This window comes from Heteronotia binoei, chromosome 5 (genome assembly GCF_032191835.1).
Source record: "Heteronotia binoei isolate CCM8104 ecotype False Entrance Well chromosome 5, APGP_CSIRO_Hbin_v1, whole genome shotgun sequence".
Classification (NCBI taxonomy): Eukaryota; Metazoa; Chordata; class Lepidosauria; order Squamata; family Gekkonidae; genus Heteronotia; species Heteronotia binoei.
In genome coordinates, this window is record NC_083227.1 from 152,052,383 (window position 1) to 152,196,561 (window position 144,179).

The window sequence follows — 144,179 nt, forward strand, 5'->3', positions numbered from 1 at the left end:
CACCTTAGAATTCTTGTCCATGCAAACACACAGAGAGATTTGGAAATTCAGTCTGTTTTTATCACTCTGACCTCTCTGCCTGTGTAGCCCAAGATCAAGAGAGAAATGGAAAAAAGTCAATGAACATTAGTGCAGGGGAGGAAAGTAGAATGTATTAAATGTCAGTGTTGTACTTCCAAGAGGTATATTTATGAGTTGGGTGCCTGTAATAGGCTTGGCTGCACTCATGTCTGCCCATTTAATGCAGGATAAAGGTCTCTTCAATCAGACCCACACTCAGCAGAACATTATCTTTCAAGGTTTTAAGCAACCTTTTCCTCTAATTTCACCACCACACATGCAATTTGAGCTAGTCTAAATGTGTTCTCTGTCCGTCTGTCTCTCCCCACCTATCTGAACCTTATGAAATAATGGGAAAACTCAGCTGAAAAACCTAATAATTCTCTCCAGGGCAGAAATGGCTGCAGTTAACCTTCTTCCCTTGATTGCTTCATGAGTCTCAATTGTACTGTTTAAATGCCACTTATCAGGATGATAGGAAACTGTATTTTCATGCTGTCAGTAATTGTATGTGTGTGGGAGGCTTGCTTCCAGCACAGAACAACTTCTTCATTATTTTCTGACTGCCTCCTTTCCCAGTCCAGTCTTTTAAAATTTATTTTATCCTGTATCCTCACCATTTCCTCAGGATTGCCCTAGCAGGTTCCATCCCCAGGTTCCACCCCATGCTGGATGATTATAATGCCCCACTATCCTGGCATCGCACAATCAAAATCCTATTCATGTCTTATAGTAAACTAAGACATAAATGTGGGTCCAAAGGTGTGGTTGGAGGGCATTAGGTAGCTTTAGGTCTGTTCAGTACCTGCATGAAAAATATCCTTGAAGGCCTCTACATGACTTCCATGTTGGAGGAAAGGTGAGATATAGAAGAAATATAATCCATTCCATGGACTTTGCAAAGACTGGAACCATGGATATGACAGAGCTAGGGTTAAACCATGGACATGACAGAGCTAGGGTTAAACAAGGATAGAGTGTCATCCCAGTCGTCATACTGTATGATCAAAAGTCCATCTAGAAATATTCTAAAATAATGAATAATACCAAGTTCGCTCCATTGCTCAAGAGACAGGAAGGCTGCATACAAGAGTCTACATCCCCTTTCTCTCAAAAGAAGGACCTAAATCCCTCTGCAGTAGCAAGGATTCAAAACCATCACTGTTCAAGACAACAAGTACCGGTATTTTGCAAGGGAGAGAAAGGGGCCATTAGACTATGGAACAGCAAGCTTGCAGAAGGTAACACTGTGTAGGTTAGTAGGAAAGGGCAATGCAAATAGTTCAAGCTTAATTCTGACAGAGGTTCTCTGGGTTGGTAGAAAGCCAGATTCCCACCTTGGGAGTGTAGGTCAACACAGCAGTCACCTTAGAAAACCCAATGGCAGAGGTAGTTTAGAGATCTTTGTCTAGCTTTAGCTGATGCATCTGCTGCATCCATTCCTGGATCTGTCAGACAGATCTAGCCACAATAATCTATGCCTCAATTAGATCTAGACTGGACTACAGCAATGGGGCTACCCTTGAAGAGGGCTCAGAAACTGCGGCTAGTGCAAAACACTGAGTCTAAGCTGCTGGTCATAGCTAGCTAGTGGGGGGTGACCCTGATATTATCACAATTACCTCTCTGAATCCCCGCTTTAAAAAAAAAACAGATGCTTTCAAACTGTGGTGCTGGAGAAGACTCTTGAGAGTTCCTTGGATGGCAAGGAAGTCAAATCAGTCAATCCTAAAGGAAGTCAACCCTGACTGTTCCCTGGAAGGTCAGATACTGAATCTGAAGCTCAAATACTTTGGCCACCAAATGAGAAGGGAGCACTCACTGGAGAAGATCCTGATGCTGGGAAAGACTGAAGGTAAAAGAAGAAGGGGGTGGCAAAAGATGAGATGGTTAGACAGTGCTATCTATGCAACAAACATGAATTTGAACAAACTTAGGAGGACGGTGGAAGATAGAAGGGCCTGGTGTGATGTGGTCCATGGGGTTGCAAACAGACTCAACAGTGCCACTGAACAACAACAACAACAACAACAAAACACGCACATATATAATTTAATGCTTGTGTGTTTGTATAATATAGTTTCAATCCACTTCAGCGGTTGTTTGCAAGTGGATTTTACCATTTCATGCAGCAAAATACAGTTGCAAAGTGCATTTAAAGCTGATTTAAAGTGTTTTATTTAGTGTGTGTGAAAGCACCATTAGTCACTTGATAGTCTCTTTAACCTCCAAAGCCGCTCCACTCTCGTGTGGTCTTGGAAACTGCCAATGTGGTTAACATAAATTCCAAAAACTTCAGGATGCAGAAGCGATCCCTCAAACAGCCGATAATCCAAGTTTTAAAATGAGCAGATTATCTCTTATCCATCCCGGCAACAAACAGTCGACGTGGAAGGAATTGCTGTTGTGTTAGAACTTCCAACAAATACTTCTAGCTATTTCATGCAGAATGAAAGTTGATAAGTCATAGGCTTGCATAAAATCATGATACCTTTGGAACAGTGCCCCAAAATGCTGCTTGAGGACAACTGTGTGGGTAATTACTGTTTTTTTCATAATAAAACTAAATAAGATCCAAATACTGTTATGTTGTTAAATTTAGGTGTTCCAGTTGATTTCTTTTAAGTTATTTGTTGTCAAACAGAATGCATTGAAAATACGTAATCATTATTGGAGAAAAACAGAACAAAATGGCTCTTTAGGGGTTAGCTCATAGTCGTAGAACCTCAATGAAATAGTATCACAGGTGCAGCAACTGGGTTGGTAAGTAGAGTGCATGGAAAGAGGTCCCCAATATGTAAAAGGATCAGTGTACATTGGTGTTTTAGGCCTTCTTCTCAAGAATATATGCATAGGACTGTAGCCTCAAGATTTAGCTAATTAATTGTTAGCGAGCAATTTTGATTTCTGAGAGCAGATATTAATCATTAGAGCTAAAAGTTACTGGTAATTTCTTTGGAGTTCTTTTTTTAAAGCTGTTTTGTTCCCAGTGTGTTACTGTAACAGAGAAAGAAAAAGAGGGGAAAGGAGGAGTGGGTTTCTAGCTAACAATGAATGGTGGCTTTTTTATTCCATCTGAAAATTATCTCATACTCTCCCTCACACAAAAAAAGGCCTGCGTTGTAATTTTAGTAATACGTACATTTATTTACATTGTTATTAAAGCTAATCCATTAATCAATTAAAAGAGATATAATTAATATGATTAGAGAGAGGTAATGGATGAGTGGTAGAGCAACTGCTTGGCAGGCAGAAGATCCCAGGTTCAGTCCCCAGCAATTAAAAAGAATCATGTATAGGCAATATGAAAGACTGAGACTCTGGCAAAGTACGGCTGGTAGACAAACTACTGACTAGGGTTGCCTGATTGCCACACACACACACACACAGCCACCAGTGGGGGATGGAATTGTGGGGTTGCCAGATCCATGCAGGGAAACTACTGAAGATTTGGAGATGATACTTGGGGAGGACAAGGGTCTCAGTGACGTACAATGCCACAGAGCCAACCCTTCAAAACATCCATTTTCTTCAGGGGAACTGATTTCTGTATTTTGGAGATGAGCTATATTTCCGGGTCCCACCTGGAGGCTGGAATACCTAATACTGACCTTTATGGACCAGTAGTCTGATTAGGGCAGCTTCATGTATTCATATGTAATCATCTAGAAATTTTCTGATTGGTGGACAGGCCTATTCAGGGGATGATAACAACCAATACTGAAATGAGCAAAGAATTCCTGGGTGTTTCAGTCACACACCTTTGCTGTCTTAGGACATTTATAAGCCACTGTGCTCCCCATCTGAAACAATAGTACTATTGATACTGCTCATGTGATTATTTCTTCCATACTCACAGTAAGATGCTTGCAGTGTACTCTTAAGTACAATTATACCCTTCTAAATACATGGACTTAGAAGAAAAGTCGAACTCTACTTGGAATTTCACTTTTGAAGCAAGAGTCCCAAAAGTTTCTGGGTTGTTTTTTTTTTTACTCAAAGTCATGTCTGACAGTCAAAACACAGCTTTTTTGTAGGGTGGGGGGAACCTCACAGAAAATTTCCACTGAGTGTGAATTGTGAAGAAGAAGACTGTAGATTTATATCCCACCCTTCTCTCTGAATCAGTCTCAGAGCGGCTTACAATCTCCCTTACCTTCTTCCCCCACAACAACCTTGTAAGGGGCTGAGAGAGTTCTCACAGAAGCTGCCCTTTCAAGGACAACTCCTGCGAGAGCTTTGGCTGACCCAAAGGCCATTCCAGCAGCTGCAAGTGGAGGAGTGGGGAATCAAACCCGGTTCTCCTAGATAAGAGTCTGCACACTTAACTACTACACCAATCTGGCTCTCCATGTAAAAATAGAGTAATGAATTCCAGTTACATTGCTTTTTCCCTGTCAGGACTGAGAGAAAAGGGAAGTGGATCTGTATCAACTCGTTTGAAGGTGTTAAAACATTAGAAGTTGAACTTAGTTTTTGGGGTTGTAATAAGGATAACTAATGCTTGTGGACTGACCCCTCAAAAATCTGGAGTAACTTGAGCATGCGGAAAAGGTCAATATCAGCAAGCTCTTGCTGCTGTTCTGGTCGTGTGTAAATGCATATGTACAGAAAGAATGTGAGAAAACATCTTCCTTCTTTCTTAGGGTTATTTTATACCTGGGAGTACAAAATTGGTGAAAGAATAAGTGAGAAATTATCATGCTTCTCACTTATTTTGTATTGTTTAATGTGGGCCAACTGACAGAGAGAAGTTTTCCATCCTCATAAATTTATATACAAAATGTGAGTTTTCCCCTCTTAACTGTGTTTATGTTTCCATGCTGAAACAGAATATTACTCCGATAATAGGTTGCATTTCCTATTTAAAGTTTTGTGTGCGTTGAAAATTAATTATGACAAGTATGCAGCTATCTCAGTGGCAAGATATTTTTCCTTCGAAGCAAATTGTGAATGCTAGTCATTTAGGGTGATGTCACTGTAAGAACATTAAATGGAACATCATCAAAGAGATGCTGAAAGAGACCCTGTCTGGACATGACAAATAGCAGCAAGGTTTGTAATTAGTTTAAATTTTCGCATCACTGTGTACTCATTTCTACATGAGGGAAGTCAGCCTTTTTTAAAAATGGCACTTTTCAGACTAATCATTTGGCAACTCAAGTCAGGGCAAGCATCTTAAGATCTTGATGTGCATTCAAATAGATGGATATTTTAACACTTCATAATGTTCAGATCATGGGTACCATGCTGTTCGATCCAGCATGATTTACCGGAATATTAGTAATGTGGCATTGTGACAAGCAGATGGAATCATTAAGCTTCATGGCTGTAATTTTTTACGTGCTGCATTTTTGTGCTAGTTACATAGCTAAGCAGTGTATATACATCTGATTGGGATACTCTGCTAATTAAAACTTGATCGAACATCAGTGGAAATAATTCCAGAAAGGTAACCAGCTGCATTAGGCTGCATACAGACAACATGAACATACCTTAGTTTGATTACAGGAGCACGAAATTGAAATTGATCCCATTTAAGAATCTCAGACACTGAAGTAGGAAACTAACCACCATTATCCCAGGGGTCCACATTCAGAAGTCATGATTACTTAGACTTAGTTGAAGATGTCTTTCTTCAAAGCAGGGTTGCCAACTCTGAGTTGCGAATTCCTGGGAGAGGAGGGACCTCAGTGGGGTATAATGCCATAGCATCTATCCTCCAAAGCGTATTCATTTTTTGTGTATAGAAAGTTCAGTTTTGCTCATGTAATTGGCAGAAAGACAGCAGGGCTAAATACATGATACCATTTAAGACAGGGGTGTCAAACATGCAGTTCAGGGGATGAATCAGGCCCCTGGAGGGCTCCTATCAGGCCCCCAAGCAACTGGCTGTCAACTGCTTCCTTCTCCCTATATCTTGCTTCCTTCTGCATAACAGCTTGCTTTGCAAGGGTTGCTCAATTGCACAGGAGCTACAGAGCAGAACCTCTGTTTTCTCCATTGGCTGAGGCTCCTCCCTTGGGGAGGAAGGGGGGGGGAGGAATAGCTTGCTTTGCCAGGCTCTCTCAGTTGCCCAGCAGAGCTACTGAGCCAAGCCTCTCTTCCTTCTATTGGGTGAGGCTCCTTCCCCTCAGTCCGCTGGGGAAGGAAGGAAAGAGCCAGAGCTTCCTTTGTCCAGTTCCCTGGATCCCATGCAAGAAATACAAAGAAAGCATCTTTAAGACCAATGAGTGCTGACGTTTTAAGCATGTTTAAAGTTTTTTAAAATATATATATTTGTGTTTGTCTGTGTCCTTTATAAAATTTATATCTCTGCTACCTAATCTTAAATAGGTACACACATGGTCCAGCCCAGCATGGCTTGGCCCAACCTGACATGGCCTGTCCCAACAAGGTCTCATTATGTCAGATCCGGCCCCCATGACAAATGAGTTTGACACCCCTGATTTAAGATTTACAGTTGAATAATTCCTTAGTAGAGTGGCTGATGTTGATGGAACTAGTAGGATCCTTCAGTAGTCAGTCAGTCATGGCCTTTGAACCCAGGCCATATGAACTGAGATGGTGCAGGTACTGAAGGGTGTAATCCATATAGGGTTGCTGCTCTCCAAATGGGACCTGGAAATCTCTAGGAATTATAGTTCATCTCCAGACTACAGAGATCAGTTCGCTATATAAAACGGCAGGTTTGGGAGGGTATAGCATTATAACCCACTGAGGTCTCTCCCATCCCAAACTCTGCCCTCTCCAAGCTCCACTGTCTAATCTTCAGGAATTTCCTAACCTGGAGCTGGCAACCCAACCTTGTGAAGTAGCAGGGCAGACTCCCAGGCTGTAGTGCCTTCCAATGTCTCCTTTTTTATGAGTCTCACCTCTGGAAGAGCCTCACAATAGCACAAAGAGAGGGGGAGTTGCCTTCAATCTCATCTCTTCCCCTACCACCACTCCCTCCTCTCCCCAGGACAAACTTATAGAGGAAAACTGATGGATCTAGCATGGCTGATAGTAAGAGTGTCAGCACTGACTACATTGATTAGTTTGTTTTTAAGAGGAAAACTGGGTTAGTATGTTTTCTTTCTTAGAAGGCTCAAGAGCATAGGAAGCAATGTAAGACTAAGGGAGAATAATGATTTGGCATAGCTTCCAGCACTGATGATTGAATCAGAAGACTGGATGGAAGGAAACTGGACTAGAAGACTGATCACAGAGATGAGTTGCTTAACAAAGATATTAGAGATGACCAGATGGCACAGACTATGGAATTAAGACAACAGAAGTGGACTGAGAATAGATTATCAGTGAAGAACCAATCAAGAGAAAACAACATCTATGGGGTTCCAGAGAATTCCAAATATATGCAGAAGTGAAAGTAACTTCAGTTTCTTGCCAGTTCTCTGTCAGGGGCCTCAAAGTGAATGATTGATGGCCACATCCTGACCTCAATACTGACACATTCCAATTAATGTTGATCCCTGAAGATACTACTAAAAATACTGGAAATTAAGAAATAGAAATTGTTAATAACAAGAAAAGAAGTCAATTCTAGTATTTAAGAGAGCTGAAAATAAAACCGGAAGGCAGAGAAGCAAGTCAAATGTAAGCAAAAGGTATAGTGGCAGGTGCTGGGCAGAAGGAAAGAATCATTAGAGGTGGTGATGATGATAGTGATGATTAAAGAAGCAAGATGTAACTTCATCTGGCTTGTAGGAAAAAGCGGCAGAGATTGATTATCCTGTAGAATCAACTTCCCCAGAGTAATAGCACAAGCTATTGAAATAGGGTTGCCAGATTCCCCTGGCCAACAGCAGGGCGGTATGGTTGCCAGTTCCAGGTTGGGGAACTCCTGGAGATTTGCGGATGGACCCTAGGGAAGAAAGGAACCTCAGTGCAGTACAATGTCATAGAGTCTATCCCAGGGTCATAGCTGGCAGAGGGGGCACTGGCCTGAGCCATCATCTGAAGCATCCATTTTCTCCAGAGGAACTGATCTCTGTAGCCTGGAGATAAGCTGTAATTCTGGAAGACCCCCAGGGCCCACCTGGAGGGTGGTACCCCTAGTTTCAAATTAGAGGGTCCCACAGCATGTTGCTTACATAAGCCAACTTTTACAGCTTTGAAAATCAGAGTCCAGGATGATATAATAAATAGAAGATTGTCTTATAAAGCAAGTTGCATTTATTTCTCAACTACCCCTGTTTTACCTAGTCACATGTCCTAACCATTCCAAATATTTAACCCAGTTCCAGCATGAATTCTGATTAAGTATTTCTTCTTTGGTTATTGGCCACTATGAACCTCTAAATCCACTTTCTTCCATGCACCAATGAAACCATCCTGACAACACAGGTTAGGAGAACCCCTTATCACTTCTTATGGTTACTAATTCCAGTGAGCATAGATATTTGTCAACAAATGTTAATACTATACTCCATAATTATCCACAGACTATTGTTTAAACTATCATGAATCAACACAAGCTGTGCACAAATGCTATCTGATATTTAAAAAGGAGATATGCTGAATTATTGCTTCAGAACTCCTATAAGGCCATTCATGTACAACGCTCCGAAACAGTCAATAACTCTAGCTTCCAAACTCCAGTATGTGCATCATCGGAATCTGAGCATTATCAGGCCGCCCTAACCACTTCACTAGATGTTGTTCTCTCTTTCCCCTGCCTTTGGAGGCTAAGATTTTCTCAATTTGATACACTCTGCTGTACTCTTAACTTTTTGTAGCTCTTCAGGATAGAATGAGCCTATGATGGGGTCTCCGGCATAATCTTTGAGCAAGTACACAGGCCTTTTGCCTCTACAGATGACCCGTTCTACTATAAATAGTTCATCTGTGAAGCTCCATTCATTTCCTTTTATAAAAACTCCTTTGCTTTTAGACACACGCACATGATCTCCTTTTCTAACGAAAGGCCTTTCCTTTACATTTGCCCCAACACAGTCTCCGTAAAGTGTTTTCCACATGGTATGAGCGTTGGTGTGGTTTACATCCACAGGGCAGGCTCTGATTGTCCTGTGAAAGCTGTGGTTGTAACTTTTAATAAGCAGCAGCAGCACGTTGATATATCTGAAGGTGTTGTTGGCAATAAAATACCTCCACATTTTTGTTTTTAATGTTTGATTGAAGCGCTCCACAATAGCTGCTTTGACTTTACTATGGGTGTAAAAGTGGTGAACTCCGTGTTGCTTTAACACGCTGCTTACAGACTGGTTTAGAAACTTTACCTGCATCAGTCTGAAGCTTGGCAGGTATTCTACCTTGTTAAAAAATTTCCTTAAGGGCTTTCGACACCCTCCCCCCATTTTGTCTTTTAAGGCCAAAGCCCAGGCATATTTAGACAATATGTCAACCACTGTTAAAATGTACTTGTAGCCATCATTATTTTTGGAAAATTTCTGCATATCAACTGAATCCGTCTGCCACTGAGCATTGAGACCAGAAACCATGGTCTTGTTTCTCTTAAAGAGGATGCAGGCTTGCTTATGCAATGTGTAAACATCTTGCTCTGAAAGCCAGTTAGTAACATGATTTTGAGTGAGAGCTTTACACTGCTTTTTGGCTGCCTGGAAGAGAGGCCTCACCCCGCCAAAGCTCTCTGCTTCTCCGGGTGTATAATACATGTGCCTTAAGACCTCCTCTTCATCAACTGCCCCCATCATTACCCGCTTAACTCAGAAATGATCACACAAGGTTATAAAACAAATGTCTTTATTGTAACAGAACTACCTCTTCCTCTTATTATTCATTTTATTCTTTTTTTTCTTGTTGCACTGGGTAACTTTGGTACAGAAACATGACACACTCAATAGATTCACATCAACAGGGTTACCGATGTGAAGATTACTGAAAGCCTGGATAAATTCTCATCAAGCTGTCAAAATAAAATAAAAAGAACAGTTCAGTGAAAAAGTCCATCACCCACCTTCATTATACACCCATTCACAAACATTGCTTTACCTGATTACCTGTGAGTTTGACACCACATTCTCTTGTTCCACGGATTTGTCTAAAATTTCTTCATTTTCACCCCCCTCTGGAGTTTCATCATCATCTTCAAACTGCTCAGCAGGGTCCCGGTAAATACACCACAGCGGGTTGGGCATTCTCAAGTCCATCTCATCTTCAGGGCGGCTGGAAAGCTCCATCCACACATCATGCCGGCTTCCCCATGCAGGCATCATCGTGTTTTCTGTTCTGCCATTTACCTCTGGAGTTGCGGGGTGCTCGGGCATCTCCACAGCCTCATTGGAGACCAGGTAGTACAGTGCATAGGGACAACTCCACCAAAGTACATAGTAGATGCAGAAGGGATGTCAAATTCCAGCTGCCTGGCAGGAGCGCCAATGTTGTTGAAGCTAGGCCTCCCCAATGGCGGTGGTGTGGTGAATACCTGGGACCTGGCAGGAGCTTTCATGTTCTCAGCAAGAGCATGTGCATGTGTGTTCAAGCACAAATGGCTTCTTTCCTAAAATAACCTGGTGGTGGTGGGCCCCAGCCCCCCAGCCCATTTGCTATTGGCCAGGGGTGACTGGGTGTGTTGTTAGTGGGGTCACATGGACCTACTCAGGCCTTCTCAGTGGCGGCCCCCATTTTCCGGGGTGGGGTGTCACAGGCGGAAGTTCAATGACGTTGCAGTGGGTGGTGCTGGAGAAGGGGGCAGGGGAGGGGGCTACACATGTGATTTCCGGCCTGCTCAATTAATATGCAGGGTTGCTACATCACAACAGGGTGGACGTAGACGCTGATTGGCCTGGCTATGCCACGTGGTGTGAATCAGTAAGGTCATTTCCTGGAGGAGGTGCTTAATTAATTAAATATGCAGGGTAGCTATGTCATGGTGGGGCATAGCTGGTGATTGGTGGGACTAGGTCATGTGGGGGTGAAAGGCGCTTAATTAAATATGCGGGGTGCCTACATCATGGTGGTGCCCCCCAAATATGTCACTTCTGTCCTCCATTTGACGCAGTTTCGGTCATGTGACTCTGAGGTCATGACCTGGGTGATGTCATTGAGGTCATGACCCTAATGACGCCGTTTCTGGTGACATCAGTGGATGTGATGTCACTGGCCATGCCCTTTCATTAATTATGCATGGGGTTGACAGTTTCTGGTGCCGTCACCAGAAGTGATGTCAGTGGCCGTGCCCCCTTCATTAATAATGTGTGTGTGGGGTCTATTTACTACTTAGGATAAATAGTTTTTCTTATTTGGTATTCTAAATTATTTCTATTTTAATGTGCCTCCTTCATGGGTCCTAACTTGTTACATCAGAAACTGTGTCAAAAATTCTGAAGTAGCAGGATCCTACTTCATAATCCGAGGTATACAGCAGAATGAGAGGTGTACTGAAAGCATATGACTACTATTTGTCCTGGAATGTGATGACTGATAGATATTAGGAAACAGACACTGCCATCATTGCCAGTATTGCACTGGTGTAATGCCCTAGCACTCACCCCAAAACCCCAGAGTTAAAGGGTAAGTGCTGGAGTGTTACCCTGCTGTGATGCCGGAAGTGACATCATTACACGGTGATGGAGACTTCCACCTTCCCCTGCACTAGGTATCTGCCTCCCCCCATCTCCTCCTAGTTTAGGGTTGCCTGGTCCAGCTCAGGAAATATCTGGGGATTTGGGGGGTGGAGCCAGGAGACTTTGGGGTGGAGCCAGCAGACGTTCCTATTCCAAATAAATAAAAATAAAGCAGTGCAGTTTCCCTACAGTCTTCATCTTCTCTTTTTTTGCCTTTTTTGCCTCCCAGCAGCTGCTAAATGAAAGTGAGCATATACACTAAATGTATTTATTTATTTATTTCCATAAATTTATATTCCGCCTTTTCCCGTGATGGACTCAGGGTAGATACCAACATCATAAAACCATTAAAACCAACAATAAAACATCAGTACAATTAAACAATTAAAACAACAGATCAGAATTAATTTAGGACGGCCTGGATGGTGTAAGCACATAAGGCATAATTATCGTAGGCAACTTAGATTGCCCAAAGATATCAACAGTATTGGCCCCAGTCAAGGCAATCATTGCTGGGAGGCCAATTAGATGGTATAATAAGATGAGGACACCTGCTTGCCTCAATCATAGGCCTGGCGGAACAGCTCCTTTTACAGGCTTTCCGGAATGGTAACAAAGTGAACACACACACACAAAGCAGCCAAAATAAACAGTTTGTATGCCCATATTTTTGTGATCTGCCTGGGGCAATGGTGCAGACAGCTTTACTTACCAGAGTTGCTGAATGTAACAATCTGCTATATTTCAACCAGCTTAAGGAGATAGAAGTCTAGGGGTGGAGTTTTCCTCTATCCCATAATCAGGTTCTAGTCAACTCATTACTATCCTTTTATTTTAACTGTCCCAAACAGCTTCCAAAAGGAATGCAAAAGGAACAGAGGGACAGGGCTCTATTGCTTCCTTTCTCATCCACCTGGCTCTTCCTCCTTGCCCCACCCCTTTGCAGCTTCAATCTCGCTGAGATTTAAAGGCACACACACACATCTTCCAAAACAGATGCAGTTTGCAAGCTTCTAACCCATCCTGAGATCTAAAGACACATTGTGGCTGTTGGGGCAGGGAGGAGCATGAACAACTATGGGATTCCCCCACCTGGACCTGTGGGTTGGCAAGCCTATGCTAGTTGCCATGCCATGCCTAGCAGCCCTTCTTATTCGTTACCTAGACTCAATGTGATTAATAAATAGAGGCAATGGAATAATTAAAAACCTGAAGCCTAAAACCTAAACCTACAAACAAAATACGTGTGGAAGGGACTGCCTTCCTAAATGCCTGTGTGATGCCTCAAGTCTATCGTCAAAACCCACCTTTTCTGTGAAGCTCGTGCCACCCGCAACCCCCTAGTCTCTCTTCTCTACTGAAAAGAGGCCTAAGCAGATAAGTCCCATGGGGCATGCACTGAAAACCAATGTGAATCCAATGACCTAAAATATTCGTCATGAGATCTAGCTGCAATTCACGAAAGACCATTGTTGATGGAACTGTGGAAAGTGCCAGTCCTTCACTCTGTGTCATCTTGATGATTAAAAAAAAAAAAAAATGATGTTGTCAAGTGTGAGAAGATTGGCTGGCTGCTGGTTTTTAGAGTCAGCTCCCCCCCCAACGTGATTACAAAGGAAAATTTAATAAACATGAATTAAACATTAAATTTAACTGATCTATTGGTACAATTTGTGCTCCTTCCCAATCAAATCCGTTTTGATTTGGGGCTATTAAAGTGCAAAAAAAACACCCCTATGTAATTACCAAATGCTCAGCGATCAATCCCAAGAGGGAGCTTATGTCCCCACCTGTCAGGTCTGGCAGCACTACAACAGGTCATTTTAAAACTTTAGGGCTGTTTAGAAAGCAAACCCTGTTTGCTCATGACTGTCATAAAAGCAAATGAAACTGTCCCAGGAAGATGTGACCAGCACATGCTGAGGGTTCATGCCATTTAATGAACCAGGAAGAAAAAGGGCTCCAGCTCCGAAGAAGTGGCTGAGAGCCCAAGCTCTGTCAGCTGACACACGCTGTACGCCTGAGTATTTCCCCGCTTTTGTGAGGCTGTTATTTTGCACAGCTTGTCTCCCTGTTATTGGTTTCCTAGGCAGTCTGCATTTCTGCTCTCATCCAGCAATCTCCACAGCTGGCCTGCTGCCAGAGGGTTTGTTGCTCTGGCAATTTCTGCTGCTTGCGGAGTGCTGAGCAGGCTCAGTCCACTGACTCCGTTGGACTCGCACCCAGCCTGAGACTGCAGTAAACAGCGCGAGGAGAGCATGACAGCGGCTGAGCAAAGCAGGGCCTGGCTGGCGAATCCACTCACACAACTGAGTGGGCTGGTCCTTTCAACCCACTTAGGCTGTGCTGCTGCGACTGGAGCTCGCTGGGTGTATTATTAACTCCTCTGAAGCTGCAGCGGCAGCAGAGGCGGCTTCAACAAGGCCAGAGACCCTGGCTGATTAACAGGTAAGAATGAATAGGCAAGAAATAGAGGGGGGAGGACCCACTGGACAGCATTTGCTTTGCTGACAGGGGAGTTATTCCCCTACAGGGGTCAAGCCCTAGGCAAAGTGTGTGGTTAGGAAAAATGAACTGGGCAGCCATCAATCAGAGACGGCTGCCTCTTCCTGCATGGATGAGTGCAAAGGTCACATAACCACATTCCAGAGTCAGTACAATCTCCTGCCTTTTGGAGGAAAAAAAGCAGATGCCTGTCACATGAGGTGAAAGAGAAACCTGCTGCTTTAATTGGTTTTGCTAAAGCTCCTGCCTTTTGCTTTCTGGCAGTAATCTTCCTGTGCAGGCAGAAGTTCAGTCGGTACAGTCAAGTCAGAAAGCTGCTAAGTAATCCATGTTGAATTTCTGCCTGCCGCACACCTGTTAGCAGCATTTAGCCACACAAGCACCTATGAACAGAATTTTTTTTCCAGGAAAACTGATGGCAGGCCTCCAGTAGAACAAGTAATGTAGGGGCCATTTGAGTATTTGAATCTGGGAAAATGAGGTTGAATGGCTCCAAATTAGGGTTGCCAAGTCCAATTTAAGAACTATCTGGGGACTTTGGGGGTGGAGCCAGGAGACATTGGGGTGGAGCCAAGATCAAGGCTGTGACAAGCATCATTGAACTCCAAAGGGAGTTCTGGCCATCACATTTAAAGGGACAGCAAACCTTTTCATTGCTTGCCTTCCATAGAAAATAATGAAGGATAGGGGCACCTTCTTTTGGGGCTCATAGAATTGGACCCCCTGGTCCAATCGTTTTGAAACTTGGGGGATATTTTGGGGAGAGGCACTAGATGCTGTACTGAAAATTTGGTGCCTCTACCTCAAAAAACAGCCCCCCCCAGAGCCCCAGATACCCATGGATCAATTCTCCATGATTTTCTATGGGAATAAATCTCTATAGTGAATAATAGAGTTCCCAGCAGACATTTCCCTCCCCTCTCCCCGCTTTCTGACGACCCTGAAGTGGGGGGAGGGCCTCCAAACCGGGGGATCCCCTGCCCCCACCTGGGGATTGGCAACCCTACTCCAAATCCAAGCGATAGAATAGAATATAAATCTAATCAAAAACCCATAAATAATTTTGGCACCTTGCTGCCTAGTTTTTGTGAGGTGTTCTAACTGCTAAGAAAAAGCATGTGATGTGTAGTCCCTTTGTATTCCTTTAGAATGTAGGTGGCGGATAGGGCTGCCAACCTCCAGGTGGTTGCTTGAGATTTCCTGATATTACAAGGATCATGTAACAGAGATCAGTTCACCCGGAGAAAATGGTCACTTTGGAAGGCAGACTCTATAGCATTATAGCCCACTGAAGCAACTCTCCTCCACAAACCCTGCTTTCCTGAGGCTCCACCCCAAAAGGAAAGGTGGGGCATAAGCAAGGCTTTTTATTTATTTATTTTTTTGAGCAGGAATGCAGTTCCAGCTGGCCTGGTGTCAGGGTGTGTGGCCTAATATGTCCTGTGCAAAGCAATGGTGTAGGGGTGGGGGCTAATATTGCAAATGAGTTCCTCTTGGGCTTTTTCTACAAAAAAGCAAACAAACTGTCCTCAGTGCAGTGGTAGGATCTATTCCAGTTTTCTGCTAGGCTTCTGCAACAGGGAATTTTTGATGTGGGGAGGAACTAGGCTTCCCAACCCTCCCGCCCTGGCAGGGGACCCCAGGATTTTCACCCTCTTCCCCCGCTTCCCAAAAAAACGGAAGCGGGGGGAGGGGGGAAACAGCGCCAGGGAGCATGGCGAGCCGCCCCAACCCGGAGCGGGCGAGGCCGCTGTGCCGCCGCCCCCTCCCCGCCCACCGCAGCTGCTCCTCCGAGATGGGCCCAGGCTGAGCCCATCTCGGAGGAGCAGCCAAGAGGCGGCAGCAGCGCAGGCAAAACCAGGGGAGGGCGGAGGCAGGCCAGGAGCATGGCGAGCCGCGAATCCGGGCACTTCTAGGACCCGGACTCGCGGCTTGCCACGCCCCCAGCCTGCCTCCAACCCCCCTCCGATTTCACCCCAGAGGTGGAGCAGAGCCGGCGAGGCTGCTGCCCCCCCCCACCCTACCGCAGCTGCTCCTCCAAGATGGGCTCAGCCTGAGCCCATCTCGAAGGAGCAGCCACGGCAAGCTGAGAAGAGGCGGCAGCTGCGCAGCGTTGTCGCCTGCTCCGAGACCGGGCGGCTCGCCACGCTCCCCAGCGCCATTCCCCCCCCCTCCTTCCTAGCTCCACCCGTGTCTCCTGGCTCCACCCCCAAAGTCCCCAGATATTTCTGGGATTGGACTTGGCAACCCATGTAGCTCCTTTAGTGCCCCGTTGTGCAGAGTGTCAAAGCTGCAGTACTGCAGTCCTAAGCTCTGCTCACGGCCTGAGCTCAATCCCCGGTGGAAGCTGGGTTTTCAGTAAGCCGGCTCGAGGTTGACTCAGCCTTCCAACCTTCCGAGGTCGGTAAAATGAGTACCCAGCTTGCTGGGGGGAAAGTGTAGATGACTGGGGAAGGCAATGGCAAACCACCCTGTAAAAAGTCTGCCGTGAAAACAACGTGAAAAAGTCTGCCGTGAAAACAACGTGAAAAAGTCTGCCGTGAAAGCAACGTCACCCCAGAGTTGGCTCATGTTACCTTGGTATAGGGCTGACTGGACAGATTTTGCCACCCCCATGCATCTGTGGCAGCAGCACAGGTGTGTGTGTGTGTGGAGGGGTGCCTTTGCCTGTATCTCTTCCCCTGCTTATAGCTCACCTTAAATGGCAGCAAGTACATGATTGGGGGCTGCCACCCCCTAAATTAACTTGCCAGATTCATGGTCAGCTACAGAGGAACTCTGCCACCTACCTTTAGCAAACAGCTGAGGTATGGGTCTGGGAGGTGACAACAAGCATGCTTGTTACCTTGTCATTCCTCAGGAGGAGATGTTACCCAAACTGTCAGTCTCCTATTTAATTGGGGGGGGGGCGGGAATAAGCTTAATTGGAGACAAGTGAAAGGGAGTAACTAGAGAGGTATATCAGGATATTCCCTTAGAGAACTCAGAAAATAAACCAGTCAGATGGTCAGCTAAGAAAAATGTTTTTAATTGAAAAACAATAAAAGGTAAAATATACACACACTAAGCACATGGGGAATACACAAGCTAACTAAGAGGAAGATGATAGGATGGAGAGGGAGAAATTGATTTGAGGAAGGCAATAGTTGCCCATCTTGGAGAATGAGGTCTGTAAGCGGAATAAAATGACCAGCATTTCACGGAGAGAAGGAGACCCATGTGCAACTGGATGGGGCGGCCGGAAGGATGGGATGAGTGCGGGATGGGGATGCCCGGCAGATGTGTGCGTGTGGAGGGATTTTTTCTCTGTCAGCCCAAAGTTCCAGTCTGTAATCAGCCTTATTGTCCTTAATTTATGTATCTCCTTTGGGTGGGGAGAAAGCTGTTAGCCAGCTGCAATGACTCACCTTCAAAAATTAAGAAATATTTTCCCTGGCCTGTTTCTTGTCTGGCATCCATTTTGTGTGTACAGATAGTGTTATCATATTTGTGATTTTTGAGGGTATGAGGGGTGTTCTTCTCTCTCTCTCTCTCTCTCTCTGCGTTAAACTGCTCCTCTGTGGTAGGAGGGGTCTGATTGCTAACAAAGATGCCAATGTTCACATTTACTGACTTGGTTTCCAGCAATGAGAGACAGCTTTGGCATTTGGGTGGTGTTTGGATTTAGGGTGTAGGAATGAGCAGATAAACAGAAACACTAGAATCATACGTGCGCCTCGGTTTTCAGTTTGATTTGGGAAATCCATTGTTTCCATCTGATCTGGGGTGGAGCTGGTCCCGTTTCAACAACAAGATATAGTGGGTGAATAGGATTGTCAGTTCTGGGTTGGGAAATACCTGGAGATTTTGGGGGTGGAGACTGGGAAGGGCAGGGTTTGGGGAGGGGAGGGGCTTTAGCAAGGTATAATGCCATAGAGCCTGCCTTCCAAAGCAGCCAATTTCTCCAAGGGAACTGATCTTGGTAATGTGGAATCAAATGTAATAACAGGAGATCTCCAGGTGCTACCTGGAGGTTGGAAGCATTTGGATGGGGCTACCTGTGATTGGTAGTCTTACAGTAAACTTGGTAGTTCCGAGGCACTACCATGTACTGTTGATGCTCTACCTATGCTGTGGCACCCTTGACCCCTCCTTTCCTCACTGTTTCCCAGAGTTATCTGAGTAAGAGTAGGACATGAAGGTAATATATGCTCAGCGGGGCTTCTGCACCGATTTGCCTTTGATCTCAGCAGCCACTAATCCACTGTGTTCATATTTAAAAGTAGAGATGGGCATGAACTGCGTGATGAGCCAAAACTTGTGCCAAATTCTGGCCCAATCAGGGTGCGGGAGGTGACGTTTGGCACACATGTGGCCTCCGAAGAAATCGCCAAGCTTTGGGGCACTACTCAGGGTGGCTTGGAAAACAAAACCCTCCCAGAAACTCTGGTATGAAAATGCTAGCCAATGGTGAGGGTGGTGTTTTCCAGCCTTGGAAACACAAATAAGGACTCTCCAAAGCTTGACAGGCACTACTGCCTGCCAATAACAGAGTTCCCATTTGTTGCAATGGGAATCAGATCTACGTATTTAAGCATAGAATGAGCATGCATTCCCTTTGTTGGCATTGTCGTTTTGGACAGAGAGGGTGTACTTGCAAAAGGGACGGTGGCTCAGTGGTAGAGCATCTGCTTGGGAAGCAGAAGGTCCCAGGTTCAATCCCTGGCATCTCCAAAAAAGGGTCCAGGCAAAGAGGTGTGAAAACCTCAGCTTGAGACCCTGGAGAGCTGCTGCCAGTCTGAGTAGACAAGACTGACTTTGATGGACTGAGGGTCTGATTCAGTATAAGGCAGCTTCATATGCAGGAGGGATGGTGGCGCAGTGGTAGAGCATCTGCTTGGCAAGCAGAAAGTCCCAGGTTCAATCCCCAGCATCTCCAACTAAAAGGGTCCAGGCAAATAGGTGTGAAAACCTCAGCTTGAGACCCTGGAGAGCTGCTGCCAGTCTGAGTAGACAAGATTGGCTTTGATGGACTGAGGGTCTGATTCAGTATAAGGCAGCTTCATATATATATTCATCACTGCAAAAGAGTTTTGCTGCAGGGTGTGATGGGGGGGATTGCTTAGCTAGCTTAGTCAGGGCCAAGGGACTTTGCTTTGCCTTGGATTCCTCTGTGTTGCAATTCAGGTTGCTTTGGGAGGAGCCCCCTCAACTGTGTTCTCTGCCATTTTATTCCCCCCCCCCCCATACACACACTGGGCTGCTTCTCCTTAGGGAGTGATCTATTTGTGTCAGCCTGCCTCCCTGTACCCAGCCTGTTTTGGGGGACTGGTTCCAGATAGGAATGCCAGTCCTCAGGTCCAGGAGGGGGATCCCCAAACAGCCATATCCCTGCACGACAACCCCAAAATAGTGGACACCATACGGAAGTGACATCATTGTGTCAGTGATGTTGTGTGGCAACACTCTGCTTTTGAGGCAAAACTCTTATGGTTTGAGCCCAATTTCACCATAGAGTTTGCCCCCAAAAAAGTAGAGCGTGGCCATGTGATGTTGCTGATGTTGTGATGACATTACTTCCACATGACGTCATCACATCAGAGACATCTCCACCCACTCCCAGAATGCCGCCCAGATCCCCCTGCCTGTGTGATGAGGGGACATGGCAACCTTAGTTCAAGAATACTTGGGTGACTTCCCTTTACTCCCAGCTCTCCATTTGGACCCCCCCCCCCAAAGGAGTGGGGTGTGTGTGTTCTGTGTTTGGCAGCTGCACCCAGCCTGCCTTAGGGGATTTGTTCCACAGTAACAGGGGTGACTTTCCTTTAAAAGAACAGCAGATTTTGATACACTGTTTGCTTATAATTATGATTCGCAAAGCAGTTGGTATTGTTAAACTACAAATATTAGGCGAGTTCAAAGGCTTCAAAGTAGTCATGCTTCTTTTTGGTGATCAACCAAATTGTCTTTAACCTGAATGTTCAGTCATTTAATTCCACCACCACCACCACCCCATTCCATAATTAAGTTGTTAAAATGGGCACAAACTATTGCACACTATGGGTGAGAACCAGCCCAGGCATGACTGTATTTATCTTGCCGGTTTTCTTTAAGGAATTCGCCTTGATTGTAACTCTGGTTGAAGCATTTCTGTCTTGTATTTTTAAAATGAGAAAGAAAAAGAATGAAAGAAAGAAAGAAAGAAAGAAAGAAAGAAAGAAAGAAAGAAAGAAAGAAAGAAAGGAAGGAAGGAAGGAAGGAAGGAAGGAAGGAAGGAAGGAAGGAAGGAAGGAAGGAAGGAAGGAAGGAAGGAAGGAAGGAAGGAAGGAAGGAAGGAAGGACTCTCTCACAGCATTTCTTTCTGTTCTCTGCACGCAGGAAGGAAATAAGACAATGAGAGGCACTTGTTCTGTTGCCACTATTTTCTGTAACAATTATAACATTAACATCTGTGCTGTAAAAGTGCTTTCCAGAAGGCATATTGCAAACTCCAAAGATGATGGAGAGCCCCCTTTGAACACTGGGAGCTATAAATAAAATTGAAAACTGCTTCATTAAATAGCACAGATTGTTTTCAGATTTTTGTAGTCCTTCCCCTACATGTACTCAGTGGCTTCTTTTATTCGCTCACATAACCGTGAGGGCCAAGGCACAAACAAATCAAGCAACAGCAGTAACAGTATCATAACTGAGATTCACTCAAGTTAACGAGACAAGTTCAGACATGCTGTATCTGAGATTTATGCAGTGGAGAAGTATTTTATAAATGCAATTGTGTTAATTCCTTTAGGTATAGTGAACCCTCTGAATCAACCAGAAGATTAAGCGGTTGGCATCATAATTGTGAAAGTATTAAAGGGAACTGAATACATCAGTAACAAAGGGCAAGTTCAAGATAATGGCAATGGAAAATAAAACACACTGTACCATCTGTCTCTTATTACAATAGATATGTTTGGTGAGGCTGACCTTTGCCCCTGGCAGAGGATGGTACAATTGAAGTGGTCAGATGACATATGATTAATACTGTTATAGCAAGGAGAATCAAAGTTGCCACCATTTTGATCTATCTGTGCTCCTGAGCCTATGTAACAATCATGTGACAGGTGATTCAGCAGAACAAGTATATCGTGATTATGTCATCTCAGGCTGGCTTTAAAGGTGCAGGAGCCCTGCCTGAAGAAAAAAGTAGCACACTTAGTTTATGCCATGTAACGGTGATCAGATTTCAAAGGGCTCAAGGCTCCTGTCCCTTTAAGAACTCAAAAGAAGGGCATTATTCAGCTGTTTGTGTTTTGCATCACTATACCACTGTAATACAAGAAACTGTACACATGACCCTTTTATTAAATTTCGTAAAGGGACAGAAGGTCTGTCCCATTTGGAATACAAACACATTATAGACTGCAGATTCTCAGATTTTGCAAATGAATTGGCAATGTCTCTCACGACTTTCCTTCTGGCCTCAGAAATTCTTCAAATCGTATAACCTGGGCAGGCATCCCATAGCTGCTGAAAAGGAGCACAGCACATAGAGTTGCTAAGTTTTAAAGTGATTCCACTATCTGTCCTTTGATCAGACGAGGATCCCCTTGCCTGATGAAGTGTGTTTAGAGAGCACACGAAAGTTTACGTTCTCAATAAAACTTGGTTGGTCTTAAAAGTGCAACTTGACTCCTGCTTTGTTCAACTGCTTCAGACCACCACGGCTGCCCACTTGGATCTGTCCCTTGGTTTAAGTGGGACCTGCAGTAATTGTCAAGTGATGCTAATTAACTTGATTTTCATTTCTGTATTTACTTCATTTATACCCCACCTTTCTCCCCAGTGGGGAGCCAAAGTAGCTAATATTGTTTTACTATCCTCCATTTTATCCTCGCAACAACTTGTGAGGTAGGTATGAAGACTGGACTGAAGCAGTGTGCTGTGCAGTTGGACCGGTGTTGTCTCTGTTGCAGCTTCCACCTGGCAGACAGGACCTTCATTGCTTCTGAAAGTAATAATTCCTAGATGAGACTTATAGAAAGTGGGGTGAGGGAGTCCTTGATTACCTTTTTTGGATGGAAGAAGGCTGTTCAGTAAAGAGGCCCGAAACGATATATCACTGATAGCATTTGCTGAGCTCACGAATTTATAAGATTTCAGGTAGATTATATAGGCATGCAAAGAATAGCTGTCAGCCATGCTTTGGTTCCGGATTCCAATAACTTGGCCTATCCTATAATCCTAGGAATCTCAGGGCGTTTTCCCACAGAGCTTACCGCGGAGCGACGTCCCTCTTCACCGCGCAGCATCTGCGCGGATTTCCCACCAACTGCTCCGCAGAACCAGGAAGTGCCGGACCTTTTGCGTCGCAGGTGTAAACCGCTAAAAACCAGTTTACGTTAGCGACGCAAAAGCCGCGGCTCTTCCTGGTTATGTGGAGCAGTTGGTGGGAAATCCGCGCAGACGCTGCGCGGTGAAGAGGGACGTTGTTCGGCGGTAAGCTCTGTGGGAAAACGCCCTCACAGTATGTGTGATCTCTAGAGATGGGCACAGACCAGGAAAATGCAGTTTGGTTTGCCGTTTGTGGCCTGCCCTGTTCATGAACTGTCGCAAACTGGCCCCTACCTGTCTTGCCTCAGCCTAGCCACAATAATCCATGCAGTGGTCACCTCCTGACTGGACTACTGTAACTTGCTCTACATAGGGCTATCCTTGAGACTGACCCTGAAAAGCCAACTGATCCAGAACGCAGCAGGAACTCAGCATAAGGCACATATTCAACCTGTGTTCCATGAGCTACAGAAGCTTCCGGTCAAGTACTGGATCAGGTTCAAGGTTATGGTATTAACCTTTCAGGCCCTTAATGGTCAGGGACCCCCATATCTTCAGAACTGCCTCTCCTGGTACACTCCCAAGGAGCATTATGCTTGGTTGATAAGAACCTGCTGGTGATTCCTTGGCTCGAGAGACATTTGGCTGTCCTTGACCAGGGCCAGGGTATTTTCAGCCCATGCCCAAACCTGGTGGAACTGCCAAACAACATCCATACCCTCTGGTGCCTAATGCAGTTCCACAGGGCATGCAAGTTGAGTGCAGCAACAGTTTTCCTTCTGGCTGGCACTCCTATTTCTCCTGCCTCCCTCCCCACATGAGGCAGGGGCATATTCTGACAGTTCCACAAATAGCTTGAAAGTTGTGGAAAGATCATGCCTGTTGACCTGCTACAAACCTGAGTGCATCAACCATGAATCGGCCAAAATTCATCGTGAACTTTAGAGGTGGTTCGTGCTCATTCCTTTTGGAAATTCCAATAACTTAGTTGCTACACCTGAAAACCAGCCACTGAGACACAGTCTTCTCTTTTTGTGTTCGCTGAAATTAACTTGCTTCATTCCAAAAGCCAGGCTCGGAAACATTTACAGGCTCTTGAGAAAGGATCAGGGCCGGTGCTAAGGGATCTGCCGCTAGAGGCAGACCCCCGTGCCGCGTCCCCCCCTCCAGCTCCCTTTTGTTTTTTTCACACGCACATAGTGCACGCCACGATGACATCACTAAAAGTGACATCATTGTAAGGGGGACTAGAGAGCGGCGGGTGGCGCATGAGAGTGCTGCCGCGCTGCCACTTTCCCCCGCACTACACTCTTTGGAGTCTTCCTTGGAAGCCTCCAAAAAGGATAGTTTTTAAAAGGCGACTGGCCACTTTCAGGTTGAAAGCGGCCGAGCGGTGCCTTCATGGAAAGGCACCGCTTGGCCACTTTCAACCCAAAGGCAGCCAGCCGCCTTTAAAACACTTGAGCACCCCGTGCATTGTTTCTGCTTGCTAAGGGACTGGAAGATTTCTCCAACCCCTCAGCAAGCAGAAACGAGGAGGCACTTTCAGTCCCAGGTGCCTGGTGTGTTGTTTCTGCTTGCTGGAAGATTTCTTCAACCCCTCAGCAAGCAGAAACGAGGCAGCAGTTTCAGTCCTGGGTACCTGGCGCATTGTTTCTGCTTGCTAGGGGCTGGAAGATTTCTCCAACCCCTCAGCAAGCAGAAATGAGGCGGCACTTTCAGCCCCAGGTGCCCGGCACGTTGTTTCTGCTTGCTAAGGGGCTAGAAGATTTCTCCAACCCCTCAGCAAGAAGAAACGAGGCAGCACTTTCAGTCCCAGGCAACTGAAAGTTAAGCCCCACAATGTTTTTTGCTTGCTGAGGGGCCAGAAGATTTCTCCAACCCCTCAGGAAGCAGAAACAACATGCCCCTGAAGAGCTGGCACCTGAGGCAGCTGCCAAATGTTGCCTAATGAACCCGCCAGCTCTGGAAAGGATTTCTTCCCACCTGTTCCTCTGATGGTTCATATCCTATCTGAAAATATTCACTGGTTTTAGCCTGTTTACTTGCAAAGTCAGGATCTGAGATATACCAAGTTTCTTGAAAAGGTATTTCTACCAACCTATACCATAGGAGGCACAAACCATTATTTGACAACAGCTGTCTGTGTCTCAAATTTTCCTCTTTCACTTCTTCATCATCATCATCATCATCATCATCATCATCATCATCATCATCATCATCATCATCATCATCATCATCACATTTTATTTATATCCCGCTCTCCCCGCTGGACCAGGCTCAGGGCGGCGAACAACAGAAATTCAATACATACATTGTACAATATATAACATATTAAACTACAGTTGATTAAAATCTATTAAAATTCTAAACACAATAAAATTAGTATGTTGGTGCTATTATACAGATGGTAAGTTTACTTAGCAGTTTTAGTCGGTGAAGGCCATTCGAAAAAGGATGGTCTTGCAGGCCCTGCGGAACTGTTCAAAGTCCCGCAGGGCCCGCATTTCTTCTGGAAGCTGATTCCACAGCTGTGGGGCCATAACAGAGAGAGCCCGAGTGCGGGTACTCTGGAGTTTTACCTCTTTTGGTCCGGGAATAGTCAGCAGGTTCTTCCCTGCTGACCTCAGTGCTCTCTGGGGTTCGTACGGGGAGAGACGGTCCCTAAGGTAGGCAGGTCCTCGGCCATATAGGGCTTTAAAGGTAATAACCAGCACTTTGTAACGAATCCGGTATGTAACTGGCAGCCAGTGCAGTTCAGGCAGCCCCGGCTGTATGTGCTCCCACCTTGGGAGCCCCAGCAACAGTCTGGCAGCTGCGTTCTGCACTAGCTGCAGCTTCCGGGTTCAGCACTTCCCATTCCATCTAGTTTTTTTTAGATATCCATGGACTTAGGTTGGCTGTTGACCACTCTGCACAAACACCAAACAGAAATTCAGGAAATTGGTAGCTGACACAAAATATCCAGCTGACAGAGTATGACTGGCTCATGTGTCCATGGGAGAGTAGATATTTGAAACCAAATATCCCAGATTCTAGTCTGGAACTCTTAACTGCTAGACTTCATGGCATTGAATGCTTCAGCTGACCATTTCTACTCCCAAAGCTTCTGTTAAAGGGACAGAGCTTTTTTCATGACCTGTCTTCCATCTTTGTACATTGAGTGGGAGTAGTCAAGGAGCGTTTCATGCCTAGCAACAGCCCTATTGATTGAGTTTGTGCCTAATGGAAATGCAATAAGATTTCAAATTGTGATATCAAATTGTGAATATTACAGAACAGTAAGTGTAGTGTATCAGTAACAACATGCGCCCGCGCGGAGGCAACTGGGCTGTCCCAGAAGCCTCCAGCGCAGGGCGCGGAATCACCCGCCAATCAACAGCTGCGGCGGGTAATTCAACAGGTCAGGATTGGCCTGACCAACCCAGTAGGCAGTACCGGGAATTGTATATAAGCGGGGCCCGGCCCGCGTGCTCTCTCTCTTGCAACGTGCTCCTAATAAACCATGTTGCCCTACTCTCGTCTCCGCGTCGAGTACGTTACACTGGCGACGAGGATGGGATCTTAGCCTCAGCGGCTACCACGGAGATCTAGGGCAACCACGAGTCCTGATCGCCGCCGCCATGGCCACCCAGAACGGAACCACCGGCTACATCGAGACCTTCGACCCCGCCAACCCCGAGGGCTGGGAGTCCTATGCGGAGCGGGTCGAGTTCTACCTCAGGGCCAACAAGGTCACCGACGCCGGCACGAAGAGGGACGTTCTCCTGAGCGTCTGCGGGCCCGCCACGTTCGAGATCGCCAAGGGTCTCTCGGCGCCCGCCCGCCTCACGGAGAAGTCCTACGAGGAGATTATCAGACTCCTCACTGGCCACTTCTCGCCTCAGCCTTCACGGGTGGCCCGCCGGTTCCTGTTCCACAGAAGGGACCAGGCAGTGGGGGAATCGGCCGCCGACTACCTGGCGGCCCTCCGCAAGATCGCCGGGGACTGCAACTTCCCCCAGCTGGAAGACACCCTGGCCGACCGATTCACGTGGGGCCTCTGCGACGAGAGGCTCCAGCAGAAGCTCTTCGCCAAAGAAGAGCTCACCCTCCAGAGCGCCTTCAGCGAGGCGGTGGCGTTCGAGAGGACCTCCAGGACCTTCCCCAAGGCCCGGACAGAAGCCGCCCACCACGAGGAGCTGGACCACGAATGCCCGGAGGAGGAAGAAGCCCACCAGCTGCGCCGCCCAGCCGGGCCACCCAGCAGAGCCACCCAATGCCCCCGAGCGGCCGAACGACCCCCAGCGACGGAGAGGGTCCCAGCCACCAAGTGCGCCAGCTGCGGCGACCCCCACGACAGGCGGGACTGCCGGTACCGGACCTGGGACTGCCGGAGCTGCGCAAAGACGGGCCACATCGCAAGGGCTTGCCGAGCCAAGCCCAACCGCCGGAGGCCGACCACGCATCACGAGTCGGCGGAGTTCCACTCCACAGACTCCACATCCCTGCAGGTACTGAACTTGCCCCTCTCCACCCCCAACAAAATCAAAATGGCGGTCCTCATCGAAGGGAACCCCTGCCAAATGGAGGTGGACTCTGGTTCCTCCATCTCCATTATAGCGGAGGACACCTTGAGGAAGCTGTGCCCCCCCCAGCGGCTGCAACTAAGGCCGGCGAACTTCATACTCCGGGACTTTCAGAAGAATCCGGTGCAAATCGCGGGGTGGGCGCGGGTGCAAGTCGAGCGGGGGTCCTTCCACGGCCCGCTGGACATCCTGGTGGTAAAGCGCCAGCTTGCCACCCTGCTGGGCCTGGCGTGGTTCAAACCCTTGGGGATCCGGGTGGAAGGGGTGGGGCAAACCCTAACACCCAGGGGGTTCGGGGAGATATGCCAAGAGTTCCCTGACGTGTTCGATGGGTCTCTAGGGAGCTACAAAGGACCGGCCATCTCCCTACCGCTAGACCCCACGGTCAGGCCGATTCGGCTCAAAGCGAGGAGGGTCCCGTTCGCTTTAAAGCCAAAAATAGAGGCTGAACTAGACCGCCTCACAGCCCAGGGAGTCCTGGAGCCCGTGGACTACGCCACCTGGGAGACCCCCATCGTAACCCCTATCAAGCCAAACGGGGAGGTGCGGATCTGTGCAGACTATAAATGCACGATAAACAAGGCACTGCAGGATAACCCCTACCCAGTGCCGGTGGTGAGCCACGTTCTGGCTGCCCTAGCGGGGTCCAAGATCTTCGGGAAGCTGGACCTGGCACAGGCCTACCAACAGCTCCCGGTAGATGCTAAGACGGCGGAAGCCCAAACTATAGTGACACACAGGGGGGCCTTCCGGGTGAGGAGGCTTCAATTCGGGGTTAGCGTCGCTCCCGGGATCTTCCAGAGTATAATGGACGCTCTCCTGAAAGGGATCCCCGGAGTTCAGCCGTTTTTTGATGACGTGCTAGTCGCCGCCCCGGACCCCAAAGAATTCGGCAACCGCCTAAGAGAGGTACTCCGCCGGTTCCAGGCAGCGGGGCTCAAAGTCAAGAGGGAGAAATGCCTGCTGGGGGTCCCACGGGTGGAGTTCCTGGGGTTCGCCGTAGACGCAGCGGGAATCCACCCAACGGAAGAAAAGACCCGAGCTATTGTGAAAGCGCCAGCCCCCACCTGCAAAGCGGAGCTACAAAGCTTCTTGGGGGTGCTTAACTTTTACCATTCATTTCTCCCCCACAAGGCAGCCCTAGCAGAGCCCCTGCACCGCCTGCTGGATAAAAAAGCCCCTTGGGTTTGGGGCAAACGCCAGGCAGCCGCGTTTCAGGCAGTCAAGGATGTTTTGGCGTCTAATGCGGTGCTCCACCATTTTGACGAGGGCCTCCCCGTCATCCTGGCTTGCGATGCGTCACCATACGGGGTGGAAGCAGTCCTGGGGCACCAACTCCCGGACGGGAGGGAGGTACCGGTCGCATACTACTCCCGCACAATGACACCAGCCGAGCGCAACTACGCGCAAATAGACAAAGAGGCCCTGGCAATCGTGGCGGGGGTCCGCAAGTTCCATGACTACCTGTATGGGCGGAGGTTCACCATAGCTACGGACCACAAGCCCCTCTTAGGTCTGCTGGCCCCCGACCGACAAACCCCCCAAATACTATCGCAGCGCGTGTTGAGGTGGAACCAATTCCTCAACTCCTACACTTACACACTGGTACACAGGGCCGGCAAGGCCATGGGTCACGCGGACGCACTTAGCCGTTTGCCGCTTCCGGAAACGGGTCCTGACCCCGCCCCCGCACATCAGGTCATGCTAATGGAGAGCCTCCCGGAGCCGCCCCTCCATGCAGCGGAGGTCGCCAAGGCCACCCAGAAACACAAGACACTAGCACGGGTGCTCGACTGGGTGGTGAGGGGCTGGCCGGAGGGGAACATGGGGGAAGAATTCAAGCCGTATAAGACCAGGAGGGAGGAACTAGCAGTCCACAAGGGGTGCCTGTTATGGGGAAGTAGGGTGGTGATTCCGCCCCCGCTGCAAAAGCGTGTCCTAGAATCATTACATGAGACACATCCCGGCATAGTCCGAATGAAGGCCTTGGCCAGAAGCTACGTCTGGTGGCCGGGGATGGATGGGGAGATAGAGAACTGGGTCCGACGGTGCCAAACGTGTCAAGAGTCGCGGCCCGAGCCTCCCAGCGCCCCCGCCACTAGGTGGGAGTCAACCCGGAAACCATGGTCGAGACTCCACCTCGATTTCGCGGGGCCATTCCAGGGGCAGATCTTCATGATAATAGTGGACGCCTACACCAAGTGGTTGGAGGTCATCCCCGTAGGGTCCACCTCATCCGCCGCCGCAATCAGAGCACTGCACAGGGTCTTATGCACACACGGTATCCCGGACACCATAGTCTCAGACAACGGGACCGCGTTCACGTCTGCAGACTTCCAGGCGTTCCTCCATAGATACCTGATTAGGCACATAAGATCTGCCCCCTTCCACCCAGCCACCAACGGCCAGGCGGAGCGGATGGTCCGCACCACGAAAGAAGCCCTGGGCCGAATTGTGCAGGGGGACTGGGACCACCGATTAGCGGCGTTCCTTTTCGACAATAGGGTCACCCCCAACCCGGTCACAGGGGTGAGCCCGGCAGAGCTCCTAATGGGACGCAAGCTGACAACCCGACTGGACAGACTGCACCCCGACCGGGCGTCAGACACCCGCGGGAGCCCCGAGGTTCGGGACGCAGTCAGGGGGTTCTTTGCGGGCGACCCAGTTTACGCCCGGAACTATGCAAGGGGGCCTGATTGGGTGGCGGGCCGAGTGCTACGAGTGACGGGGTCCCGCCACTACGATATATCAACCGAGGGGGGCCAGGTATTACGGCGGCACATATACCAGTTGTGCCGCCGCACGCTACTGGAGGAGCCGGCGGACACAGAAGGGGCGTGGTCCGGGGAGGGGCCAACCGAGAGCCGACCGGAAGACGAGGCCCCAACGCCCAGCACGCCGACGCAGCGAACACCAGAACGGTCCGAGCCCGAAAGACCCGCTGAACCAGTCTCGCCGCATCCGGCCACACCACGGGTCGCCGAAGCACCAACCGCGGAAGCAGTGCCTCCCCCACCGGACCTCCCTAGGCGGTCCACCCGGGAGCGCCGACCTCCCGCGTATCTCAAGGACTACGTTCCTTAACTAGGGGGGGAGGGGTGTAGTGTATCAGTAACAACATGCGCCCGCGCGGAGGCAACTGGGCTGTCCCAGAAGCCTCCAGCGCAGGGCGCGGAATCACCCGCCAATCAACAGCTGCGGCGGGTAATTCAACAGGTCAGGATTGGCCTGACCAACCCAGTAGGCAGTACCGGGAATTGTATATAAGCGGGGCCCGGCCCGCGTGCTCTCTCTCTTGCAACGTGCTCCTAATAAACCATGTTGCCCTACTCTCGTCTCCGCGTCGAGTACGTTACAGTAAGGCTCTTGAAAAAGCATTCTAATGCGAAACGTGATCTGAAGTCGACTGACACGTAGGAACACTATTTTTCCTTTGAAGCCATATCATCAAAGGGGAGTGTTGGATTCCACACAGAGCATTTGGAAAAGTGTAAAGACTTGTTATGTACAGGACTGTATGTACAAAAGAATTGCTTCTTCTCTGTAGTGGAACCTTCCCCCATGAAAGAAACTGTTTTTTACTGTGTGATTTGGTATCTCTAAAGCATTTAAGAAATTGATACAGAGTCTATAAAATTTTGGAATATATTTATTTCTTGTACGCAGTTTATTGTTTTTCTTACTGTTTTTAGCAACAATCCTAGCCTTGTTACAGATAATAGTGGGAACACAATGTCACACACTGCAGCATGCTGAAGTTTCTATATCAACTAGATTATTTGATGATTTAGATAGCAAGGGTTCAGTGTGAGGGGGGATTTTTTTGCCTTTAAAAAATATTCCAGTTCCATGTCTTTAAATGGGGTGTAAATAGAACATGAGATCCCAGGCGCAATAAGAAATATTGCTTCTCTCAATAAGGCTGGCCTCTTTAGTGTCAAAAGCCCTGCGGAGCTGAGGATCCCAGCTTTCTGCTGGTTGCCTCCCTGTTGCATTAATAAATACTCTTTAATTATTCAAGTGAAAGGATTGGATGTTTCTGGTATAAGAGCCATCTGTGTTTTCCCCATTCCAATTCAATTGATTTTACAATGCATTTTGCAGTAGCTCACCTGCAGAGAATAAGATTGATCAGCTGTAGCAATCCAATGGTAATAATAACCCAACACTATGGATGTGCAGCACTGGCTGGCACTGAGCTTAGACTGTGGCTATTAGCCACAGTGTGTATATATGTGTGTGTGTGTATAATTTTTTTATATATATATATATATATATATATATATATATATATATATATATATATATATATAATTTTTTTTTTTGCCACTGTGTGACACAGAGTGTTGGACTGGATGGGCCATTGGCCTGATCCAACATGGTTTCTCTTATGTTCTTATGTGACACAGAGTGTTGGACTGGATGGGCCATTGGCCTGATCCAACATGGCTTCTCTTATGTTCCTATGTGACACAAAGTGTTGGACTGGATGGGCCATTGGCCTGATCCAACATGGCTTCTCTTATGTTCTTATGTGACACAGAGTGTTGGACTGGATGGGCCATTGGCCTGATCCAACATGGCTTCTCTTATGTTCTTATGTGACACAGAGTGTTGGACTGGATGGGCCATTGGCCTGATCCAACATGGCTTCTCTTATGTTCTTATGTGATACAGAGTGTTGGACTGGATGGGCCATTGGCCTGATCCAACATGGCTTCTCTTATGTTCTTATGTGACACAGAGTGTTGGACTGGATGGGCCATTGGCCTGATCCAACATGGCTTCTCTTATGTTCTTATGTGACACAGAGTGTTGGACTGGATGGGCCATTGGCCTGATCCAACATGGCTTCTCTTATGTTCTTATGTGACACAGAGTGTTGGACTGGATGGGCCATTGGCCTGATCCAACATGGCTTCTCTTATGTTCTTATGTGACACAGAGTGTTGGACTGGATGGGCCATTGGCCTGATCCAACATGGCTTCTCTTATGTTCTTATGTGACACAGAGTGTTGGACTGGATGGGCCATTGGCCTGATCCAACATGGCTTCTCTTATGTTCTTATGTGACACAGAGTGTTGGACTGGATGGGCCATTGGCCTGATCCAACATGGCTTCTCTTATGTTCTTATGTGACACAGAGTGTTGGACTGGATGGGCCATTGGCCTGATCCAACATGGCTTCTCTTATGTTCTTATCATTTTGTAACATAGAACCATGATCATATGTTGGAGGGCTAAAGGCAGAAATCTCTAGCATTTACTTATATAGTCTGTTCCTAGCCTTTCAGTACAAGAAATGTGTATGTTACTCTTTTATGGTGGGATACCCAGAGGCCTTTTCTCAAGGCAGCATTTCTGTTGCAGAGACTGTAAATTTCTCTCCATTCATAGTGGATATTTTGTCATTGAAAAAGTATGATATTTCCCCAATATGTGTCTGTCTGCCTGCCTATCAATCATCTATCTATCAATCTAATTAACTTCACTTTTTATTTTTAGGGTGCTTTAATATTTATTTGGAAGTCATTACTGCTCTTATTGCATAATGTTGGATCCCTTGATTTAAACACACACACAAACAACCTGGAGGGGGGTGGGGATCAGATATCTGTCCCCACAAACACAACAAGGCTAACCCCCTGTAGCAATGGTATCCCTCAAATTAATAGCATGAGAGAGATAGTAGCACAGTTTCTTCCTTCCTTTAAGGCTGCAATATGGTAGACTGTTGATTTCTTTCACTGTGTGATAACCTTCATGGTACAAAAGTGACTGTTTCCACATAAGACTGTAATCAGTGCAGCGATTCCCCCACAAGGATGCCTACTTGTATGGATATACCCAGAAAGAAGTTCCATTCAAACGATAGCATAACTTCGATGGGGCAGTTGCATTGGAGACAGCCCAGAAAGATTTGCAGAGTTAACCCCGGGCCATGCCTGTAACCTACATGCAGTATGCGAGGCACTAAGCAGGCACAGTAGTGGTATCAAAGGCATCCTTGGGCTCTGAGAGCAGGATTTTATGAGTTCTGTGAATGTTTCCTGAGTTACCACAGACGACATCATCACATGCATCTGCCCCCTAGCCAAATCAGGACATGGGTTTCCTGGAGGTGCAGAAGAACCGAGTGTTGGCTAGACCCAGTCTTGGAGTTGGCTTCCAGACAATGAGGGCATTGTGTCTCTGCCCCACCCTTCACTCTCTCAGCCTCCTGACATAAATGGCTACAGCCAAGAGCTGAAACTGCTTCTCGTTGTGTTCTTCATGCTTGGTATAAAAATGAGGAGGTGGCATGGTTTCGAACAGGAGCACAGTTTAATAAGTCCACTTCTTTCTTGGTCTGGAACTACAATTAGTACAACCCCCTTTCTCCTTGTTCCTGTCCAAACCAAATCCTGGAGTGGAATAAGGCATCTAAAACACTGGCCAGGATTGAAGGAACCCAGTTGTCACAACACCACAGTCCTGAGGATAAAGTAGGAGGAAGAGTCTTTCCACTGCATCAACACCAGGCCTTCCTTGCCTGAGGCCTGTCCTTGCCTCGGTCTCTGATGCCAATTTTCTGTAGGTGGAAGTTGCTGAGGAAAAGTGAGTAGGTGAATGTGTCTCATCGCACCCTGCACAACCCCCAATAGCTTTGATTTTTATAATCAATTTTGGTTTGTAAATATATCAAACATTACAGTAACACCATAAGGCTTTAGGGCTGTCTCCTTCAAAAGGAAACAACCCAGGAAGTACTGCTCCAAGAACTTCTAATTACTCATAGGGTTGAGGAATGTGTAATATTTGCATATGTGTCAAAACAGAACAGGAGCATGTGAACTGTGTGTTTGAAGCAGGCCTGAACTTTATCAAAAGACTTAACATGTAGAAATCTATTTTTTCTTCCTCTCTCTGCAGCTTCTAATATGGCAAATGACAGCACAGAAGAACTGCTAGCTACGGAGTCACCAGAGACTGAGAACCACATATATGAAGAAGCAAAATGGTTCGACAAAGCAGAACAGAACCAACGGATGGCTGTGGAAGAGCTCATCAGCACGGAAACTAGCTATGTCAACAACCTCCAGCTCTGCATTTCTGACATACATGATCATCTCCAGAAAAAGCAGGTGAGAAGAGAGAGGGACGGAGACAGGGAGTCACCTAAGGATATTTATTTGGAAGGAAAGTTCATGCCAAAATGTTTAACTCATAAAATATACCACAGGGACTTCCAAACTGTACTGCAGCATATTTTAGGGGGAACTAAGCGTTAATTTCTTGTGAAATTTGGCAATTGGGATAGAGTAAAGCACTACTGTGATGTTAGTGACTTCTATCCATAGAGACGCACTTGCACTGCAGGACTTCCCATACCATACCAAACCTTTAATGGCATAACAGTTGCAAATAAAAATACACAGAATATAAAAATTTAAACATTGGAGATAAAATCGAAATGAAACCGAGCTTACAGATGCATTCATACATGGTCAGATTTAAATTTAAGGACGTCAGCCAAAAATTTTGCCACAGCCTCGCTAACCCCCTCAGTATCATTCAATAAATAATAACAGGGTGGCAAAATAGACAAATCTGGGGAGAAAGAAAGCTTGCAAAATAAATCTTCATGGAGATTATGATAAAAGGAACAATCAAGCAATATATGCTGAATTGAGTCGGGAATATTCGCTCCACAGGAACAGAGTCTGTCGCCTAAAGGGACTCGATGATTATCTCCCTTGTAAAACTTTGGAGGGAAACGCATTTAGTCTAGCCAACATAAATGCCCTGCGATGACTTGGAATGGTTAAGTCTGATAGATAATGGGGCATTTTGCCACAGAAAGCATAAAGACCAAAGGAAGCTGGGGAGCAAATATAAGGGTCTGTTGGAAGTAGTTTCGTTTCCTCCAACTCCAACAGTCTCAGTTTAATACATCTGAAGATATATGACTCATCAGAAGTAAAAAAAATCATCAACCTCTATCCCCAACTGATTAAGTTTGGACATAAGAACTGCTGACCAGGATGAAATATATGGGTCTCTTTTCATACAATCAAGAAGGCTGTTAGGATCTGTTCTAAAGTTAATTTTGAGCCAGAATTTAAACACTGCAATCCAGGCTTTTGTCTCCACCAAAGACTGACCCACTTCAGAGCAGAGAGCAAAGTAGGACACACATTTTGGCATACCAAGAATTTGTCTAAAGAATGAGGCTTGAATGCCCTCCACTTTCCTGGTAAATGCTGAGATCCATATAGGGATACAAAAGAGAATGTGGGCTAGCATTTTAGCTTTGAACACCTTAATTGCTGCCAGAACTAATTGATTGCCCCTTGCAAAAAAAAAAACCTGTTTAATTTGAGCAACCGGACGTTTAGCCAAGTTGACGGTGTTGTTATGATGTGCAACTCGGATTAATTTGTGATTAAAAGTGATCTCCAAGTATTTAAAAAATTTTGTTTGCTCAATTGTTGAGTCGCCAATAAACCATCTCTGTGGGTGCCAGCAATTTGAAAAGACAACTACTTTAGATTTGGCATAATTGATAGAGAGTGAATTACAATTACAGTAGTCATAGAAGGCATTCAAATACCTTTGCAGGCCCACACTTGTGCAAGAGAGGATGGTAGTATCATCGGCATAAAGTAATAAGGGGACCGCTCGGCCTGAAGTTTAGGTGGATGACCATTAATAGGGTTCAAAAATTGTACCAGGTCAGTTAAAAATAAATTTAAAAGATGCGGGGCCAGCACGCAACCTTGTTTAACCCCCTTTAACACTGGGATTTTGCTAGTCAAGTCACCACTAGAAGAAAATTTCACTTGGCAAAGAGTATTAGAGAAACAGCAGATGAGGGTCCATTTCCAGGTAACCTAGCTTAATCCATAGTTGGGCTCTATCTATTGAATCAAAAGCGCCCTTCAAATCGATGAAGGCAGCATATAATTTTTTTGTCCCGGTATGCATATATTTTTCAGCAAGGAAGGCCAAAGTGCAGCAATGCTCCATAGCAGATTTGCCTTTGGAGAAGCCAATCTGTTCAGGACCTATGATGTTGCCTAGGTGCATCCAGTCAGTTAATCGGAGTTCTAAATGTTCGGCATACAATTTGCCCACTATAGATAATAAACTAATGGGGCGGAAATTTTCTGATAACTCCAACCCGCCCTTTTTGTAAATTGGGATAATTATAGAATCAAGCCAAGAGTCTGGGATGGAGCCATGCAGATCAATGAAAGAGAACAATTGTGCAAGGGGCAAGAGCCACCAATCAGCAAACTTTGTGAATACCTCAGCGGGAAGGCCATAGGGCCTGGAGCTTTACCCGCTTTTAAATCCTTCAATAAATCACTGATTTCCTCTAGAGTTACTGGAGGCCAGACCAACATATCAGTAAATGTGGGGTTTGCTAAGATAGGAGGGGATACACATGGAGCAGCAAATCAACCCATGTTTGCACAGAAATATTTGGGTCAGTAACAGAATTGTTTTTTAGATTACCCGAAATGATTCTCCAGAAAGCCTTATCATCATTAGATTTTATCGAATGGTAAGGTTGGTCCCATTAATTCTGAAAGAAAACTTTCTTTTTGGATGTAATAAGCTCCAGGTAGGTTGTCTTACAAGCAATATAGGCTTTAATTTTTGTTGGGTCTTTGCAGGACTTCCCTTAGGAACAGCACAAAGGGCAATGTGGGGGTCTGTAATGAGTGAGAAGGGAATTGCGGATCCTTTTCAAAAGATAAAAGTAGTTGTACAGAACTGTGGGTTGGGATGCAAGTCAGTGTATAGAGAGAGGACTTTTGCATCCTTTTTGTGATATATTGTACATTGTGGGTAAATGTAAATTGTAATTCATAAACTCTTGGGACTTGCTCCCCATAAATCCTCTCTCAACACTGCCTGGAAATTCCGAGGCTTGATCGGTTAGCAATAATTAATAATCCGGGATGCCAGCCTCCAGGTGGGACCTGGGGATCCCCTGGAATTACAACAGACTGCAGAGATCAGTTCCCCTGGAGAAAATAAATGCTTTGGAGGGTAGACTCTGTGCCACTGTACCCCATTGAGGCACTATGAGGCACTATGAGGAACTTATTGCATAACCCTATGAAGCACTATGAGGAACATATTGCACGAAACATAAAGACTAATAAGAAAAAAATTCTTCAAATACATTATTAGCAGGAAACCAGTCAGGGAGGCAGTGTGGGTCCCTTGACTAAGGGGTAAAAGGATTAGTAAAGGAAATGGCAGAGAAGCAGAATGCATTTTTTGCCTTTGTCATCACTGTGGCTTAAGGTTTATTAAGGTTTATTGGATTTATATCCCGCCCTCCCTGCCGAAGCAGGCTCAGGGCAGCTCTGTGGACGATGGGAGGTGCTTGCCCGCTCCAGAACTGCCGATTTCAGGAGGGATGTTGAAAGACTTGAGTCAGACTGAGGTGATGAGCGAGGAGGTCCTATAACTGATGGACAAATTCAAAACTGACAGATCACCAGGCCCAGATGGCATGCATCCAAGAGTTCTGAAAGAACTCAAATGTGAACTTGTGGATCTCCTGACAAAAATATGCAGTCTATCAGTTTAGTGTAGTGGTTAAGCTCATGGACTCTTATCAGGGACAACCAGGTTTGACTTCTCACTTCTCCACATGAACCTGCTGATGTGAGCTTGGGTCAATCACAAGTTCTCTCAAAGCTGTTCCACTCAAGAGCAGTTCTGGGAGAGCTCTTTAAGCCCTACCTACTTAACAGGGTGTCTGTTGTGAAGAGGGGAAGGGGAAGGGAAAGGAGTTTGTAAGTCGCTCTGAGATTCCTTTGGGTAGTGAAGGCAGGGTATAAATCCAATCTCTCCTCCTCCTCCTTGCCCTTCTTGCTGTGAACTGTTTTTAGGACCAACAGAGAAGCCTTGTATGTTCCTGGGACTGTTATGACCATCTTTAATTTAATTATTAAATTTCTTCAGCACGCAGCGCTTTAGACTTAGCACTTAACACCTAGTGCTTGATAACTAGTACCCATAACTATCTTCCTCAAACTTGCTACTAAAGCCATGTAGGAACAAGTTTACTGCTGCTAAGCTATGTAAGATGTTAGTTTTATCTATGCTAATGAAATGTATTTTTCTTGTAACCATTAATGTAAGTTATTGTTAGTTCTACAGACTGTGATTATTAATTGATTGTGTTAGAATTTATCATTATTAATTGACTAAATTGGAATTTTTAGTGCTTAGTTAATTGCTAAGATAGATTACAATTAGGGAAATTTGGCTGTGGAATTTGACTAATTAATTAATTATTGTATATATTAATGGGATCAAATTAGGATGTTTAAGTATAGATTGTTAATGTGGTCTTTACTAGCTAGTGCATTGAATTTGTTGGGAGAGTGAGGAGGGTAGACTGCGATTGTCAGGGGTTGGTGGGGAGTGGGTGCAGGAGGGAAGTGGGCAGAGATATAGAAGGCCCACGTTTTGGCCCATCAGTAAATGCTAGCAGGGTTATTGCCTGGCCTGATAGCACTACACTGGGGAGGCCATATTAGGGTCAGGGATATCAGTCAAAGAGAGGTAAGGAAGGTATGGCGGTGGGCATAGAGTGTGAAGACAAGGAAAGGGCCAGAGATATGGAAATGCTTGGACCCTTTCCCACCTATGTCCCATCCCGAAGCATGTTGGTTGTGGGGCTAGGAAGATCCCATCTCTGACACTGGTGTTGATTAATGCCAGATCCATCAACAATAAGAACGCTACTCTGCGAGATTTTCTTGTGGAGCAGCTGGTGGACCTGGCATGTATGGTGGAGACCTGGGTGTGGGAAGGTGACACTGTTGCCTTGAACCAGCTTACCCTGCCCGGGTTCTCTGTCCTTCACCAGTCTCGGACAAATGGGCAGGGGGGGGTGTTGCTGTGTTTGTCTGGGATTCTTTTTCTTTCAGGGTGCTTTCTGCCCCAAACATCGCCGGCATTGAATGTGTCGGCCTAGTGTGGGAGGCCGAGGAGAGTTTGGCAATCTGGGTGGTGTACCAACCGCCTACGGCACCACCAGAAAGCCTGTCTGCCCTACTGGATGCTGTGTCCACCTGGGCATTGGACTTCCCCAGGCTGTTAGTTCTGGGGGATTTCAACATCCATGTTGATGACGCAGCATCTTAGCAGGCACAGGTGTTGTCCATGGAGACACTAGGACTCAGCCAATTTGTGTCGGCTCTTACGCATCAGGCCAGTCACACGCTGGATTTGATCTTTGGGGCAGGTATATTACCAGCTCATTATGCCCTGAAAGCTCAGTTAGACCTGAAACTTCCCTCCTGTTTAGGCGGTGAGCGGATTTATGCTCGTCCGCAGAGCAGTTTCAGGAGGCTCTGCGAGATTCGATGCCCCCTGGCAGGTCATTGAATGAGTTAGTGGAGGACTGGTACTCCCAGTTCTCCACTGCTATCGATGACATTGCTCCCCAGTGCCCTCTTTGTTGTTGCACCAAAGCTGCCCCTTGGTATACCGTGGAGCAGTTGAGGATGAAACGGCAACTTAGACGGGTACCGCGAGTGTGGTGACGTGCTCATGATGAAGAGTCAAGAACCTTTTATAGAATGTTTATGAAGATCTATGAAGGGGCTCTGATGTCCGCTAAGAAAGAGTTCTACGCGGCCTCCATGGAGTCTGCAAAATTGCACCCAGCTCAACTATTTAGAGTAATTCGGTCATTAACAGTTTTGCCAGCACGCAATCAAAATGGTGGAAAATTGGATATTGGCTCTGAGGCTTTTGTGACATATTTCGCAGATAAAATCCTGACTATCCGCCAGGACCTACCCGCCACAATTGATACAGTATGCGAGCTGGAAGCCCCTTGGTCATCTTCTGGTCCTATATTGGACTGCTTCAGCGGGCTCTTGCCGGAGGATGTGGACAGGATCCTGGCTGCAGTGAAGCCTACCACTTGCCCCCTGGATCTCTGTCCATCCTGGCTGGTGAAAGACTGCCAGGATGGTATCAGGGACTCTCTGGGTGATATTGTCAACTTGTTCCTTTCAATAGGGACCTTCCCAGAGAAATTGAAGGAGACAGTGTTTTGTCCTTTTGAAAAAAACATAATTAGATCCGGGGGTCTTGGCCAACTACTACCCAATTTCAAATTTACTGTTTCTGGGTAAGGTAGTTGAGAAAGCAGTGGTGGAACAGTTACAGGTTTTCCAGGATAAGACATCTGCCTTGGACCCATTCCAGTTCGGCTTTTGCCCAGGCCATGGGACGGAGACTGTCCTAGTTGCTCTCACAGATGACCTAAGATGGCACCTGGATCAAAACGGGTCAGCGCTGCTGATACTTCTTGATCTGTCAGCAGCATTTGACACGGTTGATTATGACCTTATGACCCATTGCCTCGCCATCGCCAGAGTTCAGGGAGTGGCCTTACAATGGTTTTCCTCCTTTCTTCGGGGATGGGGACAACGGGTGGTGCTTGGCAAGCAGACTTCCTTGTGGCATCCAATTATATGTGGAGTGCCGCAGGGAGCCATTCTCTCGTCAATATTATTTCATATATCTGCCCCCTTGTCCAGATTGCCCGAGGTTTTGGGCTGGGTTGCCACCAGTATGCTGATGACACCCAGCTCTGTTGATGAGTGGCCGGCCGTTCACCACCCCTGACCAGTTGTCCAAGGCATTGGGAGCTGTGGCTGGGTGGTTACAACAGAGTCGGCTGAAACTGAATCCAGCTAAGATGGAGGTCCTGTATCTGAGTCGGAGTGGGGTGGGTATGGGCATCCAGCTCCTAGTTTTGGACTGTGCCACATTGGTGCCGGCCCGACAGGTGAAGAGCTTGGGAGTGACCTTGGATTCCTCCCTTTCCATGGAGGCCCAGATCACAATAGTTGCCAGGTCTGCCTTTTGTTATCTTCAGCAGATCAGGCAGCTAGCACCATATCTATCCCCCCAGGACCTGGCTAATGTGATCCATGCAATGGTCACTTCCAGACTAAGTCTACAGTAACTCGCTCTACACTGGCTTACCCTTGAAATTGATCCAGAAACTGCAGCGGGTGTAGAATGTGGTGGCTTGCCTGCTGACTGCACCACCTTTACTGGTGGGCATTCGGCCGGCACTCCATAGTCTGCACTGGCTGCCCATTGAGTACTGGATCCGCTTCAAGGTTTTGGTTCTAACGTTTAAAGCCTTACGCAGCCTGGGACCAACATACCTGTGGGATCGTCTCCTTCCATATATGCCCAGGAGGTTGTTATATTTGGCCTCCCAACATCTGTTGGCCATCCTCGGCCCAAGGGATGCCCGCCTTGCCTCAACTAGGGCCAGGGCTTTTTCGGTCCTGGCCCCGACCTGGTGGAATCAGCTCCCTACAAAGATCCAGGCCCTACCTGGCTTATTAGCCTTCCGTAGGGCCTGTAAAACAGAGCTGTTCCACCAGGCTTTTAGTTGAGGCTGCGGGCATCTATTCTTGATCTGGTTGGCCTCCCCTATTGGCACTGTCATCCGTGTTATAAAATGGATTATCATCTGCCATTTCTATGAGATATCATGATGTAAGATGGCCAGGCTGGGCAATATCTGATATGGTAAACTCCTCTGAGTGCTGTTGAGCTGTCTCTTTTTAAACTGTTTTTATTGTATTTTATTGTTTTATCGTATGCTGTACTCCACCCTGAGCCCTACAGGAAATGGGCAGAATAGAAATATACTAAAATAAATAAATAAAATCTGCCTCCATTCCCAAGGACTGGAAGGCAGCTAATGTACCCCCCCCCCCCCCCCGGTATTTAAAAAGAGGTTCCAGAGTTCTGGGAAATTACAGGCCAGTCAATCTGATGTCAATACCAAGTAAGTAAGAATTAGTAAGCACATTGATGGACAAAAGCGATTGAGGAATCACTTCTTGGCCTATTGGCTAAGATCAAGTGTAGTGTGTAGCTATTGAGGAAGAATCAGCATGGATTCTCTAAGGGAAGATCTTATCTCCCTAATCTTTTAGAGTTCTATGAGGGGGTGAACAAGCATTTGGACAAGAGTGACCCAATGGATGTCGTTTACCTAGATTTCCAGAAAGCTTTTGATAAAGTTTCTCATCAAAGGCTCCTAAGTAAACTCAGCAGTCATGGGATAAGAGGACCTCTTGTAGATTAAAAGTGGTTAATTAGCAGGAAACAGAGAGTGAATGTAAATGGGCAGTTTTCACAGTGGAAGATTGTAAGCAGTGGGGTACTGTAGGGCTTGGTACTAAGTCTGGGGCTTTTTAACTTGTTCAATAATGATTTGGAGTTGGGAGTAAGCAGTGAAGTGGCTAAGTTGGCAGATGTCCCTAAGTTGTTCAGGGTGGTGAAAACAAGGGAGGACTGTGAGGCCCTCCAGAGGGGTCTGTTGAGGCTGGGTGAGTGGGTGTCAACATGGCAGATGAGGTTCAGTGTGCAAAGTAATGCACATTGGAGCCAAAAGTCCTAGCTAAATATACATTGATGTGGTCCAAATTGGCAGTAACTGATCAGGAGAGAGACCTGAAAGTCATGGTAGATAACTCGCTGAAAAAACTGACTCAGTGTACAACTGCAATAAAAAAGGCAAATGCTATGCTGGGGATTATTAGGAAGGGAGTTGAAAACAAATCAGCCAGTATCATAATGCTTCTGTATAAATCTATGCTGCAGCCTCATTTGGAATACTGTGTACAATTCTGGTCACTGCACCTCAAAAAAGATATTATGGCATTGAAAAAGGTACAAAAAAAGGGCAACTAAAATGATTAAGGGGATGGAACACTTTCCCCATGAAGAAAGGTTAAAGAGGTTAGGGCTCTTTAGCTTGGAGAAATGATGACTGAGGGGTGACATGATAGAGATTTTTATGCATGGGATAGAGAAGGTAGAGAAAGAAGTACAATACAATAACTCCTGGGCACTCAATTGAATTGATGAGCAGTAGGTTTAGAACAGATTAAAGGAAATACTTCTTCACCTAAAGAGGAATTAACATGTGGAATTTACTGCTGCTGGAAGCGGTGGCATCTACAAACATAGACAGCTTCAAAAGAGAATTGAGGAAACACATGGAGCAGAGGTTCATCACTGGCTATTAGTGACAAGGTATAGATGAAATACTATGTCTGGGGAAGTGATGCTCTGTATCCTTGGTGCTTGGGGGGCATGATGGGAGGGCTTCTGAAGTTCTGACCCCACTGCTGAACCTCCTGATGTCACTTAGGTTTAACTACTGTGTCATGCAGAGTGTTGGACTGGATGGGCCATTAGCCTGATCCAGCTTGGCTTCTCTTATGTTTTTAATGTTAACCGTTTTCGCACACAGCTTACCTCGCAGTCACAATCCTGTTCCCTCCACAGCGTCTGGTCAGATTTCCCACCATCTGTGCCGAAGTTGCAGGAAGTGCCGCAGCTTTTGCGTAGCAAACGCAAAATGCTAAAACCCAGTTTACGTTTGCTACGCAAAAGCCGCGGCACTTCCTGTAACTCCGGCGCAGATGGTGGGAAATCCAACAGACGCTGCGGAGGGAACAGGATTGTGACTGCGAGGTAAGCTGTGTGTGAAAATGGTAGTTCTCTAACCCTACCCCCAGCCTCACTCTTGGTGGCCAAGGAGGATCTATGAACCTTATACTGAGTACAGAACACTAGCACCTGTTGTACTGAGTTTGCTCTGATTTTTCAGTGAGGATTTGTCAACAATGTGCCATAGACATAAATTAGCTTGAGAAATAAACATCTCTGCTCAAAAGGTAATCTGTTTGCGCCTCCTGGAAAAAGTGAGCTTTTGTGCTGGATGGTCCTTTTTGCCTTTCAGCTGCCTGAAATAGACATGGAAGGACTGTTCTCTAATATAGATGATGTCCTGTGCTTTTCCAAACACTTTCTGAAAGGCCTTGAAGCCTTGGCAAACCAGGAACACGAGCAGCTGCTTCATATCAGTGAGTAGGACCATGACAATCAGTCTTCATAGACATTACCTTTTTTTTTTTTTTTACGTTCGTTTAACTCAACAGTGTACCTCATGTATTGTAAATGATGCCCTGTTTCTTGCCTCTGAACTAATAGTGGTGAGGTGTTTTCCACAGGTAAGTCTTATCCATACCCCCTGTTCAAAAGAGGAACAAATCTAGAAGTAACGATTTCAAGAGCCCCCAAATGAAGTGTTTGTTTCTGCATATATATTATACTTATGGATCCTGTGATCTGGTGATGCATACTCTGATCCCATCTAGATTAAGAAGAAGAAGAAGAAGATATTGGATTTATATCCTGCCCTCCACTCCGAAGAGTCTCAGAGCAGTTCACAATCTCCATTCCCTTCCTCCCCCACAACAGACACCCTGTGAGGTGGGTGGGGCTGGAGAGGGCTCTCACAGCAGCTGCCCTTTCAAGGACAACCTCTGCCAGAGCTATGGCTGACCCAAGGCCATGCTAGCAGGTGCAAGTGGAGGAGTGGGGAATCAAACCCTGTTCTCCCAGATAAGAGTCTTAACCGCTACACAATACTGGCTCTCAGTGAACAAACATTCTGTGAGGTGGGTGGGGCTGGAGAGGGCTCTCACAGCAGCTGCCCTTTCAAGGACAACCTCTGCCAGAGCTATGGCTGACCCAAGGCCATGCTAGCAGGTGTAAGTGGAGGAGTGGGGAATCAAACCGGGTTCTCCCAGATAAGAGTCCGCACACTTAACCACTACACCAAACTGGCTGATTAAATTACTGTAATTTATTTTATATGTGAGTACTTTTGAAAACTGTTCAGAAACTTCAGTTGACCCAAAATGTAGCAGCCAGGCTGTTATTGGGTATAGGATCATATAACTACTGGATGGCTACCCATCCATTTCTGAGCAGAATTCAAAGTTACCTTTACTTACCTTTAAGACCTACTTGGTCAAGACCAGAGTACCTGAATACAAGGGGACTATACATCACATGTTTTTTCTTAATGGTTAGAACACCACACAAAAACCACCGAACAAGGTGCCAAAATAATTTACGGGTTATTTAACAGATGTATATCCTACTCTATCACTTGGAGTCATTCAACCCCACCCAAAGAGTTTCCAACCTCCAGGTGGCACCTGAAACACCATCTTTTCCTGATTGATCTATCCTGTGATTGAAGATCCTTCCCAAACCCTGATTTCTGTCTCTCTGCCTGAAGAAGTGAGATAGGTAGCAACTAGAGGCAGGGTTTTTCTAGTGGTGGAATTTCATTTCCAAACTATCCTCCTCTTAAGGCTTACCTGGTTCCAGGCCAAAACAGTTCTGTCCTTTCAACTTATTTTAATGGCTTGATTCAAGTGTAAGGACTGATTTATGGGAAAATAGTTTAGGCTGCTCAGTTTTGTTCAGGCTGCCTTGATCCCAACGGCTTACTTTTTATATTAATACTTTGTGTTTTTCTAATTATTTTATCACATTGTTTTTACTTTTGAGCCACTATATTTATTTTCTCAGTAACTGTAAGATTGTCAATGTTATCTGTAGAAGGATAATTACTTTAAAGGTGCTTATCTAGCCAACCACAAGAACAAACTTGGGAATGTTTGTCAGAATAAATTAATAGTTCTAATTCTAACTCATACCTCTTGACAAGGGAGAGCAGTTTGATGAACAATCAGCTGTTCTGTCATCTAACTGTACTGAGAGAGAGAGAGAGAGAGAATTTCCAATAATAACTACACAGCATTGCCTTGAATTTTCCAGTCCTCCCAAATTTATCTTAGTTCTTAAATTCGTGGATAATACTAGCTGCTGCAAGCTTCTAATCTCTTTGTAATGTGTGAAGTGACAATTCACAATTTTCCATGTGTATGAAAGAGGGCTGAATTGCTACAGCTTGTGGACACATGTTTTTCATAATTGTTATTTGGAAAACTCTGAGCATATTCACAGATATTTCTGTTGGAAATGTGACTAAATACAGAATGACTGCCATATAATTTTGCTCTGCTAGGCACGTTATTCCAAGAGCTCAAAGAGGAGATGGAAAATGTCTACAAGGTTTATTGTGGCAACTATGATCAAGCTCTTCTCCTGTTGGATATTTACAGAAAGGACCCAAGACTACAAAAAGAGATTTTGGATACCCTGCATGCTACAGTGTACGTGAATGTTTCTAGCTAAGTAAATATTTCCAGCTCTGTAGAATATAGCCTTGTAATGTATTATCTCGCAAATGAAATTTTTTAATCCGCCTGTTAATCCGCTGACCCAAAACGTCTTGTGCAAAGGGTGGTTAGTTAGGTGCTGAGGAGAGGTGTGGGTCATGATCAGCCAATATCTAACATTACATTTTCGGGTCCACTTGTTCCAGTCCAACAAAGCGGCTTTTATATCAGATCTGTCCCTTGTAACAAATGAGTTTGATGCCTCTGTGGGGTCTTCTGGAAGACTTACTGCTTCAGTTAGGTGGAGGAAAGTCAGTTGTTCGGAGGGGGAAATAAGTGCGCACTATGGTGCCGGTGGTCAATACGGAAGATCACTTACCAAGATCTACATTTCTTCATCCTATTGTGTTGGTTTAATAGAGGCAGAATATAAAGGGTTTTGGTTTTTTTAAGTGGAAATATATTTAGTACTCTATATTGCCTAAGAACACCTTTTACACTGTGGGTTTTATATAGGCAATTAGATCTCAAAGCATTGGATCTCAAAGTAACCAGTCCTTGGATTTTGAAACAAAGTATGGTTTATTGATAATCCATGTGGCTCAGCCAAGCTAGGGATTGGAACTGATACAGAATAATAATAAAAGGCATACTAAAAGATGGCACATCAAAGGTTCTCTAAACAATTCTACATTCCCTAAACAACTCTCCATTCACGTGTGAAAATTCTCACTGTAACTTCCTTATCTCACTGTGGTCAGCTCATTCTGGGTTCCAGCCTGGCTGGCATGGGAATTGGTCCCAGGAGGTTTTATCTTCAAAGAGTGCATTCCTGCATTTGTTAGTAAAAGCGAAAAGAACAAAAGGGGGTTTCATTACTTCGATGTGCATAGCTAAATTCAGGGTTAGTAACATTTCTATAATTTGATAACTATAATCAGAAAAAAATAGACAATGCTTGACACTGTTGAGCATATGTAATTTCTGGCTATAAAATCCCCAATGCCACGTACCCTGTATTCCTTTAGAGACCTTTATGCTATGGCAGATTTTGATAGCTGCAGTTAAAGTTCCATGGATATTTGATGCAGCTTTTACTGTGTTGTGGGTATTTCTACTATTGGACATGTTGTTGTTTTTGAAGTAAGATGATCTACTCTGCCTGAGGCAAGCGAAATAGATTTATGTATACACAAATGCATGACCAAACACCTACATTGCTGCACCATGGAGGTAAGTTTGGTGAGTAGCATTTCACCAGCCTGCCCCTGCAAGGTGTACTTACTACTCACTCTCTGATCTCAGTGGCTGGCAATGCTTTTAGCTGAGTCACTGCTGGCACTTAACAAATGTCTGGGAATGGCAAAGAACAGCTTGGCCAGTCTAGACACAGGAGCTGCTTTTTTCAAGGTATTCTGTAGTGTATTTCTGGGTATGACTAAAAAAAAAAATGCTATCCACACCACGATGCATAAAGGGACAATACCTACTCAGTGTCTCTGCTACAGGAATGAAGTTACCTGGTTTTCTCCTTCCATTGTGAGAAAAGAATCAATCCCAAAGTGAATGTATTAGCAAAACAAACACCACATTGTGCGAAATGAGGCAGCGGCATCAGTCAGTGGCCTGTGTCCTTTGGGTCACGCTGTCGTTTAAGGTGACTGAGACTGTTATATGAGTGACTGAGCACAACTCTGAGAGGTGGCAGTTCTCTCCTCCGTATGAGCAAGGACATGCTTCTCCTCACACAAGAGAGTGTAATTCAGCCAAGGGAAATTCAAGTCAGTGAAAAATGGTGCGCATCAGCTAATACCAGGTAATGTCTAGTTCTGGTTCAAAGGAGGATTACTGAAAATGATTCATGCACAAACAGTGTGAATTTGTAGAACAGATTTTGAGTCCAGTCGCACCTTTAAGACCAACAAAAGTTTATTTAAGTTATGAACTTTTCAGGGCTTTTTTTTTTTTTTAGCAGAAGCTCCTTTGCATATTAGGCCACACACCCCTGATGTAGCCAATCCTCCAAGAGCTTACAGTAGGGGTGTCAAACATGTGGCCCAGGGGCTGAATCAGGCCCTCAGAAGGCTCCGTTCGGGCCCCCAAGCAACTAAGCTGTCACCTGCTTCCTTCTCCCTCTCTCTTGCTTCCTTCTACATCACAGCTTGCCTTGCTAGTCTTGCTCAATACCACAGGAGCTACAGAGCAAAACCTATATTTTCTCCATATTTTCTTGGGAAGGAAAGAGAGGAGTAATAACTTGCTTTGCCAGGCTCTCTTTCAATTGCACAGAACAGCTACTAAGCCAAGCCTCTATTCTTTCTATTGGCTGAGGCTCCCCCCCGCCTCATCCCCTCAGGAAAGAAGGAAAACTCTGCCCAGTTCCCTGGATCACATGGGAGAGATACAAAGAAAGCACCTTTAAGACCAATCAGTGCTAATTTTTAAATTATATTTTATTTTAAGTTTTTTTTAAAAAAAATCTTTGATTGTGTGTCTGTGTCCTTTTTAAAGTTTATATCTCTGCTACCTGGCATTACATTTTATGACACACATGGCCCGGCCCGACAAGGTCTCATTTATGTCAGATTCAGCCCTCACAGCAAATGAGTTTGACACCCCGGACAGGGCTCTTAGTAAAGGGCCTACTGTAAGATTCAGGAGGATTGGCTACATCAGGGGTGTGTGGCCTAATATGCAAAGAAGTTCCTGCTACAAAAAAAGCCCTGCATTTGCTTTGGTGTACACAAAAATCCATACCTTGAATAAGCTATTGTTGATCTTAAAGGTGCCACTGGACTCAAGATCTGTTCTACTGTTTCAAACCAACACGGTTGCCCACCCAAATGAGCGTGAACTGGATGTGCAAGAGATGGTCTTCATTCCCATGACTCCCAGGCCGTTTTCGCACTCACGTTTTACTGGCGCCACGACCCTCCTGACGCCGGCGAATCTGCATGGATTTCGCACCAGAAGCGCCGGCGCTCCCAGAAGCGCTGGCTACTTCCGTCGCTAAGCCAGCGCAAACGGAAATCGCAAAGATGCAGGAAAACGTTTGCGCTGGCTTAGCGACGGAAGTAGCCGGCGCTTCTGGGAGCGCCGGCGCTTCTGGTGCGAAATCCATGCAGATTCGCCGGCGTCAGGATGGTCGTGGCGCCAGTAAAACATGAGTGCGAAAACACCCCCAGTGTATGTGAGAGACCATGCACAGGCTTTCAGTCCTGCTGCAGCATTCTTTATGAAAGAACTGAGGTCTCCCAGCTGTTCTGCCTCTTCTCCCCAAGTAATGTAACCTAGGATGCAGTGGCAAAAGGCACTCCATTCTCAATATGCATGTCCCAGCAGCAACTGAGGTATCTGCACGCTGCCATTATCATGCCCCAGAGTCTGGATGCCTTAAGGGACCCACCAGGGGACTTCTGGAATTCTTTCAGAATTAGAATTCATCTCCAGACTCCAGAGGCCATTTCCCCATGAGGAAATAGCAGCTTCACATTGTCGATTCTAAGGAATCACATCTCTGCTGAGTTCCCTCCCCTCCCCTCCTCCATCCTCTGATTTCCAGGAATTTCTAAACCTGGAGTTGGCAACCCTAACCTAATATAGGTGCCTAATTGGACAGCCATCCCTCCCCTTCGACCTTTCAAATGGAAGACATTTAATCTATACTCAGGGATGGCTCATGACCTTACCCCACTACCCTATATGTAGGGTTGCCAGTTCTGGGTTGAAACATTGCTTCAGATTTTGAGGGTGAAGCCTGGGGAGAGGAGAGACCTCAGCAGGTTATAATGCCACAGCAAAGCAGCCATTTCTTCAGGGGAACTGATCTGTCATCTGGAGATCAGTTGCAATTACAGGAGATCTCCAGCCGCCACTTAAGAATATAAGAGAAGCCATGTTGGATCAGGCCAATGGCCCATCCAGTCCAACACTCTGTGTCACATAAGAGCATAAGAGAAGCCATGTTGGATCAGGCCAGTGGCCCATCTGGTCCAACACTCTGTGTCACATAAGAACATAAGAGAAGCCATGTTGGATCAGGCCAATGGCCCATCCAGTCCAACACTCTGTGTCACATAAGAGCATAAGAGAAGCCATGTTGGATCAGGCCAGTGGCCCATCTGGTCCAACACTCTGTGTCACATAAGAACATAAGAGAAGTCATGTTGGATCAGGCCAATGGCCCATCCAGTCCAACACTCTGTGTCACACAGTGGCCAAAAAAATTATATACACACACACACACACTGTGGCTAATACACTTGCACCATCTTTCTCCCACTTCCCCCTCTGCCCTACCGAGCAAAAGGTGAGGATGGTGCTCCAGGTGAGAGGCAGCCTGAGCTGTTCTGTTAGTAAATGGGTAGTACTCTTTTACATGAGTAGGTGTTTTTTTTTGGGGGGGGGGGGGGGTCATCCTGTTGTGATTTTCCTTTTGAATGTTTTTGAAGTTGTTCTTTTTGGTTTGTGAGGAACATCTGTATTATAGTAATGTGTGCACTTCTGAGGGTTTGTTGACTTGAAACAATTGTTAAGTGTATCTTTTTTGCTGGAGGGGATAAAAATTTAGCGTACACGTCGCTTTTTAAAAAACCTGTGCATTATCTGAAGGGAATTTGTGAGCCTTGTTGACTGCTCTCATCTCAGGCTTCTCGGCTTTAGTGAAGATGAAGGTTGCTGATCTCGTTATGCACTGGAGTGGCTGTTAACATATCTTAGTTTAGGCAGTTACTGGTTATTTTGAAAGAGATTACCTTAGGGGATTCAGTGTCTATTATTCCTGCCTGCAGCCTTGTTGTCTGTAAATAGGGGGCACTGGGTACATTTATTATACATGCGGTGCTGTCAGCTAGTTAAAGCTGAGGCAGATTTGTGGCGGTTAGTGCTGTTTGCAGGCCCAAGCGTTAGTAAAAGTGGTCTTGTGGAGGAACACAAAACACACTATATCAATATTTTGGAATAAAACAACAGGCCACAGCATTTACTGATTACAAACCAAGGGGCACTGGCGAAGCAATGGGGATGGATCCTGGAAAACTGAACGATCTGAGAAAAACCACACTGCTAGAGCCTCCAGACAGCACAATTTAAATGGAATTGGGCAAGCTCTACATCAACCCAATGCAGAGCCCGCCAAAACTTCCCATGCTTGACCATGCTGGCCCCTTAGATGATGCCATCCTCAGCTATTGGGCAAAGGGTGGGAAAGTCTCCTCCAGACCCCTCCTAGCCCATGCTACAATCCGTCCCTTTGAGGTAAGTCTCAGCCATGTTTGTCCAGTCAGGTTTTGTTGGTTTTATTTTGGACTCCTTATTGTAACAGCAATGTTGCCCAGTACCCTTCTGACTTTTAAACTACATCTTTAGGAAAATGTGTGTCCTTTAGGCAGCTCGGTTTTGTTACCTTTACAACGCTTTTCTGCTCACCTTCTCTGAATGTTCAGAAAGACAGCACAGAAACCTCAAAGGCTTTCAGTGGCTGCCTAAATAACTGTTGATTATGGAAGTACAAAATGACAGAGAAAAGGAGTGGGTTTTTTTTAAAAAAAAATGCAGCTCAGAGTAGTTGCTAAACCTCCCTTTTTTCATAAAGGGTATTCTTTACCCATCCCATCTCTGCCACCTCTGCCTTCCTGGCTTCTAGTGAATAAACCATCACTTCCATTACAAATAGCTCAGAGATATTCTGGAAATAATCTGTGCCAAATTGTTCTAATGTCCTTCATTTTTGGCACTGTAATTCCCATTATAATCCTGAAACAAGTGGCCAATGTTGAAATATCCAGCTTTGTTTTTAGGTAAGTTACTCCTGCCACTAAGACACACAGTATTATAGATTATATTTTAAAATATTCTGAAAAAATTAAATAAATGGATTGATATTTTGGTCCGGTACAGATCTCAGGTGGTCTTCGGTCACAAATGAACTTGCAAGTGGCAGATTTCCTAAATCCAGGTTTGAAATTCAGATTTGATGCCATTTTCTATAACCTCCATTCAGGGATTGAATTCTAGCAGGAGCTCCTTTGCATATTAGGCCACGCACCCCTGATGTAGCCAATTCTCCAAGAGTTTACAAGGCTTTTTTTTGTAAGCTCTTGGAGGATTGGCCTCATCAGGGGTGTGTGGCCTAATATGCAAAGGAGCTCCTGCTAAAATTCCACCCCTACCTCCATTACATTAAGAACTTGAGGCACAGAAATAGGGAGACTAGCTGGCTTCCTTTCCCATTGCCTACTGCAGGGGTGAGTGGGGGATATATATATCTATATAGCATCATCACACCAACAGCATGACATCCAGCAAATCCATGGATGTGACATCACATCAATGTAATGCTCCGACACAATTTTGTAGTGAAACTATCAAGTTTTGTCTGAATCCCAAAGCATCACATCAGAGTCATGTCAGCAACATGTCTTCGTTTCCAGGGATTTGCCCCCTGCCCTCATTGACTGGCAACTTTCCACAGAAATGAGGCTATTTAGCCTGTGACACTCCTGTGTCGGGCACCAGTTTTCTTGCAGCCTTCAAAGACAGACAACAAAGCAAAATACAGCCTTGTTTCAGAAATCTAACATAAGAGAAGCCATTTTGGATCAGGCCAATGGCCCATCCAGTCCAACACTCTGTGTTACACAGTGGCCAAAAAAATTATATATATATATATATATACACACTGTGGCTAATAGCCACTGATGGACCTCTGCTCCATATTTTTATCTAACTCCCTCTTGAAGCTGGCTATGCTTGTAGCCGCCACCACCTCCTGTGGCAGTGAATTCCACACGTTAATCACCCTTTGGGTGAAGAAGTACTTCCTTTTATCCATTTTAACCTAACTGCTCAGCAATTTCATCGAATGCCCATGAGTTCTTGTATTGTGAGAAAGGGAGAAAAATACTTCTTTCTCTACTTTCTCCATCCCATGCATAATCTTGTAAACCTCTATTATGTCACCCCGCAGTTGACATTTCTCCAAGCTAAAGAGCCCCGAGCATTTCAACCTTTCTTCATAGGGAAAGTGTTCCAACCCTTTAATCATTCTAGTTGCCCTTTTCTAGATTTTTTCCAATGCTATAATATCCTTTTTGAGGTGCGGTGACCAGAATTGTACACAGTATTCCAAATGAGATCGCACTATCAATTTATACAGGGGCATTATGATACTGGCTGATTTGTTTTCAGTTCCCTTCCTAATAATTCCCAGCATGGCGTTGGCCTTTTTTATTGCAATCGCACACTGTCTTGACATTTTCAGTGAGTTATCTACCACGACCCCAAGATCTCTCTCTTGGTCAGTCTCTGCCAGTTCATACCCCATCAACTTGTATTTGTAGCTGGGATTTTTGGCCCCAATGTGCATTACTTTGCACTTGGCCACATTGAACCTCATCTGCCATGTTGACGCCCACTCACCCAGCCTCAACAGATCCCTTTGGAGTGCCTCACAATCCTCTCTGGTTCTCACCACCCTGAACAATTTAGTGTCATCTGCAAACTTGGCCACTTCACTGCTTACTCCCAACTCCAAATCATTTAAGAGCATGGGACCCAGTACTGAGCCCTGCAGCACCCCACTGCTTACCGTCCTCCACTGCGAAGACTGCCCATTTATACTCACTCTCTGCTTCCTATTAATTAGCCAGTTTTTGATCCACAAGAGGACCTGTCCTTTTACTCCATGACTCTCGAGCTTACTGAGGAGCCTTTGATGAGGAACTTTATCAAAAGCTTTCTGGAAGTCAAGGTAAACAATATCTATTGGGTCCCCTTTGTCCACATGTTTGTTCACCCCCTCAAAGAACTGTAACAGGTTAGTGAGGCAAGATCTTCCCTTACAGAACCCATGCTGAGTCTTCCTCAATAACTCGTGTTCATCAATGTGCCTACTCATTCTGTCCTTGATAATGGTTTCTACCAACTTTCCTGGTATTGAAGTCAGACTGACTGGCCTGTAATTTCCCGGATCTCCTCTGGAACCCTTTTTAAAGATGGGGGTGACATTTGCTACCTTCCAGTCCTCAGGAACGGAGGCAGATTTCAATGAAAGATTACATATTTTTGTCAGAAGATCCACAAGTTCAACTTTGAGTTCTTTCAGAACTCTCTGATGTATGCCATCCGGATCTGGTGACATTAGTTTTTAATTTGTCTATCAGTTGTAGGACCTCCTCTCTTGTCACCTCAATCTGACTCAGGTCTTTCAACACCCCTTCCAAAATAAGTGGCTCTGGAGCAGGCAAACACTTCTCATCTTCCACAGTGAAGACAGAGGCAAAAAATGCATTCAGCTTCTCAGCGATTTCCCTATCCTCCTTCAGTAATCCTTTTACCCCTTGGTCATCCAAGGGCCCACTGCCTCCCTGGCTGGCTTCCTGTTTCTAATATATTTGAATAAATTTTTATTGTTGGTCTTTATGTTTTTTGCAATATGCTCCTCATAGTCCCTTTTTGCTTGCCTGATCACAGTTTTGCATTTGATTTGCCACAGCCTGTGTTCCCTTTTATTAATCTCACTTGGACTAGCTTTCCACCGCTTAAAGGAGTCCGTTTTACCTTTTGCAGCTTCCATTACTTTGTTTGTTGACCATGCAGGCCTTTTCTTATACCTGTTTGTGCCTTTCCTAACTTGTGGTATATATTTTATCTGAGCTTCTAGGATTGTAGTTTTTAATAGCCTCCAAGCTTCCCCAAGGGTTTTTGACTGTATTTACCTTTCCTTTCAGTTTCCTCTTCTGTCCTTCAGTTATGGAAAGGTCAGGAAGCTCTTGAGTTATTAAAAGTGTTTACATCTTTATGCCTTTCCTGTGCAGGCCTCACACTGGTGCTTCAGACCTGAGCTTCTTCTTGGTGATGCCAGTACAACGAGTCACAAAATACCCACTATTTTTGCAGAAAATATTGGAAAACACTCTGGACAGTGACAAGGCTTATGAAGCCCTTTCAGCTGCAACAAAGGCTATGGTAGAGGTCAATGCCAACATCAATGAGTACAAAAGACGCAAGGAAGTAGGTAAGGGAAACGGATGTGCTTGGAGCACCTTCTTGACTAGAACACCGTAGTCTGTAGTGTTGGATGTTTTGAGGCATTTCAAACCGTTTGTTCTGTTAACACCTGCATATATGTTATGCTTACTGACTGATCCTGACGGCTTTATGAAAACAATTTTTTTTATTTTTTGCTTCACTGTCCATCCAGTTCATAGTGGTTGATGATGTCAATTCTTTTCATCATGCACAGTGCCATTGTACCATCTTGCGCAGGGCTAGTCACGATCCCACTCACGTCTATTAAACAGGGCTTACTCTTAGGAAAGAGTTTTTAGAATTGGACTGTAAATCCCTCTGTTTACATATTATTGGCTAATCCAGGCTGGGAATCTCCATGAAAGCCGTATTTTAAATCTGAAAACTGAGACAAAGGGAGACCATCAGAAATTTAAAATAAAGTATAGGCAATGTTTGGTAAAACTTTAAAAAAAAGGAAAGGGCAGAAGAGCTTGGAAAGCATTGACTGGGCTAAATAGCTTGGCCATTGTCAGGAATTTAGTTCCAAAGGGTAGAAGAAGAAGAAGAAGATATTGGATTTATATCCCGCCCTCCACTCCGAAGAGTCTCAGAGCGGCTCACAATCTCCTTTACCTTCCTCCCCCACAACAGACACCTGTGAGGTAGATGAAGATATTGGATTTATATCCCGCCCTCCACTCCGAAGAGTCTCAGAGCGGCTCACAATCTCCTTTCCCTTCCTTCCCCACAACAGACACCCTGTGAGGTAGATGAAGATATTGGATTTATATCCCGCCCTCCACTCCGAAGAGTCTCAGAGCGGCTCACAGTCTCCTTTACCTTCCTCCCCCACGACAGACACCCTGTGAGGTGGGTGCGGCTGGAGAGGGCTCTCACAGCAGCTGTCCTTTCAAGGACAACCTCTGCCAGAGCTATGGCTGACCCAAGGCCATGCTAGCAGCTGCAAGTGGAGGAGTGGGGAATCAAACCCGGTTCTCCCAGATAAGAGTCCGCACACTTAACCACTACACCAAACTGGCTCTCCGGTAGCTGTGTTGGTATGCAGTAGAAGAGCTAGACTTGAATGCGGTATTACCTTAGAGACCAAGAAGATCTTTGGGATGTGAGCTTTTGAGTGTCAAAGCTCTGACAAAGGGAGCTTTCATTCTTGAAAGCTTATACCCCCAAAATCTTGTTGGTCTCTGCTATTAGACTCGAATCTGGCTATATCAGGAATTTGCTCCTGAGGGTTTTGGGCTATATTTTTTTCATGTAGGATTCTTCCTAAAATCCTCCGCTATAGGATTCAGCCACAGAGGTGATTTGCTACCAACACACTTTTCAAGGCTAGGCTTCAACTTTGAAGAGAATTTAGGAGGATGTGTTATGTGTACAGGTCAAATACCACTCTGGAGTCTTTCCATTGTCACTCCTCTTCAGATCAATAACATTACTGAAGTGTTTTGTGGTGGAAAGTGTCGTCAAGTTGCAGCCAAGTTATGGTGACTCCCTAGGAGTTTCAAGGGAAGTGAAAAATAGAGGTGGTTTGCCATTTTCTGCCTCTGTGTAGCAGTCTCTAAACTTCCTTGGTGGCCCCACATCCAAGTGTTAATCAGGACTGGCCCTGAATAGCTTCTGAGATCCGATGAGATTCGGTTAGCCCGGGCCATCCAGGTCAGAGTGCTTGAGTGTTTCGCCAGGGACATGTGTTGAACTTGCAGCACTACGTCAGTGTAGAACAATTATACTTTAAAAAGGAATTTGAATTTGTGTTGTTCGGATTTGTTTGTGGTGCTTTTTATATGTTTCAGCAATTGATGGAACTTTGTTAATCATCTCACTTTTTTGCTCAAATTTTTAGTTTTATTAAATAATTGAGATGCGTACAAAAAACTTGAAAAGAAACATGCAAAAAGGAAAAAGAAAAACGAAAATAAAAATGCAATAATGGGGGAAAGGAGGGGGAACATAAAAGATTCCCAATTATCCCTACAACAAAGATAATTTTGATTGCAAAATTTTCCTTGCTTATATATAAAACACAATAATTCTCTCTCTGTTTTTCCTTAGGCAAATTTCTTATTTAAAAAGGCTAAGAAAACCCTACCCTTAAAACCAGTTTGGTCTAGTGGTTTAGTGTGTGGACTCTTATCTGGGAGAACCAAGTTTGATTCCCCACTCCTCCATTTGCAGCTGCTGGAATGGCCTTGGGGCAGCCATAGCTATCACAGGAGTTATCCTTGAAAGGGCAGCTGCTGTGAGAGCCCTCTCAGCCCCACCCACCCCACAGGGTGTCTGTTGTGGGGGGAGAAGATATAGGAGATTGTAAGCCACTCTGGGTCTCTGATTCAGAGATAAGGGTGGGGTATAAATCTGCAGTCTTCTTCAAATATAAAACATCCTTAACTTTTTTGTGCAAAAAGTTTAATCTCTAATGAATGAAATAATTAAATTTCCCCTAATTATAATAATAAGTTTAACCATAATTACAAAGTCCCACAACTTATCCAAATCTTCACTGTAAGTATTGTTGGACATTTCCATTTCTATGTGTGATTCATTTCCACTGCTGTGGTCAAATAAATTATTTCCAGCTAATTGTCCATTAAATCTAATTTAGCAGACTCTGGTTTCATCTGTAGCTTAGTCTTTAGAATCTTCTATAAATTCCATATGCATCCCCTCTCTTTGTAGAAAGCTTTCTAAATGTAGTGTGGTCCTTTCTCTGATGTCTTCTTCAGTTTCTTCCTGGATAGCTCACAGTCTCAGACAGTATTGCATTTCTCTCACATCCATAAAGTCCATAAAGTCTTATAAATCCAAATTACTCTTGAGATCTTAGCCAGTCTCTTCTGTTACATTATCCACAGAAGCCATTTTATCATTAAGTTGTTTAACGCCTTCCGTAAAATGGCTTATTATTCTATCAGTCATTTTCTCCTCAACTTTGATTTCTTGTTTAGATTTCCCAAAACTCTCAACCATTCTTTTCTCAGTGGCTTCAACCCTACTTCCAAGTTCATCTGTTTTATTCTCTATTCTCCATCCCATTTGCTTGAGTTATTTCTGCGTCATGTCTAATGTGGCAAGCCCATCTGAACAACCGTTCCTGTTACCCGTTATGATGTGGACTCCAAGACACAGGGGGATCAGAATAGAGAGAGAACCATTTCAAATCAAATACTTTTACTTTTAGGTTTGTGTCTTTTCACCATGATAACAAAAATAAAGGAGGGGGAGGAAGCTCAGAGCAGATATATCACAGTTTATAGCCTTACGCCATGGCAACCAAGGTCAAAGTCACACCATATCTCAGAGTCTTCTATCCAGCCCTCTACAGTAAATATTAAAATAGTCTCATGTCAGATTTATCTTCCCAACCAGAAAAAAGGAAAAACTTTCACGCATGCATACTTTTATTAGAAAAAAAAAAAAAGAAGTTAAATATTGAAAATGGGAAAGCAATTTTTGTCATTTCTTAACTAACACTTTTTGCCAAATTTATTATTTTGAGGATTTTTCTATAATCCCATTAAAAAGTTATGATATCAATTAAAGCCCCAAGAGAGAGATTACCTTAGTAGGGAGACACCACTTTTGTTTTCAAGAAAATCTCTCTTTGACTGTAGATAATTGTGTCCATATATCTTAAGAGGCAGAGGTGAACAGGCTTTTAATTCTTCTCAGGATTCCAAATGCAGCTGAGAGCCAGTTGTAAATTCCAAGACAGAACAATCCTGAGTTATGCCACACCTGGCCACTGCACAAGTTAGGCACCGCTAGCTGGCTCCCAAAGGGCCAAGATATGCCAGAATGGGGTGGGGGGAGGAGAAAGTGTAGTGTAGTGGTTGTGAGGCCATCTCCATGTGGCCTCCTGGTGTACTGTCAAGGCATGGAGGGCGGGGGCACTTTGGTTCAATAGGAGCGACCAGTCCTGGGGCAGGTGCTCACCCTGTAGTACTAAGTGCATATGACGGTTGGGGACAGAGAGAGGCAGCTCCATAGAGCCCAATCGCCTCTCCCACCCTGCCCCAAGCCAGTGACAGGTACATGGTCATAGTCATCTGCTTTCCCTGTTCCATTGGCAAACTCCTGATGAATACTTAGAGTCTGCCCCCTGCAATGGCTACCCCACCCCCCCAACATTGACTCAATATGAACATATGAAGCTGCCTTATACTGAATCAGACCCTCGGTCCATCAAAGTCAGTACTGTCTTCTCAGACTGGCAGCGGCTCTCCAGGGTCTCAAGCTGAGGTTTTTCACACCTACTTGCCTGGACCCTTTTTAATTGGAGATCCCGGGAATTGAACCTGGGACCTTCTGCTTCCCAAGCAGATGCTCTACCACTGAGCCACCGTCCCTCCCTGTGTCCCTCCAGGGTCTCAAGCTGAGGTTTTTCAAACCTATTTGCCTGGGCCCTTTTTAATTGGAGATGCCAGGGATTGAACCTGGGACCTTCTGCTTCCCAAGCAGATGCTACCACTGAGCCACAGCCCCTCCCTGTGTCCCTCCAGGGTCTCAAGCTGAGGTTTTTCAAACCTATTTGCCTGGGCCCTTTTTAATTGGAGATGCCAGGGATTGAACCTGGGACCTTCTGCTTCCCAAGCAGATGCTACCACTGAGCCACAGCCCCTCCCTGTGTCTCTCCAGGGTCTCAAGCTGAGGTTTTTCACACCTATTTGCTTGGACCCTTTTTAGTTGGAGATGCCAGGGACTGAACCTGGCACCTTCTGCTTCCCAAGCAGATGCTCTACCAGTGAGCCACCGTCCCTCCTTGTGACTCAATGAACTCTGTGACTCAGTGCTCCCCATGCTTTCTGTGCAGATGCCATCCCCCCCCCCCACTCCAGGTGCCAGAGGAACCCCATCCTGGAGCAGACACAGAGTCAGGAGCCTCAACCATACACTCATTCTATTAGCAACCCCCCCTCCCCCATCTTGGTAGCATCATTCCCCTCTTCTTCATTCCATGATTACAACAACCCCATGAGGTCAGTCAGGCTAAGGGTATGCATCTGGCCCAAGGTCCCCTAGCTCCCATGGTACAAATGGGGAACAGACCCTCAGACTCCCTGAATTAGCCTCGCGCTCTAGCAAGCATGATAAGGTGGTTCATTCACCCAGACCATCCTCGGGACCCTCCCCTCACACAGAATAGCCTGTGAGGTGAGTGAGCCTTCCCTCTTAGACATTCCCTCAGGTAGCCCAGAGGGTGAATGGCAGATAAGGTGGGGAGGGAGTGGGACAGGGAGGGGTTTGGAGCTCTGGCCATGAAGCAGAAACCAAGCAGCAGAGACAAAGTTGGGGCACAACACAGACTTCATTGCACTGGAATTCATGGCAAGGGGTGACGCTGCAGTCCACCTCCACTCTGGAGACTGAGGATGGCTGGCATGGCAGGCAGCCTAAGTGGGATAGCATCCCAGGTGGAACTCAATTAGGCTTGCTGGGCTCCATTCCAAGATGAGTGCTGGAACAGCTGACTGAGAAGAGTATGAGTGGGTGTCATGAGCCCTGAGGAAGGGGAGCTGGAAGGGTTAACAGACCAGGAAGAACGGCCTTCCAGTGCCTCAGCTGAACAACCAACAGCTGGCCCATCAATCACTCTCTCCACATTCCAGGCACCAGCACCGGCTGTTGACAGTCAGTCTCCTCCAAGCTCTCCCCCCTCCCATCTCAAGAATGCAGAGCTGGCTTTGGAAAACACTCTCAGATCGCAGGCACGAGGCGCGCCAATGCTTCTGATCTCTTAGCCCCGAGTTCTAGGAGAATTACGGCCACCCAGGGAGCAGGCTGATTGAGGCTCCCATATAACTCATACCCGGGACTTAGCAACCTCGTGGAAGCAACAAGTCGATTCTCTGGCTTGCATCCACGTGCCTTCCTGATTCCAGCTCCTGAATCCCTTGGCACCATGACCCTTTATTTATTTATTTATTTCATTTATATCCCGCCCTCCCCCACCTTGGCAGGCTCAGGGCGGCTAACAACATTCCATAAAAACATACAGTTATAAATAAAGCATTAGATTTACAATATAGAACAATAAAACATTAAATTAAAACCAGTCTAGTAGATACAATTATACTGCGTTATAGATCTTTAGACCGCATTGGCGGATCTTTGATTACCATTTTTCTTAGCAGTCCGAATATGCTGATTTAAAAAGGGTGGTCTTGCAGGCCCTGCGGAACTGTTCAAGGTTCCGCAGGGCCCGCACCTCCTCGGGGAGTCGGTTCCATAGGGTAGGGGCCGCGATCGAAAAGGCCCATACTCTGGTACTCTGATATTTAATTTCCTTCGGCCCAGGGATAGTCATTAGGTTTTTCCCCGTTGACCTCAGTGCTCTCTGGGGTTCATATGGGGAAAGACGGTCCCTCAGGTAGGCAGGTCCTCGGCCATATAAGGCTTTAAAGGTAATGACCAACACTTTGTACTGGACCCGGTATATAATCGGCACCCAGTGCAGTTCACGTAGCCCTGGCTGTATATGTTCCCGTTTCGGGAGTCCCAACACTTTGGTTTTGGACACTGATTTCTGCTTCTGGTTTGCGATTTTGCTTTGGTGACTTGGCTCCTGCTTGACTTCTTGGACTTTGACCTCGGACCGGCTTTGGACTCCCGGCTGCCTGCGCCCTGAGAACGTGACAGTGGGCATACTTGGCACACTCCAAGCCTTTCTGTTGAATCGCCACCTGCAAGACAATGAAACAGATCCATGGCAACCAGGCAGGAGTGTCATGCCAGCCTCAGGCATGGCTGTTCTGTCCTGATAGGGTCAGCAAAGGCAGTCCTCAGGGCACAGGTTGCCACAACCCCCCCCCCACTCCCCCAAGAGGCACATGATGGAACCAGTCAACCCACACTCACCTGTCCTGTGTCAAAGTGCTCCTGGATTGCTTTCAATCCATCAGCCACAGCAGCTGCAGCTCAAGGCTGTGTTTTAGAAAGGGAATTATTTAAAGGGACTGTTGCTGAGCTAACCAGACCCCCTCTCCCCAGAAATGCCCTGTGCCCTGCTAAGGGTGGGAATCAGGCAAATGACAGATCATCTAATGGAAAACTTTCTGGGGAGGTTTTCTTATGGCATTTAGAGGCTGTGGCACCGAGAAGCCACGGCTTGTGCTTCTCCACACCTGAGCTCAATTCTGGTCTTGAGTGCAGGAGAGGGGAGGCAAGTTTGGGATACCCGCCCATGAGTGAGTGCCCTTGTGCGTTGAGCCTCCGAAGGTCAGGTAATTGTTGAGATTTTGAAATGGGAGAAGTTAGCCACATCCTTGGATGCCAAAGTGCTCGCCCTGTAGTGCTAAGTGCCCTCTCTCTGTGTGGCAGGAAGCTTCGAGACAGACTCCCATGCCATGTGCCCTGTCTGAAGAGTTGTGCGAGGCCCTAGCAGAAGTTTTTGTAGGATGGGGTGGCCTGTAATTGGGTACTGGGGAGGGGGCTTGGCTGCCCCAAGGAGGGAGGGGATTGGCTGAGCCTGCAGTCAATTCCCTGAGGACTTCCGAGACGAAAGGGCGGGGATTTAGCAGCAGAGGGAAGACTTTATTTTCATGATTCATGGACACCAATGGGCTATGCCATGTTTTCCCTTGTCATAACTTTCCGCCTCTTGCAGGGGGCGTTTTCAGGCTGAAATGGCTCAGGGAGCCGATTAACCGTGGCCATCCCCCCCAACGCCACCCTCACCTATGCTGACTTAAGGGCCTATGCCTCTGTCATGCTGACAGCTGATCGCTCTGCCCCTCTGCCAGCACCCATGAGCAACAGGCTGCTCCAGTGGCCCTATGCTATAGTAAGTGCCATTTATAGCAATGTAACTGGACTTACACTGACATAACTGGAACTTGCACCAATATGCAGGGGTGGCCAATGGTAGCTCTGCAGATGTTTTTTTTTTTTTTTGCCTACAACTCCCATCAGCCCCAGCCATTGGCCATGCTGGCTGGGGCTGATGGAAGTTGTAGGCAAAAAAACATCTGGAGAGCTACCGTTGGCCACCCCTGTAATAAGGTAATTAGATCCCCTGTAATTAGATCTTCCCTTATTTTTAGGAAGAATTTGACCAACTGAAGAGCCATCCTGGTTGGTAATTAGTTGTGTTGTCCTTTCATGTCCCCAATTGTGTTGGTCATGAAAGAGAGATAAAAACATAATAATACAGCAATTTAGAAAAAGAGTACCCCGTGGCGCAGAGTGGTGAAGCTGCAGTACTGCAGTCGGAGCCCTCTGCTCACGACCTGAGTTCAATCCCAGTGGAAGCTGGTTCAGATAGCCAGCTCCAGGTTGACTCAGCCTTCCATCCTTCCGAGGTCAGTAAAATGAGTACCCAGCTTGCTGGGGGGGGGGGGGGAGTGTAGATGACTGGGGAAGGCAATGGCAAACCACCCCGTAAAAAGTCTGCCATGAAAACGTTGTGAAAGCAACGTCACCCCAGAGTCGAAAACGACTGGTGCTTGCACAGGGGGACTACGACTACCTTTACGTTTTTAATTTAGAAAAGAGACTGAACAAAAAATAATTCTAACTTCTCAATTTGGGGTCTTCATTGAGGGTATTTTACTGTTAAATTTTAAAAAGTTAATAGATTTAAGAATCAGTAGCAAACCATACATTCACAACTGGTTCTGAACCATGATGAAAAGCATTTTTCCAGATAGGTGATTTCTGTCCCTTCCCCTGTGTCTCTCTCTACAAAAATAGCTGTTGGGAGCGAATTTTGCTTTGTAACTACTGGGAAAAGGGTGTCACATTCCTTTCCTTTTATACCCTTAGAAGTTCATTGATCCATAGATCTTGAGCAGCAGAAGATACTTGTTTCTTATTTTTTTTTTTGATGCAAGAGCTAAAAGGACTGAGACAGATTTTGCAGTTGCTAGAGTAAATGTAGGATCTTTATCACTGAGCAAAACAGCCAAGGTTTCCAGAGTGCAGGCGGATGGCTGGTTGATTAAAGGCTTAATATAGTGATCTGTTATATGGGGGAGGGACGGTGGCTCAGTGGTAGAGCATCTGCTTGGGAAGCAGAAGGTCCCAGGTTCAATCCCTGGCATCTCCAAAAAAGGGTCCAGGCAAATAGGTGTGAAAAACCTCAGCTTGAGACCCTGGAGAGCCGCTGCCAGTCTGAGAAGACAATACTGACTTCGATGGACCAAAGATCTGATTCAGTAGAAGGCAGCTTCATATGTTCATTCTAAATGAACCTGCATTCAAACAGGGCAATGAAAGGATGCATCTATCCTATTAAGTCCCCCAGGGCAGGTTCTGTCAGAATAGGCCTATTCGAAAATCCCACCTGTAAAATCATTGTAGGAATAACATTCAGCTTGCAAATGAAAAAGTCCTGTAGTAATGTGGGATGATAATATAGTAAATACAGAGGGGTAAGCAGGGCTGGCGTTAGACTATCTGGTGCCCCCACCCCCTCAACAGTTTTCAAAAACAAATGAATTGCTGCCTGATCTGGATAGCCCAGCAAGCCTTATCTTGCCAGATCCTGGAACTCTGGCAAGTATCCGGATGGGAGATCTGGAAATAATGAAGTTGGGAGGGCAGACTCTATTCAGCCACCTCTCTGAATATCCCCCAGGCCCCCAGTATAGGTCAGTCACCAGAGGTTGACATGATTTCCAGGTGCGCGCGCACACACACACACGAAAAAGCAAACAAACAAAGAAACCAACTTGAAATTAATCCTTTATAAAAATAATTGTGAGAACAAGTAATACAACAATCTTTCAGGAAAGCAGTTTTAGCTCACAGATCACAAGGTGATGGTGCTGGTGGATTTGATATTCCCAGTAACTTGGGATCCTGAACACACTTATGTGGAAGCACATGCTCCGGAAATTAAGTCTCCCAAGTTGTTTAGGAACATGTGTGTATTTATACACCCATTTGTCTGCACTGAGCCTTACATGGCATTCTCTTTACAGCACTTCACCCCAAAGACAGTGATCTACATACCCATCAAAGATAAAAATGCACACATCACCTGACTGGAATTGAAAATCACATTTCAACATCTTTCAGTACTGCACTGTCATTTTCAATGCTTCAACAGAAGTACTTCCTAAGGAAGTCCAAACACCCTGATCCCTTCCCTTGATCACCTAACATTTCAAAGCCACTATGAAGATTATAACTTCTCTAACAAAGCAGAATTATATACCCTTCTAAAGCCAATGAGGGTTTAACACTGTTTAGGATGAAACTGTAATTCTCAAGCAAGAAAAGCATACTCCAGCAAGCAGTTTTCCACAATGCACCTGCTGCAATTTCTCCTTGCCTTGGTGGGTTATGTAGTAGAATGCCCATCCATTATTTACTCAGAAGGAAGTTGGGGGATGTGTGAGCAAAGGTAACCACAGCTTCCCTCTGATTATGATTATTTAACAATGTCACTCTGTCATTTTTAAAAGATCTAATCACCTACACATTAATCTTGAGGTTTCTGAATCCATCTCTTTTGACTGTTGCTGCTTAAAATAGTTTAAAAGAGGTCATGGATGGTATATACAAGACCTTCCCCTTTGGAATGCATATGTTTTGACCTCAGATGTGGGAGGAAAATTGCTATGTAAATTGAAAAATCTGAGTTGCCAAGGAGGGGAGTCCTAAAGATATTGAAGGTGCCAACAACTAAACTTGTTAAAGAAAAGCTGCTCAGGGTAAAATTCAGGGTTAAATATATAGAAGAAAAAAAGAAGAGATTCACACACACCTTCCAAGACATCATTTTTGGGGGGTGGGTGGGGCTATAGCTATAAATGACTCTGTTGACAGAAGTGCACACTCTGTATATGCTTATCAGCACTGTTTTACTCAGGTCTCCCGTGAAACCTCAAAGTCTAGCCACAATGGCTGCCACATGTTTCCAAGTGCATTTTATGAAGTGAGTTCTGACTCAGGAAAGCTTATGCTGAAATGTGTTTGTTAAAGGAGTCACCAGGCTCAGATCCTTGTAGGCAGACTAACAGGGTGACCCACCTCTGTATTACTTCACATTTCTCATAATGGAATCCTGTCAGTGTAAATGGGACTCGAGCTCAGTCCTGGCTCAAGCGCCAGTTTACAACTAGATGACTACGAATTACAGGGCTGGGGGGGGCGGGGGGAGGGGAGAAAGCAACTCGTCCCAGTTTTTCCAAACCCTCAACAAAAAAAGTCTCCTTTAAAAAGTGTTACCTGGCCCACTTTCTCATAAGAACATAAGAGAAGCCATGTTAGATCAGGCCAATGGCCCATCCAGTCCAACATTCTGTGTCACACAGCGGCCAAATATATATATATATATATACACACACACATACACACTGTGGCTAATAGCCACTGATGGACCTCTGCTCCATATTTTTATCTAACCCCCTCTTGAAGGTGGCCATGCTTGTGGCCGCCACCACCTCCTGTGGCAGTGAATTCTACATGTTAATCACCCTTTGGGTGAAGAAGTACTTCCTTTTATCCGTTTTAACCTGTCTGCTCAGCAATTTCATGGAATGCCCACGAGTTCTCGTATTGTGAGAAAGGGAGAAAAGTACTTCTTTCTCTACTTTCTCCATCCCATGCATTATCTTGTAAACCTCTATCATGTCACCCCGCAGTCGACGTTTCTCCAAGCTAAAGAGCCCTAAGCGTTTCAACCTTTCTTCATAGGGAAGGTGTTCCAGCCCTTTAATCATTCTAGTTGCCCTTTTCTCATCAGTAGGCAACTCTTCCTCACCTGGGGGCTGCTGGGCTGGAGGCTAGAAACCCCACCCTCCCCAGCCAGTGGATCTAGGGGCAGCGGGAAGAAAGCACAGGAGGAAGAAAGCACTGTGCTGCACTAGAGGTGGCCTCCCAGCAGCACAGGGAAGGGGGCCGGGTCTGCAGGGCGGGGAGGGGGGTGGAAAACCACCACGGAGCAGTAGATGCAAGCTCCTGGCAGCAGGGGCCGTGCGCACGCGTGTGCACACACATGGCCCTACACCTCTTATGTTCTTTCTCACACACACATCCCCACCGTTTCCTCACTCCACACCGCACCTCTCATGCTCCTCTCTCTCTCTCACACACACACAAACACATGCCCCCACTGCCTCCTTGTGCCGCACTGCTTCTCCAGCCACCAGGCACCCACCCTGCAGCCCGCCTGGAATGCCTTGGCCACTGCGGACTGGATTGGGTGGGCAGAGAGAGAAGCGACTAGACGAGGCAATCCCAGAAGCAGCCAGCAACCGCACAAGGCTTAGTTCCTGACTGCTGAGCACCCAGGTTGAGTGCAAGGGCTGCGGCTGCCGGCAGCACGCGCTCTGAGTCAGGGCGGTCCTGCCGGTGCAGTGCCCTCTCTGGTGGTAGGGGGAAAAGCAGGTAGGGGGGGAAAGCCACCAGATCTGGCCTCACATCCAAGGATCCACTGCCACAGCACACCACCCACAGGGCTGTGTTTGTAGTCATGTGGGGGGCAGCCAATTCGGCGCCCCTGGGACTCCAGTGCCCTAGGCAATTGCCTAGGTAAAGAAAGATCTTGGGGAAGAAAGACCAATAAATAGGGATCAGCAAAACTCTGAGCTCTCAGGATCAGACGACTATATTCAATTTTTAGGACACGCATTTTGATCAGAGAAAATGCTTTGGATTTGCCAATCTCAAAAATATTAATTGACATTCCAACTATCATCAATTTCTCACTCAGGGCTTTCATCCAAGTCAATCTGTGGGTGTCTCAATTTAGAGTGGCTAACAAACCATCTTCGGCACAGAGCTGTTTTAATGTCAGTTTAAAGGCATTAAGCCATGTTCTGGCTTCCAAGGATAACTGTCCAAATTTCGCTGGCAATACAACATTTGGCACACAGCAGGGAATATTCAGTATATGTCTGAAAATTGGGCTAAAAGTTGATCAGTGTTATCAGAGATAGCTTTAATCTGAATAGCTAGCCATATAGAATGAGGGGAATCACATGCATATTAAAAGCTTACACTGCTCCAGGAATATACCCCCCTTATTATGGAAGAACCTATTTATGGAGCTTGCACATGGTTTCGCTTTATTAAGCACTGTTTTAAGTTTGGGGAGGGGGTACCAGACAGATCTGCTGAAAACAAAATCCCCAAATAGGAGAAGGCCTTGACTTGTTCAATATTGGACCAGTTGATAGACCACTGAGATAGGCTGTGTTTTTAGTGTGTCTTTAGTGAAAACTAGGATCTTAGATTTTGAATAGTTAATAATTAGGCTTTCTCAAGAGCAATATTTGGAAAAAAGATTGCAAGCCTTTTCAGCCTGACCCTAGTTTAGGACAAGACCACAGCATCATCTGCATAGAGCAAAACAGGTACCCCGATTTCAGCTAATTTTGGTGGATGGCAGCAGTCATTAAAGATTGTTGCTATGTCATTTAAAGATAAATTAAGCAGAAAAAAAAAGGCAACAACAAGCATCCCTGTTGTACTCTCTTTTCCAGATTAAATGAATTTGTTAAATTCCCATCATACTTGAGCAGTCAAACCTGAATATAATTGTTGAATAAGTCCTAGGAATCTTTTGTCCATAGTAGTTTGATTAAGTGAGTTCAATAAAAGCTGCATATAATCCCCTTAAAGGATTATTTCTCAACCAGATGACAGTGGTCATTTGTCGAAGAACCCTGCCTAAATCCTATCCGTTCATGTCCCAATGAGGTTTCTGATTCCATCCAATCCAGGAGCTTTATTAAATAGCAGAGTATAGCTTTCCTAAAGAAGAAAGAAGGCTGATCAGTCAATAAAAGGATGGATCACTTTGGGGCCCCCTTTTTTAAAATATAGGGACAATAATAGAATATTTCCATAAATTGGGTATTTGTCTACTGATGTTAATTTGAGTGAAAATTGGGGCCAGAACTGTGACCCACCACTGTGGATCAGCCTTAAATAGTTTGGCAGGGATTAGAACAGAGCCTGGGGCTTTTCCTAGTTATAATTCCTTGATAAAGCAAATGACCTTAATAGATACCTTGGACCAAGATGCTGTTACATCAAGAGAAAAAAATGAAATATGTAGAAGGTGTACTAGCATTAGCATTGGAGAATAGCTTCTTGAAATAAGTGTCGCATGTCAGAGGAGCAATATAGCATGGGATTTTAGAGGCTGGGTTTATAGCGATATTGAAGATAGACTAGAAGGCCTTATTATCATTAATAGCTGAAATGAGATATCCCCATTCCTTATTAAGAGCCATCTGTCTCCTAATTTTAATCAGTTCTCTGTACATTTTCTTCAGTTCCATCAGTTCTCAAAGGGCTATTGAACAGTTATTTAAACTTGTGATGCTTCTGTTGAATCCACCTTTTCATTCTTTTAATCATTCTTTTTTTTCCCCCTGCATTCAGAATTTTTTTTGATTGTATGCTCTTTAGTAGCTGAAGGAAGAGAAAAAAGTGTCTGGAGGAGCAACTCAGATAGTATTTTTTAAAGAGATGATTGTTCCATCCTTCCAGTAGCTGCCTTTTATACATCAGCCCTTGAATGTGCTGAACCTGTTTTTTTTTTTTAAAATTAATCAGATTTTTATTAACAGATTTTCAGTTTACAATAAAGAACGCTGTAATCTATCACCTCAAATAATGCAGCCTTAGTGAGGATATAATAAACAAATTAAAAAAAAACAAGAAAAAGAAAGAGTAATCCATAAAATAGAGCACCAAGGAGCAGTCATACAATTATACTGAAGAGCATCCAGTGAAAATACATTCTATTGACTGATTCTACTGTAGGAATGTACATTTTATAGTCATTATTAAACCAACTATTTGTGTTAGCTTCAAGGTCCTTTTTCATGCAAAGGAGTCTGAACAATTTTAATTCCTCATCCATATTATGCAAACAGTTGAGCACGGAATCAGATTGCAAGACTCTGTTAACCAGAGTATTAAAAGGGACAGAACCCATTATGGTTCAAGCCGTCTCACGAGTTGGAAATCCAGCATAATCAACAAACTTTGTTTTGATTTAGAGGAAGGGGAAAGCTGGATGCTGGAATAGGATAATGTTCTAAAGATAAATCTGTAGAAAAGGAAACTGGTAGATGATCACTTCCCATATAATTGCCAACTTTTAGGAACTCAGAGTGGGAGAGGTATTCAAGAGGGGCCAGGATATAATCTTGTCCTATCATTAATGTCCTATCATTAACAGCCTTGCTCAGGTCTTTCAGACTGAGGGCCATGACTCCTTTTATAGAGTCCATCCATCTCATGTTGGGTCTTCCTCTTTCCCTACTGCCTTCAAGTTTTAGGCTTGATTTGATCTAGAACCCACTTATTTGCCTTTTGGGCAGTCCACAGTATTACACTGGCTCCTTTGGGATTCACATAAGTGAAATCATCAGCTCCATCATCCTCTGAGTAACCATTCAATGAATTAAAGTTTCTCTGAATTGCAGATTTAGCCAACTCCAAACCACTTCGGTTTATTACATTGCCCTTAAATTCCTATTATTCCAAGCAGAGCTGAGAAATTAATCATCACCAGGGCCTAATTGTTTAGGGAAAAGTATATAATCACCATTGCCGATCCTTGCATTAAAATTACCCTCTAGCACTAAGGGGAACTCTATGGCTTGTATAGCTGGAACTATCAAATAGCAAAGTTAACTTTGAAGCTGATTTCACCAGATTGATGATGATATTGGATTTATATCTCAGAGTCTCAGAATGGTCACAATCTCCTTTTACCTCCTCCCCACCAACAGACACCCTGTGAGGTAGGTGGGGCTGAGAGAGCTCTTACAGCAGCTGCCCTTTTAAGGACAACTGCTACGAGAGCTATGGCTGACCCAAGGCCATTCCAGCAGCTGTAAGTGGAGGAGTGGGGAATCAAGCCCGGTTCTCCCAGATAAGAGTCTGCACACTTAACCACTACACCAAACTGGCTCTCATGTTTTATTACTCCAGGCAAATGGGATGGAAAAGGATTAACTACTGTTATAGAGATTGCTTGTTTTCTACTTTTCAGGGCGTGGTCTAACCAACAGGTGGGCAGGAAGTGTACCATGTTGTGTATGTGTTAAGTGATGTCAAGTCACTTCTGATTTATGGCAATCCTATGAATTAATGTCTTCCAAAATGTCCCATCATTAACAGCCTTGCTCAGGTCTTTCAGACTGAGGGCCATGACTCCTTTTATAGAGTCCATCCATCTCAGGTTGAGTCTTCCTCTTTCCCTCCTGCTTTCAAGTTTTCCTGGCATTATTGTCTTTCCATTTACTCTTCTCTTCTCATAATGTGACCAAAGTATGATATCCTCAGTTTAGCCTGTTTAGTTTCTAGGGAGAGTTTAGGCTTGATTTGATCTAGAACCCACTTATTTGCCTTTTGGGCAGTCCACAGTATCTGTAAAACACTCCTCCAACTCCACATTTCAAACGAATCAACTTTCTTCCTGTCAGCTTTCTTAACTTTGACACCCTTACATAGTAGATAGTTGGTATATCAAAACTGATCAAAGAAAGGTCCCCTCCCCCCCATCATAGGCATACCTCAAAAAATAATTCTTCCCTTATATTGAAACAATGTTCTGTACGCACCGGAGGAGGTCACGAGAAGAGGGGGAGGGAGGTAGAAAATATAATGCAATGTATTGGTATTAAACATTTAATAACAGTTGAATATTATAAAATGTTGCAGAATAATGAAAATTGTGGTTTTTTTAAAAAAAGAAAAAGAAAGAAACAATAACCATTTTCCCACACAGCTTACCTCGGAGTGACGTCCCTCTTCACCGCGCAGCGTCTGCTCGGATTTCCCACCATCTGCTCCGCAGAAGCAGGAAGTGCCGGAGCTTCTGCGTCGCAAATGTAAATCGCTAAAACCCAGTTTACGTTAGCGACGCAAAAGACGCGGCTCTTCCTGCTTCTGCGGAGCAGACGGTGGGAAATCCGAGCAGATGCTGCGCGGTGAAGAGGGACGTCACTCCGAGGTAAGCTGTGTGGGAAAACGGTTAATGTTCTGTATCACCAAACTCAGAAAGTGATAGATTTCTTCCCTGACTTGTATAATGTGTTCCTTTCCTGTGTTTCCTGCCTTCAATGAGAATAGCAGACAAATACAACAAAACTGGGTATCTGACTCTGCGGGAGCGCCTGGCCCGGCTCAACACACATTCCATCGCCAAGAAGACCACACGATTGAGTCGCCTCTTTATGCATGAGGCCGGAATTATACCTAAAGTAAGTTTCCAAACCTGCTTGTTTCCCACTTTTATGGGAACAGTTTTGGCTAAGTGGAAGAGCTCATGCAGAAGGTCCTAAACTCAATCGGTGCCATCTCCACTTCTAAGCTCAATCTGTGCCACTCCATATCAGGCGCCCGATGCTGAGGAAGACCTTTCTGTGTACGAGAGCTTGGAAAGCTATTACCTATCAGAATAGATAAAATTGAGGGTTAAAGATCAGTTGTTTGATTTGGAAACTTGCTGTATTTATCTAACTAGATAGAATATCTAGAAGTGTCCTCAACTGGTAAGACTGAGTGAAGACAAGACATTAACTCACAGTGACTGTTCTTGTGGAAGAGTTCTTTCCTGAGGTGCTCTTAATTTCTGTCTGTTAGACTTGAACTCATGGGTGGCTTAATGATGCTTTAGGAATAGTGATATGCCATCCCATGCTAGCCTCTTTGTGGTCCTATTGGAGATCATGACATGTGCCCTGTGAAGACAGTGACAGTGAGGACTCAGCAACCAGTTATGACTTGGTTGGGGATGTTTCTTCCGTATGTAATGCCAACACTGGCAAATTCTACAGGGCTGTTAACGATAAGTCATTTCCAGTGTCCTCATCACACGCTTGAAGAAACTAAGGTAAGAAGCTCAACACCATTCCTGCTTTATAGGAATTTAAGTCCAAGGTAGTATAGTTCTGAATCCCAGAGGAACGCCTTGGCCTCTATGCTTGTTGTTGGCCATCCGGAGGAACTGGCTGGCCACAATGTGAAACAATTTGCTGAACTACATGGACTACTGGTCTTGAGGCTTAGATTTCGTTGATAACCATAATGAGAAGTAATTGTATGAGCTGAAGCAGTAACCACCTGATAGCAGATAAATAAGCACCACCAGGGCGATTGCTTAGGTCTGCGGGGCTATAACCCTATTAAACTCCAGGAAACAAATACATAGCATGCTTTTTATCTCACCCTTCGTCCAAGGAACTCAGGCCCATAGACTTGCTTCTCTCTCCCTTCCCCTCCATTTTCTCTTCACAATGACACCATGAGGTAGGTTAGGCAGACAGAGAGTGATTGGTCCAAGGTCATCCGCTGAGTTTCATGGCTGAGTGGGAATTTGGACCTGAGTCTCGCAAGTCTGAAACCATACAACATTGACTCTGGAATCAAAGGCAGTGGGGCTGAGCTTTTTCTCCTGAGCTCAGTGAATTCTTGTTAATATTCTACCCCTACCCTGATGCAGCAGGTGTAAAATAGGGGAATTTGGCTAGTTAGGCAATTTATAACTTCAGAAGTCCAGAACTGGAATTTACATAGCGTGAACTTTGTAAAGTATGTAGCCCGGAGCTAGAGCGTGCTTATATTAGTCAGCAATATGTCATTTCCGAGAAGCTTTTTCTGACAAAAGCTATCGGTTAATTTTCTTTGTTTGGGGTTTAGACAGAGGACAAGAAGTTTGATGACTTGGAAGAGAAGTTTCAGTGGCTGGCATCGGGTATAACTGATCTGAAGGAGAATGTGGCATCTTTCCTGAGCAATGCAGAGGTAATATTCCTTTTACTGGGTCTGTCTGAGGATCCGTTAAGCACTTGTGTATTCAGAATTCCCTGCTGGAAATTCTTAGGTGCAGGAGGACGTCAGTCTGGATTGGGACCACAGTGTGATGAGAGAAGGAACTTAACCCTTTGTCCAGTGCCATTTTCCTAACCTGAAAGAGCCCCAGAGAGCCACCTGCTTGCCCTGTTGAGAAACGTACATGTTTCCATTTAAGGAACTCATAGAGCCAGTGTTAAGAAACACGTTTTTCTGCCTGAGACCTTGGAAAGCTGCTGTCCGTCAGAGCAGACAATACTGAGTGAGATGGGCCAGTTGTCTGATTCATTATGCAGTTGCTTCATACATTGGTCATTAACTTGCAGAGAGGAAACATCTTCCAGAATGTCTACCAACTGTGTGATGCATTGGCTCTCTTTTGCTTCCTTCTCTGGAGGCTTTATCCAATCCCTTTTCTGACACAATCTGTGGGGGTGACCTTAGATATGTTTGTGGTGATTGTGTTTGGCAGTACTGTGCATCAATCCACTCTAAGCTCCTCACCTTTCAGCTGGGGAGATTTTGACAAATTGCTGTGAGTTTAGAGATGAGAAAGAGAAATGACCAGAGGGCTAGTGAGACCTGACTAAAAAAAGAAAAAAAGACAGCTTCTAAAAATGTGTAGCTGAATTATTATGAAGATTAGCACTGAATAACCAGGAAAGGTTTTAGCCCCCATAGCAGAAGGTGGTTTATCTAGTTCAGGGACAGCCAAATGTATAAGCTTCTGACTGAACATATCTTAGAGTCATGTGACATACACAGAAAGACCCAAACTGTACATTTCCTGAAACACTGTGTCCAGTGAGGTTTACCATCAAGTTAAGAGCACATACGATTGTATCCAGCTTTGGTAACTAAATAGCAGGCTGCCATGTTCAATGTCCAGCTAGTTTTTGGATTCTCACTAGCCACTAAGATTAGTTAAGCTTGGCAAACAATCTTAAGTTTTATCAAAGATTTCAGGTTTTCATGGCTGGTAACATCATTAGGGTTTGTAGAATCTTTCGGGCTCAAGTGCCGTGTTCTACTGGAGAAAGTTTTCCTTCCAGACGTTTCGTTCTCAGCTGCGGAGAACATCCTCAGTGGCGTTGCTCCGGCTGCAACACCACTGAGGATGTTCTCCGCAGCTGAGAACGAAACGTCTGGAAGGAAAACTTTCTCCAGTAGAACACGCCACTTGAGCCCGAAAGATTCTACAAACCCTAATAATCTTAAGTTTCATTGTTAGTTTTGCATTCAAATTGGTGGGGAGAGACATGGGGAACTGGGATGCTTGGGGCACTAAAATGTGTTGAGCCAGCCCTGTAGGCCTGATGACATGACTGTACATGTCTGCTTCAACTAGATCAATGGCGTCCAAGGCTTGGACCCTGATGTGGGTCATGGAGACCATCCTGCTGGGTCACAAGCTTTGGGTCACCAGCTCGTTATGCTACTCGACAGGTTTCTGACCGCATTAAAAAGAACAATGATGGGTCACCAGCTCATAAAGAGCTGCTTTCTGGAAGGACCTGCCTGCCGCATATTTTCAAAATGGATTCGGGGGGTGGGGGAGCATCTTTGCACAGGTGTGATACAATGGAATGGTTAAAAAAATGATTAAATAAAGGAGAAGGGACTGTGGGCTATACTACTGTCTACAGTATGCACTAACTGTTGCTGTGCATATTATCCTACTATGTAATTTCTTCAGTGTATAACATGTCATGTTAATTCTTGCATTTTGTTGCAGCTTGGCTTCAGATTTATGCTAATTTCTAATACAATTTCTAATTTTCTAATACAGATTTCTGATGCTATTACATTGCTTACTGGATGCCCCATCCTGTCGATTGTATTGATTGACACTGTGTAATCCTTCTTGAGTTTCAGTGAGAAAAGTGGACAATAAATAACACAAATAAATAAAAATGGAGAGCAAAGGTGCTGTACCTCTTGGTGCATGTGTCCCAAATCTGAGACGGTTGAAGACTACTGAATAAGATATTACTGGGATATGGGAAAAGAAGGATCAGAATTAGTAGTAACCATATATTTTAGCTAAAGCCTGATCTGGCCCTAGACATGAAACAGTTTTGAGAAAAAAGCTTTCTCAAATGTCATGTGCTTCAAAATGTGTATTGCCTCAGCAACCATCGTACGAGCTTTCTGCTGTTTATCACCAACTGCTAATTCATGCTTCCATCCAAATTGAGGTTGAGGATGTGGTTTCCTGATGCAGTATAGGTACGAGTATGTATTTCTGTCCATGCCACATAAAACAAGTAGAAGCCACAGTGGATGACCTGTATTTGACTATTTATCTGCACATGCTTTCATGATCCAGTTAGGGAATTTGTGCCGTGCATATTGTTTCCATGCATACATTTCCCTTGTTGGATTAGGGTACCCAATATTATTTTACTTCAGTTGTTGCACTTTCAACACAGCCCATATACTCTTTACTGATGGGCTTGCAGAAAGAGATACCTCTCTTTGTATATTACTGAAAAAGAAATTCTCTTTTGGCTTTATTCAAGGTAATCTGTGCCATGTATACAACGGCGGGGTTTAGAATGTTATTTTGTCATGTTCAAATCCACCCTAACAAGGGGCCGTTTCTCTTATTACACTTTGTTATTGTTATTAGGAAAGCACACACAGGGAAATGGCAGCCAGAAAATGGCTGCAGGTGTACATCATTATAATTCGGACATTTTCAGATACGGATCTGTGACAAAATCTTGTTATGGTTTTGGAGTCTTCCTTGGCGTACTCGTATCTCAGATGTCCATCTCTTGATCTGATGCATCAATAGAAAATTGGCAGAAAGAGAATGACCATAAAGGAAATATTATTTTGAGAAGAAGCTGTAAATCTTCCTGCAGGAATTGCAGCATTAGTAATTTTTAAAGCAGATGGGACCAAACCTTAGAAACTATATTGCATTGATATACCCTGCCCTGTTCTTAAGCTACGTGCTTTGCACTGCCAAATTCTTCCAGTGGCCTTATCTCTTTGTGCCAAGGAAACCAGCCAAATCGGATTAGGGGGAAAAACAAAAAAACACACAAAAAACTCAGTCTGCTCTGTAATTTGGCTGGCAAGGAATGGAATTGGAAAGATTATCTTTGTTACACCCTGAAAGTCCTTACCTTTGAGATTCATCACACTGAACGTGCTCCAGTTTTATAACTAGTGAAATCCTGCTGGGTCTATGCATAAAATCTTGGGATGATACAAACAAAGGGTGGAAAGTCCTGACCTCCTAATGAATTGTCTGGCAGGTTGGCAACAGTTTTGTAATCCCTCTGCTCGGGTCCTTCTTGTCCTTCTACAAAGTCAGTCCTTTACCACAAACAAAGAGCTGGAACTTTGTTTATTGACAAGCTGCAGAAATAGGACTGTTCTGATATAGATTTCAAAATGCAGATCTGGAGAGTTTGTACAGTGGCCAGAAAAATCAATCACATTCTCAGCTTCTGATCTTTGTCTTTGCATTCCAGCAAGTCCCTGTCGTTATCAGTCAAGGTACATACACGCAGGTGCATGAACACATGTACACACACCAGAGCTACCCTGAAATGAGGCTTCATAAAGCTATCTAAAAAATGCCATTGCCACTGAAAATTGATACAAGTGGCCCTAAAGAATCATGCATGACTATTGAAGAAGAGTTCATGAGGGAGAGCTATCATCAGGGTTGCCAAGTCCAATTCAAGAAATATCTGAGGACTTTTGGGGGTGGAGCCAGGAGACATTAGGGGTGGAGCCAAGATCAAGGCTGTGACAAGCATCATTGAACTCCAAAGGGAGTTCTGGCCATCACATTGAAAGGGACGGCACACCTTTTCAATGCCTTCCTTCCATAGGAAATAATGAAGGATAGGGGCACCTTCTTTTGGGGCTCATAGAATTGGACCCCCTGGTCCAATCTTTTTGAAACTTGGGGGGTATTTTGGGGAGAGGCCCTAGATGCTATACTGAAAATTTGGTGCCAAAAAACAGCCCCCCCTAGATACCCACGGATCAATTCTCCATGATTTTCTATAGGGAATTCCATAGGGAATAACAGAGTTCCCAGCAGACATTTCCTTCCCCTCCCCCCACTTTCTGACGACCCTGAAGTGGGGGGAGGGCCTCCAAACTGGGAGATCCCCTGCCCCGACCTGGGGATTGGCAACCCTAGCTATCGTAGCTTTTTGTCTAAGTGGATGGAGTGTTGATTTACGTGAGTTAAGTAAGATTTAGGTTCTGCCACAACTCAGTGCTTCTCAGATTCTCTGAATTGGCACCTTACCCATAAGGTTACAGATAACTTTTCAGGCTAATAGCAACGACTGGTTATCAAGCTTCACTGGAGGTCAGAAATGGTAAATGACTATTGGATCAGCATCCACCCAGCAGATTCCACACAAAGTTCCATCGGCCTCCCCTGCACGTTATCAGAACTATGCCATAACACACAGCTTCAGTATTGCAATGTGATATTTGTTGTGTTCTGGTAACTGCCTAAGACTTAGGAGGGGATAGGCCACAAACTAGTTGAGATTAGTAACAAATCATCCTCTGTGGTCATTTCCTTCCCCTTCTTCCCTCCTACTAGTTTTTCCTTTTTCCCCCCCTTCTTTTTTAAAGTATTCTGCTTTCACAAGGAATCTTTTTTAACCTGTCTTGAGAAATGTTGCATATGCAAATAATGACGATATGTTTCTGAGCCTGGCTTTTTAGTCACAATCGTTTTGATTTCTTCAGTTTGCCTGAGTGCTCAGGTTAGCCTTACACCTTGGATTGTGTTCCTGACAAAAACATATCCGGTAATTTTTATGTCACCAGGTCCATTTCTTTATCTTATAGATGTTCCTTGACTCTAAACCCCATGAGAACGAGTTGAACATAGAAGAAGCGACTAGACATCAATGTTGCCGCCTTGCAGGAAAACTCAATGGCACCATCTTACCAGAGTTTGTACGTATTGTTTGTTTCTAATTGCATTCCGTTGCTGCAGGAGGGTTGGAGCGGACCAAATCACGGATTTGGGAAACAGTGCTGCTGGTTTGCTTTCCCCATAAAGGTTATGTTTCTCTGTACTCCAGAACTTTTCCATTTCCATTTAGGACCTCTGGTAGTTGCCCCTTGTGTAGTCAGAATAAGTGATACTTTGAAAAATTATCCTCATCCAAATCTCTTCCTACACTGGGCTTCCAGCTCACCTTGAATGAGCCAGTCTAGCTTGACCTTGTCAGATTTCAGAAACTAAGCAAGGTTGGCTCTGCTTGGTATTTGGATGGGAAATGACTAAGGAATACCAAGATTGCTCTGCAGAGGCAAGCAATGGTGAACCTGCTCAGAATGTCTCTTACCTTGAAAACCTTTGGGGTTGCCTTAAATTGGAAGCACTTTGGGGTTGCCTTAACTTGACAGCACTTTCCATTATCAGTCTTGTTTTCAAGGCAGAGATATCACATATTAGTCATCCTCCATTCATATTTTTTCTTTCTGAATTTTGCACAGAGCGGTACACATACAGATTGCGGCAGACTTCAGTGCCTGCGATTCATTTGGGTAGTTTCCCCATCAATGTGACTGAGGTGCACGTTGTTATGGATCTTGTTCCCTCAAGCATGCAGCTTACTCCTTGGTGCCTGCCTCTGAACTCGACACCTAAGCTAAACCATCTCTGGGGTGGGATTTGCGGAGAAACTTTCCTCCTGTTCAGACTCCTTCAGTTGCCACTCAGGTCAGAATCAGAGTAGCGCTATCATCACCAGAGAAGTTCCAGTTATTAAATTTTTCAGGTATAATACTGGAAGAGATGGTCTCTCATCCACCTCAGTTAAGTGTATGTGTGAAAGAGAAGAGATGCCAAACTAACCTCTTTCTGCTTGCTTGTTCACCCCCTCACATCTTTCTGGGACTATTAGCATCCCTGCATGACTTCTGAGCAATCTAAGAGCTAACGTGGGTTGAAGTCTTCATGCAAGAAACTCCCTGTGTCTCAGGAATCAAGTACTTTGTTTTCTACAAATACCTGTATCCCACTGTCTAATTTATGTAGGAAGCAATTTATTTATTTAGGACACTGTTAAACCACTTTTCTCCAAGCTCCAAAACACATAAAAAGACAAATCTCACAAATATGCAAAATAAGCCAGTTTCACAATTTCTGTTTGCTATTAACTAGTATTATTAACTAATCTCCTGACAAAAATATGTAATCTTTCATTCAGATCTGCCTTGTTTCTGAGGTCTGGAAGGTAGCTAATGTCACCCCATCTTTAAAAAGGGTTCCAGAAGAGATCTGGGAAATTACAGGCCAGTCAGTCTGACTTCAATACCAGGAAAGTTGGTAGAAACCGTTATCAAAGAGAGAATTAGTAGGCACATTGAAGAACAAGAGTTACTGAGAAAGACCCAGCATGGGTTCTGTAAGGGGAGATCTTGTCTCCCTAACCTGTTAGTATTTTTTGAGGGGGTGAACAAACATGTGGACAAAGGGGACCCAATAGATGTTGTTTACCTTGACTTCCAGAAAGCTTTTGATAAAGTTCCTCATCAAAGGCTCCTTAGTAAGCTCAAGGGTCATGGGGTAAAAGGACAAGTGGCTAATTAATAGGAAACAGAGAGTGAGTATAAATGGGCAATTTCATCAGTGGAGGGTGGTAAGCAGTGGGGTACCACAGGGCTCAGTACTGGGTCCGATGCTTTTTAACTTGTTCATTAATGATTTGGAGTTGGGAGTAAGCAGTGAAGTGGTTAAGTTTGAGGATGACACTAAATTGTTTAGGGTGGTGAAAACCAGAGAGGATTGTGAGGCACACCAAAGAGATCTGTCGAGGCTGGGCGAGTGGGCGTCAACGTGGCAAATGAGGTTCAACATGGCCAAGTGCAAAGTAATGCACATTGGGGCAAAAAATCCTAACTATAAATACAAGTTAATGGGGTGTGAACTGGAGGAGACTGACCAACAGCAAAATCGGGGTTGTGGTAGATACCTCACTGAAAATGTTGAGATAGTGTGCAACTGCAATAAAAAAGGCCAATGCTATGCTGGGAATTATTAGGAAGGGAATTGAAAACAAACCAGCCAGTATCATAATGCCCCTGTATAAATTGATGGTGCGGCCTCATTTGGAGTACTGTGTACAATTCTGGTCACCGCACCTCAAAAAAGATACTATAGCATTGGAAAAAGTCCAGAAAAGGGCAACTAGAATGATTAAAGGGTTGGAACACTTTACCTATTAAGAAAGGTTAAAACACTTGGGGCTCTTCAGCTTGGAGAAACATTGACTGAGGGGGTGACATGACAGAGGTTTACAAGATTATGCATGGGATAGAGAAGGTACAGAAAGAAGTACTTTTCTCCCTTTCTCACAATACGAGAATGTATGAACATTCAATGAAATTGCTGAGCAGTCAGGTTAGAACTGATAAAAGGAAGTACTTCACTCAAAGAGTGATTAACATGGAATTCACTGCCACAGGAGGTGGTGGCAGCTACAAGCATAGCCAGCTTCAAGAGGGGATTGGATAAACATATGGATCAGAGGTCCATCAGTCGCTATTAGCCACAGGGTATTGATGGAACTCTCTGTCTGGGGCAGTGATGCTCTGTATTCTTGGTGCTTGGGGGGCACAGTGGGAGGGCTTCTAGTAGTCCTGGCCCCAACGGTGGACCTCCTGCTGGCACTTGGGTTTTTTGGCCATTGTGTGACACAGAGTGTTTTACTGGATGGGCCATTGGCCTGATCCAACATGGCTTCTCTTAGTTCATAAGTCCCGGCAGGATGAAAAAGTCTCCCCTGCGGGTAGGGAGGCCCTCACCTCCTCCTTCTTGAAGGCAGCTTCCTTACAATTGCAGGAGCTGGAGGGCAGGAGAAGAGCAAGTGGAAGCAGCTCTGCCTTTTACGAAAGAGTCTCTCCCCCAGGCAGAAAAGGAAAAAAAGATATACCAGGATTGACTTGAGAAGCAAAAATAAAACAGTCCTAGCTAGAGGATTGGAAACATTTTCAGTTTCCTTGTTTAGAGATGGACCAGACTTTGCTGCTCTTGCAATAAGGTTGTTGTGGCTCATTCCCCTCCCTGAGGTTCCAAGACAGAACAAAGACAAAGGCCAGACAAAGGGGTGCATGGTGGGGCACCCCCTATTTCTGGGATTGCAGCATCAGCCCCCTCCTTTCTTTGGACCAAAGACAACTGAGAGACTTACTCGCCAATTCCCTCCACAACCCAGTTCATTAATACTATTTCCAGTTATGAATCAGAGGATTCCTGGCCCTACCCCTCCAATTTGATAATAAGACAAATTGTTTCTCTGATGGCTTACAGGTGACCAGCCACCTGATCTTCCATCAGAGCAAAGTGACAGCTGACTCTTCGGGCTTTCTCAAGCCTCTCCGTCACTAAAAGTGAAATTCTGCCTCCTCTGTTGTTACAGGCAGTGCTTTAAGTCTCTTATTTTGATGGGGAAATAAGCTAGGAGACTTTGTAGAGCAAATTAGGAGCGAAGAACTTTGCTTTCAATAATACGGAGTTCAGGTTTTCAGCCAAGTATAGACCAAGCAATTGTATCTTTTATAGCGTTTTCTTAGAGTACGTATCAAGAAGATTTATACACACACACATATGTTGTACAAGCAAACAAGAGTCTAAGAAAAATAGAGGTTATCGAAAGAGGAATTCAAGGGTCGGTGAAGCGGGTAATAGTCACCTGATCCAGAAGAGGTCCGTCCAAAGGAAAAATACACGGAGAGGAATGCAAACAACCAACGTAACACACCCTATAGACCCAATTACAGGAGTAACGGGTGGTACAGACTGCAAATGGCATTGACAAAAACATACATAAGATTCTTTCTAGTTTAGTGGACTTCTAAAGTTTCCCATAAATTTAACAGAATAATCCATGGGCATAGAGGAATTCTATAGGCTATGATCTTTTCACTATGCTATGATCTTTTCAATATGTAAGACAGTATTCCAAAAAAAAAAATTTTGGATTATTCTGTTAAATTTATGGGAAACTTTAGAAGTCCACTAAACTAGAAAGAATCTTACGGATGTTTTTGTCAGTGCAGCTAAAACTTGGATAGCCACTAACTGGAAAAACAACGACTTACCTCCTATCATGCTTTGGTATAGCAAACTATGGGATCATTTCTTGAGATTTCTGACTAGATTCAAGCTACAGAAAACCCTACCCTCTGTATACGAAGGACGTTGGTTTCTCTTTAAATTATGTCTACTAAGCAGGGCTTTTTGATAGATGATAGATGAATTTATTGTCATTGTTCACAACAAAAAGAGAGCAATGAAATGAGGTGCTCTTCCACAAACATACCAACACATCAAACACACATATTCATAAACCATTTAAATACATCTAAAACCATTAAACCATTAAAACCATTAAAACCATTTAAATACATCTAAAACGGATAAACATTCATAAAACCATTTAAACCATTAACCATTTAAACCAAAACCATTTAAACCATTTTTCTGAACAGGAATGCAGTTTCGTCTGTCTTGGCATCAGGGTGTGTGGCCTAACATGCAAATAAGTCCTTGTGGGTGATGTCAGGGGTGTGGTCTAATATGCAAATAAATTCCTGCTGGGCTTTTTCTATTACTGGGTTTCTGTTTCTGGGCTTTTTCTGCTACTAAGCATGAATCTGATACATATATATCCCATCTATATACTCAAAGTTAGTATATAGGGCTGCTAATCCCAAAGTGGGTAACAAGGGAGCCCCTAAGGGTTCTGTGATTAAACCAGCCTCCAATAATAAACACTTTTACTTTAAAGTTTATAAAAGAACCATAAATAAACACTTAAAGCAATGAATTGTACATAAGGAGAAGTCATACAGTATGCACAGTCCTTAAAAGGACAAAATAGGTGAAGTTATACAGTAAGCACAGTCTTCTTTGGGACCAATAAGCCTCCAAATGATTTAAGCCAAGAACGGGCAAAGTAGAGTCTTCTTCACAAGACAAACTGCTGTAGAAAAAAAGCCAACAGTAGCAGACAGCTACGAAGGCGGCGCCTCTCTGCCTCCGTTTCTCTGAGGCTTCCACAGGCTGAGTGAAGAAGAGTACAAACTAAATATGCAAATAATCCATACAAAAATAGTTTCGAAAAATCAAACGAACCCTTTGCCTTAATGCAAAAGATTACAATTTTGATAATGGAAATTAATCCAAACGCAATGAAAGTAGTGTTTATAATGTGGTGCTCCAGCGACCATTAAAACCCACTATACATTCATGCAATATAAACCCATTTACAGGTGTTCAAAGTTAACATATTCATTTAAAGGAGCCACATCAAGTCTACAGATGCTGCAAACACTCATATAAAGCATGGCAAATCACATTCATTGTTTAAACCATTTGGTGGAGAGAATTGCATTTAAAACTCCAGAATGCCTCTCATTGTAGTAACCATTTAGTACCATCACTTCTATTGTATACATTGGAGTTGAATTTTTCTATTGTATACGTTGGAGTTTAAACACCACAACCCAAATGGTTTAAACAATGAATGTTTAAACAATGAATGTGATTAATGTTAACTTTGAACACCTGTAAATGGGTTTATATTGCATGAATGTATAGTGGGTTTTAATGGTCGCTGGAGCACCACATTATAAACACTACTTTCATTGCGTTTGGATTAATTTCCATTATCAAAATTGTAATCTTTTGCATTAAGGTAAATGGTTCATTTGATTTTTCGAAACTATTTTTGTATGGATTATTTGCATATTTAGTTTGTATTCTTCTTCACTCAGCCTGTGGAAGCTTCAGAGAAACGGAGGCAGAGAGGCGCCGCCTTCGTAGCTGTCTGCTACTGTTGGCTTTTTTTCTACAGCAGTTTGTCTTGTGAAGAAGACTCTACTTTGCCAGTTCTTGGCTTAAATCATTTGGGGCGTTTTCGCACTGACCTTCAAGTAGCGCGACCACCCTCTTCACACCGGAGGATCTGCCCGGATTTCGCACAAGAAGCGCCGGCGCACCCAAAAGAGCCGGCTACTTCCATCGCGAAACCCGCTCAAACGGAAACCGCCAAGAAGCAGGAAAACGTTTGAGCGGGTTTCGCGACGGAAGTCGCCGGCTCTTTTGGGTGCGCCGGCGATTCTTGTGCGAAATCCGGGCAGATCCTCCGGTGTGAAGAGGGTGGTCGCGCTACTTGAAGGTCAGTGCGAAAACGCCCTTGGAGGCTTATTGGTCCCCAAAAAGACTGTGTTTACTGTATAACTTCACTTATTTTGTCCTTTTAAGGACTGTGCATACTGTATGACTTCACCTTATGTACAATTCATTGCTTTAAGTGTTCATTTATGGTTCTTTTATAAACTTTAAAGTAAAAGTGTTTATTATTGGAGGCTGGTTTAATCACAGAACCCTTAGAGGCTCCGTTGCTAGTCATTTATCTGCGATTCTCTATTATATTGGGTTATTTAATCCCCAAGTGGGGGCAGGGGATCCCCTGGTTTGGAGACCCTCCCCCCGCTTCAGGGTCATCAGAAAGCGGGGGGAGGGGAAGGGAAATGTCTGCTGGGCACTCCATTATTCCCTATGAAGAATGATTCCCATAAGGTATAATGGAGAATTGATCTGTGGGTATCTGGGGCTCTGGCGGGGCTGTTTTTTGAGGTAGAGGCACCAAATTTGTAGCATAGCATCTAACGTCTCTCCTCAAAATACCTTCCAAGTCTCAAAAAGTTTGGACCTGGGGGACCAATTATATGAGCGCCAAAAAATGGTGCTCCTATCCTTCATTATTTCCAATAGAGGGAAGGCATTTAAAAGGTATACAGTCCCTTTAAATGCGAGGGCCAGAACTCCCTTTGGAGTTCAATTATGCTTGTCACAACCTTGCTCCTGGCTCCACCCCAGTGTCTTCTGGCTCCACCCCCAAAGTCTGGCTCCACCCCCAAAGTGCCCAGATATTTCTTGAATTGTACTTGGCAACCCTGTTAGTATATAGTTTTAATAAAGGTATTAGTCCTGAGATTATAGTTTAGATATAAAACATTTGAGATTCATGTTGTTAAGCATTGCACTGACCTTATCTTTGTTGGCTGTAATGGTTGAATTGTTAAGTCTGTTTCATGGGAAATGTTCTTGTAAATCTTTTGTTTTTTGTAACTCTATGAAGAAACAAAATTCAGTAGAAATATAATTTATAAAAATAAAATGGGAAAAAAAGAAATAAGTCTTGATGAGGTTATACATATGGTTATATCAAGATTTCTTTTTGGTACATTTTAATTAATGTAGTGGCATATAGGTGCACCCTTCGAAAATTCCACAAAAATGCAGTCGTATGTATGTCATCAAGGCTGTACTTTTGCAGTAGGTTTATCTATGCAGAGGAGAGAAGATGCAGGAGCACACAGCTGGGGAAAGCTGCACATGAATCATTCTCCATAATCAATATTTTCTTGTTAACTTGGAATCAAGGAGAAGATAAAATGCGGCACAGGGAAAAAAATTCCAGAACAATAAAGGATAGGAAAGGGTGAAATCCTCTTATTTCTAGAGAACTCACAATTCATTGATCGAAGAACACTGAAATTTTGCTTCGATATGTTTAGTATGTCGGCATATGCTTGCAAGTAAGATTTCAGGCTGGAGTCTAATGTACATGATCTATGACAACAGTTCCTGACAACTTCCCTTAGCAGGTGCAAACCGGTTCTGTCCGGAGGATTTGTGCTTATGCAGAATGACTCAGCACTGTGTGCTGATTGGTGCTTGTATATAGCTATGTGCATATAACTGAGGAGAGTCTATACAGTGTATCCTCTGCTATGGTATGTATTGTCTGGCGAAGCACTTCGACCAGTGTACACCAGGACAGCTATAACTTGTAAATCTGTAAATAAATGTAAATAGTTAGCACAAGCCAGTGTGCTATATATTCTTAAGCCTCTCGAACCCAGAGCATACCAGGGAACACGCCAACATAGCATGCTTATTGCTCTAAAACAACACTTTAAATTTTTTCAAGGTTTCCCTCAAACGGAACTGTTTGGTTGTATAACTAAAGGATGCCTGGTGACTGATAGACCCAAATCAAGTTTCTCTTGTGCTCTTCAAGGAGAAATTCCTCAGATTCAGCCTTTTCCTAGTTGGGGAGGCATATGAGCATGGAGAGAAAAAGGCAATGTCTTATCCTTCCCACCCACCCCTCACCCTCTTCTGATGTGCTGTATTCCAAGCACAACGAAGAGCAGCCGTATTTTTCTCCTTTGCAGAAGCAACGCCTGAAACGCCTTGTGTATCTGCCACTGTGCAATTTGTCAGAGACTCTGAAGGGGCCTCAATCACTTATCAGGAAGCGCTTGGACAAACTGCTGGACTATGAGGAACTTGAGGAAAAGAGGAATGAGACAGGCAGTGTGACGTATGAGGAGGAGGCTGCCATGAATACCTATCTGGCCATTAATTCCTTACTGGTGTCTGAGCTTCCTGTGTTCAACCGTGTGGCCTTGAAGTGGCTGGAGCAGATTCTGCATGGTTTTGTGGTTCTTCAGAGGGATCTGGCCAAGCAAGTTCTTCAAGAGGCAGAGGAGGAGATAGCCCAGGTAAAAGACACATAGTGTAGTTCTAATTAGTCTCTCCAGTCAAATCAATGGAGAAGGTTTGCATACGATTGCACTGTCAGTGGGTTGGAATCTTCACGTGGATTTATTATTTCTAATGCTTACAGTTAAGCATGTTGCCATTTAGGCCGAAGATACCATAGCTATTGGAAAAGGTGTCTTCTGAGGTTATCATATCTGTTAGACCAGTTCCTTAATTTTGCTTCATGGTCATATACTAGGGTGAACAAGAAACAGAACCCCGTCTGGGATTACAACACTTGTATTGTCAAAACAATTGTTTGAGGAGGAGCAAAGCCTGTGCCATCTCTGCCCAAGAAAGAGTATACCAAGAGATCCATGGATAACTTCACTCATCTGCTTTGTAGACCTGAGGAGGATTGGTGGGGGTTTAATTTTTTTTTTTTGCTTCTTCTACAATTTCTGTTACTATTCTAAAGCTGCATTTATCTGGAGGGAGAGAGATAGCTGTGGAGTTTATAGTTGTCTCTTTTTTTTTCTGCTGTAGGATTACTTGTTGTGGTATCAAGGATTATATCAATCATGGAAGATGCAAGACAGGAAAGAGTTAAACACTAGTGACCCTGTCCTAATCTTTAAAGCAGCCAAGTGGGTCTGCTAATTAGGTTTGCTTCCCCCCCCCTTTTTTTTTGCTTTTTCAAAAAAAAACATCCCAAAGTTCCTAATCGCAAATCTCTCACATCTCTTCAAGTTTGGACTGCAGCCACCATTAACAATCTGTCATCTTCCCTCTACACTCAGCAGCTTGCCTCGTGAGAGGTCCATGAGAGTACAGAGATGCTTTTCCCCTCCAGATAGTGTTCCTGAAATAGAAAGGCCCCCTTTGCCCTGCCATAATAATGGGCACGTTGCTTGAATCTCATAAAGAAATAGTATTATTCTTCCGCTTCTGTCTGTGGAGTCATGCATCTTTTCTTTGGGAATATGATCATATCCAGCATGCACCGGAGAGCCAATTTGGTGTAGTGGTTAAGTGCGTGGACTCTTATCTGGGAGAACCGGGTTTGATTCCCCACTCCTCCACTTGCACCTGCTAGCATGGCCTTGGGTCAGCCATAGCTCTGGCAGAGGTTGTCCTTGAAAGGGCAGCTGCTGTGAGAGCCCTCTCCAGCCCCACCCACCTCACAGGGTGTCTGTTGTGGGGGAAGAAGGTAAAGGAGATTGTGAGCCGCTCTGAGACTCTTCGGAGTGGAGGGTGGGATATAAATCCAATATCTTCTTCTTCTTCATGCAGTGGGCTCTAGGTTAGAAACCTACAGCAAACTATTGTAGTCAATAGTTGCTTTACACCAGAAATCTGTTTGCCACAGGTTTCCAGTCTTTTATCTTCCATGAGCTTTCCCCTTATATTTTCTCAAATGTGTTATTTATTTCTTCGGTTCTTCTTTACAGCTGCCACACAAGCACCTTCCTGAAGCTGATTTCTGGAAGATGGTGAAAGATACCTTAAGCCAGGCTGAAAATCAGCTTTATTCCTTCTCCAGGATATTTGAGAGTGTTATGCCGAGTCCAGTTGTGCAGGTACTATGCTCACAGGAATTGCTAAAGGATGCTTCCTCTTCAAATCTCCCTTTTCCCTTCACCCAGGATGGTGGCTGGATGACACATGGAGGTGGATAGTATGCTGTTCATCTCCAGTGATGACATGGACGTTATCCAATAGATCCTCGTGACACCTGAGTAACCATATGTCTCACAGCACTCAAAACAGAGTCACTACCATAGGGCAATAATTGCATTTTTTTTCATTGACAAAAAAGTTGATGTTCCAGTGCTACAGAAATATCCCAAACAGTAGGCATACCCCCAGTGGGATGGGTGTTTTTTTTTTTGAGGGAGTGTCATTTAAATTTTGTGGCACCAGACTCTTGTGTGCCCCTGCCATCTGCGGCCAGTGTTTCCTTAAGAAAAGGTGTTTGTATCCCTTGCTCGTTGTTTGCTGAAAAATGGTTTGCAAGGATTTGTTTCTGCTGTGAGGTAGAGCTAGATCAACTGTTGACGCATCTTCCAGTTGTCCAAAACAACAAAAATGCACCATGATAGTGGAACCATGCTTTGCAAAAGATCTCCCCATTCTGACCCAGGTTTTTTTTGTGCTTCTCCAGCCTCTCAGTCCTGCAGAGGAGAGGAGGGTCCTTTTGCTTGTGAACAGGCATGGGCCAGACAAACTGTACCAGGTGACAAGCAACATCAGTGGCAGCAAAGATATGGACCTGACACTTCAGAGGGGGCAGGTTGTGGCTCTCCTTCATGACATGGACACTAAAGGCAACAGTAATCGATGGCTGGTGGATGCTGGAGGTACTCTAAGGGATATAACCACTACTAACTCTCTTCCTTTAATACCAAGAGTGGCATTTGGTTTGCATAAGACATGGGAGTTTAGCACGGTGCTGATGCCACTCAAAGTACATTAATCCAGAAATGCCTAAGGGTGAACATATATGAACATGAACATATATATGAACATATGAAGCTGCCTTATACTGAATCAGACCCTGGGTCTATCAAAGTCAGTATTGTCTCCTCAGACTGGCAGCGGCTCTCCAGGGCCTCAAGCTGAGGTTTTTCACACCTACTTGCCTGGACCCTTTTTTAGTGGAGATGCCAGGGATTGAACCTGGGACCTTCTGCTTCCCAAGCAGATGCTCTGCCACTGAGCCACCATCCCTCCCCAGGGGTGCAACTACACAGGGCTTTTTTGGGTAGAAAAAGCCCAGCAGGAACTCATTTACATATTAGGCCACACACCCTGATTGCACCATTGTTTCACACAGGGCTTTTTGTAGAAGCCCAGCAGGAACTATTTTGCATATTAGGCCACACCCCCTGGCACCAAGTCAGCCGGAAATGCATTCCTGTGCGTTCCTGCTCAAAAAAAGCCCTGCAACTACAGAATATGCCTACCTATGCTGGTACAGAGGTGGGTGACTGGGCTTGTAGCCCTGGGCTTGTACACTGGGCTTGTACACTGGGGGGAGTTCACCTGCATTTACCTGTGGAAAGAGCAGTAAGGATGACTTTTTGCCCCTTTTCTTTGCCCCCTCCCATGCTCTACCTCACTGCACCTTGTTGCTTTCATCATTTTTCTTCCATCCTGGCTCTGATCAGGAAAGTGGATGGGGCTACATGAAAAGTGCCACAAGTAAGGTAGGGGGCAGGGCAAGGCTTAGACCCCTTCACCCACGTGCTCCATGTTCTGTTTTTATAACATTAGACCACACCCCTGCTTTAATGATGTGAATTAATGAATACATGCATAGATAGAAATGGATCTTCCCCATCAGTTACAGTTGCTTTGACCCTAAGAAAGCCTACTGACTTGGGAAGAACCACTGTATACTTTGTACAAGCTTGGGCAGTGAGGTCTCGAAGCAAGTGTCGGGTGGCATTCCTGCTGCTGTGGATGCCCTCTGCAGACAGAAGGAAATGCAGTTGCTGCCCAGATTGTTGAAAAAGACAGGCAGAAGGAAAAAGAAAACACAGAGTGGCCCTGCCCTTAACTTTCCAGACCTCTGCCATTTTGTTCTCCTTTCTTTTCACTGACACAACCCATTGGTCTTCTTTCTTTCCCTGGCCTGTACTTTTCCGCCACACCTTCCTTCCCTCCTTTCAATGCAACATATCCAGAGACTGTCAGACTGCTTTGTTCTCTGGACAGTCATTGCATTCTGATCAGAGGCGAGGCCCCATCCATCCCTACATCCACCCCAGTCGATTAACAGAAAAGACAAGGCTGTATGTGGTGCTCAGAATGACCATGACTGCCTCTGTGCCATGCAGGGCCAAGGGGCTACATCCCATCTGGGAAAGTCCAGCCGTATCATTTAGTCCAAAACCCGAAGTCCAAGATGGAGACGCTGGCTCCAAACGATGGGGCCAATAGGAGACGCCATTCTTACAATTCGCCTGAAACTCCCAACACATCCATCAGTTTCATTACACCAGCTTTCCAGGTGAGTACAGAAAAATCCATAAGCCAGTAACAGTGCAATCCTGTGCAGAGGTGCTCCGTTCTAAACACATTGATTTTCATGGGTTTAGACTGGGATAACTCTGCATTGGACTGCGCTGTAATTTTTCCTTTCCTTTGTTTTCCTAGGCATAATATGGGGCATGCATGCATAGAGGGTAATGATATTTCCTGTGCTGTTGTGCAAATCCGGAGCATGAACTTTATTTCAGTCGTGCCTTTTCTGTATGCAAACTTAGCTATTTCTCCCAAAGGGCTTTTCCAGAGAAAGGATGGTCTTGGCAAGTGGGATATAAACACTGCCAGCATAATCTTGGAACAGCTCAGCTTGACTGGCAAATCATAAGCCTGGAAAGCAAGAATTCCCGCGGGAGGAGGTGGGGGGAGAATACTTAGGAACAGGCAAGGAAGAGATGATCATAGGTCAAAGTGCCATGAACAGTGAGAGCCAACACAGGGACTGTGAGGTAACCAGCAACGTAGAAATGCTTTTATCCACGTGAAGTCCATGTGATTAAAACCTCTATGTCATGCACTCCTTCATATTCCTACCACAAACATACAGAACGATTCTGCATGGAATAAGAGCCAGGGTTGCCTTTGCTCTATGCTTAAAAGAAAAAGGGAAATGCTGTGCCAAGAAAAGTGGGATTTTGCAAATGTGCGTATCTTCACATATTTTGAAGATCTTATTCAGCTCCTGCTCTACTGTTCTTCTATACTGAAGCCCTACCACACACAGAGAACATTCTGCTTCCCTCTCTGGTGCATCTAAAGTCAGGGTCTTTGGAGTGTTGGCAACCCCAGATTCTACAGTACGTCTAAGCTGCTTATTCTTTGGTGTTGCATATTTATAACTGAATCTCTCTGCTTTCCTCAGGTAGTAGCTGGCTATGCATTCACAGCGAGGAGCAGCCATGAGGTCAGCATGGCACCAGGCCAGCCAGTAACTGTCCTGGAGCCCCATGATAAGAAGGGGAGCAAAGAGTGGAGCCTGGTAGAAGTGAATGGACAGAAGGGATACGTGCCTTCCAGCTACCTGGTGACAGTGCCCATTCCAGAACCACCTGGATGGAGTTCACCTGCATGGCCACGTCCAGCTCAGCAGATGTAACAGCAAGAAAATGCTCACTTTCAGAAGTCAGCCCTTCTTCCCCTTACCTGGCTTCTTCATTTCCTCTCCCCGCAGGAACTGGTCATACAGTGAGGGAAGAGGCAGGTGGTGGGGCCAGGAAGTGAGTAGATTGGTACGTCTGTACTTTCATGAGAAGATTGGAATATTGGTATGAGGCTGCTTACAGTGGTCTTTTGGCCAGCTTGGTGTGGAGAGCCAGTTTGGTGTAGTGGTTAAGTGTGCAGACTCTTATCTGGGAGAACCGGGTTTGATTCCCCACTCCTCCACTTGCACCTGCTGGAATGGCCTTGGGTCAGCCATAGCTCTGGCAGAGGTTGTCCTTGAAAGGGCAGCTGCTGTGAGAGCCCTCTCCAGCCCCACCCACCTCACAGGGTGTCTGTTGTGGGGGAGGGAGGTAAAGGAGATTGTGAGCCGCTCTGAGACTCTTCGGAGTGGAGGGCGGGATATAAATCCAATATCATCTTCTTCTTCTTCTTGGCCTAACACCACTAATATGATCCTTCCACAAGTTCTAAAGATCTACTAAAAATGTAGGACCGGTCTCAAGATCTTGGCACCATCAGTGTTATTTGGAAAAATGATGTTTGCAAATGGACAGTTCCTGTAGAATGTGAGGGATGTGTTCCAGGATTAACAGTGTCTTCATTCTGGCATAAAGAATGCAAAAAATGTCCTTATTTCTGATAGCTTTATCTTTGGGTAAAAAAAAGTTTTGCTTTCCTGTGGAATGATATTTAAATCTGCAAAATATTATTGAGTTGGAGCGGAAGTGAAATGTTGGCTTTGTGGTTAATACAAGAGATTATAACAGAAGTACAAGCCCTTTATTCTTTTATACTTTGCTTTTGTTCTAAAAAGTGAAAGTAAGAGGAGGAACAAACAGAGTAGGCAGCTGTGTTGGGCCACAGAAAAATGCCAAAATTACTAGTTTTATAGTATGTATTTTTATTAGAACTAACCAAAATATAATAAAACAGTGGGCAAGTTCTCAGGTTCCCTGGAAATCTTTATCAGGTTGGGTCTTCTGGATGAAAATTTGGGGAGGAGAGAGAGAAAATGTTTCAGGATGTAACGAAGCAGCCCCTGGACCACAGCTGGAATGCAGAGTTTTAAAATGGAATGTGGGCTCATTCCAGTTGCACAGGGAAGGAGCCCACCAAGCATTGCTTCTTGAGGCCTGTGAATTATGACTCCAGAAGGCTTGACTAAATAATAAAACCATGGTCAATATTCTGCTGCACTAACGAAGAAAATAATAATTCTAAAAATATTAATAATAGCCGTATCTTTTTGCCTGCACAAACCAATCCCTAGAGGTATATTGTAGCCAGTCGGAGAGCCGGTTTGGTGTAGTGGTTAAGTGTGCGGACTCTTATCTGGGAGAACCGGGTTTGATTCTCCACTCCTCCACTTGCACCTGCTGGAATGGCCTTGGGTCAGCCATAGCTCTGGCAGAGGTTGTCCTTGAAAGGGCAGCTGCTGTAAGAGCCCTCTCCAGCCCCACCCACCTCACAGGGTGTCTGCTGTGGGGGAGGAAGGTAAAGGAGATTGTGAGCCGCTCTGAGACTCTTTGGAGTGGAGGGCGGGATATAAATCCAATATCATCATTATCATCATCAGTCCGGAGGATATGTTTATTCTTCCCAAATCTGTGTATCCATGATAATCTCAGCCTGCTTTGGCACCGGCGTAGAAAACCAGACTCTCAATTTCCTTGAAGGACCAAGACCGTATGAAACACTTTGATGCGCTAGTGCTCCTGGGTGTGGTTGACTTTGCAATTTATACTGATTAAACTTTTAGCAAGGGCCCTTAAACAATGCAGGGGTTTACTTGCTGATGCATAAAACTGTATGTGAGCTGAAGGACAAAACGGATAACACCATGTCAGAACTGATCTGTCACACAAAGGCTTCTTCTCTTAGTCGTCACCACGTATCCTGACATATTGACAGCGTCTCTTCTCTTTGTGAGAGACTGGCAGAATGGCAGCAAAGAACCGATCATGTTCCCATCAAGCTCTTATTGTGGGAGTTTAACTGTAGCTTTCACTCTACAAGCTCCGTGTTTTCGTGAACTGTGCCAGGGAGGTAGCTTGTGCATACTCCTATAAAATTGATCTGATATTAGGAGCTACTGATCCCTTCGTGGCCATTCTAGGATATTTCCTCCTGCAATAGTGATTCAGACTCCTCATAATCATTGTTTTCAGTGATGTAGTGGTGTAACTAATAAGTATTGGTCATCTGCTTAAGGATCACTTTGAAAATGTCCCCTGAATCTGTTCAAGTGAACCCATGAGTGTTGCAAACATGCCTACAATGATATTTCTAGTTGCATCGTTTTCCTCTTTCAGCTTTTTGTTGGCAGAGTCATGGTTTTGCCACTAGATGGCTCAGCTACCTCATTTTGACCAGTGAATCCAAAGGTCTTTTAGAGCAGTTTTATAATGGGGGGTGGGTGGGTGGAATTTTGCAGCTGCTTTCATGATCTCCCAAGGGGGGCTTCTGGGTGACTTCTTGCTTCTTATTTCTAATTAATCTGCTCTCATACAGCAAGAGGCAGATTTATGGCTACATCGCCCTAAAACTGAATCTTGTGATGTTGCTTCCGCTGTCTGCAATGAGACAATCTTACTACAAGAAGTTCTCTTATTCTATGTGCCACTTGAACTTACCTTGTTGAAAACCATAAAATAGAAGAGAGGTATGGCTATAATAGGAAGGAGATGAAGTAGCCACCCACGCTGTGTGTGTATGTGCGTCTGGAAGCAGAATGCTGCACAATATGCAACATGAGAGTGGTGTGTGTCCTATTAGAGATATGGCATGAGTGTAGGCTCTTCACTGCAGTGTTTTCCTCTCCTGTGTGTCTCTGCAACACTACAGCAGGACAGAACAGAGTACTATATCATCCCCAAAGGCTGGGCTTACTAGAAAGAAGCAGAATACAGAGGAGTACTTGGAGCAGAACAGGGAATGTTATATTCATGGTGCTCTAAAAAAAAAATACAATAAAAGCAAACATCATTGCAAGGAAAAGGCATACTCCCCTCCCCTCCCATTTTTGAGATACAGGATGTCAGGTTGGGATGCTTATGCTGCAACAAGGATCAGAACAAGAATTGGTTGCTACAGCAAACGGTCATCTCATTTTCTTTGGGAGCAGGCTAGTATATCAGCTATTGCGTGCCAGTTTCAAGGGTGAATTTTAAGGGTCCTTGGACTCTGCATGCAGAGCTTGATTGCACGCCCACAAGAAAGACAAGGGCTGCCAAATGCCACCAAAATCTCATACGTTTGACCAGGCAGATCCAGCTGCTGTTTCACAAGAAGGTGGCTTCATAGTAAGGGAAGAGTTTGTCATTATGTTGATTTATCATTATGGTAAATGCTTATCAGGTCACATATACAGATGTATGCACGTATGTGTGTGTGTGTGTGTGTATAAAAGCCCACATTTGTCTCTTCCACACTATCTCTCTCATACATGTATGTATCATAATTGGAGAGTTACAGGTAGAGTTGACTTACCCAGTATCTTATGTTACACAGCTGGCTATCTGATAAAGATTTCTGAGGACACAAGGAACGAAGGGTACAATCCTCTTGAAAATAGCAACAAGTCTTCTTTGGATTTTCACAGTGCAGGATTACAGCCAAAGATTGTGAAGGTCAGCCATGTTATATAGAGATTAATATTTTAAAGAAATATGTGCATATTTACTTTGTAGCACAAAGTAGGTAGGCCAGTACCTTTTATCGCATTGGCTTCTGATAGTTGAACAGAACAGATTTTAGTTTCCTCACCAGCCTCTTCTTCATGCATAAATAGGGTTACCACGTACCTTGTGGCCACCAGCGGAATCAGAGAAGTAATGTAATTAAATTGAGAATACCTGTCCATAAACTGCCTCACCTCCACGGCAGCTGCAATATTCTGTACACCGTTCTGTTCACATTCAGATGTTATTGTGATCCATAGAAAGTTGGAGTCTTGATGAATTTAAGTCAATTTAATGACCCCGTAGACCCTTTGCAGACGATGGAATGCAATTCTTCATGGGGGACTCTTCAAAGCCAGAAAGGAACCTCGCTGGGATTCCTTGCCAACCAAAGTAAATCCTCTCAAAATTCTTCAAGCACGTCTTAGACAGTTCCCTATCTGGAAAATGTAGGCAGCAGGCATTAGGATCGCTTTTGATGCCCAAAACAAAGGCTCCGGTCCGCTCCTCCTAAAAGAAGCGGGTCAATTCTCCATCTTCCAACTCCGGAAGTCAATATTCTAGCCATTCTCAAACTGCCTTTGTATTCCATTTTAGTAATTGGTTACTAATGGATTTTTCCCCTGTCATTTCAGACAGACCCATTTAGTAGCCAGCTGCTAGCAGAATTTATTTACCTGTTCATACAAGACTATAGTGTTGCCAGTCCCCAAGAGAGAGACTGGAGAGCTAACAACCAGGGCTTTTGTTTTGTTTTTTTAGCAGGAACACACAGGAATGCAGTTCTGGCTGGCTTGGTGTCAGGGGGTGTGGCCTAATGTGCAAATGAGTTCCTGCTGGGCTTTTTCTACAAAAAAGCCCGGATTACAATTGTTTTCCAGACTACAGAGATTAGTTCCACTGGAGAAAATAGTTGCTTTGGAGGTCAGTCTCCGTATACACAACTGAGTCCACCCCCCCTCCCGACCCTACTCTCCCCAGGTTCCACCCTCAAATGTCCTGAAATTTTCCAACCCAGAGTTAGCAACCCTATGGCTGGGAGAACTAGAGTCAGACCCTAACTCTGCCATGAACCTTGCTGGATAACCTTGGGTTAGTCATTTCTCTCTGTTTAACCTACTTCATGTGATTATTGTGAAGACAAAATGGAGAATAGGACAACATGGTATGATGGCCTGAGCTCCTTGGAGGAAGGATGGGATAAAAATATACTAAATAACCAACTGTGAGGTTGTTGCCATACATTTAACAGGAGTGCTATGAATCACTTCCAGGCACGCTACCAAAACTAATTTCCTCTGCTTTCCCTCCTTAAGCATGGCTCTGATCTCATGTCCTTACTTGCAAGAAGTAGTGCCCTTAGTGAAAAATGGGAACGTACTTTACAGAAAGGAAAGTGGTAGCAGGGAATAGATGCCAGTAATCGAAGTGAGAACCATGCACAGATTTATGTTTGGGGAGGGACAATGGCTCAGTGATAGAGCATCTGCTTGGCAAGCAGAAGGTCCCAGGTTCAATCCCCGGCATCTCCAACTAAAAAGGGTCCTGGCAAATAGGCATGAAAAACCTCAGCTTGAGACCCTGGAGAGCCGCTGCCAGTCTGACTTTGATGGACCCAGGGTCTGATTCAGTGTAAGGCAGCTTCATATGTTGATATGTTGATGTCAGTACACCAAAATTATCACATACGTGCTCCTGTGTTTATTACTTATTTTTTTTAAAAAAAATTTTTTACCGTTTTATTTACACTTATACAAGAACATTTTACATACATACATTATACAGATTGAAGGTGCTTGTGGAATATACAAACATAAGCATTCCTTATTAAATTATCTTGACCTTATTTCCAGTAGCTTTATTGTCTTGTTAATAAATCTTCCCTCCATTATCTTACTTATTAAGCCAATCGTAAAATTTTCTCCATTTTTCAATTGCATCCGTTCTAGATAAGCCTCTTATCATATTAGACAGAATATCCATTTCTGCGACATTAAAGATTTTTTGTATTAACTCGTCCTTTGGAGGTATATCTTTCTGTCTCCAAACTTTTGCAAACAAAATTCTAGCAGCCGTTAGGATATAGACTGTGATATATTCATCTTCTCGTGGTATATTATCTCTAACCAAAGACATAAGCATTGTCTCTGCTTTCAAATGTATATTTACCTTTAATATCTCTTTTAATAAATTGTAAACCATCACCCAATATTTTTGTGCTAAGTCACATGTCCACCAACAATGAAAAAATGTACCTATCTTCACTTCACATTTCCAACACTTCGGTGAGACCGTAGACTTAATTTTACTTAACCGAAATGGGGTAAAATACCACCTGTGGAACATTTTGAAAAAATTCTCTCTAAAATTCACCGGTTTGATTATTTTATAATTATTTTTCCATAAGGTGTCCCATTGGTCTATCGAAATATTTTTCTCCAAATTCTTCGCCCACCTTATCATAGTCTCCTTGAGAAAAAGATGGGCTGCAAATTAGAACAAAAAATAAAATATTTAGGTGTAATCTTAACAAACAGATGCAGTAATATTTACGAAAATAATTTCACACCGTTATTAAAAGAGACGGAAACATTGTTTAAAAAATGGAATAATTTAGGACTGTCTTTTATGGGAAGGGCAGCCCTGATTAAGATGTGTATATTACCTAAGATTTTGTTTTTGTTACAAATGGTATGCTTCGCTGTTAGAAAGCCGTTCTTTGTCAAAATTAATCAGCAGCTCAGAGCTTTCATATGGCAGGGCAGGAAACCCAGAATCAAATGGAAAATTTTATTGGATAAGAAGTTAAATGGGGGTTTGGCTCTTCCAGATCTGGAAGTATATCATTTAGCTTGCGTGACTCTATGGCTAAAAGAATGGATACATTTAGAGAATAAGCGTATATTAGCGATAGAAGGTTTTGACCTCCAAGCCGGCTGGCATGCTAACCTCTGGTACTTAAGGAAACCTCAGACGTACTTTAAAAACCATTTGATCCGGAGGTCCCTTTTGGTAGGTTGGCTCAAGTTGAAGAATAAGATTTATGGAGGAAAGACTCCCAGATGGATCTCTCCTGAAGAAGCCTCTGTACAGCCTCAATTATGGGAGTACACTAAACCAATTAGATACAGTGATCTACTCGACGACATGGATAAGTTAAAAAATAAGGAGGAGTTAGATAGTCAGGGAGTGAAGATAGATTGGTGGACAAGGGTGTTGATTACGGCAAAATATAATAGAGACAAAATTCTAGGATTCACAAGGCAGAATTTTGATTTTGACAAACTAATACTCTCAGGCCCATATAAATTAATTAAGAGGGTATATAATTACATCTTACAAATGGAACTAGAAGACGAAGTGTTTATTACTTATTGTGAGACCTCATGTGTGTTTGCTGTTGTTTGAAACAACAAGTGTTTGGGCTGTGTAAACTTTATGGCTAAGCAATATCACGAGCTGCACAACAGGCTTGTGCATGTCACTGTGGCGCGTGCATGCAGTGATGAGAGGCCATGTCACTGGTAGCTCTCTTTAGTCAAGTGTGAGATGATTAACCAGAGCTTCTATTTCTCTGTAGTTGCCTTAATAGTTAAGTACTGTTATGCTAACAGAGTGATGAAAAGGAATAGGACAAGAATGGAACAAGCTTTTCCAGGTCCCTCTTTTCCTCCTGTTTTCTCTGAGCTGGCTATGACCTCTTCCAGCCAAAATGTGTGGAAGAATAAAGGGCAGCATACATGCCTTTAAATAGCCCAGCAAGGACATTCCCTTCAGTTCAGAATGCTCTGGCAGGTTACTAGAATGTGAAGTTTTGGAGGGCAGGGATGCTGCAAGTGGCATGGGAAGGCTGGTACAGAGCCTGATCCACCTGATGAGTTCAGCAGATGACAATCAGAATGAGGTTGTCTTGCAGAATGAGGTTACAAATCCTCTTGCAGTTTTCCTGAGTGGCAGAACTGGCTCTCAGGGTACTGTTTTCTGTAGCTCCAGAAGGTCAGACAAGCACCAATAGCCTGAAATGAAATCAAATGAATGTTTGCCTAAACACAAGAAAGAACTTCCCGACAGAACAGTTCCTTGGTGGAACAGGCTACTTGGGAAGGTGGTGGGCTCTCCTTTGGAAGTTTTTAAGCAGAGGCTAGATTGCCTTTTGACAGCAAGGCTGATTCTATGAACTTAGGCAATCATGAGAGGGTTGGTAGGAAGGGATAAGTCCATGGTCAGTTCTCGTGGCCCTTTCTTAGATGTCCACTTTGGGGTCAGGAAGGAATTACCCTCCAGGCCAGATTGGTACAGGGTACCTGAAGGCTATTTGCTTTCCTCACTGGAGGAGTGGGGAGTAATTGTGAATTTCCTGTGTTGTGCAAACACTTGGACTAGATGACCCTTGAGATCCCTTCCAGCTCTATGTTTCTATGTATAAGGTCAGCACAAGGCAGGCTTGCCAATCCCCAGGTCCCAGTGGGGGTTCTCCTGCTTTCTCAGGCTGCTTCCCATCCCCATTCAGCTGGCCGGCGGGGGGAAGCCCCGCCCCCACAGCCATCATGTGACTTTCCACCTCTGGAGGCTTCAGTCTTTATGGGAAAGGCTTCCTCTTTGGATGGTGTGTCCGCGTCTTTACGGCTGAAGGGGAGCGGGGGGGAAGAGGAGGCAGAACAAAATGGCTGTGAAAGGAGCCCAGACCCTCCATTTGTTGCACAATCTTTGCAGAGGTCGTTTGCATAGTGTGAAGGTAAACTTGAACCTTTGGTTGCCCTGTGTTACTGTGAAAAACTACGAAGTTCAGCAGCTCATGAGTAGAGGTGCCAATCCCCAGGTGGGGACAAGGGAGCCCCAGTTTGGAGGTCCTCTGGAGCTTCAGGGCCATCAGAACGGAGGGCAGGGAGGGATGGAAATGTCTGCTGGGCCATAGAGTATAAGGGAGAATTAATTCCGGGGTATCTGGGGCTCAGGAGGGGCGGTGTTTTGAGGTATAGGTACCAAGTTTTCAGCATAGCATCTGATAGGTCTCCTCAAAATGTTCTCTAGGGGTGTTTTCGCACTCACGTTCAGCCGGCGCGACCCCCCTCTTCACCGCGCAGGATCTGCGCGGATTTCGCACTAAATGCCGTGGAGCAGCCTTTTGCGCCGGAAACTCCCGGCGCAAAAGCCGCTCAAACGTAAACCGCCAAAAAGCAGTTTCCATTTGCGCGGCTTTTGCGACGGGAGTTTCCGGCTCTTCCGGCTGCTCCGCGGCATTTAGTGCGAAATCCGCGCAGATCCTGCGTGGTGAAGAGGGGGGTCGCACCGGCTGAACGTGAGTGCGAAAACGCCCCAAGTTTCAAAAAGATTGGACCAGGGGGTCCAATTCTATAAGCCCCAAAAGAAGATGCCCCTATCCTTCATTATTTTTAATGTAGGGAAGCCTTTAAAAAGGTAATGTGATGGCCAGAACTCCCTTTGGAGTTCAATTGTGCTTGTCACAACTTTGCTTATGGCTCCACCCCCAGTGTCTCCTGGCTCCACCCCCAAAGTCTCCTGGCTCCACCCCAAAGTCCCCAGATATTTCTTGAATTGGACTTGGCAACCAAAGCACAAAGCTGAATAAACACTTCTGCCCCTTTCCAAGCTCGGAAAAACTCCAAAGATGCTACTAACCCACAACCAGCTCTCTTGTCTGTTGTCTGTCTGCCTTGTGTTCTCTGCCTCTCAGGACAACCAGGGGATTCAGGCTAGTTTCACAACAGTTGGGGTATGGGCACAAAGGATCCACAAACTTGGGAGTCGTTTGTGGATAAAAGGGTGCAGCTCCGAGTGTCCAGTTACAAAGAAGACATGGGAGGATAGCGTGGCATATGATTGCAAATCTGTTACTTGGCCAGGGAAATAGAATAGTACAGCTAAATCAGGAAGAAGGACATGGGGCTCATCAATTTTGCCAGAGTCTGACAGGTTGTATTTGTTTCCCCAGTCATGTGAATTCGACATGTAGATGTACAGAGGGAGATCACTTTCATGGTGTACGGTTGCCAGCTTTGTCCACACATCAGGAGCCAGAGCATGACATTCTAAGGCATTTCTTAATGTGTGACCCCTGATGGGTGCAGCCAACATTCAGGCCTGGTGCCAGCAGGAACGTTGCTGGACACCTTGGCAGGGAGCAGAGGACAAAGTGGCGTCTCCCACGGGGCCTCTTCCTTTTTGCCCTTTTGGGAGTCAGCAGGTGACAAAAAGGGAGAAGCTGCAGCTGCTGTTTGCTCACCCAACCATCCCCTCCCTCCATCCGTTGCAATGCCAGGAATGGCAAAAGTGGAGCTGAGACTCATTTTTTTTTATTGCACAGGAAAGCCCTGTTAGATCCCCCCCCCCACACACACACACTTTAAGTTTTTGTTCATTTACTTTATTGTTGGCTTTTCTCACTGAGGCTTAAAACAGATTATACTGCGGAAGTCGATACAATAGATAGGCTGAGACATTTAATAAGAAATGTAATAGGACTTGGATTACAGAGGTCTGAAACAAAGCATCAAGTATTAGTCATGATATGCAAAAACCCCGGTGTTAAATAGAAAACAATGCAGTGGGAGCAAGGTAATACGGCAAACAGATAGTATATTCTACACACAGACAATGATATAGTTCGGTCGTATTCAAGGTATAAGCTTTTGCGTGCAAGTCGTATCTGAAGAAGTGTGCTCACACACAAAAGCTTATGCCTTGAATAAAACTTTGTTGCTCTTAAAGGTGCCATTGGACTCCAACTTTGTTCTGCTACTTCAGACCGACATGGCTACCCACCTGAATCTAGTTCGTAGTCCTGTTCCCTTTATAAAAGCTTCTTCCTAAACCTCTCTCTCTCTCTTGGCTTGACTTCGCGAACGAAGATTTAAGAAAGGTGCAGTAGTCCACGTCTGCTGCAGGCTCGCTGGTGGCTGACAAGACCAATGCGGGACAGGCAGGTCCGGCCACAGTGGCTGCAGGGAAACGTCTGATTTGGGGTTGGTGCTGTAGCAGTGCGATTCTTCCTCAATCTCCTTTTGTCCTCAAGACCAGCTATGCGTGTGTTCTCAAAGGAAGAGACAGCCTGGTGGATGGTGTGCCTCCATGCTTTGCGATCTGAGGCTAGGTCAGACCACTGGTGATGGTTGATACAACAGGTACCAAGGTATTTCTTCAAGGAGTCCTTGTATCTCTTCTTTGGTGCCCCTCTATTTCGATGGCCAGTGGAAAGTTCGCCATACAGAGCAATCTTGGGAAGGCGGTGGTTTTCCATCCTAGAAATATGCCCTGCCCAGCGCAGCTGCGTTTTCAACAGCAGTGCCTCGATGCTTATAACCTCCGCCCGCTTGAGCACTTCAGTGTTGGTCACAAAGTCACTCCAGTGGATGTTGAGGATGGTGCGAACCATTCTGTTATAATATAGCTCCCTTGTTGGGTAGGGTTTTTCACAAGGTGGGAGCCACAGTAGAGAATGCATGTGTATGGGTAGCTGTTGATCTTGCCGATTTGCAGGGTATCTTTATTGTTTTCCCCTCTCCCATATAGTTCCTCATCTCTACAATAACTTGTGCTTAGCTGAGGGGGAAAGCTAGTTCACGGAGGCCTTATTTGACCTCTGCGCCCTCACGGATCCCTATTTGACCTCATTGGGTTTTGGTGTCAGATTTCTCTGAATAAGCAATAATGGCAAACCGTTCCTTTCACTGGATTGCTACGTCACACCCAAGAAGACCTCCTCTGCCTTTCCTTTCAGTACAGAAGTGTCACTAACCCCTTAATGCTGAAGTCCCTTGAAATGCGGCTTAGGCACAGCAGGTTTCTTTCCAGCTTGCTGTCCACAGACGCCGATTAAATATCATAGCTTGTTCCTTCCCATCTCCAGACTGCTGTAGTTCAGTCAACGGGCACAAGAGGGAGTGAAGCCAAGCTAGATCAAGGGATTAGTTGTAAAAGAAATACTGTTAGCCTGTGGCAATAAGGGGACTCAAAGTACTTTGGCACCTTAGAGACTAATTCGTTTATTGTAGCGATGAACTCTGGCTGGTAGTTTGCACATTCCAGGATTTAAAACAACACTATATTCTTCTGTGCTTTCAGTTCACGAGCGTACTGCAGTCTTTGAATCTAGTGCTCGCATTTCCACCAACATGCTACCTGCCCATTTCAGTTTCCTCAATACTTCAGTGTATTTATGGCAACAGCAGTGTACTCTATTTCTATGAAGTCCTTGATATGTAATTTATCCTGAGCCTAGTCTTTTTAAATCAAATTACAGCCCCATGCAGTTCTAGTTTGGACTGGGGCCAAGCAGGAAGGAGAGAGGGGGCTTGACTTTTCCACTCCCCCCTTTGCAGTTTTGCTACTTGAGCTGGCTCCTCAGGGCCCTACAGGGCTATAGCTGAACTTTCACAGACCAGGCCTTCCCAGAGTCTCCTTATGGACCTTAGTGCTAGTTATGATCTCCTCAAGACACAGCCAGGAAAACCTGAAGGATGGCTCAAGTGTGTAGAATCAGCTGGGCAAGTCTGCTGGACAGCAAGGAAATCCCTAGCCCGTCTGTTCTCCAGGCTGATGTGCAGCTACAGATCCTGGATCTTATAAGAAAGGAAGCAGAAAGTAGTTGATTTCTCTCACCATCACTTTATATCTCAGGTGAAAGATTTTCACCCAGAAATTACTGGCTTGAAAGGCCAGTGATCATCTAGTTTGGCAGTCCATTAACAGTTTCAGGCAAATTGAGGCAAAGCTGGAATGCCAGAGAGACATAAGAACATAAGAGAAGCCATGTTGGATCAGGCCAATGGCCCATCCAGTCGAACACTCTGTGTCACACAGTGGCCAAAAAATTATTTATACACACACACACACACACACACTGTGGCTAATAGCCACTGATGGACCTCTGCTCCATATTTTTATCTAAACCCCTCTTGAAGCTGGCTATGCTTGTAGCTGCTACCACCTCCTGTGGCAGTGAATTCCACATGTTAATCACCCTTTGGGTGAAGAAGTACCTCCTTTTATCCATTCTTACTTGACTGCTCAGCAATTTCATCGAATGCCCATGACCCTTATATTTGCTCTCCAGCTTCCTTAGGTCTCTATGCTTTCTGTGGCAAAATGCCCAATTATCTATCAGACCTAACCACTCCAAGTCATCGCAGGGCATTTATGTTGGCTAGACTAAATGCGTTTCCCTCTAAAGTTTTACAAGGGAGATATCAGCGAGTCCCTTTAGCCAACAGACTTTGCTCCTGTGGAGCGAATACTCCTGACTCAATCCAGCATATATTGCTTGATTGCTCTTTTTACCATAACCTCCGTAAAGATTTATTTGGCAAGCTTTCTTTTCCCCCAGATTTGTCTATTCTGCAACCCTGTTATTATTTATTGAGTGATACTGAGGGGGTGGTTAGTGAGGCTGTGGCAAAATTTCTGGCTGACACCCTTAAATTTAATTCTGACCATGTTTGAATGCATCGGTAAGCTCGGTTTCATTTTGATTTTATCTCCAACGTTTACGTTTCTCCAAGCTAAAGAGCCCCAAGCGTTTCAACCTTTCTTCATAGGGAAAGTGTTCCAGACCTTTAATCATTCTAGTTGCCCTTCTCTGGACTTTTTCCAATGCTATAATATCCTTTTTGAGGTGCGGTGACCAGAACTGCACACAGTACTCCAAATGAGACCGCACCATCGATTTACAAGTCATGCAGTTTCCTCCCTCCTGTGCACCCAGCATGATGAAGGCAACCTTTTAATTTTATTTTTATTTTTGTCAAATTGGGAAGACCGGGGAGAAGGACAGCCTGGGATTACAGTACAAGAGTATGCATGTACAAAACATTTGCAATGCAACTTAGAACAAGTTCAAGTGCTTGATCGAAGGCAGATATTTTTTGAGTGTGCAAGGGTGCTGCTTGCAATTTGCAATCAGGTTGCAATTTGAAAAGAGGCATGATTGCACATCGCCGGTGTGACTGCGATCCCCTCCAGTTTTTTCTGCCTGTCGTTGAGCAGCCTTCAGAAATCTCAACGGGCACAGCTGAGCTTCTGTTACAGGGTACGCATAAGGTGTGTAGTAGATCTCTTGCTTATTGATTGTCTTGGAGACTCTTTTGTGTGGGGTAGTGTTAGAGCGTTGGACTAGGATGTGGGAGACCTGGGTTCAGATCCCTGCCCTGCAATGAAGTTTGTTGGGTGACTGTGAGGGAAGAGGACCATGTCAGCCAATTGGTAACCCTGCATGACTCCTGGCCCAGCTGGCTTTAAAAACAGGTGGGGTGACGTCAGGGCAGCAGGAGGCTTAACCACAATGTTATGCCTCAATGTAAGAGCATCCCATGGTGTCCCCCAGCAATGCGTTGGTACAGGGAGTGATGTCATCATGTTGGGACACTGCTGACATCCCTCCCATTTCGGTGCCACTTTCCTCCTGTTGGTCAGCTGAGTGGTGGTGGAGAGCACTAGCCTGGGATCAGGAATCTCCCACTCCCAGCAAGGGTCTGGTAACTCTCTTTGGGGAAGGGAAAGGTCCCCTGTGCAAGCACCAGTCGTTTCAGACTCTGGGGTGACGTTGCTTTCACAACGTTTTCACGGCAGACTTTTTACGGCGTGGTTTGCCATTGCCTTCCCCAGTCATCTACACTTTCCCCCCAGAATACTCATTTTACCGACCTCAGAAGGATGGAAGGCTGAGTCAACCTCGAACTGGCTACCTGAAAACCCAGCTTCCGCCGGGGATCAGACTCAGGTCATGAGCAGAGCTCAGGACTGCAGTACTGCATCTTTAACACTCTGCGCCACGGGGCTCTTGAGCCTGGGGATGGTGGGGTATAATGCCTTAGAGTCCGCCCTCCAAGCTGCTGTTTTCCACAGGGGAACTGACCTTTCTAGTCTGGAGATCATTCTAGAAGAACTCCATGTCCCATCTGGAGACTGGCAAACCTAGACACTATGGGGAACTACACCCTTCTGTTTCATCTTTGCCCAGCTGTCATATCTCCTGCTGAAATGCTTTCAAAGGAACAGGTATGGGGGGGAGGGACCAAGCTAAGGAGGAAGGAGTGGAGCCCTCTCCTGGGCTGTTTTGGCCATGCAGTCTGCCCTGGATGGGGATTTAAATCAGGACACTCCAATAGTCTAGCACTACTGGTTCTAAATCTGTTTCTTCTTCAGAAGAAGTATGGAAGAGCATTAGTAATAGAATAAACCAGCAAACTCAACAGGGCAAATGCTACTGAATTCTGGATCAACTGCCCATTCGATTGCTAAAAATTAATAATAATAATAATAATAATAATAATAATAATAATAATAATAATAATAATAATAATAATAATAATTTTAATAATATACGTAATGTGAGTTGAAGTTTTATAAGAAGTTTTATAAGTTTTATATGCTGTAATGAGATTTAGGACTGATTCACACATGTAGTAACATTACAGGATGACACTGTGTCTCACAACTACATGTACTTGGAGTCTTGTGAGCAAAAAGTCTACTTTGCGAGTTACTGGCATTAAAGTTGTGAGCTACTGCACAAATTTGTTTGCTCTGGGCCATTTTTCATGAGCTGGAGGCTAAAAAACTGTGAGCTAGCTCACACTAACTCAGCTTAAAGGGTACACTACTTACAGGTAAAGAAATCTGCCCCAGGTAAGATAGGTAAATCTGCGGTCAATAAGCCAGTGCAGATTGCCAGTGGGGATAAACACTGCAATATGCAAACCCATCCAAACAGTGAAGTCTTCAAATGGGTCATGGGCACGCACTGGCTGCTGGTTGCATACTGGGTCTGGTACAAAGTGCTGGTTATTACCTTTAAAGCCCTTTATGGTCGAGGGCCTGCCTACCTGAGGGACCGTCTCTCCCCATACGAACCTCAGAGAGCACTGAGGTCAGTGGGAAAGAACCAGCTGAACATCCCTGGGCCGAGGGAGGCCAAATTGAAGAACACAAGGGATCGGGCCTTCTCTACACCAGCTCCACACCTGTGGAATCAACTTCCGGACGAAGTGCGGGCCCTGCGGAGTCTTGAGCAATTCCGCGGGGCCTGCAAGACTACTCTTTTCAAGAAGGCCTTCGCTGAATGCTGAGTTAATGATTCCGCCATCCGCTGTTGTATTCCGCCACCAATTTATTAAAAACCTGAAATTTCGCACCATAAATGTTAATTTTAATTGGAATGTTGATTTAAACGATGGTTTTGTAATGTAGTATTTATTGAATGATATGATTTTATTGTATTATATTGAATTAATATGTTGTGAGCCACCCTGCGCCTGCTTCGGCGGGGAGGGCGGGATATAAATAAAAAAGTATTATTATTATTATTTGCCCTCACTAGGCATACGTATGTTTCTTAATACAGCATTAGCAAACCATGCACCGTGTCCTGTATTTGACTGGGGATCTGTCCATGCAGCATTCTGTCACACACACTGATCCCACTCTAACAAAGTGGTCAACGCAAGGTAGCCTCCTTCCACCTTTGAAGTTTCCTTATCGACCTGATGTGATTGTGCTTCAGGTGATGTGAGGCGATTTGGAAACTTTGTGATATTTGGTCTGTGAAGGAATTTTCTTTAGACATACAAGTGATTACTCAATGTTACCGACGCCATGAAAGCGCCTGTGTGAAATGAAGGCAAACTGCCTATTTATTCCTCCTTCTACTAGTTTCCCCAAATGTTCTGGGTATGGAATTGCACAGAGAAACATCTGTACCCAGATTCAGCCAGCAGAGGCCAGCAATAATTCCCATGATTGCTGTTGGCTGAAAAAAGGGCTTCCCTGATCAAGCAGCTCTTTGCCAGGCTCGGCTGTTGCTATGTACAGCGTTGTTCAAGCTCCCCCCACTCCCCATCCTAAACCAAGATGTTTGGCAGGAATCCTGTGGAGAAGAAGAAGCTGGTTGCTTACATGTCTGAGCCTGCTATTAGTCCTAACTGAGAAAGGTTTGGAATTAGGATGGCAACCTTTGCATATCATTTCAAGTCCCTGGATGAAAACCAAATGTACCTTGAGTTCCTCCTTGCATAGAGCAAATTTCAAAAAGCCTGAAGGCCTACGTGGCTCCTCTTTTAAAGGTTAACTGATAAAACACTTGGGTTTAAAAATATTTGTTAGTTTTCATGAGTTGTATCAGGAGACAGAGAGAGAGATGGAAAAAATTAGCTAACAGTGAGCGAATGTAACTTCCAGTTAAGATAATCATATCCATTATATACCAAACAAGCATTATACTAGAAATTCATGATCCAATACCTACACTTATATCTTCAGTAAACGGTCACACAATCTAGTATATCACAAGGTTTCTCTCTCTCATGGCTAGCTGCCTTCACTCCCATGTCCTTTTCTAGTCCCTTTCTTAGCTATGTACAATTAAATTTTGTCCCACAGCCGGCAACGGACCAGGAGGATGAGGGAGGGAAGCAGTGCAGAGCTGGGGGAGGAAGCTGTAGTTTCCACGTGAGAACCTGATGACCCTCTTTCTCAGGGTTGTTCCCACACTAACAAGGCAACGTCAGCTGAGCAGCAGTACAAAGATGCCTGTGGACCAGCAGCACAGCTGCAGTAAAGATGGCATTAGGATTCAAGGGAAATACACCACTCCCAGCACAGAAAACAAATGCTGATGTGCTGGTCCTTGGCCAGGCGACACATTAACTCACCATTGCCGGCAGATTTGTAAACGAGAAGCTCCTTTTTCATCTCACCTGTGAGCCTGTGGTTGTGTACATATTCCTGCACATATAATCTGTCTTGTAATGAAAAAGGGTTACAGACAGCAAGGAACAGAACCAGTGAGGAGGAGTAGACGGGAGCTTGATCAGGGAGAGATCTTAACTCAGATCTCTGCTCCGCGGTGAAGCTTGCTTGAGCACCACTATATGAAGGTGAAGCACAAGATGACATATCTAGTCTCATTTTCCAAAGTAAAGGCATTGGAGACACTAGGAAGATGCAGATTCCCTCTGCTTTAAAGATGACCGATTCCTTGTCCAGCTATATAAGTTAGGGTTGCCAATCCCCAGGTGGGGGCGGGGGATTCCCCGGTTTGGAGACCCTCCCTCTGCTTCAGGGGTGTCAGAAAGCGGGGGGAGGGGAGGGAAATGTCTGCTGGGAACTCTGTTATTCCCTAGGGAGATTTATTCCCATAGAAAATCATGGAGAATTGATCCGCAGGTATCTGGGGCTCTGGGGGGAGGGGCTGTTTTTTGGGGTAGAGGCATCAAATTTTCAGTATAGCATTTAGTGCCTCTCCCCAAAATACCCCCCAAGTGTCAAAAAGATTGGACCAGGGAGTCCAATTCTATGAGCCCCAAAAGAAGGTGCCCTTATCCATTATTTCCTATGGAAGGAAGGCATTGAAAAGGTGTGCCGTCCCTTTAAATGTGATGGCCGGAACTCCCTTGGAGTTCGTTTATGCTTGTCACACCCTTACTCCTGGCTCCACCCCTAATGTTTCTGGCTCCACCCCCAAAGTCCCCAGATATTTCTTGAATTGGACTTGGCAACTCTAACATATATCCTACTCCTATTTCTTACCCTTAGAGTAAGAAACACATTACACTGTTTCTGGGTCCACACCTGATCCAAAATGCCAGGAAATCTGTGTTCAGTACTCCCAGTGATGTTTGAAATTCAACTCAGGAAGATTGGGGTCCACTTTGGATTGGACCATGATTAGGGATCATCATCATCATCATCATTTTATTTATATCCCGCCCTTCCCGCCGGAGCAGGCTCAGGGCGGCTAACAGCATAGATCAATACATTAAATTATACAATGATATTTAAAACAAAGACTAATTTAACAATTTAATTAAAATTCTAAAATTGATAAAATTAATATGCTGGTGCTATTACAATGGATGGTAAGTTTACTTAGCAGTCTCTCTCTTTAGTCGGTGAAGGCCATCCGAAAAAGGATGGTCTTGCAGACCCTGTGGAACTGTTCAAAATCCCGCAGGGCCCGCATATCTTCCAGAAGCTGGTTCCATAATTGTGGAGCCACAACAGAGAAGGCCCGAACACTGATACTCTGTAGTTTTACCTCTTTCGGCCCGGGGATAGTCAGCAGGTTCTTCCCTGCTGATCTCAGTGCTCTCTGGGGTTCATATGGAGAGAGACGGATAGGCGTGAACCAAGAAAATGTGGTTCACATTGTGATTCATGAACCATCATGAATGTTTAGGGGCTAGGGACAAGTCACTCAGGGGGCTAAAGTACAAGGAAGAGAATTCAGCCCCAGCACATTTTGCCAAACTTCCTCCCTTCAGGAGCTAAAACTCTGAGCTTGTTTGCCCAGCTGCAGCTCTCAGTATCGCCTGCCACTGCCAATCCTCCTTCCACTCAGTATAACTGCCATCTTCCTTGCAACCCTTGCCCAGATCCCTAGTGCCCCCTCTCCTCTCCCAGTCCTCCCTCCCTCCCTCCCCCCTGCCAGGCTCACCAGGAAGCCCACCTGAAAAGTACTGGGTTCGATGCGTGAGGAGGCTTGATTGCAGTTTATCAAAGCTCTTTATTAGCGACTACAGCATGGCAATGGGTAAACGAAGACTGAGAAACTGGGCTAATGGGCGCCAACCGTATACACTCGAAGTTCAAGCACTTGAACGTCATTGGATCATTTGAACCAGCAGGGGGCTAGCGATTGGTCCGGGGAAGCAGAGATTTGGATCCAGCTTCCCATTGTTCCAAAGTCCCCAAGCTCAGTCCTAAACGGCTTCAGTGAGCCAGGCAGGAACTAGCAACCCACATTAACACAGAATCACATACACAACACCACCACACACAGACACAGTGTCAAACGGCTGGGCTGAGAAGCCCCAGCTCTCACCAACGTCACCTTGGGCCTTGCCATTCTGGGACAGGCAGGAGGGTGTGGTAGTTGGGCTTTTCCTCCCTCTCTGTCCCAGCGGTGCTGTGCACCCCAGTCAACCTCCCCCTTCTGCCCAACCACAAGGCTGTGATATGCTGCTGGTAAGCCCCAGGCTCCCTCTGCCTCCCAGGGGAGGGGTGGGGAATTCAGAGAGGAGGTGCCGGTGGCCTCGGGGCAGGACACATAAAGGAGGGGCCATCCCCCCAAGGTCCCCTCATGGTTACAGGTCTGTCCTGTATATTATGTAAAGGACAAAGAAAAAGAGATATAAATGGAATCCTCTGCCCCTGTGTCTTATGAAACCTTAACTATGGCAAATAAGGATAGGCTGGCTTACTTCTTGAAGCTGCAAGTATTTAGATATTATCCACTGACTTATTTAACATTTGAGTTTTCCCCCTTTCTGATTTCACCATGTGGTCATGGCTGCCTCTTGGGGACAAGATAGAGTCCAAGTACAAGAATGGTCTGTAGTAAAATGGAAACTACCCTTCTTCCTCATGTCTAGGGATTTTATAATCTGCCCTTCTTACCATCTCCTTGCAGACCAGGGGTGTCAAACATGCAGTTCGGGGGCCGAATCAGGCCCCCAGAGGGCTCCTATCAGACTCCTGAGCAACTGGCTGTCATCTGCTTCCTTATTCCTATATCTTGTCTCCTTCTGCATAACAGCTTGCTTTGCAAGGCTTGCTCAGTTGCACAGGAGCTACAGAGCAAAACCTCTATTTTCTCCATTGGCTGAGGCTCCTCCCTTGGGGAGGAAGGGGGGAGGAATAACTTGCTTTCTCAGGCTCTCTCAGTTGCACAGCAGAGCTACTGAGCCAAGCCTCTCTTCCTTCTATTGGCTGAGGCTCCCCCCCTCCCCCAAGTCCCCGGAGAAGGAAGGAAAGAACCAAAACTCTCTTTGCCCAATTCCCTGGATCCCATGGGAGAAATACAAAGAAAGCACCTTTAAGACCAATGAGTGCTAACGTTTTAAGCATGTTTTAAGTTTTTTTTTAAATGTATTTAATTGTGTTTGTGTTCTTTATAAAATTTATCTCTCTGCTACCTAATCTTAAATAGGTACACACATGGCCCAGCCCAACATGGCTCGGCCCAACCAAACATGGCCCAGCCCAGCAAGGTCTCTTTTATGCCAGATCTGGCCCTCATAACAAATGAGTTTGAAACCCATGTAGACTTTCTTTTGCTTTCTATCTTGAAAGGAAGGACTGCTCTTGTTTTGTCCACCTGAGCTCTGTAGCTTTAGGTGTGACTATGGGTGAGGTGTGATGTTGCCCACCTTTTGTCCTCCCATAGCTTGAATAATCTGGATTTATATGGCACTGAGTGACTCTGAGGGAGAAAAGTAACTCAACCCCTTTTGTTTAGTGGTGTTTCTTTCTTTTTCCCTTTTGGCAGACAGCAAAGGAGTGTTTACAAGTTCTTTACCTGATGTCATGAAATAGTTAACATGTTTGTCTGTCCTAACTGATAGTTAGTGAGGTAGGACCTGTGGAGTAGACATTCCCACATTAGAACGGGAAGGACTTATGTATAATGAACTGACCTTTAGCCTGGCCATTGGTCAATTTGTGGAGTGCCGCAGGGCTCAGTACTGGGTCCCATGCTCTTTAACTTGTTCATAAATGATTTGGAATTGAGAGTAAGCAGTGAAGTGGCCAAGTTTGCGGATGACACTAAATTGTTCAGGGTGGTGAGAACCAGAGAGGATTGTGAGGAACTCCAAACCGATCTGTTGAGGCTGGGGGAGTGGGCGTCAACGTGGCAGATGAGGTTCAATGTGGCCAAGTGCAAAGTAATGCACATTGGGGCCAAAAATCCCAGCTACAAATACAAGTTGATGGGGTGCGAACTGGCAGAGACTGACCAAGAGAGAGATCTTGGGGTCGTGGTAGATAACTCACTGAAAATGTCAAGACAGTGTGCGATTGCAATAAAAAAGGCCAACGCCATGCTGGGAATTATTAGGAAGGGAATTGAAAACAAATCAGCCAGTATCATAATGCCCCTGTATAAATCGATGGTGCGGTCTCATTTGGAGTACTGTGTGCAATTCTGGTCGCCACACCTCAAAAAGGATATTATAGCATTGGAGAAAGTCCAGAAAAGGGCAACTAGAATGATTAAAGGGCTGGAGCACTTTCCCTATGAAGAAAGGTTGAAACGCTTGGGACTCTTTAGCTTGGAGAAACGTCGACTGCGGGGTGACATGATAGAGGTTTACAAGATAATGCATGGGATGGAGAAAGTAGAGAAAGAAGTGCTTTTCTCCCTTTCTCACAATACAAGAACTCGTGGGCATTTGATGAAATTGCTGAACAGTCGGGTTAGAATGGATAAAAGGAAGTACTTCTTCACGCAAAGGGTGATTAACATGTGGAATTCACTGCCACAGGAGGTGGTAGCAGCTACAAGCATAGCCAGCTTCAAGAAGGGGTTAGATAAAAATATGGAGCAGAGGTCCATCAGTGGCTATTAGACACAGTGTGTATGTAGATAGATAGATAGATAGATAGATAGATAGATAGAGAGAGAGAGAGAGAGAGAGAGAGAGAGAGAGAGAGAGAGAGAGAGATAGATAGATAGATAGATAGATAGATAGATAGATAGATAGATAGATAGATAGATAGATAGATAGATATAAAATTTTGGCCACTATGTGACACAGAGTGTTGGACTGGATGGGCCATTGGCCTGATCCAACATGGCTTCTCTTATGTTCTTATGTAATTGGGAGATATTACCTGAGTTTGGTCATATAGGCATTTTGGGTTTTCTTCTCCCTTCCTTTGTTTAGAGTTCAGTGTGTAGCAAAGTCTCCATTTTGGAGAAACCACTAACTAGAAACATGTAGCTTAGTCCATGTAACCCTCCAATACCTTAGTAAATTTTTCTTTAACTAATTCACATGTGTGTGCTATGTTTTTATTCTATGGTCCTATGAACCAGGAGCACAGGCTCTGGCAAATCAAATATGTTGACAATAAGACGAGCAAAAAAACAGAATTTGAGAAGAAGATAGCCAAAAACACTAAGGGCGTTTTCGCACTTACTTTACGCCGGAGCGACGTCTCTCTTCACTGCGCAGCGTCTGCGTGGATTTCGCACTAATTGCTCTGCAAAACCCGGAAGAGCCGCAAAGTCCCGCGGCTTTTGCGTCGCAAATGTAAACTGGTCTTCCAGGTTCTGCGGAGCAATTAGTGTGAAATCCGCGCAGACGCTGCGCGGTGAAGAGGGACGTCGCTCCGGCGTAAGGTAAGTACGAAAACGCCCTAAGACAAATAGTCAACTTTTCTTCAAATATACAACGAGCAGGCAAGTGGCTAGGGAAGTGGATGGGATTATGGATGGCAAAGGAATAAAAGGATCTTCTTAAGAAAATGGGGAGTTGGCTGAGAAATGGAATGAATTCTTTGCATCTCTTTTCACTGTGGAAAATGTAAGGCACTTATTAATACTAGAAGTGCTGTTTTGGGGTAGGGATGCCGACCTGTGTACCAAGAGTGCTATGGAAGGGAGTTCTCATGAAGGATGTGCACAGGAAGTTTACTTGGGTCCATGTTTGGGGGCCAGATTTTTTTCAGGTTCTTTAATATGTTACTGGTTTGGGGTTGTTATTATATTCAGGCTATGTTTGCACAGGTTTCACGAGCCTTCAAGTTTACAAAACACGTTTGAAAATGTACTTCTGGAACAGCCAGTCCTATCATCCTGCTACTGTTCCACATGAGTGGATGATACCTAAAGACATTCAAAAGAAATCTACTCTTACTTCCCAAGACAAAACCCCTTTGGCATAATTTGACACAAAGCCATTGAAATACATGGGTTTAAGTGTGTCTGACCATGTCTTGGATTATGGCCCATAGTTCAATCTAATTCATTTGATGTCCCATCCAATTTCATGGTACATTGTTTAAAATCAGGGTATTACTCAGCTACATTTGCCAGAAATCTTTAGAATATATATATATTTTTTACTTTATATGCCATAGTCAATTTATCATTAGATCCCATTTGGGAGTCAAGTTCTCACGGATGAATTCTAAAGTACTCTTTAATGCAGAATTTAACTGTGCAACACTTATTTCATGCTACCAGTGTACTAGGGTAGACACTACGTTTGTGCTGGCTCTGGAACCAAGCCAGCTTCCTAAAGCTGCCAACCTCCAGGTAGTGGCTGGAGATCTCCCAGAATTACAACTTGTCTCCAGGAAATAGAGATCAGTTCCCCTGAAGAAAATGGCTGCTTTAAAAGGCAGACTGTATGGCATTATATCTTTCTGAGGTTCCTCCTCAGGATCCACCCCCAAAATCTCCAGATATTTTCCAACCCAGACCCAGCAATCCTAAACACTACTTCCTATTGGTGCTGTTCATAAACTTCAATTCTTTGCGTAAGAAATTAGTCTTCATTCCACTCCGCTTTCCCTCCTGAAAGCACTGATGCCTAGAAAGCTATCTCACACACAAGTTCAGGTGTATTTTCCTTGAGGGTCATACAATTATAGACAAATAGATGTGTTAGCTATGTATTCCTGCCTGTGTGGATAGAACTAATTGGTCCCCACCAGGGGACCATCTAGACAGGCTTCCAAGTATAAAAACACTGCAGGGGGCACTCATAGTAGAACTGGATGCATAATCACACCAGAATGAGGGACGTTTTCCAAATGACATACAGAGTTAAAAGTGCAGAAAGAGCTTTTTTGAAAGAGAGAGAGAGAGAGAAAGAGAGGAATGTAGCCTATACAGAAGAAGGTAAAGCCATTAACACAGGCCCAGCTAAAGCCAAAGATTAAATGGAGTTAACAGGTCTACAATATGGTTAAGGTGTCCAAATAATTTAAATTTTTTTTCCTTACATTTGTATCCTGCCCTCCCCACAAAGCAAAGTCTCCATCTGCTTCACTGGCCAGCAGAACTATCCATCAGCAGTTCACATCATGAATACATCACATTCACAAGCCCATGCTGATGCACTTAAGGAGAAAGCACCAGGGATATGCCACAGTGTATATGCCTCCTCTGTCTTTTCCACTTTGCCCCCATTTTAATAAACCCTCCATCAGTCTTGACACAACTCAACTACACCCTCTTTCCCATGACATGCGGTTTAATTGATGGGTGTTCTTTCCTTCTTTTCCTGGAGTAACTGTCATGCAAGAAAACTAGGCTGGGAGGAATCAGGCATTAATCCATACCTTCTCTAGAAATTGGGTGTGCTAAGGAGCCTGACCCACCACACCCTGAGTCTCGATAGAGATTGATAGGGAAAGCAGAAACATAAAAGTGATGCTAATAAATCACACATTCATTGCACGTCTTCTCGGCGGATTCTGAATGAAAGTGAGCTGCCTTAAAACTGCCTCTTCCTTTTCTTCATTCTAGAAGTCTCCAGGTTTGTATCAAGTGAGCTTGACCAGCTCGTACACAGTGACAAATTTGCTCCAAAAGAAAAAAAACAAAACCCTTCCCCTTCAAAGAGAATGGGGGCTGGTTTTACCCCAATGCTTATTTTTCTGCAGTTCTATAGTGCCCTGAATTGAGCTTCTGCAATTCTAATGAATGTCCATGTCTAATATGGGCAATTTGCTACTTGTTGTTTCCAGTCCGTTGTCAGCAATAAAATCACAGAAGTTGGGACAGAGAAGCAGCTGCGGCAGCTAAGGTCCCAGTTTCCTTCTTCCCTTTGCCTGAAACAAGATGATGGACAAATATCTGGTTCTTTGTCATGGTTCCCTGTAAAAACAATGGTGGAAGAAAGCATAAAGTTGCCTCCAAGAAGGTATGCCTCTGGTCTTCTCCTTTACTATCATTGTACTCATCTAGTGTGGAGCAAGGGATGCCAAGAGATGAGATAATAAGGACTGTACACAAAATTCAAAGTGTAGTCACACCATAAATTTAAACAAGGACAATATATGCTATTGGTTATTTTGTTTTCAATCCCATCCCTAACAAGCTATAGCATTGAATTTATCTTTTCACAGCAGCTGCCTGCTGAGTTAACATTTGTGTCTACCACAGCATCAAGACCAGTAATTCAGTTCCCATCAGGGTATGTGGCTATGACTTTTTTTCTTCCAAAAAATACATTGCTTTATGCTTTCTTACAACCTCATGTGCCGTGTTACAACTTACAACCTCCTTTGCCAAGGACGCTCATCCAATTTATAAAGATCTTTCTGAAACTTTTCACAATCTACTTCAGTGTTCACTAATCTAAAATAATTAGTTGTCATTCACAAACTTGCGTACCTTGCTGCCTACCACCATCAATTTCAGATACTTTATGAACAAATTAAATAGTACTAAGTTCCAAAAGCATTCCTTGTGGAATCTCAGAACATACCTCCCTCAACTCTGAAACTATCCATTTATTCTCTGAGCTTCCTGTACTTCGACCAGTTGCTAACTCATGAGGAAATCCATCTGCTTATTCCATGACTGTTAAAAGCCTTTGGTGAGGAACACTGTCCAGTACTTTTTGGTAGTCTAAGATGTATATAATGTCTACTAGCTCACCCTTGTCCATATGTTTTCCACCAGGATTTTCCCTTTCCTCCCACACAGAAATTGTGGGTCCTATAAGATAGCCTTTTAGGGGTAAACGAATATTATTGGGCAAATTCCTGAACTTGGGCCTTCCCATTAATCATAGATGACAAGAGACTGGCACATGTATGATAAGTCAATGGTTTCCATATTATCTATAGCATACTGAACATTCGGATGTCATATGCTAGACAAACTGATAGAACAATATCCCATGAAAGCTCTTTATTGAAGAAGATACTTCAGAATATACACATGATAAAAGAGTGGGAGGACAGACCTCCTTACGCTTTCTCCATTACTGTAAAACTGTCGTCTTCCTTCAGAATTTTTGAGGAACAAATTCTTCTATTTGCATCTGTAAAAACGTGTGACTTCGGAAATTAAATAACCTTGTGCGGAACAGAACTGGCTTCTCTTCATTTCTGCTTGTTCCTGTTCATACAGCAGCTCAAGGCTTTCTTTGTAAAAAAAAAAAAAAGTCCAGCAGGAACTCATTAGCATATTAGGCCACACACCCCAACACCAAGCCAGCCGGAACTGCATTCCTGTGTGTTTCTACTAAAAAAAAAAAAAATCCCTGCAGCAGCTACATTTGAATTCAGTTTTGTTCGTAGCACCATCTGGGGAAGGAAAACAGCTGATTGTGATTGTCTGACATGTTTACCGCTGCCCTTTTGATTCAGGCCACAAAGTCCCAGGTAAATATGAGGAGCAGAGCTGCCTCATCAGAAGCCATTGGAGCATGTCTTTTGCAAGGTGACACTCACACGTCCGTGTTTATCTTCTTCGATTGGAAGGAGCCATAATGTCCAGCGTGCAGCCCTATGGATGTTTATTTGAGAGTAATGCCAACACAGAGGGACTTGCTTCCGAGTAAACATGCCTTGGATAAGGCTGCACATCTGTTTTCCCTGACATTTAGCTAGGGAGGGGGAAGAGCCACCCTGAGAATAGAGAGCCCTATTCCTCTTCCTGAACCCCACCTGCAATTCTGGATCACAACCACCATACGCAAACAAAGGGAGACTGTGGGATAGACGGCTACAGTGACAGCTGGATAAATGTAGCAGCCAAAAAGTCAATTTGACATTTCTACCATCTTATTTTGCTAGGCAGGGCAGCTGGTTCGTGTACCTTTTATTCTCTTCAGCACACGAGATGTTGTCAGCAGAAGTCCCAAACAGTTTAATAGGAATGTACCAGTCCTCCAGATTCAGGGACCTGGGAAGAGCTATAACGTTTCACAAGGGTCCTTCACCTTGATGCCTGAATCACACATAAAATTGTTTGTGGGCACACTTCGAAGCTCTGACTCTTACCTTTATAGAGCTAAATGGCTTAGAGCCAGGATACTTAAAGGACCCGAAAGACTGCCTCCTCCCGTATCATCCAGTTTTTCAGTTAAGATCTGCCGTATAAGTTCTGCTGTCTTCAGAGGTGAGGTGAATGGCAATAAGAGACAGGGCTTTTTCAGTACTGGCACCTCATGTGTGAAATACCCTTTCCCATGAGACATGTCTAGCATCTATGTGGCGGTCTCTTAGGTGCCATGCCAAAATATTTCCATTCACCCAGGCTTTTAATTCAAGGAGGGGGTTTCATCTTTTAATACCATTTTATGACATGCCTTTAGTCTGAAAACTTACTTTAAGCTGCTCAGTGGTCTGTGTTTTATGCGGCTGCTGTCTTCTTTTTAATTCTGGATTTTAATTAATAACTTTAATTTTTTGTGCTGTGATTATGTTATATTTTGTAAGCCCCCTTGAGCAGGTTCCCTGTAGAGAAAGCATTTTAAAAATCTAAACAAATAAGCAGGCTCCTATTAGAAAAGGCACTCCTTAAGGTATCCAGGACACAAACCATACAGGGGCTTTAGAAGTCGAAGTCAGCATATTGACTGAAGCCTGGAAACTAGTTGGGAGTCATTGAAGCTGGAAAAAAACGGGAGTATTACGACCACTGTGCCATGTTCCAGATTCTAAGCAGGTCCTGAAAAGCTTATTTGAGCTTTTTCAAAGGTTTGTCCTCAAAGAGATTATGTTGTAGTAGTCTGAAATTCAACAGGGCATGTGTAACTGTGGCCTCTAGGTCAGATTTCGTGCACCAGGCTAACCTAGTGAAATGCACTCCAGCCACTGCTGCTGTGTGACTATCCAGGAGCAGAGGTGGCTCAAGGAAAACAACCCAAACTGCAAACCTGAATTTTTCAGGAGGAGTATGGCACAGTCCAAAAAACAGGTCAAATGCTACAACCCAGGTAAGTCAGGTCCTCAGTCAATAGCCTTCCCATTTTGTCTGGCTTCAGCTTGTTGGCCTTTCAGGCAGGTGGTCAGAGCCACGAGACACTGATCCCATTGCTAACATGACTTAAAATTTTGCAAGCAGTTTTTAAAAATGGAAACACTTGAGCATATCCTGGGAATTAGTCTCAATATCGGAAGGCAGGTCTTCACAATGTCGCACCGCAAGAGGCTCGTTCCCCTTCCAGTAGCTGCAGTGCTACCTTGGCCCCTGAGTTCTAGGGCAGATGCTTTGATAACGATACTGAAAATGTGGATAGTGCTTTCTCTGTCACACTCTGGAGAAAAAGGCAATGGATGTGTAAGTAAGCCCTCACCCTGCTGCCTTGACTTTTAGAGTTTGCATCGGATTCAAGTTCCATGATGGGACACTGGTTTCCGAGAAAGATCAGTGTAGTGTGTTAGGATGTCATCAAGGTTCTAGGTTTGTGATGAGATGAGATGAGAGCTTGAGCAGAAGAAGTGCCAATAGGAGAAACCAAACAGGCTCCCTTCAAGGCCTGGCTAGGATGAGGAAATATGCCAACTAATCCTCATGGGGCAATATCCCTTCACTCACCAAGCACAGAATATTCCACCTCTTCTTTTATAGCAGAGTCTGTACTGTAGTTCAATCCAGTGTGAAGTAGGCTTCCCAATCCCCAGGTCCCAGCGGGGGATCCCCTGGTTTTACAGGCTTCCCCCCTCCCCCAGCCAGCTGGCCGGCGGGGGAAGCTCCACCCCCATAGCCATTATGCACCTCCAGGAACGATTCCCTTAGGAAATGATGGGGAATTGATCCGCGGGTGTCAGGGGGTCTGGGGGGGGCTGTTTTTTGAGGTAGAGGTGCCAAGTTTTCAGTATAGCGTCTAGTGCCTCTCCCCAAAATACCTCCCAAGTTTCAAAAAGATTGGACCAGGGTGTCCAATTCTATGAGCCCCAAAAGAAGGTGCCCCTATCCTTCATTATTTTCTATGGAAGGAAGGCATTCTAAAAGGTGTGCTGTCCTTTTAAATGTGATGGCCAGAACTCCCTTGGAGTTCAATTATGCTTGTCACACCCTTGCTCCTGGCTCCGCCCCCAGTGTCTCCTGGCTCCACCCCCAAAGTCTCCTGGCTCCACCCCCAAAAGTCCCCAGATATTTCTTGAATTGGACTTGGCAACCCTAGTGTGAAGTAATATCATTTGGCACACATATATGCTTAAGTAACATCGAACATTGTTTAATGACTTTATACAGTGAAGCAAGCAGTAAACTGAGAGAAAACATGTTTATGTGACAAACAGTAGCAGTTACTTTTCTTCAATTTACACAAAAGGAACGTTCATTCGCAGCGGGGAGGGGTCAGTTTAACTGCAGCGGAAAAACAAACTGACATAATACAGTGTATCAAGCCTCCTTTCCACCTTCAATTACTCTTTCTATTCAAATTAGGCTACAGTGAACTACTCCAACAAGGAAGTCCTCGAAGTTCTAGGCTTGTGATGAGATGAGAACTTGAGCAGAAGAAGCGCCAACAGGAGAAACCAAACCAGCTCCCTTCAAGGGCTGGCTAGGATGAGGAAGGATGTGGGATGGGGTGAGGGTATTATTGTATCAGGATTTGAGCAATTGGCACCTGAATTAGCTAATAAAGTGTGAAATTGGTTTCACGCTCTGCTACTTACTCAGAGACGTGCTGTCATTAGAGCGGCTCCCCGTCTCCTCCCCTGTGGTGTTCCAGCTGCTTCCAACATCCTTTTGACTGCCTGGGCCTGCCAGATGATCAGGTGAGCCTCTTTCTTAGCTCTCTTGGGCTGCTTGAAAAACACTGCCTGGAAGTCATGCAGGCGTGAAGCACGGCTGTCCCACTAGGCCACTTCGGTGCACTTCTGTACAGGTAGCGGCCTAGTGGGAAGAGCAAGCCCTTCTTTTCTCCTGGTAGCACCAGGCAATATGCAGTGGTATGCCTTTAACTTCCACAAGCCCCTTTCCCCTCCCTGGGATATCTTATCTTCAGTATACAAGCCTGAGGGCAAAGCCTATTCTCTGGAATGACGTGAGCACCTTTGGGAGACAATGATCACTAAGGCTCAGTACATACTAATGTCTCTCCCCATTTTGTAGGGGTTATGATTATACATTCCAGGGATGAAAAGTTTTGTATTACAACAGAGATGAATGTTCATCAATTTATTTTTTCATAGGCCAGGGGAAGGGTGTGTGTGCATGTGTGTGAGTGAGAGAGAGAGAGATGGCAGGACTATGATTTGACATTCTGAAAGTAGACCAAAAAAGAGCAACAAATGGCTGCCGAAACCCACGCAACTGCCTTGGTTGAGGGAGGGCTAAGGGGAAAACCTCATTTGTTCAGAGGGCAATTGGAGAGGCTGCCAACATTCACAAACTGATTTACCAACATAATTAAATCATCCTTTGCTTTGCAGGATCACATCTAGGGTTGCCAAGCTAGCATCTATGGAAACAGATTCCCCACATTGCAATTTGAAATTAATCTCAAATAGTTAGAACTTTGGACTTAGGGTGTAAAGCAACAGAAATTGGTTCTGAGCAGTGAACCTTCCCATAATGCATTGAATAGAATTATAACAAAGTTTCTCAGAATCCAGAACATGACATTCCTAGATGGAGAGGGGTCTCTTCACACGCTGTGGCAAGCTAGGGGTCTCTTGAGCTTGCTCCCTTTTCCATTCTTGCTTTCCCACCACAGCTCAGGTAGGATGAAAACCAGCGACCATACATAAGTAACATCAGTAATGGACAGTAGAAGGGATGGGTAAGGAGCCAATTGTTTTGGCTAAGGCTATTAACTGAAATATGCAGCTGGGCTGACAAACTATTTGCTAAGCATCCCCTAAATTCCCAGTGCAGGTTTGCAAATGCATAATACAGCAACCATGTTGAAGCTAAGCAGAGAAGGAACTGTATGCCCCCCCTCCTCCTTGCTTCCATGACTGAAAAATATGGGCTAAAAATTGAACAAAATTGGTACTTGAATAATTGGAAATTGAATAAATACGGTATTTGAAGGCAGAAGTTTCAAAACTCCCCCCCCCCTTCCATCATGTGGATGGTCCAAAAAGTTTGGACGCTAAAATGGGACAAAAATCACCATTTGGAAACAACCAAAGCGTCAGATCCAGCCATTCAAGACGCTAGCCTAATTAGTGGGTAACTGGGGTCCCTTATTGGTTTACAGTGTGATACATAATCTCAGTAATACCTTAATATATAGCAAAGATAGAGGGTGACCCTCCCCACCCCCCACCATCTGTACACAGGAAGTGTGTCTTGAACAGCTGGAAGCAACCTTAAAAAGAGAGAGAGAGAGCCAAGAGGCTGATTTGGATTGTCCGGCCATCCCAGGGAATGCATTCAAGTAGGGAATGTAAAGTGTGACCCATCCCCCTCCAAAAATACAGCTGTGACCTCCTGGAAGTAGCCCCCTGTGACAGTGATGGTACATTTTCCAGCTGTTGTGGATGCGATTTCAAATGCAGACTCTGCAAGCCTCCTGGTTACAGAGCTCTCATGTAGTGCAACTGGAAACGATCATGGTACCAGCACAGTTCTCACCAGCCGTGAGGAAATGTTGCTGCAGGCTTCTTGGGTGCCCCATTGCCATGAGCCTTCCAAGGGGCTTCTCTATGCAGTCATTGAGCAAGGAAGCTGTAATGTACGCAGACTCAAGTGAGAACGGAAAGCGTGCTCCTGCCGGGCTCATTGGAGCCAGACGGCCAGAGCTTGGGGACTTGGGAACAATGGGCAGCAGGATCCAAATCCCTGCTGCCCTGCTCCAATCACGGGCCCCGTGCTGATTTGAATGGTCCAATCACACGCTTGCACGGGAACACGAGAGTGTATATAGATGGCCCGGTGGGCCCAGTTAGCCAGTCTTATATGTATGCCTCAAGATATAAAGAGCTGATGATTCACTGCCACCTTGCCTCTGCTGTGATGATTTACTACCACCTTGCCTCTGCCGTGCATTGAACTCACGATATTATAGACGCACATAAAGACACACGGCCTTGGAAAAGACTTACTTTCAATATTCAGTTGCACAGACAACTGTAAGAGAAAATGTTTCATGCTTCCGGGAGGGAAGGGCTTTTCTGGGAACAGGGGGATAAGATGAAATCTTGTGAGATGCCAAGCAGAATAAATGCACTATGCCCTCAGGGAGTGGGTGGTTTTTTTTTTTTTTTATATTTCCAGAGACTCGTAACATTAAACCTTTGATCCAGTTAAAGGCAGAGTCCACCGTTAAGCACCACTTTGTGTGTACAGATGAGGAGGAGGGAGGGTCCTCCTCTGTCTTTGCTCTAATATACATTAAGATATTACAGAGATTGTGTATCACACTGTAAACCAATAAACAGCTAACAGCAAAAAAAAAAAAAAAAGGGTGGTGGTGGTGGTGGAGAAAGATGACATCCAAAGGGCTTTTGGAAGAGCGCTAGGATGACAATGCTGTTAGTGCTGCATACTTGAAAACATTTGTGCGGGCAGAAACTGCCAGCTAGTACTACCTCCCGATCAAACTGTCTCCAGGAAAGTACAGAAGATGGGAAGACTCCATTTGTGCTTGATCAGATAGGCCAAGCATAAGACCCACGAGGCCATTACCAATTCTTCAGGGTTGCCATGTTGGGTCGAACAGGGCAAGCAGCAAACGAATGGGCGTGTAGGAAAAACAGAGAGGAGATATATGAACATATGAAGCTGCCTTCTACTGAATCAGACCCTCTTTGGTCCATCAAAGTCAGTATTGTCTACTCAGACTGGCAGCGGCTCTCCGAGGTCTCAAGCTGAGGTGTTTCACACCTATTTGCCTGGACCCTTTTTAGTTGGAGATGCCGGGGACTGAACCTGGGACCTTCTGCTTCCCAAGCAGATGCTCTACCACTGAGCCACCGTCCCTCCCCCTACATGTTTAAGCACACACATCCAGGGAATGCAGATTCAGTAACTCCTTCTGTTATAAAAAGTATATGAAAAGGCTACTTAAATAAGAAAAATCAAGCTCAATTAATTAAGGACTCGGCAAATTGCAATTAAATGAGATAAATGTACCTGACAATGGCTATCAAAACCCTCAGAGTGTGCATAGATTTATTAACCTTTAAGTGACAGCAACTTTTTAGTATGATGATGGGGGTAAGACACAGTATGAATCTGGGATGCTTGTCCTAACGGAGAGGTGCCTTTCTCTTAGGACAACTTGACCCAGGGAGCTGGGATCAGGGTGTGTGTGTGGCGGGGGTGGGGAACCAACAGCATCTAATTTGGGCTTCTTTCACATTATACACAAAAGCATGTGATGGAGCTTGAAAACTGAAATGGTGAAAACAAACAGAGGTGACTCTAGATGGGGTTTTGAACTGATGTGGCTAGAAAAGCGTTCTTAGGCCCCTCTCTGCTTGTTTTTTTTCCCTTTGATCCAAATCCCCCCTGCACATCCCCATCCACCTGAAATTCAGAATATACATATTCCCAAAAGTCACTTGGGAGGTGATTTGGAGTGGAGAACTGGTTGGAGGGAAAAGGCTAAACACCAGATTTTTGTCCCACCCCCCACCCCAGATTTTCTTTAAAGCAACACATACACAAAAAGCACTGAGATTCTGTTAACGTATTTTTGTGCACAAAGTTCTGTACTGGGTTCCATAGATGCTAGAGTGTTGCATTTAAAAAGGGGGCGATCTGAATCCACATGCTCTGCTCTGCTTCTCATGGATATCTAAATGCAATAAGAAGTGGATATCTAAATGCAATAAGAATAAGATGTATAAGAAGTCTCATCTCTCAAGGAACTGGAAGAGCATATCACAGAAGGGGAGAGAGGGTTCTCTTCCTCACCTTACCTCTGATCCTTATTGGCTTGCTCGGCTATAATGTCTTTCCTCCACAAGAATGCCTTTGAAGGCTTTTCAGAAATAAATATAGGCAATGTTGCATCTGAGTGGGAAACTTCATATGGCGTATGTAAAAATATCTTGCCAGTGAGATAGGATCAACTTATGGCTCATTCTTCCTGGACTCTCTGTCTGTCACTGCAGCAAACCTTTCCACATGTATTTCTCCCTGAAAGGAAATCACTGTGTTGTATTCCAGTGGAGGAAAAACATTGCATTGAAATGGGAGGACAGCAGTAGTGATTCACATTCCCTCACATTTTAAAATAAATAAAAACAGAGTTTTAATTTCAAAAAAAAGAGACAACCACAGTTTCTTGTTCAGCTAGTTGCTTCTGTGGTTTAAGCAAAACCAAGTAAGAACCACAGTCTGAAATCAATGGTAAACAGTAGAAAACTGCAGCACAATAACAATTAAGACAATTTCTGTATCCGACCTCTAGTCTAGTGTATTATAATAAAGCAAAAAAAAAATGAAGCTGCCATATAGGCACTGTCCATAACAAATGTCCATAAACAATATCAGCGCGCAGTCCAAGTATTATTCCAAAAGTGCCTTAAGTGGATCATTGAAGAGTAACAAAGGAATGGATGCTGCAGCCAAATCAAGAAGCTCAGACCGGTTTCAGTAGAAACCTTCTTCAACTTTTAGGCTCCACCTGCAGTCATAAATATCTGTTGGCTATGGAAGCTCCAGCCTATATTTATTCAAGTAGACATAGTGCGAACACTTTGTAGCTGGAATTGCTTCTCCAATTCCACTCTGAAGCACCAATCTAAACCACTGCAATTAGAGGCATGCCAAGACCATACCAAGCCTCCAGTGTGACCACAGCCTAATATAGCATAGTGCAAGGTTTCCCAAACTCCCCACCACCACCCCGTGGCCCTGTTATTTTTACACTTCTCTTTCGTGGCCCACTAAAATTCAGGGGTGGAGCCAGGAGACTTTGGGGGTGGAGCTGGGAAACAGGAATTATGTCATTTCCTGTGGTGTCACTTCCAGGTCAAGGGCCAAGTAATGTCACTTCCAGGGCACACTGAACCAAAACTCCACCTCTTCCTATGATGTCACTTCCAGGGCACTCTCCCAAACCTGCCTCTTCTTCTAAAGTAACTTTGTTTTCAGGAAAATCTCTCTGAAATTCATGCTGAGCCAAAATGGGGGTGGAATGTGGGCAGTCTGCAACTTTTTCATATATTCCCAGGGTCCTCTCTTTCCACTCCCACACCTGCATGCAGCCATCTGTTTGTGTGTTCTTCTCCAGCTTGCACGCACTCCTAATGCCCATGTTCAATTGCCTGCACCACCTACACACCCCTTCCTCAACAGCACTAGCCAGTGTATGCAGTTGGGAGTGCTGTTGCCATTGCCATCAGGAATGTCAGCACTGTGTACCACCCACACTGGGCCCAGGCAGCTGCTCTACCTCAAAATATGCTGACACATTTAGAAGGCTCTTCCTTCAGCTGCTACTACTGGAACCCTGCCTCAAGCTATAACCAAACTTGCTTGGTTTCAAGAAAATCTTTTTAAAGCTATTTTTCATGCTTTTCTTTGACTGAAACACTGGGCAATTGCTGTGAAAGGTAGCAAAGAATTGTACTGCAATTAATGAATTAATTTCAAGTTATATGAAGTTCATACAAGCTTTTCTGCAGTTATCCCAAAAAGGATATTTATGAGGGGCTTGCAGCTTTTTACTGGCTATGTTTCCCATGCCTTAAAAGCAACCTGTTGTGCAGATATTTAGCCAGTGAACTCCTTTCATCCTTTTAATATTTACAGGATGAGTTTAATTTTGGTGTCAGACAGCTGTTAAAAGCAGGACCAGTAAAATGGTGCCAAGTTCATAGTACCATCACTTCCAGTGCTGTTGAGATATACAGCAGTAATCTCCAATAATCTCTTTCTGCCCCACACCTCTCACTCACACAGAAATCTCATAGCAAGGCCAGCTGGCTACAACTGGGGGTGCCAACTTTTCATTGGCAGAGCTCCTATGTCTGCAACAACAGTATGATGAACAGAAAAGTTTCATCCAGTAAAAATGGAAGGAAAGAAAGAAAGAGAAAGGGAATGAAAGAAAGGTCAAGAATGAAATGGAAGGAAAAGAAAAGAAAGACATGGAAAGAAAGACATGGAAAGAACGAACATAAGAGAGGCCATGTTGGATCAGGCCAGTGGACCATCCAGTCCAAAATTCTCTCACACAGTGCCCAAAAAGCACCAGAATGTCCACCAGTGGGGCCAGAGCACTAGAAGCCCTCCCACTGTTGCTTCACCCCCCCCCCCCACACACACACACCAGCACCAAGAATACAGACAGAGCATCACTTGCAGGGAAAGAAAGAAAGAAAGACAAAGGGGGGGGGGGAAGCCTTACCATCAGATGACCCCAGCCAGCAGCAATTCTGCCAGGGATCATTTGGTTAAAAAAAAAATAGCTACTGGAATGCCCACTTCCCACCCCTCCTGGCTGAAAAAAAAAATCCCCACCCTTCTTTGCCACCCAGACCTCCCAAGGAAATCTCCCCAAAAGAACATACTGCAAGGCATATGAAAGCTTATACCTTGAAGAGCACTTCATGGGTCTAAAGTGCCAGTGAACTCCAGTTTTTCTCTCAAACACTGAGGGGGGGGGGGAGAGAAGGAAGAATAGGCAGCCCATCTCCCCTCTGCACAACACAGAGACATCAGGGGATGGAAGGAAGCAAAATGGAGCTCAGGCTTTGCAGCCTGTTTCAGTCTTCAAGCCTAGCTTTCATCTGCACAACTCAGAGATGTTAGGGGATGGAACAAAGGAAAACGTAGCTCAGGCTTTGCAGCCTTTGTCAGTCTTCAAGCATAACTTTTACCTGCATAACAGAGTGACTGGAAAGGAAGGAAGTAGAGCAGAGCTCATGCTTTGCTGGGGGTGGGGCTAGCTTTGGCTTTTTTTTTTTGACCCGGTATTGAGGTTTCTGTGACCCAGTGCCAGGTCATAACCCCGCAAATGGCATAGTGGAATAATACATCACAGACAGCCTCTTTCTCAGCTCTTTTGGGCTGCTTTAAAAACACTGCCTGGAGATGGGGTCCTGCCAAGGCTATTTTGCCTTTCAGCCCACCCCTGGTTGGAGTCAGAGGAGGAAGAGGAAGCAGTCCTCCAAGAGGGCAGCCCACCTCCAACAGCACTGAGCATGACACAACTGCAGCCCAAGCCAAGCAGGCAGAGAGCAGAGCCATGAGTATGCCTCCCTCTTGAGCTAAACTGAGCCTTCAGAGCTGGCTGGGGGCCTGGGGGAGAGGAAGCATCCTCCAGAGCATGCAGCCCTCCCCTGCCTCTCTGAGGATGCAGCAGTTCCAGCTGTGTGGCAGTGCGGGGACATGCCTTCCCCCAGTGATTTGGGGGGGGGGGGCATCCCTTCCTCAGTTTTGCTTAAGGCCTCTGAATTATTCAGACCAGGGGTGGCCAAATCCGTGCAAATAAGAGCCACATATAATAAATGTCAAGTGTTTGAGAGCTGCAAGACATGAACATCAGATGTTGGAGATCAGGAAGGAAGGAAGGAAGGAAGGAAGGAAGGAAGGAAGGAAGGAAGGAAGGAAGGAAGGAAGGAAGGAAGGAAGGAAGGAAGGAAGGAAGGAAGGAAGGAAGGAAGGAAGGAAGGAAGGAAAATAGATGAGAGGGAGGAGGGAAGGAGAAGTGGAAAGAAAGCAAATTTAACTTTAAGCTTGGCTTGGAGAAGTGATCTAAAGAAAGAAATGCCTTTCCCAAGCTGGCCAATGGGGCAGTGGTGGCTTTGAGAGCCACCCAATATGTGTGAAAGAGCCACATGTCGTTCCTGAGCTGCAGTTTGGCCACCTCTGATCAGCACCGGCTCTAGGGCGAATAGCACCCTAGGCAGGTGCCCCCCAGTGCCCCCCGGGCACACTCTGCTCACCCCACCACCACCACTGCCCCTGGCATGCTCTGCTTGCCCTCTGGCGCACTCTGCTCGCCGCCCCCCCCCCCCGGGGCCACCGCCACCACAATCCATGCTCTGCTGCTTTGAAGGGTAGGCTCTATGGCATTGCACCCTGCTGAGGCCCTTCCCCTCCCCTCCCCACAATTAAAACAGAGCCCTACCGGCTTCTCCCAGCCCATGCCAGCGCGTTTCGTTAAAAGACAGATGGAGGAGGCATCTTCTCCCTCCTTTCGTTCCCTACATCTGTCTTTTAACGAATTGCACAGGTGCGGGCTGGGTGAAGCCGATAGGGCGCAGTTTTAGTTGCGGCGAGCTTGCGGGGAGGGGGAGTGAGTGGAGTGCCATGACGGCGGCAGGGGGGCGACGGGGGAGCGGAAGGGGCAGCAGTGGGCTGGAGCGGGCTGTGGTGGGGGTGGGGAGGGTGGCAGTGGCGGGGGTGGGGAGGGGAGCAAACTTGCCATTTGTTTTGGACACGAGAGGGGGGGGGGGAGCCCAATTTGGTGCCCTACCTAGTTTGCCTAATGGGTGAACTCGCCCTGCCTCTGATTCAGTCCAACCCTGAAAGTAAGGGCGTTTTCGCACAGGGCTTACCCCGGAGTGACGTCCCTCTTCACTGCGCAGCGTCTGCGCGGATTTCGCACCAACTGCTCTGCAGAACCCGGAAGAGCCGCAAAGAGCTGCGGGTTTTGCGTTGCAAATGTAAACTGGTTTTTGGCGGTTTACATTTGCGACGCAAAAGCCGCGACATTTCGCAGCTCTTCCAGGTTCTGCAGAGCAGTTGGTGCGAAATCCGCGCAGACGCTGAGCGGTGAAGAGGGACGTCGCTCCGGGGTAAGACCTGTGCGAAAATGCCCTTTGAGAGAATGTGCTAAGGACAGGGGAAATCCGATTAGTAAACAACATTGTATGGATGCTCAAAAACAGCAGCAATAACAAACAGAACTGCCAGTATTCCAATTTGGGAGCAAAGACAGAGAAAAAAAACATCCTTGTGGAAGCAGCCTAAGATCCACAGTAATCAGAATTCAAACCCATAACAGTACCACTGTGATCATGCGTTGCTTACTTATAAGAATAACTCCCTACATATAAAGACTAGTTTTGTTAAATCTAATGATAGGCACATTTTAAAATAAGGTCACAGATGCTACATTCCAGGTGTTTGGTGTCATACTTAAATCATAAGATACTAACTTTCTGTGGCAGGGGAATTTATTTTATTTTTTTTGCCACAGAAGTGCATTCCATCATGCACATGCCCACCTACATGCTAAAAGAGTACAGTTCCAAGAGGAATGTGCCATGCGCTTTTTTGAACATGCAGACTGAGCCATGAATTGTTGACTGCATCTGCAGCAAGCTTGTGACAGGCACTGAAATGGAATCCCATCTCAGGATATCTAACCCCTCTGCTAGATTGTGAAATCCAACCTGGTTCCATTGCTGCTGTGCTCACATTTCTCACCTCGGTCTTAGAGAGTGGCATTTTGTTTTTTTTCTTAGCAAGAGTAAACACAGTGAGAATGTTTCTGCTCAGAATCCTGCAGTATTGTCCACAGTTGCAGCCTTTTATAGTTATTTTCCCTTTCCAAGGACAGCTGCTTTGTAACTCTTTGGCTCAGAAGATCTGGGTTAAGAGAAAATAGGAGGAAAGGGGTGGTGGTTCAGGGCTGGGGAGGGCGGGGAGGCCATACGACTTTGAGCAGGTGAGATGGTGGAAACAGGAGGTGGATTGGGCAGCACCAGCAAACAGAACAGGATTGGCTATGTGTACATGCAACCCCACCTGATTCTAGACCTCTCCCTGCTTCAACTGCCCTGGTGGGGTTGTGTTTTCACACTCCCATCTGGATGCAGCCATAGTTGATCACAGTTGATTGGATTGTCCATTTGTTTTCCATCGTTAGCTCACCTTTCTACCCCTAAGGCTTGCACATATACACATGAAGCTGCCTTATACTTGTCACATACCTCCCTCTCAAGTCTCTCCCTCTCACGTCCTTCTCATGTCACTCTGCCTTATACTTGTCACATACCTCCCTCTCAAGTCTCTCCCTCTCACGTCCTTCTCATGTCACTCTGCCTTATACTTGTCACATACCTCCCTCTCACGTCCTTCTCATGTCACTCTGGCTGGGTCCAGACCAGCAATTTGAGGTGACACAGGGACAGCCCCCAAACAGATTAAAAAGCCAAGTCCAGACATGAACATCTGGAGACTGTCCCACTCCTGTATTCTCCCCATCCTCCAGTGCCATTGAAGTGACTGAAAAAGCTACCGCTTTGGAAGTGGTAGCAAATCCCCAGAGCACTTCCCTGCTGTCTTTCCTGACTGCCTGAACAGCCGGGGAAGCACCTGGGAAGTGCTGCTCAAACACTTGAACGGTCTGACCGCTCCTCCAGTGAATGCACAGCTTGTCCCTGTCCTGGGGCAGTGTGCTGTCTGACTGCCCCAGGGGTACATCCTCCTCTGCCAGATTTCATCGAGGATGGGAGGCTGCTGCCTCAAACTGCTGGTCTGTACCCAGCCTCTGTCACCCTACTCATGTAACTAGCCAGCAAACAGGTGATCAAGGTGCAGCAGGGGCAAGGGGGAATGCAAGAGAAACCCAGCCTTTGCTGTATGTTTCCCTCACTGCTCCATGTCTCTCTTAAGAGCTTTAGGAGAGGGGCTTTTCCTTCATTACCAAACATACTGTGATGTAATATCAAATCATCACAGACTATGTTTGGTATGTAAAAAACTGCAGTTTAAATCTGCAGGGCGATATACTGGACATAAAGCAGTGTAATATCAAAGAGACCACTAAAGAGAACAAAACGGGGGGGGGGGGAGTGCGGAACCAAAGCAAAGAAGCAACAGGACCACACAAGCTAGGAAAATGAGAATGCGGAAAAGCCCATAGTCTATGAAAGCTTATGCCTTAATATATCTTTGAAGTGCTACAAGGGGGCGGTCACATGTCACGTTAAAAGCGTGTGTGTAGCGGTCAAATTTGAACAGCTGAATATTGATTTGATGCAGGGCCATTCAAACGAGCAACCAAGAATGTGACTCATTCTGTTGTTGAGCGTTCAGACATCCAATACTATCACACTCTTTTCTTGGAGCATGCGTGAACAGGTGGTGATTTCTGGGAGTGGGGGGGGGGTCCATTGAACATGCGCCCAACTGTTTGGAGGTGGGAAATCAAACGTTACTTCAGAGGGCGGGGGAGTTTCCAGAAATCCTCCACATTGAAAAAAAAGAGATTTTTTTCCTGTTCTAAATAGTGGGATAACGTTCCCCCCCCCCCCCCCCCGATCCTGTGTTGATTGGAGAAGCAGAAGCGTCGCCTCAGATTCCCGGATGATCTGGCAATGCGCATGTCTGCTGGGGCTTTTTTTTTTTAAAAAAAAAGGTGGGAGGCAGTATTGCACGTGAGCTGTCCAAACAGGAAAAAGCCGATCTTGTGCCGCTGTTTTGAAAAAGAGTCGGACTTTCTGTGCTGTCAAATTAATGTGCCATTCAGGCGTAGCAAGCCTGGATGAGCCCAAATGACGCTCGATTGCCAGATGCGGATGTCTGAACAAACACATTTAATCCATCAGCCAGACGGAGTTGTGTCGTCACTAATGGTACGTGTGACCGCACCCTAAGATTCCTTTTTGGATCGGTTGTAGCAGAATAATATGCTCACTCTTTTGGAGACCCTCATGTAGGGATCTGCATGCTGGTTAAAAAGTTAAGATAATATCTGAGACTGGGACTTTCCTGTATCCAGAGAAGACCACAGATGAAGCCCGAATAGCCCATGCTTCCACTGATGTTTGCCAACTTTACAATCTAAGAGAAAGATAAGCTTTCATTACAGTTTCAGATACATGTTACTGACAAACAGTGACCAAATGCAGAAAATTCACTCGTGACATAAAATAGTGACGTGTTCAGTGATAAATCTGAGGCAATAGGATGTATCATAAGCACAAAGAATTACATTAAAAACCATGTAGCCCAATGGCCACCCATCAGCAGAATCTTTCTCAGACATTGATGTCCAGCTTTCTTTTCTGGGCATGTGTGCAGCTTCTAGATGCTATTCTGATTGTGTGCATTGACTTCCCAGAGCTCAGTGGAGAACAATTCCAAAGGCCCAATGTGACTTTTCAAGTCCACCTAATCCTGCTCTTGCAGTGTTATGTATGTGGACTCATGTGTATGTTCCCCACCAGTGTTTCCACCTGGCTCGTTGGAACCTTGAGGACTGAGCTTGGGGACTCTAGAACAATGGGCAGTAGGATCCAAATCCCTGCTGCCCTGGTCCAATCAGAAGTCCCCTGCTGGTCTAAATGATCCAATGACGATCTAGCGCGGGATCCCAGGACTGTACATAGTTGACCCCATTGGCCCAGTTAGGTAGTCTTCTTTAGCTACTAGTTACGATGCTGTAATCACAATAAAGAGCTATGATCACGGCAACTGCGTCTCCTCCATGCATTGAACCTATTATATTATATGGAGATACCAACTAAGGCAAGGGGAGAAGTGGAAATTCACCAATAGGTGGAACATCTGAGCAAACAGAGTACACGAGAAGAAGGGAAAGATGCTTAGGCTCTCCTCTGCCATGAATGTACTCTGTGATGTCATGTTGGTTCATAACAAGAAGGGAAGAGTCAGCCAGCAGACCCAAAAGACTTTACGGGGCAGCTTTCCTGACATCTCAGATGTGTATTTTTTTTTAAGCACCAGAGTTTAATTTGAAGCCATTTAGTCTTTCAAAGAATCAATAGCAATGTGGTTGCTCTTACTGATGGTTCCACAATAACACTATAGTATGTCTGTTCTATTGACGCTTATCTTTGAAAGCCATTACCTAACAAAACGGTATTCCCTCTTACGTTATGCTTTATGATGACAAGTGATGAGCTTACAAACCATCGCAATGAAACAAGCGCTTTGTACTTGCCTTATGTCTATTATGGGCTGCACAGGAAGATTTAAGTGAAAGTCAACTGACTTTCTTCTTTGCTGTATTACAACAGCAAATGAACCTTGCTGGGTCAGACCAAAGTTCCATCGAATCCAGCATCCAGTGTCCTGCTCCCAAAATGCCCACAAATGGGCACAGAGACCCAGTTGTTCCAACAAGCATCTGCTACTCAAAGGTGCACTGCCTTTGAACATGGAGGTTCCATTTAGGTTCTGTGGTTAACCACTACAGATAGACTTATCATGAGGCTAGTCTGCTCTGGGCTTTACTTGGTGTGAGAGCTAACAGAACTCATCCCTGACATCTGTTTTCAGTAGGTCTAAAACCTGAAACAGAGGAAGTAAGAATAAGTGAAAGTTTCCATGAGCTGGTGTATTTCATTTCACTTCAATTTTTATTTATATCCCACCCTCCCCGCCGAAGCAGGCTCAGGGCGGCTAACAACACAATCAATACATTAGTTTTACAAGGTATTTAAACAAAACTAATTAACTCATTAATTAAAATTCTACTAAAACTCTAAAATCAATAAAATTAATATATCGGTGCTATTTTATACAGATTTCATAGCAGTTTCCCCCTTAGTCGGTGAAGGCCAATTGAAAAAGGGTGGTCTTGCAGGCCCTGCGGAACTGTTCAAATTCCCGCAGGGCCCGCATATCCTCTGGAAGCTGGTTCCATAACAGAGAAAGCTCGATCACTGGTGCTCTGAAGCTTTACCTCTCTCGGCCCGGGGATAGTTAGCAAGTTCTTCCCAGCTGACCTCAGCGCTCTCTGGGGTTCATATGGGGAAAGACGGTCCCTAAGGTAGGCAGGTCCTCGGCCATATAGGGCTTTAAAGGTAATAACCAGCACTTTGTAACGAATCCGGTATATAACTGGCAGCCAGTGCAGTTCACGCAGCCCCGGCTGTATGTGCTCCCACTTTGGGAGCCCTAACAGCAGTCTAGCAGCCGCGTTCTGCATCAGCTGCAGTTTCCGGGTTCGGCACAAAGGCCGCCCCATGTAGAGGGCATTACAGTAATCCAGTCTCGAGGTGACCGTTGCATGAATCACTGTTGCCAGATCCCGACGCTCTAGGAAGGGAGCCAACTGCCTTGCCCGCCTCAGGTGAAAAAAGGCTGACTTGGCAGTGGCTGCTATCTGGGCCTCCATTGATAATGAAGGCTCCAGTAAAAGTGTAGAGTACATTACTCTTGGCAGACAGCACACAGTAGAGCCAGAGCTTCCAGATCACAGAGAGATGTAGAACCCCTACATTGTTTTTTCTAAAAACAACTGGTCCAATCCTTTTAAAAAGAGCTCTAGGATAGTAGCCAATGGCAAATCTTGTTTGTTTATTTATTTACCTTCGAGATGGGCGGTGGCTCAGTGGTAGAGCATCTGCTTGGGAAGCAGAAGGTCCCAGGTTCAATCCCCGGCATCTCCAACTTAAAAGGGTTCAGGTAAATAGGTGTGAAAAGCCTCAGCTTGAGACCCTGGAGAGCTGCTGCCAGTCTGAGTAGACAATACTGACTTTGATGGACCCAGGGTCTGATTCAGTAGAAGGCAGCTTCATATGTTCATATATCCCACCCATTCCAAAACAGACTCAGGGCGGCAACTATGTCCATAAATTAATGATACATTGTATGAGGAAATGCTTTTTCTCGTCTATGATGATCCTACTCCCAAATAATTGCATATTAGATTAGCTTCGCATGTGGACCTTGCACACCTTCCCTGATCCCTTCTTCTTCTTCTCTTTGGAGGTGGGGGGACAAGTATTTGTTGGGTGAGTCTCACCCATGGATAGGTGGGCCCCAGCCTGGTCCCTGTTCCTTATCAGGTTTGTACCTTCCAAGAATTGCCAGTTTTTTGATTTGCACAAAATGCACACTGTTCTTCCTGTGCGCAGATAATCTCTACACAGGGGATACGTGTACCATGCATGTCCTAATCATGACAGGTGGCTCAGTGGTAGAGCATCTGCTTGGTAAGCAGAAGGTCCCAGGTTCAATCCCCGGCATCTCCAAAAAAGGGTCCAGGCAAATAGGTGTGAAAAACCTCAGCTTGAGACCCTGGAGAGCCGCTGCCAGTCTGAGAAGACAATACTGACTTTGATGGACCGAGGGTCTGATTCTGTATAAGGCAGCTTCATATGTAGGAGGGATGGTGGCTCAGTGGTAGAGCATCTGCTTGGGAAGCAGAAGGCCCCAGGTTCAATCCCTGGCATCTCCAAAAAAGGGTCCAGGCAAAGAGGTGTGAAAAACCTCAGCTTGAGACCCTGGAGAGCCGCTGCCAGTCTGAGAAGACAATACTGACTTTGATGGACCGAGGGTCTGATTCTGTATAAGGCAGCTTCATATGTAGGAGGGATGGTGGCTCAGTGGTAGAGCATCTGCTTGGGAAGCAGAAGGTCCCAGGTTCAATCCCTGGCATCTCCAAAAAAGGGTCCAGGCAAATAGGTGTGAAAAACCTCAGCTGGAGACCCTGGAGAGCCGCTTCCAGTCTGAGAAGACAATACTGACTTTGATGGACCGAGGGTCTGATTCTGTATAAGGCAGCTTCATATGTAGGAGGGATGGTGGCTCAGTGGTAGAGCATCTGCTTGGGAAGCAGAAGGTCCCAGGTTCAATCCCTGGCATCTCCAAAAAAGGGTCCAGGCAAATAGGTGTGAAAAACCTCAGCTGGAGACCCTGGAGAGCCGCTGCCAGTCTGAGAAGACAATACTGACTTTGATGGACCGAGGGTCTGATTCAGTAGAAGGCAGCTTCATATGTCCATATGTCCAATCAGAAAAGGCTGTGTTTTGTTATTAATACACGCATTAAAAGAACTATAGCGCCATGTAGTTTTCAAATGTAGGACTGCAGCAAAATAGAAAATTAATGTGATTTTCGCATATGGCATTCTTTAAGAAATCCAAGGATTTGAATCCTGCCATAAATTATCACTGCTGGCAGAGTGATGCTCTCTCACTTCCACCCTTCCACTGCAGCCCACAATGCCCCCCCTGCTACTCTTGCGAGATGCGGGGGCCCTGAGGAACAGTATGAGAGAGGAGTTGGTGGTCTACAGTAGGAGTGAGGATTGGTGAAAACTGCCTCCCCTTCTCCCCACAGAAATATGAAGCTGGATCCAGACTATCAATCTGTTCTTATTTCATTAACTCGCATGGCACATTACAGAGTTATCTCTGCACAGGAAACTCTTGTGTGTGAAGCCGCACTTTGCTATGCAATGGCAGCTATTTTTTTTTAAAAAGCAACACATGCTTGTAACTTTCCTTCAGCATACTGAACATTAATAACATTCTCAGTTTAGGGTTTTTTTTTTCTGATTAGCATTCTTTGCATCTGGACCTGCAAAACCAGTTTTGAACACTACAGATGCTAACTAAATTGCTTTTTACACCTTTGGGCAATGAAACATCTGCATACTTTGCTTTTCCTGGGAATTTCTGTTCCTGGCAGACACATTACTCATTGCTTCCCTCCTTTAGAGAACAGCCAGATGCACACTGGGGGAGGGGGGCTGTCTGACTTTGGGCATTTGGAGGCAAAGGACTCTAGTAAGTCACTTGAATATGTGCTGGAGATGAACAAAATATATTCATCTATTAAACCCTATAAACCAGGAGCTTGTGGGCCTATGAATAAGCTGCGGAGCGTCAAGACTATTATAAAGGCATCTGAAAATGAAGAAGTCTTGGTAGGGATTTGGAATTGCCCTTCTGTTTCCAGACTGGCAGTACGGCCCATCTGTCTCAACACAGATCTCCTCAAGCTGTCAGTGAATGCTTCAGGAAAGCTGTGCATTTAGTTGGTGGTTGGGTTGGATGCACATTTAGAAAATGCCCCAGAAAATCTAGCCCAGGTGTTACAAGCCGTGGCAGGGTGGCTCAGGCTGAGTCGTCTGAAGCTGAATCCGACGAAGACAGAAGTCCTTTGCCTGAGTCGTGGTGGCCTGGGAAGGGAAATCCCTCTACCAGCTTTTGATGGGGCGCCTCTCATATCGGCGCCCAAAGTCAGAAGCTTGGGGGTGCTACTGGAGCCCACATTGGCTATGGAGGCCCAGATAGCAGCCACTGCGAGATCCGCCTTTTTCCACCTTAGGCGGGCACGACATTTGGTTCCTTTCCTAGAGCACAGCGACTTAGCAATTGTGATTCATGCGACGGTCACTTCGAGACTAGACTACTGCAATGCCCTCTGCATGTCCCGAATCCAGAAACTGCAGCTAGTGCAGAATGCGGCGGCCAGGCTGCTATTGGGTCTCCCTATGTGGGACCACATACAGCCGGGGCTGCGGAGATTGCACTGGCTACCAATAGCATTCCGGATCTGCTACAAGGTGCTGGTTATTACCTTTAAAGCCCTATATGGCCGAGGACCTGCCTACCTTAGGGACCATCTCTCCCCACATACTCCCCAGAGAGTACTAAGATCTGGATCACAAAATCTATTATCAATCCCCGGGCCAAAGGAGGCAAGACTGAAGGCTACCAGAGAAAGAGCCTTCTCAATTGCAGCCCCCCACTGGTGGAACCAACTCCCAGAAGATGTCAGAGTCTTGCAGGACCTTGCTCAGTTCCGCACGGCCTGCAAAACAACATTGAACATATGAACATATGAAGCTGCCTTATACTGAATCAGACCCTGGGTCCATCAAAGTCAGTATTGTCTTCTCAGACTGGCAGCGGCTCTCCAGGGTCTCAAGCTGAGGTTTTTCACACCTATTTGCCTGGACCCTTTTAGTTGGAGATGCCGGGGATTGAACCTGGGACCTTCTGCTTCCCAAGCAGATGCTCTACCACTGAGCCACCATCCCTCCTACATATGAATCTGCCTTATACTGAATCAGACCCCCCTCGGTCCATCAAAGTCAGTATTGTCTACTCAGACTGGCAGCGGCTCTCCAGGGTCTCAAGCTGAGGTTTTTCACACCTCTTTGCCTGGACCCTTTTTTGGAGATGCCAGGGATTGAACCTGGGGCCTTCTTCTTCCCAAGCAGATGCTCTACCACTGAGCCACTGTCCCTCCCCATTATTTCGAATTATTAACATTATTTCGAATGGCCTTCAGCCAAAGTACATAGATGCCCAATGCCATTGAATGTATTGTATAAATTTTAGCACCAAAACTGTCATTTTAAAATTGTATTAATAATCTTAAATTGTTTTAAATCGTTTTAATTGACAATAGATTATCGCAACTGTTTTATTATCTTATTGTTGATGTTGAAATGTTGTTAGCCACCCTGAGCCTGCTTCAGTGGGGAGGGCGGGATATAAATACGAAAAATAAATAAATAAAATAAAAAGACAAAAGATAACCCAAAATGGCTTGCAGCAAACCCCTGGTATTTAGTTAAGCTTTTCCTGTCTTTATTCCCCTTTTTCCCAGCAGCGGAGTGTGTGTTTCTCCTGTCTACTTTGTCTGTAGTGGTCAAACTATGGCTGTGATTCCTGGTGTTAGTAGTGAGAGCTTGGTTTCTGCTCTGGATACAAATCAAAGTAGAAACCAGATCCTAAGAGTAAGAAGGCTTATGAAGGGCATGCATCTTATTTATACTGCAAGCAAGCTAAGCTCTCACTCTTATAGGAATTGTGCAAAAAGAAAAGTGCCTTGTAATCAGGCCCGTAGCCAGAAAATTTTGGGTGGAGGGGCCCAGGAGGTAAAAAAATGGGGGGGGGCTGCAGGTAGGCTTCCCAATCCCCAGGTCCCAGAGGGGGATCCCCCAGTTTTACAGGCTTCCCCCCTCCCCCAGCCAGCTGGCCGGTGGGAGAAGCCCCGCCCCCACAGCCATCATGCACCTCCATGAACGATTCCCATAGGGAATGATGGGGAATTGATCTGCGGGTATTGGGGGCTCTGGGGGGGGCTCTTTTTTGAGGTAGAGGTGCCAAATTTTCAGTATAGCATCTAGTGCCTCTCCCCAAAATACCTCCCAAGTTTCAAAAGGTTTGGACCAGGGGGTCCAATTCTATGAGTCCCAAAAGAAGGTGCCCCTATCCTTCATTATTTTCTGTGGAAGGAAGGCATTTTAAAAGGTGTGCTGTCCCTTTAAATATGATGGCCAGAACTCCCTTGGAGTTCAATTATGCTTGTCACAGCCTTGCTCTTGGCTCTGCCCCATGTCTCCTGGCCCCACCCCCCAAAGTCTCCTGGCTCCACCCCCAAAGTCCCCAGATATTTCTTGAATTGGACTTGGCAACCCTAGCTGCGGGGCTTGACTCCTTCTTCCCTCCAGCAGCCAGCCCTAACAGCCCCAGCTCTCTGTGAAGTAGGCTGCCAGCCAGGGAAGATTCAATGGGAACAACCAATGGCATTGTTTTGAAGAGGCCACCAAGAGGGAGGGCAGGCAGGTGATGGGCAAGGGAGGGGAGGCCTGGGTGAAAATGGAGCTGTGAGGAGAGTGGGGGAGGAAGGAATGAGGCTGCAGGGAGAGCGGTGGCGGCCAGTGTGCGGCAGCAAGGGCGGGGAGAGTGGCGGTGGCCAGAGCGGTGGGGAAAAGAAGGGCCATATAGGTGAAAGGGGGGGTTGGGTGGAGGGGCCTAGCCCCCTCCCCCACTGTACCTACAGGCCTGCTTGTAATGATGTCTTGGGGAGTTAATTTTAACAATGTCTATGGAGTCCATACTTTGCTTCCTGTTATCAGTTTCTGAGCTTTATTTTTTTTTTAATCATGCAGCTCCATCAAAGTATTCAAAGTCTATTTGTAGCTTCTACTTATTGAACCACTTCCTTGTGAGTTGGGCTTGAAGGAAGGGAGAAAATAGGTCATTTAGTGCTTATTTTTCATAGCTGAAACAGTAGCCCTACAGCCACAAATTGCTTTGCTCAGATCCCTGTGGAATTTCACAAGGATCGAACTTAGCAGGCCAAGGAAAGGGGGAGCTGAGGGAGACAGGCAAAGGTGCACCTGAGATCCACAGAGAAGCGAAAGACACCTGCAGTAACCATGAAGAGGCAAAACACTCTTCTTTTCTCTTGCCTGCACTCTGTGACCTGTCACTGTTCAGTTTGTGTATAAGAGCCTCCCAACCCTCCTTACTGGGACATTATTAAATATCGCTCCAGGTTCATGCCAACAAACTAGGTTGTTAAGCAAACAGAACTTGCAGTGGCCGTGACAAATGTTAAGGAGGGTTGCTTATTTCCTTGGTAAATATCTTGATATGCCTGAGTGCCTCTTTTGTCAGATCTGGCCTGCATTCCCTGGGGCATGAGAGATACACTGACTGCAGCCTTCAAAACTGCGCTAGTCCTTCCCAGTAACCAGGATCATAAGTAACCATCATAAGAAAAGAGTGCTTTGTATCTTCCTGATTCTTCTTCTTTCTAAGCAGTCTTACTTGTCGTCTGCTCCAAATACTTACATATCAAAGCTATATCTCTGCATACCATGTTAATGCTCTACTGACCAAGTTTGTATTTAGAATGTGGTATGGAAATATAAACGTAGCTGAGTAGATGGCCAGTTTGGTGTAGTGGTTAAGTGTGAGGACTCTTATCTGGGAGAACCGGGTTTGATTCCTCACTCCTCCACTTGCACCTGCTGGAATGGCCTTGGGTCAGCCATAGCTCTGGCAGAAGTTGTCCTTGAAAGGGCAGCTGCTGTGAGAGCCCTCTCCAGCCCCACCTACCTCACAGGGTTTGTTGTGGGGGAGGAAGGTGAAGGAGATTGTGAGCCTCTCTGAGGGTGGAGGGCGAGATATAAATCCAATATCTTCATCTACCTCACAGGGTGTCTGTTGTGGGGGAGGAAGGTGAAGGAGATTGTGAGCCGCTCTGAGACTCTTCGGAGTGGAGGGCAGGATATAAATCCAATATCTTCTTCTTCTTCTTCTATTATATTTGTATGACAGGCCATGAGAAGCCAAATCTATGGCTATCTTGCGCAATCCTGTTAATGTTGAATGTTGACAGGCCCTGAATCTAGAGTCTCTCCCTGTATTTCCCAGTTCTTAAAATAGATGTGATGGATCCATTATACGGCTTGCCTAGTGAGTATTGTCTCCATGTTCATGTCTTACTGCAATGTGCTGGGGAAAGACTCTGGCAGTTCTTAGCAACCTTATCTGTGGACATCAATGCGTTTTCTTTTAAAAACTAAATGCAAACTTTAAATTAAGAAGAATTTCTTCCAGAGGTTATTATTTTCAAACGTTCTGCAAAATCATCTGGTTTTTAGTAATGTATTATTTATTTCATTTAAACATTCATACTGCGCCTTTCTGCCCTAATAAGGGCCTGTAAGGTGGTTAATGAATTAAAGCATCCATAATAAA

General features: G+C 45.1%; 1 protein-coding gene across 2 annotated transcripts; it reads left to right on the forward strand.

The window, feature by feature from the left end:
- Window positions 1-13,712: 13,712 nt before the first annotated feature.
- On the forward strand, window positions 13,713-93,427 carry ARHGEF37 (Rho guanine nucleotide exchange factor 37). 2 transcript variants are annotated; one of them, XM_060240598.1, is made up of 13 exons: window positions 13,713-14,057; window positions 33,892-34,103; window positions 43,790-43,913; window positions 45,935-46,082; window positions 54,905-55,104; window positions 72,162-72,292; window positions 73,731-73,835; window positions 78,723-78,833; window positions 87,138-87,467; window positions 88,899-89,027; window positions 89,612-89,807; window positions 91,290-91,462; window positions 92,360-93,427. In XM_060240598.1, exons 2-13 carry the CDS (start codon window positions 33,900-33,902, stop codon window positions 92,591-92,593), a joined length of 2,085 nt encoding a protein of 694 aa, XP_060096581.1. In that variant the 5' UTR covers window positions 13,713-14,057; window positions 33,892-33,899; the 3' UTR covers window positions 92,594-93,427. The 2 variants fall into 2 exon arrangements, with proteins under 2 accessions (XP_060096581.1, XP_060096582.1); XM_060240599.1 differs by lacking the exon at window positions 87,138-87,467.
- The last annotated feature ends 50,752 nt before the right edge of the window (window positions 93,428-144,179 follow it).

Coding starts and splice junctions, on each gene's coding strand:
- ARHGEF37 (XM_060240598.1), top strand. CDS start 33,900: ATGGCAAATGACAGCACAGAAGAACTGCTAGCTACGGAGTCACCAGAG. Junction 55,105..72,161: donor CAAAAGACGCAAGGAAGTAG/GTAAGGGAAACG, acceptor CAATGAGAATAG/CAGACAAATACAACAAAACT. Junction 89,808..91,289: donor ATGGCTGGTGGATGCTGGAG/GTACTCTAAGGG, acceptor TGTGCCATGCAG/GGCCAAGGGGCTACATCCCA.